This window comes from Ostrea edulis, chromosome 7 (genome assembly GCF_947568905.1).
Source record: "Ostrea edulis chromosome 7, xbOstEdul1.1, whole genome shotgun sequence".
NCBI lineage: Eukaryota > Metazoa > Mollusca > Bivalvia > Ostreida > Ostreidae > Ostrea > Ostrea edulis.
In genome coordinates this window covers 16,828,108-16,955,929 of record NC_079170.1, presented here as the reverse complement: position 1 = coordinate 16,955,929, position 127,822 = coordinate 16,828,108, and the positions used below count along the sequence as shown (strand labels likewise).

The 127,822-nt window shown below is 35.2% G+C and overlaps 6 protein-coding genes across 14 annotated transcripts; 5 read left to right on the top strand and 1 right to left on the bottom strand.

Annotated features, from left to right (window-relative positions):
- Positions 1-10,178: 10,178 nt before the first annotated feature.
- Positions 10,179-40,292, bottom strand: LOC125653594 (serine-aspartate repeat-containing protein I-like). 3 transcript variants are annotated; one of them, XM_048883162.2, is made up of 18 exons: positions 39,998-40,255; positions 39,410-39,509; positions 34,914-35,055; positions 34,425-34,541; positions 31,877-32,075; positions 31,025-31,154; positions 30,565-30,676; positions 29,770-29,966; positions 29,289-29,478; positions 28,922-28,999; positions 28,627-28,787; positions 28,067-28,238; positions 27,336-27,721; positions 27,115-27,193; positions 26,844-26,999; positions 26,470-26,580; positions 13,527-17,067; positions 10,179-13,399 (listed from the first exon to the last, which is right to left on the bottom strand). In XM_048883162.2, exons 1-18 carry the CDS (start codon positions 40,047-40,049, stop codon positions 13,392-13,394), a joined length of 5,931 nt encoding a protein of 1,976 aa, XP_048739119.2. In that variant the 5' UTR covers positions 40,050-40,255; the 3' UTR covers positions 10,179-13,391. The 3 variants fall into 3 exon arrangements, with proteins under 3 accessions (XP_048739119.2, XP_048739118.2, XP_055999491.1); XM_048883161.2 differs by having other exon boundaries at positions 10,179-17,067; positions 39,998-40,292; XM_056143516.1 differs by lacking the exons at positions 34,914-35,055; positions 39,410-39,509; positions 39,998-40,255 and adding an exon at positions 34,810-34,837 and having other exon boundaries at positions 10,179-17,067; positions 34,425-34,543.
- Positions 40,293-40,327: 35 nt separating this feature from the next.
- Positions 40,328-76,539, top strand: LOC125655060 (TPR repeat-containing protein DDB_G0287407-like). 3 transcript variants are annotated; one of them, XM_048885212.2, is made up of 20 exons: positions 40,328-40,466; positions 44,832-45,718; positions 49,782-49,983; positions 50,647-50,867; positions 51,465-51,625; positions 52,319-52,763; positions 53,262-53,501; positions 54,298-54,348; positions 55,379-55,589; positions 56,821-56,980; positions 57,038-57,052; positions 58,466-58,735; positions 58,915-58,990; positions 59,476-59,621; positions 60,996-61,188; positions 62,283-62,433; positions 62,809-62,958; positions 63,135-63,241; positions 65,270-65,362; positions 74,531-76,539. In XM_048885212.2, exons 2-20 carry the CDS (start codon positions 44,923-44,925, stop codon positions 75,766-75,768), a joined length of 4,926 nt encoding a protein of 1,641 aa, XP_048741169.2. In that variant the 5' UTR covers positions 40,328-40,466; positions 44,832-44,922; the 3' UTR covers positions 75,769-76,539. The 3 variants fall into 3 exon arrangements, with proteins under 3 accessions (XP_048741169.2, XP_048741167.2, XP_048741170.2); XM_048885210.2 differs by lacking the exon at positions 57,038-57,052 and having other exon boundaries at positions 56,821-56,995; XM_048885213.2 differs by lacking the exons at positions 54,298-54,348; positions 57,038-57,052 and having other exon boundaries at positions 56,821-56,995.
- A 5,772-nt stretch (positions 76,540-82,311) lies between these two features.
- LOC130048609 (uncharacterized) lies at positions 82,312-84,780 on the top strand (the record flags this gene model as incomplete). The annotated part of the gene is made up of 1 exon (XM_056145585.1): positions 82,312-84,780. A coding segment is annotated over one exon (1,977 nt), but the record flags the coding sequence as incomplete, so codon positions are not given.
- Positions 84,781-91,038: 6,258 nt separating this feature from the next.
- Positions 91,039-97,965, top strand: LOC130046462 (uncharacterized). 3 transcript variants are annotated; one of them, XM_056143513.1, is made up of 5 exons: positions 91,039-91,562; positions 93,879-94,071; positions 94,191-94,525; positions 94,892-95,134; positions 95,534-97,965. In XM_056143513.1, exons 1-5 carry the CDS (start codon positions 91,148-91,150, stop codon positions 97,465-97,467), a joined length of 3,120 nt encoding a protein of 1,039 aa, XP_055999488.1. In that variant the 5' UTR covers positions 91,039-91,147; the 3' UTR covers positions 97,468-97,965. The 3 variants fall into 3 exon arrangements, with proteins under 3 accessions (XP_055999488.1, XP_055999489.1, XP_055999490.1); XM_056143514.1 differs by having other exon boundaries at positions 91,040-91,562; positions 94,206-94,525; XM_056143515.1 differs by lacking the exon at positions 91,039-91,562 and having other exon boundaries at positions 91,585-94,071.
- A 6,253-nt stretch (positions 97,966-104,218) lies between these two features.
- On the top strand, positions 104,219-111,439 carry LOC125655301 (uncharacterized). Of its 2 annotated transcripts, XM_048885547.2 has the most exons (5): positions 104,221-104,734; positions 107,042-107,234; positions 107,368-107,687; positions 108,047-108,292; positions 109,012-111,439. In XM_048885547.2, the coding sequence occupies exons 1-5, from the start codon at positions 104,320-104,322 to the stop codon at positions 110,949-110,951; spliced, it is 3,114 nt and encodes a 1,037-aa protein (XP_048741504.2). In that variant the 5' UTR covers positions 104,221-104,319; the 3' UTR covers positions 110,952-111,439. The 2 variants fall into 2 exon arrangements, with proteins under 2 accessions (XP_048741506.1, XP_048741504.2); XM_048885549.2 differs by lacking the exon at positions 109,012-111,439 and having other exon boundaries at positions 104,219-104,734; positions 107,368-107,695; positions 108,047-108,189.
- An 8,126-nt stretch (positions 111,440-119,565) lies between these two features.
- Positions 119,566-124,592, top strand: LOC125656075 (uncharacterized). 2 transcript variants are annotated; one of them, XM_048886657.2, is made up of 5 exons: positions 119,566-120,434; positions 120,699-120,891; positions 121,613-121,932; positions 122,062-122,339; positions 122,543-124,592. In XM_048886657.2, exons 1-5 carry the CDS (start codon positions 119,984-119,986, stop codon positions 122,648-122,650), a joined length of 1,350 nt encoding a protein of 449 aa, XP_048742614.2. In that variant the 5' UTR covers positions 119,566-119,983; the 3' UTR covers positions 122,651-124,592. The 2 variants fall into 2 exon arrangements, with proteins under 2 accessions (XP_048742614.2, XP_048742613.2); XM_048886656.2 differs by having other exon boundaries at positions 119,584-120,434; positions 122,062-122,334.
- The last annotated feature ends 3,230 nt before the right edge of the window (positions 124,593-127,822 follow it).

Here is a 127,822-nt window from a genome sequence, read left to right as displayed (position 1 = left end):
GAAGACCCTTCTATTATTCTATTGTTGATTTTTCACTTTTCTTATTATTATTATTAAGGTCTTCCGTCTCCTGCGGAAGACCTTACTATTATTGTTCGCGTTCTTCTTCTTCATTATTATTAAGGTCTTCCGTCTCCTGCGGAAGACCTTACTATTATTGTTCGCGTTCTTCTTCTTCATTATTAGGGTCTTCCGTCTTCAGCGGAAGACCCTTCTATTATTCTATTGTTGATTTTTCACTTTTCTTATTAGGGTCTTCCGTCTTCAGCGGAAGACCCTTCTATTATTCTATTGTTGATTTTTCACTTTTCTTATTATTAGGGTCTTCCGTCTTCAGCGGAAGACCCTTCTATTATTCTATTGTTGATTTTTCACTTTTCTTATTATTAGGGTCTTCCGTCTTCAGCGGAAGACCTTTCTATTATTCTATTGTTGATTTTTCACTTTTCTTATTATCAAAAAGTAGGTCATATGTTACGTAATAAGGGATTTTAAGGGCCAAAATCATAAATAATTGACGCCTCATATCTTGAAAACGACAAATATTTTGAAAAGCATTATTGAACAAAAGTTGTTCAGAATGATAATCTAAACAATATGTACATTTCGTTTTTTCCCTATGTGGCCCCGTTAGGGAGCTACAGTTTGGCCCCTAAATATTTCTTGTAGAGATAACTCGAGAACGGTAAAGAATTTCTAAATACTTGTTGAGCAAAAAATGTTTCAAATGACAAGGCCTTTCTTACGATATCAAGCAAAACGGGCTGGCCCTTTAAATTAGGGGTTCAGAAGGGTCCAAATGTTTTTGAGAATATCTCCGAAACTATTAATATTTTATAATAAGTTGTAGAAGCGGAAATGTTCATCTTAACGAGCTTGATCTTATCAAATCAAAAAGTAGGTCATATGTTACGTAATTAGAGATTTTAAGGGCCAAAATCGTAAATATCTGACGCCTCATATCTTTAAAACGACATATTTTTTGAAAAGCATTATTGAACGGCATTATTATTACTAACAAATGACATCAAGAAATAGGCCCGCGGGCCTTATGGCTCGCCTGGAGAGTCGAATTTCAAACGAATTTCACCGCAACTTTGCTTCAGAAGCTTATGATATGAAAAATTGATTATATCTAAAGTGTCTTAAAGTCGGAAACTAAATTGGGACTCATTTGTCTTTTTTTTTTTTTTTTTTAACTCAGAGTGCATCAACAAATCGGACGGAAGACCTACTCGTTGCTCGCAACGAGATCGTGTCTAGTTATTATTATTATTCTTTTTTTTCTCCTTACCGATTTTTGTGCAGAAGATTTCTCGGAGATGGATGGATCAATTTGCTTGAAATTTTCAGGATTGATGCGTTGCCATTTGAAGTTTGTACCGCCGTTTCAATTTTTGAAAAATCACTTCCGGTTGGAAGTTATCCCCCTTTTATCGATTTTCAGATGACCATTTTGTCCAGACAAAAACTCAAAAACGATAAAAGCTAGAGTGCTGAAATTTTCAGTGTTGTTAGACGACATGTTGTAGTTGTGCACCTGGGTTTTCAAAATTTCCGGAAGTGCCTAGTATGGAAGCTCGGTAGGGGTCGAAAATGGAGTTTTAAAAAGTGTCTCATTTTTCTCCACGTTTTAAATCATAACTATTTACTCGTAAATATTTTGCTTAGACATATATAACAAAAGTTGTACAGTTTATTGAGATCTTTCCTGACATATCAAGAAATGGGCCCATAGGCCTCATGGCTCGCCTGAACCATTGAATTTCTGTTACAATGATTAACTTTTTTCTCACGAAACTTTTGATAAGACATGTAGAATAAAAGTTGTTCAGGTTTGCAAGATCTATCTAATGATATAAAAAAAACTAGGCCTCAGGGCGTCATGGCTCGCCTGAACAGTCGAATTTGTATCACAATTAATAACATTAATAACTTTTTTCTCGAGAAACTTTTGACAAGACATGTAGAACAAAAGTTGTTCAGTTTCGCAAGGGTTAACTAACGATGTTAATAAATAGGCCTGTGGGTCTCATGGCTCACCTGAACAGTTGGGTTATTGTTGCAATCTATAACATTTTTGTCAAGAAACTTTTAATAAGACATCTTGAACAAAAGTTGTTCAGTTTTGCAAGATCTTTCAAACGATATCAAGAAAAAGGCCCACGGGCCTTATGACTCGCCTTAACAGTGATGAATGTCGCATAATTTTATACTCGTAAATATTTTTTTTAGACATATATAACAAAAGTTGTACAGTTTATTGAGATCTTTCGTGCCGTATCAAGAAATGGGCCCATGGGCTTCATGGCTCGCCTGAACCATTGAATTTCTGTTACAATGATTAACTTTTTCCTCACGAAACTTTGATGAAACATGTAGAATAAAAGTTGTTCAGTTTTGCAAGATCTATCTAATGATATCAAAAAATAGGCCTGCGGGGGTCATGGCTCGCCTGAACAGTCGAATTTGTATCACAATTAATAACATTAATAACTTTTTTCTCGAGAAACTTTTGATAAGACATGTAGAACAAAAGTTGTTCAGATTCGCAAGCGTTACTAACGATGTTAAGAATAAGGCCTGCGGGTCTCATGGCTCACCTGAACAGTTGGGTTATTGTTGTAATCTATAACATTTTAGTCAAGAAACTTTTAATGAGACATCTAGAGCAAAAGTTGTTCACTTTTGCAAGATGTTTCAAACAACATCATGAAAAAGGCGAACGAGCCTCATGGCTCGCCTGAAGAGTTTGATTAGTGTCACAATCAATAGCTTTTTTCTGGAGAAACTTTTGATAAAACATGTAGACCAAAAGTTGTTCAGGTTTGCAAGATCTTTCAAACGATATCAAGAAAAAGGCCCACGGGCCTTATGACTCGCCTTAACAGTCTGATAAATGTCGCAATCAATAACTTTTTTCTTAAGAAAATTTCCATAGGACATGTAGAACAAAATTTGTTCAGTTTTGCGAGATATATCTAGAATGATATAAAAAAAAAAATAGGCCTCCAGGCGGCATGACTCGCCTGATCAGTTGAATCTGTATCGCAGTAAATAACATTATTAACTTTTTTCTCGAAAAAAAAGCTGACCCCTTTAATTAGTTGCCGAGAGGTAGAGAGAGTCTTTAATTTATAACATTTAAATGATCAATATTTGTAAAACATTACCAAAGCTAAATTGTACGTCTAGACAATATATTTGTATCATTATTTATGAACGAAAATGTCAGTCAAATTCTTATCTAATCACATCTAAATTTGGACGGAAGACCCACTCGTTGCTCGCAACGAGATCGAATCTAGTTATTATTCTTTTTTTTTCTCCTTACCGATTTTTGTGCAGAAGATTTCTCGGAGATGGATGGATCAATTTGCTTGAAATTTTCAGGATTGATGCGTTGCCATTTGAAGTTTGTACCACCGTTTCAATTTTTGAAAAATCACTTCCGGTTGGAAGTTATCCCCCTTTTATCGATTTTCAGATGACCATTTTGTCCAGACAAAAACTCAAAAACGATAAAAGCTAGAGTGCTGAAATTTTCAGTGTTGTTAGACGACATGTTGTAGTTGTGCACCTGGGTTTTCAAAATTTCCGGAAGTGCCTAGTATGGAAGCTCGGTAGGGGTCGAAAATGGAGTTTTAAAAAGTGTCTCATTTTTCTCCACGTTTTAAATCATAACTATTTACTCGTAAATATTTTGCTTAGACATATATAACAAAAGTTGTACAGTTTATTGAGATCTTTCCTGACATATCAAGAAATGGGCCCATAGGCCTCATGGCTCGCCTGAACCATTGAATTTCTGTTACAATGATTAACTTTTTTCTCACGAAACTTTTGATAAGACATGTAGAATAAAAGTTGTTCAGGTTTGCAAGATCTATCTAATGATATAAAAAAAACTAGGCCTCAGGGCGTCATGGCTCGCCTGAACAGTCGAATTTGTATCACAATTAATAACATTAATAACTTTTTTCTCGAGAAACTTTTGACAAGACATGTAGAACAAAAGTTGTTCAGTTTCGCAAGGGTTAACTAACGATGTTAATAAATAGGCCTGTGGGTCTCATGGCTCACCTGAACAGTTGGGTTATTGTTGCAATCTATAACATTTTTGTCAAGAAACTTTTAATAAGACATCTTGAACAAAAGTTGTTCAGTTTTGCAAGATCTTTCAAACGATATCAAGAAAAAGGCCCACGGGCCTTATGACTCGCCTTAACAGTGATGAATGTCGCATAATTTTATACTCGTAAATATTTTTTTTAGACATATATAACAAAAGTTGTACAGTTTATTGAGATCTTTCGTGCCGTATCAAGAAATGGGCCCATGGGCTTCATGGCTCGCCTGAACCATTGAATTTCTGTTACAATGATTAACTTTTTCCTCACGAAACTTTGATGAAACATGTAGAATAAAAGTTGTTCAGTTTTGCAAGATCTATCTAATGATATCAAAAAATAGGCCTGCGGGGGTCATGGCTCGCCTGAACAGTCGAATTTGTATCACAATTAATAACATTAATAACTTTTTTCTCGAGAAACTTTTGATAAGACATGTAGAACAAAAGTTGTTCAGATTCGCAAGCGTTACTAACGATGTTAAGAATAAGGCCTGCGGGTCTCATGGCTCACCTGAACAGTTGGGTTATTGTTGTAATCTATAACATTTTAGTCAAGAAACTTTTAATGAGACATCTAGAGCAAAAGTTGTTCACTTTTGCAAGATGTTTCAAACAACATCATGAAAAAGGCGAACGAGCCTCATGGCTCGCCTGAAGAGTTTGATTAGTGTCACAATCAATAGCTTTTTTCTGGAGAAACTTTTGATAAAACATGTAGACCAAAAGTTGTTCAGGTTTGCAAGATCTTTCAAACGATATCAAGAAAAAGGCCCACGGGCCTTATGACTCGCCTTAACAGTCTGATAAATGTCGCAATCAATAACTTTTTTCTTAAGAAAATTTCCATAGGACATGTAGAACAAAATTTGTTCAGTTTTGCGAGATATATCTAGAATGATATAAAAAAAAAAATAGGCCTCCAGGCGGCATGACTCGCCTGATCAGTTGAATCTGTATCGCAGTAAATAACATTATTAACTTTTTTCTCGAAAAAAAAGCTGACCCCTTTAATTAGTTGCCGAGAGGTAGAGAGAGTCTTTAATTTATAACATTTAAATGATCAATATTTGTAAAACATTACCAAAGCTAAATTGTACGTCTAGACAATATATTTGTATCATTATTTATGAACGAAAATGTCAGTCAAATTCTTATCTAATCACATCTAAATTTGGACGGAAGACCCACTCGTTGCTCGCAACGAGATCGAATCTAGTTATTATTCTTTTTTTTTCTCCTTACCGATTTTTGTGCAGAAGATTTCTCGGAGATGGCAGGATCAATTTGCTTGAAATTTTCAGGATTGATGCGTTGCCATTTGAAGTTTGTACCGCCGTTTCAATTTTTGAAAAATCACTTCCGGTTGGAAGTTATCCCCCTTTTATCGATTTTCAGATGACCATTTTGTCCAGACAAAAACTCAAAAACGATAAAAGCTAGAGTGCTGAAATTTTCAGTGTTGTTAGACGACATGTTGTAGTTGTGCACCTGGGTTTTCAAAATTTCCGGAAGTGCCTAGTATGGAAGCTCGGTAGGGGTCGAAAATGGAGTTTTAAAAAGTGTCTCATTTTTCTCCACGTTTTAAATCATAACTATTTACTCGTAAATATTTTGCTTAGACATATATAACAAAAGTTGTACAGTTTATTGAGATCTTTCGTGTCATATCAAGAAATGGGCCCATAGGCCTCATGGCTCGCCTGAACCATTGAGTTTCTGTTACAATGATTAACTTTTTTCTCACGAAACTTTTGATAAGACATGTAGAATAAAAGTTGTTCAGGTTTGCAAGATCTATCTAATGATATCAAAAAATAGGCCTGCGGGCGTCATGGCTCGCCTGAACAGTCGAATTTGTATCACAATTAATAACATTAATAACTTTTTTCTCGAGAAACTTTTGACAAGACATGTTGAACAAAAGTTGTTCAGTTTCGCAAGCGTTAACTAACGATGTTAATAAATAGGCCTGCGGGTCTCATGGCTCACCTGAACAGTTGGGTTATTGTTGCAATCTATAACATTTTTGTCAAGAAACTTTTAATAAGACATCTTGAACAAAAGTTGTTCAGTTTTGCAAGATCTTTCGAACAACATCATGAAAAAGGCGAACTGGCCTCATGGCTCGCCTGAACAGTTTCATCAGTGTCACAATTACTAACTTTTTTCTCGAAAATCTTTTGATAAGACATGTAGAACAAAAGTTGTTCAGTTTTGCAAGATCTTTCAAACGATATCAAGAAAAAGGCCCACGGGCCTTATGACTCGCCTTAACAGTGATAAATGTCGCATAACGTTATACTCGTAAATATTTTGTTTAGACATATATAACAAAAGTTGTACAGTTTATTGAGATCTTTCGTGCTGTACCAAGAAATGGGCCCATGGGCCTCATGGCTTGCCTGAACCATTGAGTTTCTGTTACAATGATTAAGTTTTTTCTCACGAAACTTTTGATAAGACATGTAGAATAAAAGTTGTTCAGTTTTGCAAGATCTATCTAATGATATCAAAAAATAGGCCTGCGGGGGTCATGGCTCGCCTGAACAGTCGAATTTGTATCACAATTAATAACATTAATAACTTTTTTCTCGAGAAACGTTTGATAAGACATGTAGAACAAAAGTTGTTCAGATTCGCAAGCGTTACTAACGATGTTAAGAATAAGGCCTGCGGGTCTCATTGCTCACCTGAACAGTTGGGTTATTGTTGTAATCTATAACATTTTAGTGAAGAAACTTTTAATGAGACATCTAGAGCAAAAGTTGTTCACTTTTGCAAGATGTTTCAAACAACATCATGAAAAAGGCGAACAGGCCTCATGGCTCGCCTGAAGAGTTTGATTAGTGTCACAATCAATAGCTTTTTTCTGGAGAAACTTTTGATAAAACATGTAGACCAAAAGTTGTTCAGGTTTGCAAGATCTTTCAAACGATATCAAGAAAAAGGCCCACGGGCCTTATGACTCGCCTTAACAGTCTGATAAATGTCGCAATTAATAAATTTTTTCTTAAGAAAATTTCCATAGGACATGTAGAAAAAAATTTGTTCAGTTTTGCGAGATATATCTAGAATGATATAAAAAAAAAAATAGGCCTCCGGGCGGCATGACTCGCCTGATCAGTCGAATCTATATCGCAGTAAATAAGATTATTAACTTTTTTCTCGAAAAAAAGCTGACCCCTTTAATTAGTTGCCGAGAGGTAGAGAGAGTCTTTAATTTATAACATTTAAATGATCAATATTTGTAAAACATTACCAAAGCTAAATTGTACGTCTAGACAATATATTTGTATCATTATTTATGAACGAAAATGTCAGTCAAATTCTTATCTAATCACATCTAAATTTGGACGGAAGACCCACTCGTTGCTCGCAACGAGATCGAATCTAGTTATTATTATTATTATTCTTTTTCTCCGGTACTTTTTTGTCCGGTAGTTTTCTCAGAAACTACAAAAGGGATCAATATGAAACTTTCCAGGATGATAGTATTGCGTTTGTAGATGTGCATAGTGATAGTCATTTTGTCTGCACGTACATGCACGCGCGCGCACGTGCATTGCAATTTTGGTACAAAAAATGGAAAATCAGAATATTGAAGGAAGCGATATAAAACCTAAATAGGATGATAGTATATCATTTGTACATATGAAAAATAATAGTTATTTTGTCAACACGCGCACGCATGCGCGTGCACGCGCATTACGAAATTTGTACACTAACTTTGGAATCAATCTAACTTTTTTGTTGTTCATTGAAATGGCTTGAAATTCATATCATAGGTAGATATTGAGACCCTTAACTGATTTGCATAGTCAAAATTACCAATTTGCACGCGCATGCACGTGAGCTTCATTTTGATTGGATAATACTAAAACGTTTGTAACTATCTTATCTATGAAGCGAATGAGATGATATTCACAGCATACGTAGACAATATGTGTATCTATATATTGGTGTAGCAAAAAAATGCCAACGCACACGCGCATGCGCGTGCAACGTTTTTTAAATGTTCAATATTTAAAGGACGATAACGTTTTTGTTTTTCGTCAAATTCTATTGATATTAATGGTTTAGATGTGTCTTGGTACTCCTTACAAATTGCTGTGGTTAGAATTACTGCTCAGCACCTGCATGCACGTGTGCTGAATTCTGATTGGACGATTTTAAAATCGTTATAACTTCCTTATATTTGGTGGAAACGTTATGAAATTCACACTGTGGGTATATGATACACATGCCTGTTGAACGACATCAACAAAAATTCGGAATCATACACGCGTGCGCGTGTATGCGCGTGGAACGCTTTCTTTCATTTTTTGGTACTGAAATGACCATATTGAACTTACTACATGTAATTAAAGGCTAAAATAAAATGATTTTTTGATATAGATTCACAAGTACATCACTTTTTAATTGGAGGAGGTTTGGGGAACATCTGTAACGGTCCCCGTTACAATTAGAACTAGTTATTATTATTATTATTATTCTTTTTCTCCGGTACTTTTTTGTCCGGTAGTGTTCTCAGAAACTACAAAAGGGATCGATATGAAACTTTCCAGGATGATAGTATAGCGTTTGTAGATGTGCATAGTGATAGTCATTTTGTTTGCACATGCATGCACGCGCGCGCACGTGCATTGCAATTTTGGTACAAAAAATGGAAAATCAGAATATTGAAGGAAGCGATATAAAACCTAAATAGGATGATAGTATATCATTTGTACATATGAAAAATAATAGTTATTTTGCCAGCACGCGCACGCATGCGCGTGCACGCGCATTACAAAATTTGTACGCTAACTTTGGAATCAGTCTAACTTTTTTGTTGTTCATTGAAATGGCTTGAAATTCATATCATAGGTAGATATTGAGACCCTTAACTGATTTACATAGTCAAAATTCCCAATTTGCACGCGCATGCACGTGCGCTTCATTTTGATTGGATAATGCTAAAACGTTTGTAACTATCTTATTTATGAAGCGAATGAGATGATATTCACAGCATATGTAGACAATATGTGTATCTATATGTTGGTGGAACAAAAAATGCCAACACACACGCGCATGCGCGTGCAACGTTTTTTAAATGTTCAATTTTTAAAGGACGATAACGTTTTTGTTTTTCATCAAATTCTATTCATATTAGGGGTTTAGATGTATCTTGGTACTCCTTACAAATTGCTGTGGTTAGAATTACTGCTCATTACGTGCATGCACGTGTGCTGATTTCTGATTGGACGATTTTAAAATCGTTATAACTTCCTTATATTTGGTGGAAACGTTATGAAATTCATACTGTGGGTATATGATACAAATGCCTGTTGAACGACATCAACAAAAATTCGGAATCATACACGCGTGCGCGTGTATGCACGTGCAACGCTTTCTTTCATTTCTTGGTACTGAAATGACCATATTGAACGTACTACATGTAATTAAAGGCTAAAATAAAATGATTTTTTGCTATAGATTCACAAGGACATCACTTTTTAATTGGGGGAGGTTTGGGGAACATCTGTAACGGTCCCCGTTACAATTAGAACTAGTTAGGAATGAATTTGTCCATATGGTGCCTAGTACACAATGTTCGCCAACAAGTACGATGTATAAAAGAAAAGAAAAATCTCGTGCTAATATATCTTTTTCTATCATTTTGTAAAACAAATATATCTGTTTATTTTGTGCTCATAATTCAAAATAAGTTCTTTAGGTTTTGAATATAGGATTATATTTTTGGAAAAGGTTTCAGACAAAACAAGGATGTGAAGAGGCATACTCAAAAAGTCCTACACAATATATTCACGCGTGCAGTGTGTGGTGACCTAGGGAATAAAGTTCAGCTCCCAAGAAATACTGAAAATTGGGGGTTGCGTTTCTCGGGAAGGGATAATTTCATCGTGACTAACACCTTTACGTTATCTTTAGGACGACAAATGCATACAACTCCTAATCAGTTAACAGATAACAGTGAATTTTACAGCATGGACGATTGATTCTGCCCTGTGGATATAACTAGTTGTATCAGTGACCATAAGAAAGATATAATCCAGAGGATTTATTTTATGGAATCAAATTATCACAATCAAAATCTTCTAACCATACAAACATCTGCACAGGTAAACTAAGATGAATTCATGCGATCATAAAATCATTGAATTTAAATTTGGCATTTTTACCTTACACTTTACATGTATATGCTTCCTTATTTGGGAAAAGAACAATTTGTTTTAAAACGACAACAATTAAGATAATCTAAATTTTTGGATTGTATGACAGATGAGATTAATAATGGCTTGAATTCAAAGACAGTTATAATTCATGTAAAATCAAATACCATATTCATTTCAACAATACATTCATGATATTGAATAAAGTTTAGAAGAGGAGGAGGGTAAATGATAGAATTTGCATAATAGTACTAGATATTTACATGTAATTTTACTTTCATACCTACATTTGTACAGGTACATGTACAAAAGAGGCAGGAAATAATTCAGAAATCACTGGTACCAGGTACATGGTACCACGTGATTTTAACATGATTGTTAACATTCATATCCCAATAAAAATCTATTGAATACTGTGTACCAGTTCAGATGACAAACATTTGATGTAACTGTGGATCATTCAAACATCAAATTCAACTGTACACTAACTACCGTAATGGTATACATGTTTCTAGGGATAAATAATATTCTACATCAATTCTATTATTGACTAAATAATATTTATGGCACTCATACAAGTTCCAAATAATTTCAAATAACAATAGTTTGAGCAGTTTCAAAATTGAATTAAATACATTAAAAAATATTGCATATCAATATAAAATTTAGTCTCAATGCCAGCAATCAATAGTGTCAAAGACATATAACACATTTTTGAATATATATACAAGTAAATGGTAAATTCTATTTTAATATATCTATAATAATAGTTGTATATAAACATAAATATTAATAAAAAATGATTATGAAAATGTCCTTTTATTAATTACAAAGTCTTCATATCATAAATATCACTGTTTGATAATAACACAGTAATTGATATTTCTATCCCGCCAAAGCAATAATGAATACGAATAGCATCCACACCCAGTCATGTAGATAAACAACTAGGTTTTAAATATGTCCCTATTGCAATATCATCGGTCATTGTTTCTTCGAATTCCCCGAGAAATGTGGTGGATCACAAAGTCTTAACTTGCGAAAATGGGTCACATAAACTTAGAAATACTCAGACACCTTGTCTTTGGTTGAAATATTATGCCGAAGTACGGTAACAGTATAAATTGCCTATTTTCTCAATATTTTCGCGGTTTTGTTCTTTGATAAAACTCCAGGATACCAAAAGTATGAAATAATTCCACCAAAGAGCAGTGTATCTAATTTCCTGTATGTACATGTATTCGATTCACTAGACATTATAGGAGTTTTTACCTCGTTTAGAAGACTGTTTGTAATTTGATAATGAAATGTCACACACAGGTTGCTCGGGAGTTCAAACCGTGGGTGAACGGTTTCGGAATAATAAAAGAAACCGGATATGTGAAGGATCTCTATTGATAACAGATATCCGAAGTTAGATAAAATTTACAGTATTGATGGCGAGGGAAACGCTAACAAATGCACAGATTAAATACCAATCAAGGGTACACGAGATACCCCAACCCCCAAATAAATAAAATAAAACATTTTGGTTGATTTATAGTACATGTTACAAATGCAAACACGCCAAGTTCACTATAAATAACCCCAACAACATATTCTGACAATCGACGCACAGATTGAAGATTTTTGTAATAGTATTGCAATTCTATGTTTACGTTTCCAGATGTCTTAACTGCTATTGGTTTATTTTTTCGATTATTTTTTTCACAATGCTGCGCATATACAAGACATTTTGTTTGACTGATTAAGAATTTTTTTTGTCTTCTATTCAATGTAATGATTACACCATTTACAAATCAGACAAGTGTCGTGTATTTTACCATTTCAAAACTCGTAGTCAACGATATTGAGTGTTAAGAACTTAAATATAAGTTTGACAAATACATCCCATCGAGAGAAAGTGTCAGGTTGGAATTATAGATTTGCATGTCAATCAAAGATGTCTATGTTATTACAGATACTATCTTAATATATCTGTTTCCAAGAGAAAAATACTACATAATAAATAAACAGAATTATCTTTAAAAATAAGTAATAATCTGCACCTCCATACACATGTGGAAAAAAACCTAACAAATGGATTATACATCGTAAGAAATGAAATTCACAAATAAGGTTTAAAATCTATATATACAACAAACACGATTTATCATATTGTATACAAGGTATTTTTCGCTCCGGTTTTATTTTCGTCCATTTCGCAAATTATAGCTCAGGGTGAATTCAAAATGGGGCGAAACCATTATCCGATGTGTATGGGTAAACATAAAACAGCGTGAAAACTTCCCTTTCTACAGGATACTAGACCCGTAGTTAAAAGTAAGGAAAACTACACAACATTGAAACGTAATACTAACACAAATGCCCAAGTAAGCGTTATATTTAACAAAATAAAAATAATTCATGGTTTCGAGGGTACATGTATAAGCAACATCGTTATTTTTGTCATAGACTAAGGAAACTATTGTGCCTTTTAAAAACACCTGTTTTGTCTGCAAAAGGAGGAATGTTTAATGAAGCTATACTTTGTTCTGTTAATTGATGTTCTGAAACATATATTACATACTCATGATTTAAAGAAAAATTAGAAAAAGCCTACAAATTATATTAAGAAAATGGTTACTTTGATGGATATTCCGTATACATTCTGAATAATCAATATTCAAAACCTAGATTGTACGTAAATCAGTAAAGAAAAATATATTGTTTTTCTACATTTGATATTTGTTCACAAGAGCAACTAATTTGATAGTATGATTATCGTAAAAGGATTCCTGTCATGAATCTGGAAACAGACCTTACTCTAAAATACATGAAATATATGAATTACAATAAAAACATTCCTGAGGAACATTCTCTTTAAGCCGATTTCCTATCCTTACTTTTGTCTTTTGGACTATCTTTATCGTCTTCATTATTAGAGAAAGCACTTTTCACCAAGTCTACGAGATCAATTTCTTCTTTATGTCCTTTCAGTTGCTTTTCTTTGTTCTTAATTCGTGCCGGATTTGGGTTTTTCTTAAGTGTTTTGGACTTATCCTCTGATGAATCGTCACTTGAGAAAACCATATCTTTTACAGCAGTCACAATTCTAGAAAATAAAGATTGCTGACTATCGTTTTCGTCATCGTCATCATCATCGTCATCATCACTTTTAGTCTTGGATTTAACATTATCATCTTTAGATTTAGAAATTTTGGAAGGATTAATTCGCTTGCCTTCTCGAACATCAGGAATACCATCACCATCATCATCCTTATCAAATTTATCTGGAATTCCATCCCCATCCAAATCTGGAAGTTTGTCAGGAATACCATCACCATCGCTGTCTGTGTCCAGGTAGTCTGGGATGCCATCACCGTCGGCGTCTTCTTCATCGTCCGGAATACCGTCACCATCATCGTCATCATCCTCATCATCTGGAATACCGTCGTTATCGTCGTCATCATCCAAGTAATCAGGAATACCATCACCATCCGTGTCCTTCTCCATAAAATCTGGAATGCCATTCCCATTAGCATCAGAATCTTGACTATCGGGAATTCCATCATTATCATCATCGTCATCCAAATAATCTGGGATTCCATCCCCGTCTGTATCCAATTCTCTGTCATCTGCGATTCCATCGTTGTCATCATCTTTGTCTAAATTATCTGGAATTCCATCATTATCATCGTCATCATCTAAATAATCAGGAATTCCATCACCGTCAGAATCTTTTTCCTTGTCATCAGGAACACCATCCCCATCATCGTCCTTGTCTTCATCATCGGGAATTCCATCTCCATCATCATCATTGTCCAAATAATCTGGAATACCATCCCCGTCTGTATCTTTTTCTTTATCATCTGGAATTCCATCGCCATCATCATCCTTGTCCTGAGCATCGGGAATTCCATCACCATCGTCATCGTCATCAAGATAGTCTGGAATACCATCCCCATCTGTATCCTTTTCTTTATCATCTGGAATTCCATCGCCATCGTCATCGTTATCCAAGTGATCAGGAATGCCGTCTCCATCTGAATCTTCTTTGCTGTCTGGAATTCCGTCCCCATCATCATCATTATCTTTGTCATCTGGAATACCATCCCCATCATCATCATCATCTAGATAGTCAGGAATTCCATCGCCGTCGGTGTCTTTTTCCTTACTGTCAGGAATCCCATCGCCATCATCATCATTATCAAATTTATCAGGAATTCCGTCTCCATCAGAATCAGGAAGTTTATCTGGAACTCCGTCGCCATCGGCATCTGAGTCAACGTTGTCTGGAATCCCATCACCATCGGCATCCTCTTGACTATCTGGAATACCATCGCCATCATCATCATCATCCTGATCATCTGGAATCCCATCATTGTCATCATCGTCATCTAGATAGTCTGGAATCCCATCGCCATCAGTATCTTTCTCCATCTTATCGGGAATGCCGTTTCCATCAGCATCTTCGTCTTTAGAATCTGGTATACCATCATTGTCGTCATCATCATCCAAATAATCTGGTATACCATCACCATCGGAATCCTTCTCTTTGTCATCTGGAATTCCGTCGCCATCATCGTCTTGATCCAGACTGTCTGGTATTCCATCTCCATCCGAATCCTCTTGATTGTCCGGAATTCCATCACCATCGTCATCATTATCCTTAGCATCCGGTATACCATCATTATCGTCATCATCATCAAGATAATCTGGAATCCCATCACCATCTGTATCTTTTTCTTTATCATCTGGGATTCCGTCGCCATCATCATCATTATCAAGATGATCAGGAATGCCATCATTGTCATCATCATCATCTAAATAATCAGGAATACCATCACCATCCGTGTCTTTTTCTTTGTAATCAGGTATACCGTTTCCATCAGCATCTTCATCTTCAGAATCTGGAATACCATCATTATCGTCATCATCATCAAGATAATCTGGTATTCCATCACCATCTGTATCCTTTTCTTTATCATCAGGAATTCCGTCGCCATCGTCATCATTGTCCAAGGCATCAGGAATGCCGTCACCATCAGAATCTTCTTTATTGTCTGGTATTCCATCACCATCATCATCATTATCTTTGACATCAGGAATTCCATCGCCATCGTCGTCATCATCGAGATAATCTGGAATTCCGTCTCCGTCAGTGTCCTTTTCCTTGTCATCTGGAATTCCATCCCCATCATCGTCGTTATCGAGATGATCTGGTATGCCATCTCCATCTGAATCTTCTTTATCATCAGGAATTCCGTCACCGTCGTCATCTTTATCAAGATGATCAGGGATCCCATCGCCGTCATCGTCATCATCTAGGTAATCTGGAATACCGTCTCCATCAGAATCCCTTTCCTTATCATCAGGAATTCCATCACCATCGTCATCCTTATCCTCACTGTCTGGGATACCATCCCCATCATCGTCATCATCTAAATAATCCGGAATTCCATCCCCATCTGTGTCCTTTTCTTTATCATCTGGTATTCCATCGCCATCATCATCATTATCCTTAGAATCAGGAATTCCATCGCCATCGTCATCATCGTCTAGATAATCCGGAATCCCATCCCCATCTGTGTCCTTTTCTCTGTCGTCAGGAATTCCATCACCATCGTCATCCTTATCCTCACTGTCTGGAATACCATCCCCATCATCGTCATCATCTAAATAATCCGGAATTCCATCCCCATCTGTGTCCTTTTCTTTATCATCTGGTATTCCATCGCCATCATCATCATTATCCTTAGAATCAGGAATTCCATCGCCATCGTCATCATCGTCTAGATAATCCGGAATCCCATCCCCATCTGTGTCCTTTTCTCTGTCGTCAGGAATTCCATCACCATCGTCATCCTTATCCTCACTGTCTGGAATACCATCGCCATCATCGTCATCATCTAAATAATCCGGAATTCCATCCCCATCAGTGTCCTTTTCTTTATCATCTGGTATTCCATCGCCATCATCATCATTATCTCTAGAATCAGGAATTCCATCACCATCATCATCGTCGTCAAGATAGTCTGGAATACCATCACCATCTGTATCCACTTCGAGTTTGTCAGGGATGCCATCACCATCAGCATCATCATCATCAACATCTAATATACCATCATTATCATCATCATCATCTAAATAATCTGGAATTCCGTCTCCATCAGTGTCTTTTTCTTTATCATCTGGAACACCATCACCGTCATCGTCCTTATCCAAACTATCAGGAATACCGTCATTGTCGTCATCATCGTCCAAATAATCAGGGATTCCGTCTCCATCACTGTCAACTTCAAGATGATCAGGTATTCCATTTCCATTGTCATCATTATCTTGAGAATCTGGAATTCCGTCATTGTCATCATCATCATCCAAATAGTCAGGAATACCATCACCATCGGTGTCTTTCTCTTTATCATCTTCAATCCCATCACCATCATCATCTTTGTCCAGATAATCTGGAATTCCGTCACCGTCAGAGTCTTTTTCCTTGTCATCTTGAATTCCATCGCCATCATCGTCATTATCAAGATGATCTGGGATCCCATCTCCATCAGAATCTTTCACATTTTTACAACCGTCCTTGTCACAATATTCTTTATCATCACTAATCCCATCGCCATCGTCGTCATTATCTTTGTCATCCGGAATACCATCGTTATCGTCGTCTTTATCAAGGTGATCGGGAATTCCATCCCCATCTGTGTCTTTATTTTCGTCCTCCCCAAACCAAAGTAATTTTCTCCTGGGATGACAATTTGATCCACACGAAAACTGAAAATATATCATCATAAAATGAAAAATCGATCATAATGGTTATGACGTATGTTCTTTTATCAGTTTTCTCATTGAAATGTACTAAAAATACTATTAATGATACTTCTCACATGCTGTATCTAATCTTTAAGTTTGTTATCACTTTTTCGTTGAATGTGCTGTTAAATGTACTAAAGATAACCTTTTATTCGTAGGAACTTTATTTTCGCGTAAATTAGATATCCGAAGTTGATTAATGGCGAAATGACTTTCATGGATTTTTACATGTATACGTATGGTAGTTTTGAATTGGAACAAATTAGATATTTAAGAAAACTATTTCGCTGATCAATCTCAAAGCATACACGTGGAAAATAATTTTCGTGAAATACAGATGATAATGATAGAATACTTACTATACTGTAGTGTGTAGCCGACCTGAAACATGCCATTTCATCACTGAAATTATCATGCAGGGATCCAAACGACGAAAACGTGCAATGGTTCCAATAATAATGATTTTAAAGATGGAATACTGAGTAGACACATGATTTCTTATGTGTACATGAACATCCAGAGTAGAATTGAAATGATTCAAAATTCAAATAAGATCGCACCTCCTCGTGTTAAGCACAAGTCATTACCTGTACGTGACATCTAGGAAACTGGAAAGTCTTGTTCAGACTATATGATAGGAATCGCCTAGGAATCTAAAACTTGTATATTAGGTTGTATTTTGTCCTTCAAGGATTGGCGTTTTGTCAGCAATGCAGAGAGAGTGGTTATTGCAAAAGTCTCTTGTTCAATCCTATTTGGAATTGAAAAATCAAAACTGTTTGGAGTTATAAGATTCCCAATATACCTGCGAATCAATACACGGATTAAACTACTGATATACTACTCCATTATTCTAAGTATAAAGAATAGATGTTGAATGGCGTACAGATGAAAGTGAACGGGGGCTATACTAGTATTTTCAATGGAATTAAGAAATATGTTCTACATTTGTTCTCAGTGACCAATCACATCGAGAGAATGACAAAGTATGGTCATCCAAACTCACTGTTATTGAAAAGTGAGTGAAACGTGCACGCTCGATTTAGCGGAGTGGCACGCTGTTATTAAAACGATAGTAACTTGTTGATACGTTTATATGGGAAATTAGGAGATAAACAAAAGAACAAATCAGAACGAAGCAAAATTACACGCAAATGTAAAGGAATGATCTCATCGTTCACCTTAGTATTGAATCCGGCAATAAATATGAAATGTTACAGACCGCTTTCAAATAAAATGCTCACACCTGTACCCTAGACGGCCTGTATTGACTGTTAACTTTTGAACATTTCCTTCCAGATACAACATGCTGAAGTTCTCATCCAAATTTACATGAAATAGCAATGACTGCTAGTATGCAGAAACAAAATGTACGATTTTCAGGTCTTGTCTCTTTGAAGTCCAAATAATGAGACAAAAACCTAAAAATATCGCGATTTTTGAAATTCGTCTTTACTCCTGAATAATATGTATATCTATATACAGTTTATTTAAAGAATTCATATAAGTATATATTTATATACAGTTTATAAACTGTAAAAGGAAGGAACCTTCTACCAAATTGTGAAACTCGTGACCCTGGGGATCAGTTCCTGAGGCGGTACAACATGGCTCGTTATCTGCAGATGAATAGCATCTTTGAAAACCTTCATGTCACTTAAACATATACAGCAGATGATCTGAGTTTATACATGTAGTTGTTAATGAGAAAGTAGTGCAGTGGCGGATTTAAGGGGGGGGGGCGGATTTAAGGGGGGGGGGGGGGGGCGCGCCCCCCTAAATTTTTCAAATTTAAGATAAATCGTGTATCTTGTTTAGAAAAATGTAATAAACGATAAAAGAAGCAATACTTTCTTCCACTCCCGGAGAAATGAATGACAAAATCTTTTGATTTCTTGAATTCTTTTATTGGGAGAACTTAATGTTTTCCAAAAACCCTTAAAATTTGCGTCATTTTATTAATTTCATCTTATTAAAAATGATAAAAATAGTACAAATGATGTAATAGGAGACATATTTCAAGTCCTATAAAATCTGTAAAATCCAGGAGCTTGCGGGGGCTTCGCCTCCCCTGGGCAACCCCCTGCCTCATAAAGTGGCGCCCCCCGTAACCGCAATTCCCGGATCCGCCCCTGTTATATAAACACATACTAAGAAACCCACCCGACCCTTAAACAGTTATTAGAGAGTGGACATAAAGGTGATTAGTTGTATTCAATGTGTGTACCCGGTACCAGTAGAATATCCTTGAAAAGTAACCGTATATATTGTACATTTCATATATATATGTACCCCCCTTCATCATCAACCACTTTACAATGCTTAATGTAGGCGACTTACGTGTATTAATGTTTGTATCGGAACTTTGTCTAAAATTATACAACACACATTATTTGTATGCTTTTCCAGACCTCTTCCAAAACTTTAAGTATGCAGATTTTCTACCGGGTTAACACTACCAAGGAAGTAGACAGCTTTTTTTTTCAGATGTAAAGGGAAGATATTAGAATGACAAGATATTCGGTGTGTATATGCACGACCAAACTCAAATAAAATCGCGACAAAGGGCAAACTGAGAACTTCCGTGTGTTAGTGTTAGAAAACCACAAAGACTTGTCGACTTTGTACTCGATAAAACCAGGTAGCATGTTATGGTGAAGGCTACATGTGTGCATGCATAACAAACCAATGATCATGATTTACAAGAGAAGACTGATATCGTGAAATGTAATTATCTTCATCTAATGTGAACTCAAGTTCACGGAACAACACTTCTGAGATTCCGTAACACTGTGAGGTGATGTTCGCTTGTTTACTCTCGATTTACAATTTTACTTTATCTGCACGTCCTCGGTACCCCATGCTTGTTATAAGAGGCGAGTATTAAAATGAGGGGGGGGGGGGGGGGGGGGGGGTCCTTCGGATGACACCGCAAAAACCGAGGAACCGTATCACAGCTGGTGTGGCACGATAAAGATCCCTCCCTGCTCAAAGGCCATAAGCACCAAGCATAGGCCTAAATTTTGCAACCCTTCACCGGGAAAATGGTGACGTCTCCATATGAGAGAAAAATTCTCGAGTGGGACGTTAAACAAGACACAATCAATCAATCTGAGCTTTTTCATTATCTCCTTTACAAACTTATCAGATAGAGCACAAAACATTATGATCCGTGATCTTGGCTGTGTTAAGGAGGTACTCTACATCGCCATAATGGCTGACTTCCTTTAAAACATGGATGAAAATATGAATATCAGTAATATTTGTCTATTCATTAAAAAAATTCTGGCGAAACCGAGTAGCTCAGTAGGTCAGCACATCAAAAGATAACGACAAGAGGCCCATGGGCCACATCGCTCACCTGAGTCACCTTGGCCCATATCTGAAGACTTTCCATATATATTTCCATGTAAAACCTTAGTCCCTATTATGGCCCAAACTACCCTTTGCAAACTTGAATCCATTGCTGTCCTACCTTGGCTCCAGCCGAGTCCATGATGTAGACAAAATTTGAATCCTTTTTATCAATGCCTGTGATTAATCTTATTTTCACTGCACATGCATAACCCTAACCCTCATTTTTTGCAGACAAAGTCTAGCCGATTTTTTTTTTTTACAGTTTCAATGCACTTTAAATTCATTTTGCTCCACCTTGAATTCTGAACCCATGACTCTGGGGCCATGAATTTCACAATTTTGGTAGATGTCTCTGCTCATTACAACATCGCAAATAATTTGGTTGTTTGGTGCGTGTGATTTCATCTATAGATTTATACAGAAACAAATGCAATCTTAACACCAGAACTATGAATTTGCAATTCTGAAAGGCATACTATAAAACCTGGCCTGGCCCCATTGGCCTGGCCTGGCCCCAATTTTGGCCTCTAATTATGCTCCATCCCAAATTTTGGCCTGGCCTTAAAAGTTGGCCTGGCCTCAAATTTGGCCTCTAAAAAAATGTTTGGCCTCAACCAAAAAATATTTTTATTATTCAAATTTTTTATTGATTTATTATTGGTTTTAGTTTTTCAAAGTCATAGCACATAAATGATACGTTTCTGTTGTTTTGTAAATGTGCACTTTGAAATAATCATGAACTAACACCAATCTGATTGATTTTATTGATTATCTACTGATCAGTGTATTGAATAAATCATTTTCTTTTCCCTTCACAACAAAACCGATTGCACAACTAATGAAACAATTGGCATATTGATTTTGTTTCAGAATTATGATTAATTTCATTGATTTATTATTGGTATTAGTTTTTCAAAGTTGTAGAAATAAAATGATATATGTACATTAGAATAAACATGAACTACTACCAATCTGATTGATTTCATTGATTATCTATTGTTTAGTTTATTGACAAAATCATTTGCTTTTCCTTTCCTAACTTATGTACTAGTACACCAAAAAGTATACTGATGAAATTATTGATTTATTGATATATTTTGTATTCAATAGAATTCAATTTGATATCAATTTACATATTGTGAAAGTGTTACAATTGTGTTGTCATTATAATGAGCAGCGCACATTCAGAACAGCTAGAGCATGTGGTCTTAATGTTTTCAATGTGCAGATACCACGCATTTAGTGTTACTAAACATAGTGAAGTGTTTGCTAGCATAATGATAATAGCCAATGATTTAAGGATTTTAGATTTGTATTTTAGTCTTCTATACTTTACGTAGCATGAACAATGTTGATTAAAACGGATATAATGTATTATAAACATTTCTTTCTTGATTTCATAATTAAGTTTCAATATTCATTGCAAAAGTGACAAGTTCCCATGCTCTGAAGGCCTGCCTGTCAGGATAAAGGAAATACCTATCACCATATTAAAGGATTGTGATGAAAACTTTTGCTGAAGTTGAAAATTCCATTGTACAGAAACAATGGAGCAGTCCAACATTTGCAAATAGGGTGTGTTTGATACAACAGAAATATTTTAATTAGTAACTCATCTTATGATTGTGCCTAAACTAAATAAGGTATACAAAATTGTCTGTCTGAATTTTCAAAATTGTGATTTTTTTTCCTGGTTTTGTGATAAAGCAACAGTAAAACAGAATTAATTACAATCTGTCCACCGGCCCTTTTCTTATTTTATATCAAAGCCTGCATTAGTTAACAAAAACTTCGTTTGTATCTCTATCTAATCACTGCAGCAGCTATATCTAGGCAAATATCAGATACATGCAATGCTCATAATATTGTCTTAAAATGGAGAAAAAAAGTTTATGCATCTACAAATTTACAAAGTGCAGCTTTAATTTTGTTCTTAATGTTTTTAGACTCATCAAAATCATCTTTTCATTCTGATAACTAATGAAAATAAACGTTCTGTGCAGAGCTGTGTGACATTTCAAACCCTATACCATAGATTAACCTCAACCTTGACTTCCTGTCAAGACCGGTGCTGTAGAACTCTGTGTTAAATTAATGTTGTAAATAATCTGATACTAGTGTTACATGTTTATTTCAAATAGTTTAAACAGATGTGGACATCCTTAATTCATCAAAAGTTGTAGTTTCAATCTGTATGATTTATGGTAGTATTTTTATATCTAGATATCAAACTCATTGTTGTATCAATGAGAGTGATTAAGGTGGTACACTACATTGCAGTGTGTGAAGTGTGATGTTTCATCATTAAACTAGTGTGAATTTGTTTTTTTAATTCATTATCAATAAGTGAAGTGGATCATTAGTAAAATGAGAGTTTTCAATGTGCATATTTACAAAACAACACAAACATATCATTTATGTACAACAATTTTGAAAAATCAAAACCAATAATAAAACAATGGGAGTCAATCATAATTGTGAAAAAAATCAATAAGCCAATAATTTCATTACTTCCGTATACTTTTTTGGTGTGTACTAGTACATGTTAGGAAGGGGAAAATCATTTAATCAATCAACTGATCAATAGATTTTCAATAAAATCAATCAGATTGGTGGTAGTTCATGATTATTTTGATGTGCACATTCACAAAATAACACAAACATAACATTCATGTTCAACTATTTTGAAAAAAAAAACCCAATAATAAATCAATGAAATTAATCATAATTCTGGAAAAAAAATCACTATGCCAATCTTTCATTTATTTTAGTTATATATACGTTTTTTGGTGTATACTAGTACATACAGATATGAAGGGAAAAGATTTGATCAATAAACTGATCAATAGATATTCGATAAAATCAATCAGAAGGGTGGTAGTTCATGATTATTTTAAAGTGCACATTTACAAAACAACAGAAACATATAATTTATGTGCTATGACTTTGAAAAACTAAAACCAATAATAAATCAATGAATTCAATCGAAATTTTGAATTAAAAAAAATTTTTTTTTTGGTTGAGGCCAAAAAAATTTTTAAAGGCCAAATTTGAGACCAGGCCAAAATTTGGGATGGAACATAATTAGAGGCCAAAATTGGGCCAGGCCAATTTTGAGGCCAGGCCAGGTTTTATAGTATGCCATTCTGAAAGGTCTCCTTGCTCCATTCGACTAAGCATAGAGTTTCCCCGTTAGATGTCTGGGAGTAGAGAAGACACATTTTTAAATGCCGAGAGTAAACAACAATCCTGTTATTGGCACCTGTCGACATCTTACACCCTGAATACTACAGGAATAGGGAAATACATGTACCATTAATTCCCCGACTCTAGTTCTTACACCGTGAATACTACAGGAATAGAGAAATACATGTACCATTAATTCCCCGACTCTAGTTCTTACACCCTGAATACTACATGTATTGAGAAATACATGTACCATTAATTCCCGTCTCTAGTTCTTGCACCCTGAATACTACATGTATAGGGAAATACATGTACCATTAATTCCCCGACTATAGTTCTTACACCCTGAATACTACATGTATAGGGAAATACATGTACCATTAATTCCCCGACTATAGTTCTTACACCCTGAATACTACATGTATAGGGAAATACATGTACCATTAATTCCCCGACTATAGTTCATACACCCTGAATACTACCTGTATAGGGAAATACATGTACCATTAATTCATCGACTCTAGTTCTTACACCCTGAATACTTCATGTATAGAGAAATACATGTACCATTAATTCCCTCTCGTTCTCCTTAAAACCTGAATACTACATGTATAGGGAAATACATGTACCATAAATTCCCGTCTCTAGTTCTTGCACCGTGAATACTACAGGAATAGGGAAATACATGTACCATTAATTCCCTGTCTCTAGTTCTTACACCCTAAATACTACAGGAATAGGGAAATACACGTACCATTAATTCCCTGACTCTCGTTCTTACACCCTGAATACTTCATGTATAGGGACATACATGTACCATTAATTCCGACTCTAGATCTTACACCCTGAATACTACCTGTTAATAGGGAAATACATGTACCATTAATCCCCTCCCCCCTCCCCCACTATAGTTCTTACACCCTGAATACTACATGTATAGGGAAATACATGTGCCATTAATTCTCCGACTATAGTTCTCCTCATATTATGAATACTACATGTACATTACTAATTGACCCAGTAGAATCTGACATAAAATAGAAAATATTAGTAGACATATTGACGGGCCAAAACAGATCACAATAGGCCAGCCTCATGACTTAAAGAAAACTAGTGTCATTCTATTTTTAATTTTTTTTTTATTTAAAAACAAGAAAAATATAGACTCTGAGAATCTTCACCACATACAGGCATGTACAAACAAATGAATTCTTGTAAATTTTTATACTGTTCATGTTTTTGGTCAATGAACGTGATGACAAGACACAAACAGCATCATGTGTGTGCGACATATTTTTTTTGAAGTTTCATTACAGTTCGATACTAAAACATCATCATTATGCCAAGTTTTGATTTCAGTGAATTAGACATGGTCCCACACAATTGCAAAAATGAAACCTACTGCAACGATAACAGGATTGAAATTAAATGCACCTTGATGCAGGTCAGTGTCCACAGAACTGTTACTGTGCTGAAGGAAATGATTTCGGGAGCTTATTCAACCTCATACATTCACACATCACAGCTGCAAGTATTAAAGTACACCTTAGAAAACCATAACAAAATGCTCTGACAGACATAACATACCACATTCATACAATGCATATCACAAAATATAAATTACACATAGTTCTTTGCACATAACTATCAAAACGAAAACAATGTTTCCCAAAGAATGTTTAAGTATATTACTTTATCAGTCATAACTTCTCATGAAAAATTGTTGCAAGATTTTGCATATAAAAATGGAATTCTTGTTATTAACATTAAATGCAGCACTAATTATTTTTGGTCTATCCATCATGAAGGATGAATGGTAAAATGGGAATAGATGATTGCTACAGGAGTCCTGGGTTATAATTCATCCTTGGTTTCCTCTTTCTTTTCCTCTGATTTCTGAAATAAAGAGATGGGAGAAAATTCCAGGTGCATTCAATTTCTTTTTTTTCTTCTGAATGTGGAACTCCTATCCAATTTATTTATAGATTTTCTATACTTTTCTTTTTGCTCAATTTTTTAATATTAAAGTTCAGCTGGAAGAAAAGTTGCCCTAATCGCTAATGATAATATTGCTTTCAAGTTCTAAATAATAACTCAACATATGAACAGAAAATATAATTAAAAACTTCTTTTTTTTTTTAGATAGATACTTGTCAGAGGAAGGTGGTATGAGTGTTCAAATACTTTTCTCTCAGATAACATAAATTCACAGAGTTCCACAAACTGAATTTTCTCCCATCATTCCCTTGTACATCGCCTGTGTTGTTTAAATGAGTTACTGTGATAAACAATTAAGTGGCCACTATTCTAGACTATGTCACAATGAAGAAATCACGCATGATGATCGTTCCAAATGGAGCTATCATGCATCAAGACAATCAAAAAAATCATGCTCAAAAATTTGAATTTTCATTGGTTTTAAACAGTGAGTGTTGTCATGGAAACAAACACAGGCAAAGCAGAATGGAATGATGGGATATACAAGAGCTAAGTTCAACATCACTCATTTTAAATCATGCAAAACATCTTTTAAGATATTGTTTCTAATTTGCACTCTATATTTCTATTAAACTTCCTCTTTTCCATTAATGAATAAAAATTTGCGAAGATTTTTCCAATGAAGAACAAATACATTCAAATACTGAGAAATAATAAAAATTTTCTATACAGTATATATTTCGATGGCTTTTTCAAACACAAGATACCATCAAAAGAGTAATAAAAGTCTTAGAAATATAGAGAACAGGAACCATAACTCTATAACATAGAGCATAAAACATGGCTTTGTCCAGTGAGAGAAAAAAAATCATCAACCCCTACCTTATCTTCAGATGATGTGGCATCTTCATCTGTGGCATTGTCTTCATCATCACCCACTTCCTCAGCCTTATCTTCTTCCACTGCTTCTTCCTCCTCTGGTTCTTCCTCAATCTACCAACAGAGGACATTGTTTTAATCAACAATGATAAAAGAAATAGAGAAAGCAATAACATTGTCTACGGTCGTGTATCCATTTAATTCATTATCTTTTCCCACAAAACAGTGTAAGCATTTACAACAAACAATATGCATCAGACATCAGAAAGGAAAAATGAAACTTAGAGAAATATGCTGAAGTTTCAAATTATTTCAGTCATTGACGGTTACACAACAAGATTTCACATGACAAACTCGTTAACAACATTAGTACTTACTTTAGCATCTTGGGGAATGTTCATGGCTTCTCTCAGCATGTGTTCCACTCTCTCAGCAAACCCTGCAGAGTCGGGGAGAGCATAGCCAGACCTGAGGGTGGCCGTCTCAAACATTACCATAGCCAGATCCTTGGCAAGCTGGTCATCAGCATTGGCCTACAAGATCATCAAATCATTTCTCATTATAAATGTTAATGGATTCATTTTTTATACTGATTTTATTTTATGGAAGGTTTATATGTGTGGTATTGCGTATTTCGTGTCTACTCACTTCAACTTTCGATTTCAGTTCTTTGATCAAGGGGTGTCTGGGATTGATTTCAAGTGTTTTCTTTTGAGTGGAATAAAATCTGGAAAAAAACAACATGAAATAAAAAATGCAGCAATCTGAAGAAAACAATTTTCACAGAATTTACTTAACAACAAGCATTTTAATTCACTGAATTTCAATTGAATTATGATCTTGACTGACAGCTCATCTAAAACACTCACTGTTGTGAAGGGTCTTGCTGTTTAGCGTAGGCCTGAGATCTCATGATTCTCTCCATGTTACCAGACCAACCATAGGTGCTGGCCACCAGGGCGCAAGGAGATGTGGTCAATCGGTCAGACACAGAAGCTTTGTTAATCTTCTCTTTCAGAGTATCAAGTTCCTGCAGCCATTTGGTCAGTGGTTCATATTCCTTCTCCAGGGCTTCCTTCTTTTCCTTGCCTTTCTCGGAGTCGTCAAGTTTCAGGCCTTCCTTGGCAACATTCTGGAATTTCTTGCCATCGAATTCTGGGAGAGACTGGATGCAGTATTCATCAACAGGCTCAACAAGGTACAGAACTTCATATCCCTTCTTCAGCAGACGTTCCACAAAAGGAGATTTCTCAACCTGTACAAAACAGGAAAGCAACCATAAATACTTTTTCTATTATTTACGTCATCATTCTAACACTGTGTTGCAAAAACTATATATTTTGCATATGAAAAAATAAACAAAAACAGTAAAAAAAGCTAGTATGTGTATACTTCACTAATCTCTCATATGTTCATTTCTTCGCAACAGATAAATACAATTTCCTTCTTACAATGATTCCTCAGGTTCAAAGAATTAACATTTCTACAGAATCTGATTATTCTCAAGCTTTCCGAAGAATCTATTTATTCTCAAGCTTTCTGAAGAATCTGATTATTTTCAAGCTTTCCGAAGAATCTGATTATTCTTAAGCTTCCATACCTCACTTCTGCTGGTTCCAGCAACAAAGTAAATGGCCTCCTGCTTCTCCTTCATCCTCTCAATGTAGTCCGGCAGACTGGTTTGTTCCGTGTCAGAGTTGGAGGAGTAGAATCTCAGAAGCTTGGCAAGACGAGTTCTGTTGGACTGGTCTTCCATAACTCCAAGTTTAATGCTGAGGAAGAAATAAGAAAAGAAAATCTTAAACATTTGAAAATTATGTCACAGATTTATGATCAACATTCACTTTAGATATAATTCATTCTGTGAGACACCAATACATCATTGTCAGAAAAGGAAACATCATGACAATGGTAGACTGTGCTGTCAATATATCTATTTTCCAGATCATAATTTCGATGAAAAAAATCAAACATTTGCCATCGAACTCAAAGTCTGGATTCATAAAAGAGTATTACATGCTAGTTTTTGCAACTATTACATGGCTGAAGGGCAGTAACTCTTTCAGAAACTAACCACAGAAGAATTAAACATATTTAAGTGATACAGAGTTTTTCCCTCCTATTCGAGAGTAACTAATATTAAAAAATTCATCCACATACTTAGTGCTGAATTCCTTCCAGAATTTCTCGTAATCATCTTTGCCGATCTTCTTAATCATGTCCAATGTCTTTCTGACAAGTTTTTTCTTGATGACCTTAAGAAGCTTGTGCTGTTGGAGGGTCTCACGAGAGACGTTCAAGGGCAGATCATCAGAGTCAACCTACAATATACAGATATAAAACACTATAGCATGGTTATCATCATTTTATATTGTTGAGTGCTGCAATGACTTCTAGAAAACGGCAAATGTACCAAAACAGGGAAAATATTTCAATGTAACAGTTGTCTACTTACAACTCCTTTGACAAAGCTGAGGTATTTTGGCATCATGTCTTCAAAATCATCTGTGATGAATACTCTTCGGACATACATCTAAATAAATGAGACAAAATTTTCAATTTTTCAACATTAATTTTATGGAGGCATGTTTAACAAATTGCAATGCTTTTGAAGTTTCCTTGAAATACAATTTTGTGGATATTGTCTCTGAGCATTGAAAATTAATATAATCGTGTATTCTGTTTCGTTTTAAATTCACAGGCAAGGGTTATACCAATAAAATCTGAGCCCCTATCAAATGTAAGGCATAATTTTCCTTTAGAAAATGTAAAATTGCATCTAAGTTGCTTGTATGTATAATGCTCTCTGTCCTAAGAGATACCTTGATGGAGTCCATCTTCTTGCCATAACTGGAGAACATGTCATGGGGAGATGATTTGGGGACGTAGAGGATGGACTTGAAGGTGACCTCTCCCTCAGCTGTGAAGTGGGTCTTGGCCAGGGGCTCGTCACTCTCCTTACTTATGGACTTGAAGAACTCATTGTATTCTTCATCAGTCACATCGTCAGTTCTGTAATGTGAACATAAAGCATCAAAAACAAGAATCAGACTGTAGATTCAGGTATTAGGTTTGGATCACGAAGAAAAATTCACAAATATACATTAACACTGAACATTAATGGAAAGGATATGAAAGTTTGAAGTGTGTGCATAATTTATTATATTCTCTATAATTAACAGGGCAAAGTACCATACTTAAAAAAAAATTATGTTTCGGTGGACCACCTGATGGGGTTTAAATATCCAACAGGGAATTGTTTCAAAACATGCCCTTTGTGAATATCTCGATAAAGTGGCTTACTTTCTGGTCCAGATGGGTTTGATGCTGTTCATCAGTTCCCAGTCCCACACAGTCTTGGAGACTTTCTTGGTCTTGGGTTTGTCCTCTTCTTTCTCCTCCTCAACCTTCCCTTCCTCATCCTCATCTTTCTCATCTTCCTTGGTGGCCTCCTCTTTCTTCTCCTCCTCTTCCTCAATTGGTTCCTCAACCTCTTCAGTCTGTGAATTAAGCAAAATTGTGGTCAAATGAACAAAACCAAATACTTGATGTATTCTAGTTTATAATTTGTCTACTACTTCCAGTACAAATGATTTAAGGTTTGAGTGATTCCACTATGAAATAAATATTACATGTACAGTAAATCAAATCATAATCGTACTAATCTAATTATAAAGTCATAATCATGAAAAAATTTCACGGAATTTTTCATCTTTTGCACTCGCATGGACTATATCAATATTTAGAATTCCACTGATATAACCCTCAGATTTCTACATATTTTACAACAAATGAAAATCCTGCAGTTTTTTGTGATGTCACATTTCATACTCAGTTTGAGAAATACAAGTAATGCTATATTGACCTTTCCTAAACAACCAGATCCATAGCTAAATGGATCACTTTCTAATATTCATAAAGGATTTTGGTTTTCAATGGTGAAAAATGACAACCACACCAACTCCCTCACTAATCCAGTCTACATCAATGGCTGTCCGAGTATCCCAAAAACTTCAACAAATTCAAACTTCCTTTAATGTGTTCTCTTAATATTTGTAGTCATAAAAATGGTGCTGACTGCTGTACAAGTGTATGTACCTTGCTAGCCCAGATGTAGATGGGAAAGTTGATGAACTGAGAGTATTTCTTGACCAGATCCTTCAGAGAGTTTTCCTCCAAGAATTCATGGGCTTCCTCCTTCATGTGAAGACTGAATGACAAATACAAAATGCAGTAATCATATTAACATGTGTACAAATCAAGCAATTAACATTTTCAGTGGTCTGTTTCTATTTTCTGGCAAACTTCCAATATATTATTTGTTATTCACTGTAGTGAATACACACATTTATTTATCTAGTTAACATGTAAAGCAGTACAAGTAAACGTAACCCCCGAGTCAAATGTGTGCACGATTAATCAATGTTAATAATGAATGAAAACATTCTACAGAAGTTCACTTTTAATTACTATCAAGAAATTAGGCTTTCAGATTTAAATCTGATTTGCTCACCATACTGGTAGTACCAGAGGACTAAGCTTTATGCATACTACTTACCTAATTGTTGTTCCTCTGCCTAGAGTGTTGCCACGGGGATCCTTAGCCACAGCAAAGCTTTCCGAGTCCGATTCCCAGACGTACTGTTCATCATCATTGTTCTTCGACGTCACAATCACTCGATCAGCAACTGCAACAGAACAAATTCGGATGCATTTTTAAAATTTGATGGACAACATTACATAACAATAGTTCTGATATCAGTTAAATATTTTTTCACTTTCAATACATAAGTATTGATGCTATTGATAATTAAATGAGGCAACAACTAAGGCCTAAAAAAATAATAACTTGGTTCTCAGCCCCACATGCATCTGTTTAAACAATGTATTAACCATTTTTATCCTTAAATACATTAAATATAAAACCTCTTGTGCAATGCAAATAAAAAAAAAAAATTGGAATCCAACACTGCATTTTAGATACTCCCATTAGGAAAACATTTGACAACGTTGGGTCATCCCAATGTTTGGTTAAACAATTAAGAATTTTGCAAGGTTATGTGTGTAGTTCCAAATATTTCATTGTGATGGCGTTAATATCTGCACATCAGTTATTCTACCATGTCACATTGTGGGAGGTTTTTCTGATACTTGCTTTATGCTGGAACTGCTTAAAACTCACGAGTTTTAAATTAAAAAAAAAAAATCCTCATCTGTTGTTCTTTGATAAAAAGAAAAAAACGCCTCATTTATTTTTGACAATATTGGCCCCGAGAACCAAGTGTAATCATTTTTTAGCTTTTAAAATCAAAACTAAATTTCAAAAACCTAACTAAATCACTTTAAACCTTACTTGAACCTGTGATTAACAACCTGAAAAACTAAATTTGTTATGACTAAACACACTTACTCAGGAAAGATGAATAGAAACCAACTCCGAACTGTCCGATGAGGTCAGATGATTCGGTTTGAGACTGAGCTTCACTGAGTTTGGTCAGGAACTCGCTAGTACCCGATCTCGCGATTGTACCGAGATTTTTGACAAGATCATCACGTGTCATACCGATTCCTGTGTCTGTAACATGTAGGACATGGTTCTCTTTATCTGCCTGTAAAATAGAGAGAAAAAACTCAACATTGTAGAAAATTATGGGAAAAATAACGAAAGAAAAAAAAACAAACCAAAAAACAACAACAAAAAAATAGAAATATTTTCTTCACTAATATGTGTAAATTTATATGTACAAGTTATGTACAAAAGGACTAAACATTCTTTTTGAAGAATTTATTGAAGTGTAAATGCCGGACATTTTACTCACAAACTGAATAAAAGTGCAAAGCACTTTTATGTTAAGTTTGTGAGTAAAATGTCGAGGGTTTACATCAATAAGTTCTTCAAAAAGAAAGTTCGATTCTTATAATTCCAATTCATTCACTTTATTAACAATTTCAAAAATTGAAATAAGTTTCCCCTCACTACGTTATTTGTTTCTGGTGCGTATGAATACATTGCGTTTTTGGATTTATTGATGTGTAAACTCTCATTCAGTTTTATTTTTGTCCAATCAAAACAATTATAATAAATAACATTGGAATTATAACACTATCACTACTCTTTTGGTTTAATTTATTTGGTTACATCGTTTTTTTCTTCATAAATTTATAGACAATATAACTTTGATCAAATGATGTAATAAGACCCCAAGACACATTCTCTATATTTCATAAAATGTAAATTATCTAATGGCATTATGACCATGGCTATAAACTATTCAGTGGTGGATCCAGGATTTTCTGAAAAACGAGAAAGGGGGACACATGTGAAAATCGATATTAACCATAATACTCAGCCATTTTGGGTGCCAAATCTTGAGTTTTACACACATTATTGTGGTGATAAAGAGGGCCCCCCCCCCCCCCCCCCCCCTAAATCCACTACTGTTTTTAACTAACATTCTGTTAACATTAATTTCTCCTATTCATACAAACAGCATCAAAGATGATCTTCAAGCACTTAGTATCTAGGATAAAACAAAGTGACTAAAGTAAAACAAAGAGCCTATTAAATAAAGAACAATGTATCTATTGTGTTCTGAACCCCACAAGTACTAGTATACAGCTATCATTTGAGTGTGTGTGTTGTGTACATTGAGCTACAGACAGGGCATGGTTTGTTGCAAATTCAGCTGCATCTCTCGTTGTCTCTCTGAATCCACAATTATGTCTATTTTTTGTTCCCCTCAATTGCCTACAGATGTGGAAACACTTTGAACCCTCATAGCAGCAAAACACTTGCAAGGTAAAACATGTCAATTGCATTGAAGATATGCATATTCATACCATTATCATTGTGATATATGCTCCAACTGTAGGGATTGATTTACAAATTACAGTTGCACATTGAAATTTCAACACTTTAATGAATTTGAGAATTACTCAAAATTTTATTTTAGTTCAGCTCCTTACACTGGCAATGGTAGTAAGTAGCAATATTATATGGTTATCTTCACAGCCATTGTGTAGAAAGAAATAGCATTATTGTCACAATAAATTATCTCATCTTCCACTAACTGCTCTATTAATAAAGTTTCTGGTATGCAACCTGCGTCAGTCTCTCTTACAATATTGTCTGCCTATCACCGGGGAATGTCTCAAAACACATGTATTGAACCAGAGACAGATACATGTATGTATATATATTTATATTATCACATATTGTTTATAGCTGGAATGCAATGCACAATAAGCAATTTTTTGTTAATTCCAGAATGGTGAAAAATTATTAATTTCCATCAGCATGAAGTTTAATATAAAACATAATTTTGAATCATTAATACTTCTTGGGATCCACACCTAAACGTCCCTGTGGTCGTGTTTGCATGTGTTTGTTTATATTCATATAAAGGGGAGACGAACGCATCACTTGGAGGTGGTTTTTTTTTTTTTAGAACAGACTTTCATTGAATCCTCTAGCTTGTTTCCCTGTTTCACAAAGAATGCATTCCATACAACACCACTTTTTTATGCAAGTACATATATTCATAAATAATGTAGAACAATTTCGTTTTTTGTTAGTGATAAACAATGAGCTGATTTATATCATGAGTTTAAAACTGAATCTAAACAAGATGACAGCCACTCTTCAATATCTTGTCTCATCCTGCAGTGTACCAACACTACTGTATTCAAGTTAATTAGATCCACGCTGCCAAATACATCCTTAAACATGTTAAATGCAATATACAATCACATGACAGGCATCCAGTTAACGAATGCAGCAAAATTGTAAGTAATTAAGATTTGATGTGTTCCTTACTTGAAATGCACAAGTGCATTAAGCTGAGTGAAGAACGGACAATAAATGTCGGAAATCATTCTATACCACCATTCCATGCCCACCGACTCTGTCAGTTATATCATGTAATAGTATATGCACGTAATAATAGGCAAGTATTCACCTTGATCTTGATGCTGAGCTCCTCTGTCGCAGATAAGGCCGACTTATCTGTTAGAGATAGGAAACGGATCTTATCCAAGGCATCAGAAGCATTGGAGATCAACTCTCTCAGGAAAATCTAAAATACATTGTTATATTACTAAAACACAGCTTCAAATATCATAAATTATTGTATCACTTGTTCAAAAGATAATCAGTTATGAATTGATGAGGAATCAAATCAGTAAAATACTAAGGCGCAAAGGAGAGATTTTGCTCATATCCATATCCTAAGAAATTTTCAACAATATTATCAGAAACCTAGTTTATTTAACTTTGAAATTGATCGATACCTCTTTGTTTTTGTACAGGGGGTTGATGATGAGTTTTGAAATTGATGGATATTTCTTTGTTTTTGTATAGGGAGTTGATGATGAGTTTTTGAAATTGATGGATATTTCTTTGTTTTTGTATAGGGGGTTGATGATGAGTTTTTGAAATTGATCGATACCTCTTTGTTTTTGTATAGGGAGTTGATGATGAGTTTCATCATGCGGTTGACTTCCGCCTGGAATACATGTTTCTCGGCCTTATCACGCAGTTCTTTCATTTGAGCAACATTCAGTCCATCTAACTTGATAGCTTCCTCCTCCCTGAAACAAACAGAAAAATTCTCAATTTATTTCCGGGTTAATCTCCTTACTGAGACATACATGTATCTAGATCTATTTCGCATTGACCAGGGGAACCGCATTGCTCTTGTTTCTAGCTTCATTTCTTCCAAGATAATATCAACTGATGATGGGGTAGAAAGCCATTAACACTACATGTAATATTCCATTCTAGCTCGAACACACTCCTCGCAGTTTTGTCAGACATAATCCATAAATTTCACTTCTTCGAAAACAACTTTACTCATCACGACCTTGGAATCTGCGACTGCTTCCCTATTTATAAATCATTGGAAAAATTCATTGCATAGCATCAAGTAATTATTACTGTGAAGCAGGTGGGTGTTGAATGCACACACACGATCTTGATAAAGGTAGTGCTCCAACAAAGTATTGATAAACAGACGAGCATACAGTCAATGGAATGTTCTCGTTTCAAAGCACGCAAAAATTACAAACTTCAGATACTGACCAATGCTTTACTGTAGTTGCATCATTAAAAACCATATTATTCAGATTTTTTTTATGCATAAACACAACCAACAAAAGGTGACCTTGACTTTAAACACACCCTGTATGTTTGCATGGAGTTCAATTTTTGTCAGTATCTTTTTGATTATTTGGTGTCCTTGGGCACACATTCTATGACTTCATAGTTAGGGCAATCATGGTAACACAGGGCTTGAAGCTAACTTTTTGTGTCACCAGTCCAGTCAGACTGATGGGGTATAATTTCAACCAGCTAGTCCGCAGAAAATTTACCAGTCCAACAGGTTGTTCTAGAAATAATTAAACATTTCATTAATGTTATTAAAATGAAATTTAACTCAATATGCCTCAGACAATATTGTAACACTTATGTGAGATTTATGTTTATTAGTCGGGTTCGTCTGATAGATCTACAGAAGCATACCAAATGTGTGTACAAGATTTCATAAGTATATTTTCCAAAATGATGCCTTAGAAAATTAACAAGTCCCATCTGACTGACTAAAACAGACTTTTAACCAGTCACAGACTGACGGGCATATGTTAATTTCAAGCCCTGTAACACAATTTAATAAAGGACTCTGTGTGTAATGCATTTTTTCTCTAATTGTAGATGTATATAATAATATATAATACATGTATATAAACATATGTTCCCAGTCTACAGATGCCAAAGACAACAGCTTCAGTGCTTCAGCCTTGGTCATAGTAGCCTAGTGGTTAAGGCATTCACATTGCAACTGCCACTGTGACTTGGGCACCCCCCCCCCCCCTTCATAAATATGTGTTAACTGTCACATGCAGCAGATCATGCTGAGAGAAATCCGGGTTAATGTAGGTCGATTTCCTTTTTAAAATTGGGACAGTTGAGTAGATAAGTCTGTAAATGAAATATAAAGTCATTGGATGTTGACAAGTCCCAGAAGACATTGCACTACAAACATACATATACAATCACAGAAATCTAAAACGTTCTAACAACTCGAGACTCCTGTAAATCCAGGGGCAGGCCCAGATGATCCAGAGAGGTAAGTGGTCTCCGCTCTACGATGTCAGACCCCACTTTCATTTTTCATTTAAATAATTTCAGCTGTGGAATAAATGTTTAACATCTCTTAATGTTTGCTTTTTTTAAAACTTGTAATTACTCTCTGACTGTCAGTGCTGGAGTTACCTCATGATGTGGTAAACACTTTAAATTGAACCCATAAAACTGATTGAAAATCTTGGTAAAGCCAAGGAATTGTTCATAGGGGCTATGGGACTTTTTTGTCTCTTAAATTATCTTATGATTGAAAGTGAAGGGCAAAACAACACAGATTGGGCAAGCTCCAGAGACTGTGGTTGTTAAGAAAACATCCATTACTGGTGTCTGAATTATTGATGGAGAAAGACAGGAAATTTTGGAATTGCAGTTGTAAAAATATTGCCGTTAAATAATGTCATGGTCACCGTCAGTGGTGGAAAATTAGGGCCTGTCAAGGACAGTAGACACACACATTATACTACATCATTTTTTTTTTTTTTTTAAAATTGGCCTTAGCAAATGTAGTGAATGTTCCTTTGCTAAGATCCCAGCTTCAGAATTAATTCATGGATCTTTTGAATATGACCTTGAAAGCGGAGGGACTCGGTGTCATGGCAGGCATGATATAATCCCCCACTGCTACGGCCTTGAGCATGGGTAAAAATTTGTGGCATTTCACCCAAAACTAGTTATATCTCTACACAACTTGTGAAAAATTCTTGTTTGGGACATGTACGAACAAGTCATTCAACAAACAAAACAAACTGACTGTTGGACCTGAGAGGGCACAATTCAGTTCTGTTCAATGGAGCGTGAAATATAAAGACATGCCAATAGTGTTATGAAATTGTTTAACTTCATTATTCGCCATCCAACTGAACACTTCCAGTCTTTAAGAAACAGGTGTTGCATGTTCTTTATCTAACAGACTACAGGGGAGAGAACATCGTTACCATGGTTTACATGACACTCATCAGACAGATTACGAGCAAGCATCTCTGGCCACCTTTGTTTTTAACTTCGTGTGTGCTCACAATATGTAAAATTTCCTATCAATACCAGTGGGGATTCTGTTGTTTATGAATAAGACCGGCACTATCATATCAGCATGGTGGCCTTCAATATCACATGCTCCCGTATTTTTTTTTTGGAGATGAAATATACAATACTGAACTTAAAGAGTCAGATGTGAAATTGGAAAAAAATTATAGAATAATATCTCCAACTGTTTGCAAAAGATTCCAAGATGTGTTCTTCATTAGATATTTAAGAGGCACTAAGCTAACAATATGCAGATGCCAGCGAATATTGTTATTCTTTGCAAATGATTTTTCTAATAAATATCCAATGACACTTTCTGCCTCAGCAGCAAACCAACTAAATGCTTATTGTAACACTTGTCTTCTCATCAATACAACTGTCAATCATAACTGATTCAGCGTACATGTAGCTCTCCATCCAAAACAAAGCTGGCAACTTCAATCAAAGTCAAAAGGTTTGACCATTAAGTGCTAAACGAGGTCATGATAAAATGTTATTGATATATGATTAACAATTCATAAGTTTATACACTTAGTGTTTTAATTTAAACTAGCTAAACTGAAAATTCAGGCTTGGAAATGAAATAATTGAGCTATAATAATGCATAGTTTTGTTGTGAATCATGTGGCTAAAAGTTGTTTGTTTACGTGGCTGAACAACTTGCTTTGCAGTAAAAACGAAGGTAAATCAGTTTTGGGATATTGCTAAACTTTTCCTGTTTCCAGTAATACAATACTATTCAACTAAACAAGTTGTGCATGTGTAATTCTGGTTGGGACCTGCAGAATTTCTTAAAAACTTCTGCAAAAGTGTTTTTAAAAAGTGAATTAAGTTACCAGTGTTCTTGAAATTTACCAGTCCAAAGGATTTGACCGATTAAAATTTCCTTGGGCCAGTAAAGTGCAAATTTGAACAGATAGAAATCTGGAAATGTCTGCTACTATAGAAGTAGATTTCAAGAACTCTGGTTACATGCTTCCAGTGACACTGGTCAGCATCTAAAAAACACCATGTGATTCGAGACAGTCACAGTGATAATTTATACTTCTTTTGAAAAATTCAATGACTTAAAAATTAATTTTCTGATTCAATGATTGACAAACCACTCTTCTGTTCACACTGTACATTTGGTGTACAATCAGAAGACTCCAATCATCAGCAATTGTTAATGGTGGGAGGGGGGGGGGGGGGTGTACTACAGTAACACATTTTTTCCTCCTTCAAGTTGCTCTCACTTGTTTGTGATTTTTATTTCTGCCAATTCTATTTAAAGACCCCGACAGCACTTCCATCATGTCTAATCACATGGTTAAATGCACAAGAAATCAACATGATTAAATTAATAACTGCAGCAGGCTAAAACTAGGCAACCATCCATGTCTTTTTACTATACATCCTTCCTCACAGGAAAGAAAGCCATGAAATATAATTAAACACAGATTACACACAGGCATAAACTGTGGATTCTCTCCAAATCTTGTGACAATGTTTGTGCTATGTGTTCTTCATAATTAACAGTCATGACAAGACACCTTATCTCTAGATCCCCTCACTTGTACAGTTGTACAGAGAATGGACAATATGACAATCTATTCAAATGACTGAAATCTAGGACAATTCTAGTCATTGTAAAATATGTGTCCATTTTTTATGCAAGTAGCAACTGGATTCTGTTGCCTAGCAAAAAATGCAAACAAGTATGAATTCCTTTTTTCACTGCTGTATCTGGCAATTGAACCTCCAAAATACCTAATATCCCTGAATCTATTCTATATATACCTTTGGACCACTTCGTCGTCTGTTTTAGAACCATCTCGACTCTTGCCAACATCATCTTCAACCTTCACGTCACCCTCTTCATCAGCTGCATGGCAGAGACCTGTACATACAAAATTTAAAACAATTGAAAGAATTATGTAATTTTATCCAGTACGGATATTTTACTTAGGTTTCGTTACATGTAATGGAACTATTGTTTCCAACAAATAAAGCAGTGCAGGGGAGTGTCAAAGTTTAAGAAATTGGGTAGTGTCACAGTTCAAGAACTTGAACATTTCGTAGATTTCATTAGGGGAGTCTTTGTACTGCCATTCAACAATATCACGACTAACCCCTCCCCCCACCCCCCTTTTCGACATGCACCATTGGCAATAAAACTTATTATAAGTCAGTGTAGCTAATGCCATGGTTTCCACGAGAATTTGTATATAAGATATTACACAGGTAATCAAGATATTGTCTTGCTAATACATAATAATTTCTTGCTAATCTGATACTCCGTTCGTAAAAGCATGCCTTAGTTGGTCCGCCGGTACGGCATGCGCAGGACCATGGCATCGACATAAATGTACGAATATTTCCACTTACCGGACAGTAAAAAAGCGCATAGTAGTCCGAAGTAGAAGGTCTTCCACCTCATTCTTCTTAACACTTCGTAACTTGTTTATGGTGGCGGATAGGACTCTTTCAAAATGTCAAAACACGGGAAAATGGTTGTCTGCACGGCGCTCTGCCTTGCTTAGAGGGAATTCCCTTATATCGAAATACACCAATGAATTTACAACACGATCCACAATTTGTCCAATCAGATATTCACAAGTTAAGTCCGAGTTCACTCAACTTGGCTATTTCTGATTGGTCAACAGATTTTGCTAGATCGGGGCCTTCTCCGTTTCCGTTCTGTAAAAATAGAATTGTAATTTAGCGCACTTCCTTCCGGAAATCTTTAGTTTACATGGAGATGGTGCGAAAGAAAGCGATGTTTTCACTTGTTTACAAGTGCTTCAGATGAAAAAGAGATAAATACCCAATCTGAAATTAAGGTATCATATTAAAGGTAAGTTAAACATTCCTCGGAGGAATTTTCATGCCTAAGTGTATACTTTAGGCATAAATATTTGCTACTTGATACATTAGAAAATTGCTTTTTAAAGGGAGATTACTCTTCAAACTTTTAATGAAGTTTTAGTATTGCATTGTATACTAAGGCAACGAACTTTAAATGCTTTTTAAAATATATATGTATACTGATTTTGATCATAGGCTTATGATATGATATTCATTAATCAGAGGAAAGTAATTAAATGGGTACAAAATCAATATGTCTGCATATAGTGCAGCTAGTGAGTAGTTCTGCATCTGTGAAATTCTTAAATAGGTCCAACACAATATCTATATTTAACTATATAGTTTTATTAAGCTATATAGCTTTATCAAATTATTTGAAATAGCTTCATTAGGCTAAAGCTAAATCAAATCGAACTAAATTAAGTCGCATAATAATTTTTGAACATGTTTATGCTTTGAAATAACTGTTCTAGAGTTCATAACGAACAATACTATGTTAGATTAGAAATTTTCTTAAAAATGGAATTTTTTTCGTGTTGTTAAATATCCACTATACCCTACCTGTGTGCATTGAAGCATATAGCTATAAGTATGATGTCTTTACATATCACAGAATCTGATTGCTAAACCATTATTCTTTTGATCCTCTTTGACTTTTATTCTATGCTGAAGATTGAATAACACTTGCTAACAACTTAATAATCCCAAACAGTCGACAATTTGGAATGAGAATTCTTCCTAAGGGATGAAGTTTTAGAAGTATTTTTTGTTTAGAGTGTGTTGCATAGAGTACAAGGATTTCACTCAGTAAAATTCAATTTTTATGCATTTAGAAATTGATTTTAATAATAGATTTAAAATAGCTGAATCAATCTATTTCAAATACTTTATAAAGTTATGAATTTCATAGGAATTGTGCTGGATCTGTGAAGGATACAGTAGTCTACATCGCCATAATAGGCTGACTTTCTTTTAAAACGTCATTGGATGAAAATATGAATATCAGCAATATTTGTCTATTCATTTCAAATATCATTGACTAAATGAATAGCTCAGTAGGTTAGCATGTCGACTACTGAACTATTGATTGCGGGTTTGAGTCCAGAAGTGGTTTTGAATTTTTTTTATAGATTGCTTTCTACTAGAACTGCATTTTTTTACTAAATAAAGTAAATTTGAAAGTTTTCAATTTCAAAAATATTGTTGTACATATCCTCCACTTTTCATCCATATCAAATTTCTCTGGTGTAACATTCCTCCATAAATGATCATGATGCCCTGCAACAATCAGTTCCTTTTTGTCATACCTTTACAATGGATACAATGTCAGTATGATATGATAAGGAGAACATATGATACTGATAAAATTCATGTGATTGAATTTTATTTCACTGAAACATATTCATATGTTACAGTATATATATAAGTCTAGAATGTGTACTGATTAAAGATATTAATGAAGAATAAGTTTTGTTTTAATTAATATGATCAATTATTCACGGGACATTGACCATATGATATTTAGAAATACATGTAGGCTAGTAAAAGGAATTTTTATTTATGAACATGAGCACGAAAACCTCCCAGTGTAGAATCATATGCTGAGAAATTGAGTTTTTCAAGGTACAAGGCTTCATGAATAATAGTTGCAGTCTTTGCCAGTATCATAAATTACAGAAAAATATATAGATATATATATAATATATATTTAAATATAGATTAATATACTTTCAGTTTGAAACTTTTTCACTTTTAAAAATCAATTGATCAGCTCCATTATAGTTAAAAATAAAGCATGTTTTACATTTTCAAGGCTTTCCAAATACTCTGTTTAATCTCTATGCAGTGTCTGTTTAGCGTGTTTAATTTAGGATATAAAACAGGTTATCAGATGATTGCAAAGGCATGAAGTTCTATCAAAGTTGTTGACATTGAATTAAACTGCAGCATTTACTTGGGGTCATGAAATATTCTGGCAACCAGATGTGTCAATGCTTGATGTGGGTTCTTAATTTGTGCTAACTCTCAGGAGATAACATTCATGACTGTGTGGTAACTATTGATTTTAAATAACCATCTAGCTAATCAACAATGAAATTTAAATCAATGGATTTATATATACCCAAAGTGCATTAGTGTACATCATCATAATCTGTATAAAATCACATCCGAGTTTTGTTCTGTAATTTAGAATGATGCTAGTTTTTAGGCTAATTATTAATGTTTTTAAATATAGAATCTTGCTTGTTAATGGAACTGTATATTTTTGGATATATACAATTCTGTTTGATTACCCGCAAGTATTTATAGGTTGATTTTTGAGGACTAAGGAGAATCTGTTCTCTTATATTCAGTTTAAAGAATTTACAGGTTTTTTTTCTTCCTCTTTTACTCAGTTTAGAGAAATTAAATTTATCAAAGGGCATGAAGACAGTATATATAGGTTTTAAATGTAAATTTTACTTATATGTCTGCATAACTACGTAGTGTTATTGCCATGATAAACCCATTTAAAGTGCATTTACAAGCATAAACCTTTTCATACATTTAACTTACATGCAGTTGTTAAACATTCATTTAATTTTTTGAAATCTTACATTTTTTAAAGTTTAAATTCCTAAGTGTTCTCATTTATCCAGTACCTGTCTCGCGATCAAACGCTCAGTCAATTAAAATTACATTAATCCTTGTTGACTGTTAGGGACCGATCTCTAAATGGATTTCTAAATGTGAAACTACTAGAATCTTAAGTGCTTGGAAGTATGTGAAATAATAAAAAAAAACCTTTTAGATTGTTTATTCAATGCATATTGAGTAAATTTAAACTTACACTACCTTAATGTATTTATGTGATTTATGTATTATGCACAAGATATTAATAATGAGATCTATGAGATTGTATTCTAATGCCCTCTAAGTAGAATGTGACATGTTTTATTTCATTTCTATTCTATGTACAAATTAAGTTACAAAGAGAACATAATTGTGCTTCCTTTTGATATAAAAGGTTAGGAGCTTTCTCTTTAATCTTATAGATGTCACCAGTGATTAAATGTGAGATGAGACACTGGATTGTGTGTGGTGGTCGGGGGGGGGGGGGGGGGGGGGGGGGGGGGGGGTGAAGTTGTAGCACAAGAGCCCTCTATGTGCGACACTGCTCATTTCAATGTATTAAAATGAATCACATGGCTATATATCATGGCATTGATGCAGAACCTGATGTGACACGCTCGTTGCCATGCTGCTTTGAGCTGCTTGGTACACATGGTCACTGGTTACTGAGTCTGCTGGATTATTGTGGGGTATTCAGGTAACCAGAACATCATGGCATGATTGTGGCAGATCCCTGCAGCTCCGTCAGTCTACAAAACTCATAGAAATCTACCATAGGAAGAAAATTTGTGTATTACTCTTCAGCTATTAAAAGAGAGATAACTTTTGAAAGTGAAGATCTGAATTTCAGAGGAGATTATTGGAAAATGTTTTGATATTTCATTTATATATACTAGTGAAAATATCTGTATTATAAGTGGCCTGCAAATGATAATGGTTTGATGGCTACAAAAGTATTTGATAATTAAATTTTATTAATAATCTTCTAATATATAGAACTATTTATAGTTTGATTTAACCAAATTGTAGTTTAATTTCTGAGGTTCTGGGGTCTCAGATACTGAGGTCAAATTGACAAAACAATTTTCTAAATATGCATGTTACCTATATATGCTGAGTACATTGGAAAATTCCCACAAACGTATAGACCCACACAGAATAGAGAACCTGGCAGACTATGAAAACACATCAATATTGAAAAGAAGTCTCAATAGACATGCACCTGGCAACAGAACCAGGCCCTTCTTTTTGTTTTTCTCTCTACCTGATAAGATATTTGCTTTTAAGTTGATGATTTATGAGCATTTACTGAGAAACCATATAGTGAGTTGGGTGCCATTGTATTGCATGTTTTTTTCTTAAAATTAACAAACACAGGATGTGTCTCTTTTGTAAGGTATATATTGTTTGAGTTCAAGGCTTTCTTTTTTCAAAGTTTGCAATGGCAGAACTGTGTAAGAAAATTCAATAAAAGTCTTTGAATTAAACTGAACCCCAACATTGCTCACTGCAACTCTATGTTTACAAACATTGCAGGTGATTCTAGTATTTCGACCTCAACAGGAATGGGACCTGTACCCACACAGCTGGCAGTCATTATTTTGAGTTGAATGTGATGAGAAAAAAAGAGATTTATAGGCCTAGACACCATTTGAAGTATACATAAATGTCAAACTATCTAAAAGGGGTTGAAATCAATACATGCGTGAACAGTTTATATGTAGACATTTGCATTTTTCAGATGCCCAACAACGAAGTTAATGGTCATGGGAGAGTGGAAGAATTGAATTAATTCAATCAAGAAGTTAAGAATAGCAGACAATTTGGTCAACATGAAGTTGGAGAACTTTCTTGAGGATGAAGATGAAGCACAGGCACAAGAGACTGAACAAAAATATAACTTAAGGAAACCCATCAGGCCCTATGTGTGCTCAACTCCAGAGGACTTCAACGAAGAGAAAGATTTCCTCATCAGTGAGATATTTCCAAAAATTCATGAACTGTGCAAGTTACGAGGCGGCAACTTTTTGCCGTATGACATCAGATGGAATCCGAGTGGTGATGAGGCAGCATCAGGGAATTTGTTGAAATTAAATCTGGATTATATAAGCAAGAGTTCTCCATTCTTCATCTGCCTTTTGGGGGAGAGTTATGGACCTTATCGACATGTGGAAAGACCACCTCTACCTCGAAAACTGACAAACGTGGAGGAACTCACTGACATGGATTGGATGGATAAAAACTATTTAATGGCTGCTTCAGCTGGGTATACATGGGTGCTACAAGAAAGCCATCAAAACACTAGTTTTACTGAGTTAGAGATAATTCAGGCTGCATTTCTATGTGACAGCAGATACTGCCATTTCTATATTAGGCAGCCCGAGCACTTGGATGTTAAATTCGGACATTTGGCTGAGGAAAAGCGAATGAAACTCAGCAGGATACACTTACCAGAAAATGAATATGCAGATCTTAATATTCGTGATTTGAAGCAGAGAATAGTGAAGAAGGCACTGCCTGTGAAGTACTATAGGACTAATGAAGAGCTCGGTAGACATGTGATGAGGGACTGGACAATGGTGTTAGATGTTGTGTACCCGGCCTTGGAACAGCCACTCTCTAATCTCCGTAAGTTGTTCTTGCATCAGTTTACAACATCTTAAAACATATGTGTACATGACTTGAGTTGAACTTTGTTTGGAATTAAAAGCTTCCTTGAAATATTATTTTTAAATTTATACACAAGAAGATTCTAGAATTTGGAATTTATAATGTTTTGGGTTTTTATTCTACATTAATTTAGAATAGATTTACAATCTACATGTACATGTACTGTATATATAGTACACAATAGATTTACACAACTGGCCTTAATTGTGATAGTGAATATTGAACTCAATCATATAACTGCATGCAAGCCCCGTCTCAGAAACACATTAACATGGCAGTAACTACCACAGCTGGTGTCTGCATGCTTAAATTCCAATAATACACATCATATATACAGGAGGGTATAATACAAGGAAATCCCCGTTTTAAATATTGACTTGTCTGGAGTAATCCCAAGGCTACCTAAATACTAAGACTCAATTGGGATGATCCCATGAGAAAAAAAAATCCTCAAAGACCCTTACTCCATGGGTGCAGGCTTATCCTGGTTGACAAACCAAAATGCCCCGGGCTGATATCCCAGCGGGATACACACCACTATTACTTTGGACTGATCAGTAAAAAAATGAGCAATTCCATGGGCTGGATTATCCCAGTGGGTCTGGATACCTGTTCTGCAGGCTGATTCCGTGAGAGTTATCAATCTCTGGGTCTGATCCCAGCTGGCAACACAATCATTGTTACATGTAGTCCTGTTGATTCTAAGAGATTATAAGCATTGCCTGTGGTGGATACATGACATTTAATATTTTACATGTTAGTTAGAACACATTTATCAATAAAACTGATTCAAATTTAGGCACTAAAATTAAAAACATGCATTGAAAATAAATTTAATTTTTATAATGTTCTTGTAATTTGTATTTCGGTCAAATGCTTCAAGTATAGTAGTTTTTCAAATTTAAATAATTTTTCCATTTCAAAATTTGATTTTCAACTTTAATTCAACTCTACGACATGCATGATTAAGATAGATCAACAGCTATGATACGAATACACTAATACTGGAGAGCCATAAAATACAATGTAAAGTTTCTATTGCTTATAGTAGGAATACATGTCAACATATTCTCACCCACACACGATTTACGATTCATGATAACTACCCTCCTTACAGCAGTGTGATTTACAGTCCTCCCAGAGCTAGTGTCCAGTTCAAGTGTTTTATGATTCAGTTATAAATAGTCAGCAAACTTCAGGGCTATGTTAATGGTTTCTTTGGATTACCATGTATACACTATAGAAAATCAATGCCATCGTCTATCTTCTTTGTTTTATCAGAGCTGTTTTGAAACATGTGTCCGCGGGCATGATTCATATAAATCTATGGATATAACGTATGCTATCAGATTTAGAAAATATGTTTAAGAATTGTCAATGTTAGGGGGGGGGGGGGGGGGCCAATTTAAACGATTTTCTTTGATGAGATGAATTTGAAATTAAAAACAATGGTTAAAAACTTAAACTTCTGCAGATTTCACACATAGATCTATTATATGTTTGTCTAGTATTATATCACAAATTTGAAGGCATATATCATATCATTAAATCATGAGACCCCTGTCATATATGGTCATGATGACCAGTGCCCCATGTTACATCACTCTGTCTGTCTGTCCATCCGTCAGCACTTTCTATGGTACACAATGATTTAAGGTAGCTCACTACACTAAATCTTATACTCAGTATGACACCACGTCACAAGATGGCGATTTAAGGTAGCTCACTACACTAAAGCTTATACTCTTTATGACACCACGTCACAAGATGGCGATTTGAGGTAGCTCACTACACTAAAGCTTATACTCTTTATGACACCACGTCACAAGATGACGATTTGAGGTAGCTCACTACACTAAAGCTTATACTCTATATGACACCATGTCACAAGATGGCGATTTGAGGTAGCTCACTACACTAAAGCTTATACTCTATATGACACCACGTCACAAGATGGCGATTTAAGGTAGCTCACTACACTAAAGCTTATACTCTGTATGACACCACGTCACAAGGTGGCGATTTAAATGTTTTGTAAAATTATTTGTATCGATCGATTTGTTTGCCTATCATCATACTTAGCTCAATGGTTAAAGCATTGGGCTGGTGAATCGCAGATCGCGATCTCTAGTTCAAATCCCCCACTCTTTTGATCATATGTGTTGAAATATTTTTTTTGAAAATCATGTTTTTATCCAAATTTGTATATCCTTTGCCTTTTTGGCATATATACTTATTGTATATATCATCATATCTTTTATAATTGAATCAATTCATTCGTACTGATTTGAGAAACTATTTCTGGGTGTATAGTGAGCCACCTTAAGTTTCCTTGGGAAGATTTTTAATAAAATTGTTTGTAATAACTAGGGGAAAGTGATTTAGCATTTTAAGCAGAGGATGAATTAAATGCCTGTTGAAAATAGCTGCGATTGTTGTCTTAAATACTATGATCATGTGATAATGTCAGGAATTTCTCTAACATATCATACTTTGTAATTTTCACCCCATAATTTTTGCTGTACCATTATAGTACATGTGCTATTGTCTCTGACCTTCAATGTGCTAATATAGCATAGAATGGTGTGATGACAATAGCAACATGTAGTGCGTTATGATGATTTTGATAATATTATATAATAAGCATTAATATTTTTTCTTTTTACATACATGTATCCTATGGAAACAACATGTAACCATGGTAACCTGGCTACATTACATGATGTTTTTGCACAATCGATGTTACAGTAAAGAAAAATTATGCTTATACATATGTATTTACTTTTTCTCAATAAATGTTTAAATATTTTAGACAGAACAGGTGAGGTTTTGAGCTTATTGACCAGTACTTATAATAACACTACAAGTATACTGTGTGCATGCGTGAGTGTCCAGGTGTCCCCATCTTCTCTATCAGATTAGAGGGTGGATCTCGAGTCATGGATTTCATGCTTTCATTTTTATAGTGGAATAAAGTACACAATATCTCCTAACATAGTTATAAATGGAAAAAAACCTAATAGTAAAATACAGATATTCACGTATAGTATATTTACATAAATAGTTATACCATCGTAATGTTTATATGACAGTAAAAAAAACTGGTGCTGCTTTTATTGTTGTTTTTTTTTCCCTAGATCTACATGTATATAAAGTACTGACCTTTCAAAATGTATACAGTATATTATGAAATTATAGAACTTCTTTTAGGATTTTTATATTCTTTGGGATATTATAAACATGACATGATTGATCACATGAAGCATTAATTGGGTATAATTTCATCACATACAACCACTGATAAAGATCGCTGGTCAGAACTTAGTGGGTTGCAGTCCCCTGAGTGGTGAGAAATGAATGCATTAACCACTATGCAGCACAAACAGCGATTATATTACAAACTATGTCAGGCTTCCAATGTTCATATATTCCCAAAATGTCCTTTATATGAGAAGAACTGGGAGCGAAAGAGAAAGTAAAACAGGGGTTCAATGACATTTTCCCAGTATACAATACAGGGATCAACATTAACAGTTGTCCGATTGCCCGAGGCAAGTGAAAACCCAGTTCGGACAAGTGAAACTCAATACACGCTTGCCCAATGGGGCAAGTGATTTTTTTCAGTAGGAAATGTGATTATTATAATAATTGTGTTAAGCTTGATGAATATCAAATATTTAAAGAAAGTAAAGTCCAACTCCATATATTGTTGTTTTCTTTACCAAATTGTCAGATTATAGCAAAGGCCCATTCTAGTAGATCGTACCAATTGACAGAGAGAGATAATGAGAGTTACTGGTTGACAGGCAATTATTAGAGTCTAAAATATTTCGGACAACTAAGTTTTTCATTCGGACAAGTAAAACTTTGAGTTTACTTGCCCAAAGGGCAAATAGGAAGAAAAGTTGATGTCTATCCCTGCAATATCTGTTCATATTCACTTTAGACTGCATGTGTTTGTTGTAAAACATATATTGCTAGGTAAACTTAGTAACTGAATAAGCAAGTGTTTATTTCCCAGAGTCAGAAGAGTATTGTGAGTGGGTGGCTAATGAGGTGTTCGCTGACAGCAGACGACAAGTATTTGTGACGTCTGTTGAGCTAAATCGACTGAGGGAGAAGATGACATCATTTGCTCTTGAAGTGCTGGATGAAAATGTTTATGAACCTGAAGAAAAGATGGTGGAGAGGCCCTATTCAATTCTGAATGTCCTGAAAAAGAAGTAATATTGTTCTCTTGTATTATATTCAATATATTTACAAATATATATACATGTAGTACCTCATAGGTTAAGAAATTTGTTTGAAGATACAATTGTATAAAAGTTTTGAAATCAATTTCCTATCTATTGTGCTAGCTGACAAAACCTTTATTTTGATTTTACCAAGGAAAATGAAGCAGAAATTAATTTAATTCACAGTCATGCTAAATGTTTGCCTCTGTAAAACAAACAATAAGATCATACATTTTGCACATCACTTATTATAAATCTAAGACCAGGGTAAATTCACCTCAAAAAATCTTTTTTGACAGAAAATCTCTACTTGCATATAATTTTATTGAATATGCAACATGTATAGAATTTAGGCAAAATTGAAATTCTGTCATAAAATCTTCAAACCATTTAAATGAACAGAATATTTCCCACCTTTTCATGACATGCATAAATGTCTCTAACTACAATATATGAATGTAAGTGAACGGAATATATTTCATTTCATATTAAAAGTAATTCTATTACCATTTTCTGATCACATGAAATAGCAGAAAACTAATGACAGCTGGAAGCAATTTCTAAAATGGGCCAGCTCAAATTTGATAATAGCCATATAAGGTCATTTGTAATTGTGGCCTAGCTAAATACATATTTATTTTCCTACCACAGAGAGCAAGTGGAGGCCCGGTATAAATCAATCATGGTCGTCCATGGCGACAGAGGAAGTGGAAAGAGCACCTTGATCAGTAATTGGATCCAAAAATTCAAGGTCGAATACCGTGATGTCAAGGTCATTTGTCAGTATGTGGGCTGTAGTGGAAGATCAGCTGACATTTCTATCTTTCTCAGACACTGTATCAAAGAACTAAGGGAGGAGTATCTCAGGCCAGGTGGGTAGAATTCATTGTTAGTGGAAATCAGTTCTTACATGCATTATGCATTGTGCAATAAATGTTTATGGTTAAAATTTTCATGAAAATGTTTCTGGTAAGAAAACCATTCGAAAAAGTGATATTTGTCTATTAATGTGTAATATGACTTGTTATTTTTCATACCATAGATAAAAGACAAAACGATCTATTTTCATTATATACCTTTTGTGATACCCATTGAACGCTGGGGGTCAAGTGCTCATTTTTCCACGTCGAGCATTAAGTGTGTGGAGGGGGGGGGGGGAATTATGCATTAACTGAATATATATATATATATATATTATAACAAATATTTATAGCTATATACGCATGGGGGAAATTTACACGCTTATTACATGACTGCATAATTACTAATAATGATAATTTCCCCCATGCGTAAATAACCACCTTTACAGTACAGTGTACATGCATGTATTCATTTGTGAATCCCTACACCCTTGGGTATTTTTAAAAATATATATCTCCCCTTATAGATTTGAAATCACAAATTGGAATTCAGAATTGTGAAATGAATAAAACCTATGAGGATAAGACATGTGTGACTTGACCTTTCAGTTGAATGTTCGTCAGAGGGAGGGCTAACGGAGGAAGACCAGCCCTGGACATTCCAGGAGGTGTGTCAGGCTTTTGTTGCCGCCCTGTCTCTGGGCCCAGTCGTCATTGTCATTGATGGGGTGGATGAGATTGGCAACACTCTTGGACTAACCATAAGACAGGTGAGATGGCTAATAATAATGGCACATCCAGAATTGTTTCTACTATATTCAAATTTCACCCAGTTTTAAATTTCCTCTTTTAGATACGTCGGTAAAATTTTCCCTATTTATATTGCAATACATTGTGTATATCCATGTTTACATTTCTTAATATTTATATTTTCAATGTTTATACATTCGATATCTCTACAAAACTGTAACGATAGCCATTTCCTCATGCATGTATTGCAGTTGTAAACAATGCACTTATGAATCTTGATGAATATACACATGTAGTACGTGTACATCTATTCTAATGGCTGGGAATTCCAACAGAAATGAAAATAGAGTGTAAATATAAGAATTAACTTTATTTTTGAAAATACATGAGGGTACGAACTGCAATGCTTCATGCTGGCATTACTTTTGGTGTTAAGGTGCTAACATGCTTCATGAAGATTGAAGCCTCACAGTTTATACTCTCATTTATTTTCAAAAATAAGATGTACTTCTTTTAAAAAGTATATGATCAGCTTCATTATCCAGTGGTTGCAAGTCTTGTGAAAGTCAAAATGATTGCAATTTCTTGGAATTTTAGTACAATTATTTATATATTTAATATGGAAGGATTCCTTTCATGATATTTACACCGTTTTATGCAACATGGGCTCCTGTTTCTAAACTCTTGTATAATATGTTTTAATTTTGGGACAGGTCAAAGAGTTGAAGTGGCTGCCCTTCCCTTTACCCCCCCAGTGTAGAATTATCATCACTTCCTGTCGTTCAGACCTAACGTACCATTCCTTATCATCAAGAAAAGACACAATCTTACACACCGTACCCTCCTTCCACTCTCCCAAAATCCAGAAAGCATTCTTAGAGGACGCCATGTTACAGCATTTTGACCATTTGAATGAAGAAAATGTTCAACAGGTCCACGACATGAAGCTCTCCAGCAAGCCTCTCTTCTTATCCCTGCTGGCTGGTGAGATGTGCTGTTTTAGTGTCTACACTGGGCTGTTTGATTACCTGGAAGAGGTGGGAGAGAAGATTTCTTCCCTGAGGGACTATTGTCTTCGCTGCTTCCAGCGGTGGTCAAGAGAGATGAGCTGGACCAAAGAGAATCTTTATGGAGAGGTGGATGATGACGACCTCCTAGGTAGGATGTCTGGTGTGAAGGACATATTTAATGTAGGGATATAATGCCTTGTTTAACGCTGTACTCAATATAGGATTAAAATGCCTAGTTTAACACTGTACTCAATATACATGTAGGATTATTGAAATGCCTAGTTTAACGCTGTACTCAATATAGGATTAAAATGCCTAGTTTCATCTAGTATTCAGTGTAGAGTCGAAATGCCGAGCTAAATCTCATTGTTGGATTATAATGCCTATATGTTTAACCAGTGGGATAGAGAAGCTTACCAAACTGTAGATATTTCAGGAGAAAATCATTGGACACAACTTCAAATATGATGAAATAATTTAGGTTCATGAAAACTATGATATGCTTGGAAAATAGTTTTTTCCTCTTTCTTGAGAAGTATTGAAATGTGGAGAGGTTATGTTGCATGTGTAACTAAAACTAAATCATTACAGCATCTTTTCCTCATTCAAAATGTAAGAATTTTTATTTTTGATGCAATATTTACAGAATTAGAGGGCTGGATTCCGGATACCTTACGGCTCCTAGCAGTCTCCAGGACTGGACTCTCACAAGGTGAAATTTTTACCCTGTTGAGAGGACTTGGTTACAGAAATTCTAAAGAAGTTCGGAATTTCCAGTGGCTTCAGTTCTGCACATGCTTCAAGGACTGGATCTATGAGCTGCCCAGTGGGCAGGTTCAGTTTGCTCACCAGCATCTGAAAGAAATCGTGGAGTATGTTTTACTACGTAAGTATCATGCTATTTTATAGATATACAAAGATTCATGATTGAAAATTTAAATTTCTAGATTCAATCAAACATGACTTTGTTTAGTTTTGTGTTTTTATTTTAGATTTTGCCCCAGAAATAAAATTGAAATTGTGATCATAGTGTAAAGAATTTTTTGGGTAGGTCTTGTTATTTGGCAAGCACACCCTAATTCCTGAATCATATATCAATGACCATGCTTCCCTGCATGGAGAGAAACCCTGTTTAAGTTAAGAGCTCGGTTTTCTGATTGCATGGGCTACATATTTGTAAAATTGATGAGATGTTGTGAATTTCGTATGCGTAAACAAAATGTAATGCAATAAACGGAAAACATTACTTGCACACTAACTGCATGGACTAGTCGATCATATATATGATTAAAAGCATGTACAGCTTAATTGTTGAGTATAGTGTAATATTTCTTCATTAAAGCTAAATGTTTGTTTTAATGGCATGTTTCTTAGATGAAATTAAGATTTAGAAACCTCTCATTTAAACTCTTTTTATTCAAATGCAATAGATATACATGTATTATAAATTTTCCTCTTTTCAATATGATCTTCAATTTAAACTAAACAGGAATATACAATTCATGCTGTATGAAAATAAGCCTATGTATCTTTGTTTACTTAAATTGCATGATTGTTCATATTTCTGTATACAGAAAATGATATACATTAGATGAAGTAAATATATAGTGGCATGTGCAGTTTACTTTAATATGATCATATTGACTAAAATCTCATCTACTGATGATGAAATATTATTTTAGGAGGTGCCACAAAAAAGGATGTTAGTCCTCGCCGCAAAACGGCAGCGCTCAGTAGGTTTGACCTTTGGCCTTCTGCCCTGGTTATTGTGTGTTGTAATTAATTTTTTTTTTTATTCAAAGCCTAATAATCATTAACTTTTCTTGGTGCAAATACTAAAAAAAAAATTTCCATGGTCCACAGTTTGCATTCCCCAAGTCACCTGTCTACCTGTTTAATTGCAACTGACACAGAATCATATTTATACCTGTACATTTCTCCCTATATAGTTAAAAGTTATCCATTTTTGACCAATATTATATTATTGCTCTACAGCAGTAAGTGTTTTAATACTTGTATGTTGACTATTAACACACATGCATGAAAAAATTGCTTGTTCTAAAATATCGGTGATTATTTCATGTTTGCAAGAATTTTATTCGATAATTTGAAATTTTATGAATAGGTATTGTAATTGTTTTTTTCTGTTAACATGTTGGTGTGATTTTTCATTGAGGTTGTAAAAGAATGTTGAATTAGTAGGTTATAATTAATTCATATTAAAAATGCAATCCGCTTTTAGTATATTTATTTTTTGCAAATTTGCATGTATTAATGCAATGCTTCTAATGAGTATAATTTCAGTTGCAATTAATATGATATGTCTTCCATGTAATAACCACATCATATTTCACAAAACCACAATGTCCATTTCAGACACTGCTTTTCACAGTGAACTTATTCTTATTTATTCTTTATCAGACGTGAATTTCACTGCTTCACTTAATGTTAAATGTTGCATTTTTAAAATATATTATCACTATTTGAATGTGATGTACAGTCTAAATATTTAAAGGGAAAAAAATATGTTACAAAGCTAGAAAAAGTGACAATTGCCAAACAGATTTATAAATGAGATTTATCAAAGATAATGCTAGCATTGTTTGAACAGAAATAAATTTTTTGGAGTAGTTTTCTAGATTGCAGGCAAACATTTTACAGAAAGCAATAATGAAAGGATAAACTTTACAAGGAAAGTCTGCTTCTTTAAATTGTACATAACAAAGCCGTTCCTCATAGAAACTATCATTTGCTATCATTAAGATTCCCTGAAGGCTGGAGGTGGTGCTTGTGAAGTGGTGTCCACTGGAGAGTCTGAAAAAGAGTGGAAGGGTCAAAAGAACCGATTCCACAAACAGGTGGCTAAATACTTCCTCAAACAGCCATTCAATCAACGGGTGCTGGAAGAGTTACCATGGCAACTGCTGATGTCAGGCGACATGGATACTCTCCTTCAAGTCCTTAATGATCCCCTGTAAGTGACAGCAAGATTCAGATATAGTTATATGTACAATCTGTTACCTCACAATAACTTAATGATCCCCTGTAAGTGACAGCGAGATTCAGATATAGTTATATGTACAATCTGTTACCTCACAATAACTTAATGACCCCCTGTAAGTGACAGCGAGATTCAGACACAGTTATATGTACAATCTGTTACCTCGCAATAACTCCACAAAAAATGGGGGTATCTGTCAAGTCTCTGATGCAGTCTATGGAACAAACACCAATTGTCCATCTGATTTAGTTTGTTTTGCGTTGGACTATAGAATGATGTTCTGTCATTGGATAAAACGCATCACATGATGGCCGTCTATATTTCTTTAGAAGACAAGTCGCAAAATTTAGACGGCAAGATGGTGTCCAGAATATCTTTTTAATTGTATTTCTTTCTTAATATACATATTTACTTATAAAACATTGGTCCTTCACAAAGTGAAACAATTATTAGGTTTGTTACTGACTGTCTACAGAAGTTTGTCAGGTTGTTGAAGTCCACAGAAGGTGGTGTGAAATTTGTCTGGTTGTTGAAGTCCACTGAAGGTGGTGTGAAATTTGTCTGGTTGTTGAAGTCTACAGAAGGCGATGTAAAATTTGTCAGATTGTTAAAGTCCACAGAAGGCGATGTAAAATTTGTCAGATTGTTAAAGTCCACAGAAGGTGATGTAAAATTTGTCTGGTTGTTGAAGTCCACAGAAGGTGACGTGAAATTTGTCAGGTTGTTGAAGTCCACAGAAGGTGATGTGAAATTTGTCAGGTTGTTGAAGTCCACAGAAGGTGATGTGAAATTTGTCAGGTTGTTGAAGTCCACAGAAGGTGATGTGAAATTTGTCTGGTTGTTGAAGTCCACAGAAGGTGATGTGAAATTTGTCAGGTTGTTGAAGTCCACAGAAGGTGATATGAAATTTGTCTGGTTTTTGAAGTCCAATGAAGACTTGACCTTTCCTCACCTTCTATGGACTTTAAGAACCCGAAATATTTATGTAGACAGTCAGTAAGAAACTTAATAAAAAATGGTATGCTAAAATCTCTGTATTTATTATCAGCTTCAACATTTAGGATGTGTGAAGTCATAAAAATGTTGTACATCTATATCATTCCGTGATGTTTTCGGTGAAAGTGATTATTACATGTATGTACCAGCATTTCTAATTGCATTTACAATTTGGTTTTAAATCTTTTTCAAATTCTGACTGCAACAGGATGATAGAAGGGTTTCTGGACGAGAAGAAGCAAAACCCCTCCAACAGACTGGACCTAGCCTTCTTCTGGTCTCTGGTGAAAGAGGACGGAAAAGATGTTTGTACTATGTACCAGAAACTCCTGATCAGACTGGGTATAATGGAGGAGGAGAGGGAGGAGGTCCAACTCTATCAGGTGAGGGAGGGGTATTTCATATCAATAAACGATAAGATGGAGGTTCAACCCTATCAGGTGTGGGAGTGATATTTCATATCGATAAATGATAAGATGCAGGTCCAACATGATCACGTGAGGAAGGGATATTTCATATGTTTGTAAACAGTTTTATTTCTGCTACAGTAATAATTTTCGCTTTTATCACTGTATAGGCCAAATCCATGAAAATATGAATTGCAGTTTTATGTGTACTGTACTTGTAACTGAGCCATTACATTTATATAGAATCAAATCTTACTTAAGAAATGTGAATTAAAACTGTTACAGATTTAAACAAGAAATTATGAAAATAACTGGGAGTGAATTTAAAGTGGTACAATATATGTTCAGCGAAATGTGAACATATTTTTGAATTTAATACATGTACATGTGTATATGTTAAGTGAAATGTGAACATATTTTTGAATTTAATACATGTACATGTGTATATGTTCAGTGAAATGTGAACATATTTTTGAATTTAATACATGTACATCTGTATATGTTCAGTGAAATGTGAACATATTTTTGAATTTGATACATGTATGTGTGTATATGTTAAGTGAAATGTGAACATATTTTTGAATTTGATACATGTATGTGTGTATACTGGCATGTTTACAGTCTTTGGTTGATTCTTAGATAATTAATAAAAAAAAATGACGCCTCGTTACAGTATGAAAATAGGTACATTTTAGGAAAAATAATCTAAATCTAATTCTGTCTCGTCTCGCATGTAATTTTGTTTAATCATTTGTTTTTCTTCATGCAATTACACCATGTCCATTATAACTTGCCAGAAAAATTAGAGAAAAATAAGTATATGTTTCATATAGTCTATTTTAAAAAGTCTGATATGTCATAAATACTGTATAAAAAGAGTTTTTAGCATGGATTTAATTTTTGCATTATTAGTGACAGTGTTGAGGTCACTACAGGGCCGTAAATTAACCTTCAATTTGGAGGAGGCAGGAAATTAGGCGGGGGTCTGGGGGCCGCCCAGGCCCCCAGATGCTGAGCACATTTTGTGCACACTGAACACGTTTCGTGCAAAATCCTTGATTCTAGGGCCTTCTAAGATGTTACTTGACTAACTCATTCTAAAAGAAAGATTTGGAATGCTTTTTAAGGGAGGTATCATGTTCCTAGTTATTGGAAACAACATAAATTCTAATGAACTTTAAATTTTAATTTTTTTTTGGCTCAAAAGTTGGAGGAGGCAGCTGCCTCCTCCGCCTCCATGTAATTTACGGCCCTGCACTAGAATTGAATATTGCTAACATTGATTCCATATTGGAGGTAATAGTTATCTTTCTTGGAATTATAAAGTCGCTAAAATTAGCTCTCGCTAAATATATATATATATATATACCCATAACTCATGGACAAATTGCTAAATTTGTGTCTCGCTAAAAATACCACTTATACTGTATATACATGTACATTTAGAATGGAGAGGATCTGGAACTCGACAGTGTCACAAGTGAAATTTCATCACATGAAGATGAGACAACGTCCTCCAAGGAAAACATCCACATGTCCGTACCTCTGATTGTAACATACCCGCCCACCAGGGAGCTGTCTGCCGTGACGGAGGAGTCCATCACTAGCAGTTTGGGGGTCAGGACACCACATCACTACAGACTGGGGGAGACGATAGATGAACTGAAGGAGGATCTGGTAGATGAACAGAAAGAGGATCTGGTAGATGAACAGAAGGTTAGGCTCAAATCTCAAAATATTGTAAAGATACCATCAATATTAGCATGTTGTGTCGTTACGGGATTACGATTTTGATGATCATGCATATTGTGAAAAATTGAGTTGTAAATGAACAAACTGTTAGAGCATTGAATCTGTTTTGGTTTTGTTTATAGTGTTATGTTTTCTGTATGCAGGAGAGTGAGAGAAGTAAAGCGACAGATTCTAAAAATGGTGCTATCTTTTTGACTGAGACAAAGGCAGAAACACCAGGTAAAGGTCACATTTTTTAATTTGTAGGAAAGTACAGAAAAGGAATGATAAATCATTGTATTTAGAATACTTTTTTTATTGCAAAATCACAAATTGTGAATTACAAATACTGTCATGGTATAAGAGGGGGGTGCGTGTTTGTTTCAAATTGTAAGAAAGTACAAAAAAGAATGATAAATCATTGTATTTAATACTTTGCTATTACAAAATCACAAATTTCCATGGATTACAAATACTGTCATGGTATAAGAGGGGGGTGCGTGTTTGTTGGATCATTGGTTTTATGGTTGAATTGTTATATAGACATTATTAGTACTGTGCAATTAATTTGTGTTCAGTATTTGAACTCATTTGTGGGTAAAATTTATAGAAAATCTGCATTGTATAAGATTTCACAAGTTTGAATATTGATTTATTTTGTCTCTGAATTCAGAGTTAAATTGAATTCATAAGTCAGTGAAACTGAAATATTTTCTCTTTCTTAGGTGCAGATTCCCCTTTGCTCTATCAAACTCATGAAATATGCAACACAATTAAAATTGCCTGGCTGGTTGCAAATTTCCTCAAAGATCTGGGTCATATGGATGTCACTGAGAAAATACTGACAGCCCTGAACAAGAAGCTTGTTAAGGTAAAACCATTAACACAAAATGCATGTGTATACGTGTAATATAAAAACAAGATTTACAGACACATTGGATATTCTACTACATGTATTAAGAAGTGTTTAATGAAAATGGCATGTTCTTACTGTATACAAAATAAATTTTATATTTGAATACATGTAATTTTTCAAAAGTATTAATTTGTAAAGTTCTTTCTTTCACATCAATTACCTGCAATCTAAAGTTATTTGCAGTTAACAATGCCTACTTTTATGGTTAGATGTAGACATAATCTTTTTTTTATGAAGACTACTGTTAACATGAAGACATAACCCTTTTCTGTTAAGAAAAGAATTTGTATTTTGTATATGTTTGTGAAAAAAATGATAAATAAAAAAAAACACAACTTTGTTGTATAACTTTATGAACTAAATGGGCAAAAAAATGGATTTATAATTTCTTTGTGGAGGACTTTTAGATCACAGCAATAATTCTCCCTCCATCTAAAACATTTAAATAAAATTGATGATGGATTTCTGAAGACAACATGCAAGTGCCATTAGAGAGAGAGAGAGAGAGAGATTGTTTGTTAGAATAATTCAAGTTACATCTAAACAACAACTTTTGAATTTCAGGACTGTCAAGTAAGCATTTAGTGTTAGGAGAATGTGCCTGCATGACACGATTCCCACGCTTTTATTTGTCTCATATACAGGAGTACATCTTATAAACACAACATGCTTATGCTTACAGATCATCAGACAATGTACCTTAGTTTTGCTACAAGTGGAAAAAAATAAAACTCAAGCAAAATTATGTGCGGGTTTCGGGAAAGCATTTTAAAATATATATATATGTATTATAGCAAAGAATTTTGAAAATATCACTATGTATAGTTTTGTTTGTAGCGGAAATCTCATGCTATCACATTCATGTTTACCCCATGGGCACTTTATTTTCTGATATACCTTTAGTACCCAGCGCCTGCAGTCATAAAATATGTTGACACGTATTCAGATTATTGTATCAGTATTATCTGCACAAAACTTGAATTTGTGATTGCCAGTGAAATTTTGAAAGACAACTTGGGTTACAAAAAAATGTATATGTGTACCTGCCATATAATTTCTGCAATTTTCTTCTGAAAACTGCGAAATGAATTTTGTTCTCGTGCAAGAAATCAGCTGTGTTTACTCAGATTGTTCACATGACTGTTGAAAATATTTGCCTAGTTGTGAAATTCAATTATACTAATCATTGCAAAAAAAGTAATCTCACCGATGTTAGATAATTTAAGTTAGTGACATCTTATAAGAATATTAGTTCATCCCTTTTATCAGATCATGATGTAAAGGTGATACAGAGAGATAAACAGATTTGCATTCATTTGTATGATACAGAGTTATCCCCTTGAACACGATGACATGCTGATTCACGCCCGAGTCCAGGAATCCCTAGGGAAGTACTGCCAACACAGAGGGGAGTTAGATCTCTCCCAGAAATATTTCACCAAATCTCTCCGCATCGTCACCGATCTTGAAGACTTAGACGAAGAATCAACGCTCAATTTCACTGAATTGGAGAATCTGAAAGGTAGAATGCTTTGCAATTTGCATACGCATGTACATACTATTTTATACAAGTATGTCATTGAGTAGTTTTGTTTTCAGAAATTTCATGATAATAATGTTGATAAAGATAATGCGAAGTTGTAGAATTTTTCCATATTTTTTTTCAAAGAATTCCTTATTCTGTACAACACCTTTTTATCATTTCAGTTTTTAGCTCACCTGAGCTAAATGCTCAAGTGAACTATTCTGATCACCCGTATTCTGGCGTCCGTCCGTCTGTCCGTCCGTCCGTCCGTCTGTAAACTTTTAACATTTTTTACTTCTTCTCCAAAACCACTGGGCCAATTTCAACCAAAGTTGGCACAAAGCATCCTTAGGTAAAGGGAATTCTTAATTGTTAAAATAAAGGGCCAGGCCACCTTCCAAGGGGAGATAATCAAGAAAAGGTAAAAATAGAGTAGGGTCATTAAAAAATATTCTTTAGAACCACTGGGCCAGAAAAGATGAAATTTATAGATAAGCTTTATTAGGTAGTGCAGATTCTAAATTGTTCAAATCATGGCCCCCGGGGGTCGGATGGGGCCACAATAGGGGATCAAAATTTTACATACAAATATATAGGAATTTTTTAAAAAAATCTTCTTCCCAAAAACCACTGAGCCAGAAAAGCTGAGATTTATATGAAAGCTTTTTGATATAATGCAGATTCAGGTTTATTAAAATCATGGCCCCCTGGGTTAGCATGGGGCCACAATAGGGGATCAAAGTTTTACATACAAATATATAGGGAAAATCTTTAAAAATCTTCTTCTCAAGAACCATTGGGCCAAAGAAGTTCACATTTACATGAAAGCTTTCTGACATAGTGTAGATTCAAGTTTGCAAAAACCATGGCCTCCAGGGGAAGGTTTGGGGCCATAATAGGGACTACAGTTTTACATGCAAATATATATGGCAAGTCTTCTGATATGGACCAAAGTGACTCAGGTGAGTGATGTGGCCCATGGGCCTCTTGTTCTTAATATTGTGACTTAAGTTATAATCAAACTCAGAAAAAAATGCTTTACAACAAATATATACATGTATTTAAATCATGGATCATGGAGGTTATTATAGGGAAACTTCTGTCTCACCTTGGTAACCTCCGAATGAATGAGGGCTTGATAGAGAGTGCTGAGGATTTACTGATGGAGGCGCGGAATGCAGTGGAAAACAGTGGCAACCTTACAGCCAAAGCCACTATCATGTACAACTTAGGACTTCTGAGGTAATATACACTACTATATGTACAACCTAGGACATCTGGTTTTGACTATGCATTACTCCATTTACCCACACAAGATAGATAGAGGAGTTATAGAAAGTGTGACTGATTAACAGCTAATGCTTACGTGTAAGCACCTGATCCCACTTCTGGTGTTTCCAGAGTCTGTGTTGGCTCTGCTCTCAGTTCTGTTTTCTTTATAGGATTTATTAGATTGATCACTATTTGTTATTTCCACCTTTTTCATGAATTAAAAATCACAAGCCTATACTAAGACTATGAATTGTATTTAGTACTAGGTATTTGATTTTCAATTTATGGGATTTTTTTTTTTAATCAAGCACCTGTTGATTGAATACATATATCCTATACCTTCAGAATGCAACAACAGGACTTTATCTTAGCGGAATCTAGTTTACGTCAGGCTTTAAACATCAGGGAACAATGGTTTGGAAAGTCTCACCCTCTTGTTGCAGAAGTTCTGTGTGCACTAGCAGAATTAATGGGTAATCCTGACAACTATCGCGGGTAAGATTTACAGACTTGAAACATGTACATGCATTGGTATAGCTTTAATTTACCATTTTTTATGTTGTAATAAAGAATGTGATATTAAAAGAAGGTGAACACATTAGATATTGATTGTTGAAATTGAATACTGTGAAGCACATTTATTTTTTAAAAAGATGTGAATTGAAATGTAGGTTTGACAGAGTACGATCGGAGAGTGTGTACAGAAAAGTGCTGAAGATTCGAGAGGAATTTCTTGGAATTGACCATCTGGCTGTGGGGGACACCCTGTTACAGCTAGGTAAAACACATATTTATGTCACTTCCGTGTGTGTTGATATTCAAAATGGACTATACTGTAGATTCCTAAATATATGCAAGAAGTTTATTATCGCGTAATTCACATAATTTTGCAAAAGGCATCACTCGCAAAATTAGATTACTCGCTTTTGATTTTCTGTTGCAAAAATACATGCAAGAACTTTTGATTTACAGACGACACGGGAATTCATGTTCACGCGATATGATGTATACGAGTAATTTCGCCATATCAAATACTCACGTAGACGATTTATTTTTTGCTCACCTGAGCTATAACCTCAATTAAGCTTTTCTGATTACTCATTCATAGTTTATCTGTCCATCTGTAAATTTTACACATTTTCAACTTCTTCTCCAATGGGCCAATTTTAATTATACTCCGCACAGGATATCCATGGATACAGAGGATTCAAAATTGTTAAAATGAGGCCTCCTTCCAAGGGGAGATAGTCAAGAAAAGATAAAAATAAAATATGGTGGGATCATTTTAAAAAAATTCTTTTCTAAACCACTGGGCTAGAAAAGATGAAATTCATGTGAAATCTTCCTAACATAGAGTAAAACCTGATGAACATGTGTAGATTCTAATTGTTCAAATTATGGCTGCATCCATTTTTATGGTCATATATTTGAAAGACCCATGATTCTCACTTCTAAATGCCGACAGTTTTGCGAAGGAGCAATCACTACTTATGTTAGCATCTTGCATTTGAGCATGAATGGGGTTCGAAATGAAGACTTCCTGGTTACAATGAATATGTGGAAATGACTTTTGATACACATCTTCTCAAGAACAACAAAGCTATGATTAGTCATATTGATATGCAAACATTCTCTAATACTGTAAATTCCAGTTCATTCAAATGATGATTTTCTTGGAGGGTAGGGTGGGGTCACAATTTTACATGACAATATGTAAGATTTTATTAAAATTCTTCTCGACCAGAACAGAAAGGCAAGAATTAGTCATATTCCTCAGTAGTGCAGATTCAAGGTTGTACAAATCCTGGTCCCAAGGGGTAAGTTTGAGCCATGATATAGATTAAAAGTTTTACGTGAGAATGTAATGGGAGAAAATTTGAAAATCTTTTCTAAAACAACAGAGCCATGGTTAGTATGGAGTCATCTTTAGGTAGTGCAAATTCAAGTTTGTCTGAATCATGGTCCCAGGAGGTAAAAAGAAATCTTCAAAAACAGTCTCAAGAACCATCATCCATGATTTGTCATATTGATATGCAAAGCATTCCAATGTAGTGTGAATTTCAAATTTGATCTAATCATGACTCCTAGGTCTAGAATGGGGCTGAAATAGGAATTCAAAGTTTTATGAGAGAATATGTTGTGAATTTATCAAAAATATTCATTTCAAGAGTAACAGAGACACAGTACATCATGTTAATATGCAAACATTGTATGAATCCAAGTTTTGTTATGGACCCAGGAGTTAGGTTGGGGCTGAAATCGGGGGTCAAATTTTACATGAGTGTAAGGGGAAAAAATCTTCTCCAGACCAACAAGGCCATGTTCATGATATTGATATTGAGACATCCCTTTGTTGTGTTGCTTCAAGCTTGGTTAAGTCATGACCTCAAGGGGCTAAAGTAAAGGCATGATATGGAATAAAACTTTCATGGGAATAATATTGTAAAAAATCTTTAAAATTTCAGTAGGGCCATGGTGATTCAAGTGAGCATTGTGGCCCAGGGGCCTCTTGTTTAACTAACCGGTACCATTTTGATGCATACATAATTAAACAAATGATGATGCAATATATTTTCAGTTTTTCACAATAGCTTTTGTAAATGAAGGCGTTTTATTCTTAAGGACCATTTAAACATTGAAGCAAAACCAAATGAACTGTGAAAGTCAGTACAATAGATGTGAACCTATATCATATAACATTAAATACCATTCAAAGCTAAACTTCATCTAAAATTCTGATCATGAATACTTTGTGTGATAGTTAGTATAAAATACCACAGTGCTGAAATGACCAAATTAATTTCAGGGAAGTTATTACAAGATGAAATAAATTATGGAGCCAAGTGCGAGGCCGTGCAGTTGCTGCGAAGAGCTCTAGATATTAGGACAACAAAGCTCGGTAAGACGTTTGTATTTTTTATCTGTATGCATGCAAGAACATGTACTTGTATGTAATGATAAGCATGCATTTACGGTATGCATTCATTGTATTTAATGCTCAATGGCAGCTCAGCAAAAAAAAATGGGAGAGACGTATTCAACTAGTGTAAACTTCAGATGAAGTGAATAATAACACAGCACTTAGGTGGTATCCAGTAGATATATAGCCATTGGTCAATGTCTTTGAATAAATAATGAATATGGTTTTCTTTAGGAATATAGGATAGAAGTATTCCACAGATTTAGCCATTGGTCAATGTCTTGGAATGATTAGCATATAAGGTTTTCTTTAGGTACATGTACATAAGATAGAAGTTTAAGGTACCGGATAGAAGTTTAAGGTACCGGATAAAAGTCTAAGGTACCGGATAGAAGTTTAAGGTACCAGATAAAAGTCTAAGGTACCGGATAGAAGTTTAAGGTACCGGATAAAAGTCTAAGGTACCGGATAGAAGTTCAAGGTACCAGCTAGAAGATTAAGGTACCCGATACAAGTTTAAGGTACCGGATACAAGTTTAAGATATAAGTTTAAGGTACTGGATACAAGTTTAAGGTACTGGCCTCTTGGAAAACTTAACGCTGTGCTGTCTTGACACATAAAGTTACAATTTTGGTATTTTCTAAAAATGCTTCTTATGAAAACTTCAAAATTGAAAAGTTCACACTGTTGATTGCTTAAAGAATAGATGTTTTGGTTGTTTGTATATATGGGAATATGTTTATGGAATCATTTTTACAATCAACGAAATCGAATAGCAACAATAACCACACGCTTCCATCTTTTTATATTCCCATGATACAAACACACATATCTTTTTATTCCATATTTGTTATAATTATACAGTTGTACATGTATATTTATGTGGTTTTTTGTTGGTTTTTTTTTTGTTTTTTTGTTTGTTTTTTTGTTTGTTTTGTTTTTTTTTGTTGTTTTTTTTTTTTTGCAAGAAATAAACTGCATTGCAACAGCGATAGCAAATAAAATGATAAAAGATAATCAAGAAATAAATTTCATGTAAGGCTTAAAGCGTCGCAGTTCGTGCACTCGTGTATTTTTCAGAAATGAAATTTACATTCTACTTTCACTTCTGTCAAAATCCCCAGTCGTTGAAATAAACGTACTATATTTTTCAAGATTCCTACACGCATTGTTCACAACTACGTCGCATTCACGAATAAATGGTTGTCAGTACAAACTGGTAACGGTATCAAAGGCAGAAACACCGGAAGTGTATAAATACTCTGTGATTTCATTGTAAGGAATTGTTACTTTGTAGGCACATGTATCATTTACCACATTACTAATAATGAAGGACGTTCTGTTGAGGTTTAATGCAATGGAACGTGAAAATGAGACAGAAATTGATTTCATTGCCCATTTCATTACTATTTAAGGAGCACTGGGACTTTTAACATCATTGTTTCCACGTATTATACAAGTCTAAGGTTCTCAGACTCTCAGTTTCACCTCGTAATTTTATGGATACAATCACTCAAATTGTCCTAATTGTCAGAGTTCATTGCACTGCTAACTATGGAACCGTATGACATTTCATGTTATTACTCCACAGCCTTTGCCCAGTTCCTATAAATTTTGAATTTAAGATTGCATGAGATGTATTTGAGAATCGATACGTTAATATTGAACATGTCTGTTCTTTTAATTGCTTCGGGAACGCAAATTACCAACGTATCTCATTAATGATAAAATACGTTTGGGTTTCTGTTTTGTTAATACTGATTTCACTACAATGCTGGGAACAAACAAAAGCTAAATTGATGAAAATCTGCCATATTCGGCTTTGTATAATATCAATATTTATTGGACCTATCCATAAATTTTCTAAACAAAGGCAGCGATACAAAGAAAAGGATTTAAATGCAGTGCAATTTTACATTGATTCCTCCGATACCGGGGTATTGGGAAAGGGTGAAATTCCTCGTTATTGTTCCGTTGTGAAAGTCTACTTTTTTAAAAGTCTGCGCTAAACAGCGATGCTCATTTATATAAGTCTTATGGGAGAGTAGAAAACACGATGTGACAGCACCTATCTCCCGTTGTTAAAAAGAAATCCCGAGTTTTAAATTTTTATTGGGCTGTCAATGGTTCCTTGGTTTATGCCCAGCTTGGTGAGTGCGAAAGTGATTGAGAATAGTATTAGTTGGCACTTTTAGTATTGTGAAGGAAATACTTGCAAATACAATGCCTAGAGCATTGTTTTGAACAAGATTAATCTTTGGTTGGAAGATTTGAGTCATTGATTGACAGAGTAAAGTTTTAAGAAAGTACTTCAGCAATACTTGCGCACAACTAGTGACCCGAAGGTTAGAATTAACCGTGTGTTGACTGAGATTTAATGCACGAAGAGCGAGGATAATGCCACGATTACTGCAGCACGTCGGGGGATTAATGGATAATCCTTCTACTCTGACATCATAAACTGCGATCGATCAGCAAACGTGTTTTACGACCAGGATATATTTTCCCCCGGTATTAACAATATTCGACTTTATTCATGAATTTGTTTTCTTTGGGACCTAATACATCCGACAAAACGAAAATATGACTCTGAAACGAGTTCGAATTGCGGAGCCTGGCCAATACATCTCAACCGGAATAAAATCCTGTATAAAATTCAATCTCGAGGATAAACAAGAAAAGCTAATCGAGAAACATCCTGTCTCATGTTTGAAGATTTCAAAGAGACCTGATACAGAACGGGAAAATGTCTGCGAGGACACAGAACGAAAAAATGTCTGCAAGGACACCGAACGGAAAAATGTCTGCGAGGACACCGAACGGAATAACGCAAATAATTGTGGTATGTAATTGGGAGATAAATGACAGATTGCTTTTATTCACATGGTAATGTAATTCTCCATACAGCAGTATAGTTTTAGGAGTGAGTTTTATCAGCATCTGCATCAAACAGCGGTATCTAGAGGTCCACACGAGCGCAAATTATGATAAAATCATACCGTAAAGATAGCGCACAAAATAGCGTAGATAAGTTTGGTGATTTTATCATTTTGTCATGTTTAAAAGTCTTATCCGAAATTTGAATTTAATGAATGACAAAATTGCTTTAGATAAAATTTGAATACATTGTGTTCAAGGCAAAATCTAAAAATTACAATGGAAATTGCACGGATCAATTTTACGTTGGGTGATTAGGTATTGTTAAAGCTTTGTGTAGGAAAAAAGTTGACTTCAAAATAAAGCCATGGACACTTAAATTCATAAACGGCAATGGGAGCACGTGTACATTGATGTATAATGCAGGAAACATGAAATTCACAGAACGTCCACGTGTTGTTGCAGTCTTAATTTGAATGTGGGGGTCTTTCGTTATCAGAAGTTCTACGATAGAAGTGTTCAAAAGAGACTTTTATAAGATTTAGTTTGAACATATTCGCGTGTTTGTGAATATTTTATCATTTGTATGCTATTGGCGATACATTAAGTGGTGACAAATGCCGATGGCTCTTTAGACATGATTTATGGGTTTAGGTTGTTTATTGAGCACTGCACCGGCTCTTTGGGAATCGTGGGACTTTTTTTTTCGCTTGTGCAAACTGAAATCCCTTACCAAGCAAAAGTGAAAATGAATTCAGTCTTTCTTCTCTTTGAGGATATACAGTATTTATGGGCTGGCGGTCTCTGTTACTTTTATGTGCATGTTATAAGCTACATAGTAGCATTGTCGTTAGTACGGCACCTGTATAGTACTTTAAGTGTCTTCCAAGACCTGGATAAAATTCGGAGACGTAGGTGTACATGCACGAGTTCAATATCAAACACTATAAAATGAACTTCAGTAACTAAAACGAATTCAAACAGATCTCCCTAAAATCAACATAGGTTGGCATACAAATATATAATTCATATTAAATCAAACAGTGTCGATAATTATGTGTATTTAGAACTTTTTATGAACTGGACAATGTCCATTAAAGGGACTGGCATTTCTTCCCAGACAAACATTCCCTGTCTCCATGTTTGCATAGAGGAATGAAAGAGAAATAGTGTGTAACTTGTTCAATGATTATGAAAGATGCATTTTGTATAATTTGTTCAATGGGTACGTGTGAACCTCATGGGCGTTTTAGGTAACCGTTATATCGGGTTCATGTGAATCTCATGAGCGTTTTTAGGGATATCGTTATATTAAGAATCGTTGTTTTTCCTGGGGAATGGTCATATGTTTGTCTGACTGAGTCATGAGCAAATTTATTTTTTAATCGCTTCTTGTTCAGTAGTTATATGACGTGTCATATTTTAAGAAATCATATCGATATAAAATACCCCCCCCCCCCCCCTCCACGAGTTCTGAGTAGTAAGTCGTATTTTAATGTAGCATATCAGGAATTTTTGTTTAATATTTGTGAATCAATATCTTCAACGACGACTTGAAACGCTGAAAGAACTATGCCTGAAATTGTATGTACAGATCAACACGTGCACGTTAAATTGTATATACAGATCCACACGTGCACGTTAAATTGTAATAATGTCATAGCTGTGGATGGAGCTTTCATTTACCTGAGTCACCTTAAATGACAAGTCTGCAGTTCACAAGTCTACCCCCCCCCCCCTTAAACGACAAGTCTACAGTTCACAAGTCTACAACCCCCCCCCCCCCCCCCCCCCCTTATTGATGTGGAAAACACCATCACCGTAGATTTCCAGAAAATATTTGAATTACATATCGCCATACTCTTTGCCAAACCAGTGTCTTTTTCTCTTTAAAATCTTTATTTTGCCATTTAAAGAGTAAAATTGTCAGTCACGTAAATAGAGGGGAAGGAGGGTGGGGGTGCAAGGTGTACATCAGGTGTTAATGAAATGTACGTCTTAATTATATCAAATCAGTATCACAAGCGTGAAACTTCTGATGGAATATACTTTTTATTCACTTTTGAATCATTGACTACGTGTCGATCAGTTTACATTACATCCCAGTTCTCATCAGAGTTCATCCTGTTCTCATTTGCAGTTGTCTGTTTATTGTTTTTCCCTACTAAAAGTTAATCTGCTTGTAGAATTATCATTATAAACGTAAAGTACAGCTGAAGCTAACCCCACCCACCCCCTTACATTTTGACAAAAGGGGCTTTAAAAAAAAGTATTTTCAAATAAATTGAAGAAAGCATACTTTATTTTATCATGGATGTATATTGAATTGCTGTTTTAAAATTTAGAAATTCATTTCAAAATTAAGGATTATCTCCCTCACGCATAGCTCTTATCTCTGGCACACTGTTTACCCTATAATAGCTCTAAAACGTCATTGTTATTTCGGATTTCAAACATTTCGGTTGAGCATCACTGAAGAGACATTCTTTGTCGAAATGTGCATCTGGTGCATCAAAATTGGTACCATATAAGTTTTACATCATAGATTTTATAGAACCTGTTAAAACTCAGCATAAATAGCATGACAAAATATGATTGATTGGTCTGTTTATGTGAAGCTTAGGACTGCAACGATATGCACGCCCCCAGTGCAACTTTTGATGTAAGAATAAAAAAAGACTATTTCAAAAATAACACACCTTGTAAGATTTATGCAATTCTGTGTTGCACGTGTCATTTGACGTGGTACATGTATGGATAACTACCTTAATTTTTTGATGATGTGCTACTACTATTCAAAGACATGTATATCTTGAATTCTGGTGGGTTTTTTTTTTAATCGTTATTATTCAGTAAGGTTATTTATTCGTTAAGGTTCTTCAGTAGCAGGGCTATACAGGGCACTTACCTGGTATTATGTAATTATCACACCAAGTGCACGTATGTTGAAGTATTTTAGTACCCTTGGCATATCAGATTATTCTGAATTATCTTAGAAAGAGCCAGTGTGGATCTTTTGGTGGAGGTGGGGGTATATTCGAAATAAATGTTTTTATTAAATCATAAATCATAGAATGATTTTCAGTACATAATAGGACCTACGTATCTGAGTTTGGGGTAAGGGTCATCATTCTGTCAACCAAAGTAGGTATACCACCCATGTTTTCTCGCTAAGGTGGGAAATAGAATTATTTTAAATTTCTTTTAGCTATCTTTGAAAATTGTTTTTTTTTAATGTAGAAATATCCGCATGTTGTCTTTGTAATTTTGGGTTTAGCAGACAAAATCTATACATATGCTGGTATTATGGAAGAAGAAAACAATTTGAATGGGAAAAAAGCACATGTACATAGTTCATAGAGGTTGAACTATTTCTGATAATTTTTGTCGTCGTAGGTTTTTGAACAAAAGTAATTGCGATTTCTTGAATCTCAATAAGATGGCTTCAAGGGATGGTGAACTTTCACTAACCTTATCCTAAATAATAACGATAGAAATATTGATTCTCCGTACCCATCATGAAATGATGATTAATTATAAAAGATGGATACATGGTAATATAAGAAATATGAAATAACACACCCGTAACGCGATACAGTCTTATAATATGATAAGGATTAATTTAATTGTTGTATTCCCACTTACATTGCAAGTGTATCTCAATTTTCAAGGGAAGAGTTTTTATCTTTTTTTAAAAAGTTTGCTATAATTGAGATTAGTTGAAATTGCAGTTCTGATCCCACAAGAAGCTTTTACTACATATATGGGAAATATTCATTACTCTATTATCGAACAGCCTTTCTATTCTGATTAGTTTCATGAACAGTAAGAATGACTAAAGAACACGTTTTATGAATTCCAGTTCGTCGGCTTGATTAATTTCTAATTTATTTTTCATTCTCCCCTCGCATTTAAATACGTTTTTCCCACCACCTTCTTTCGCCAGTGTATTCTCTTGTACTTGTTGTACTTTACGAGAACTATGAACGTATCATGTTACACGAGGAGTACATAATGCGTCTCTTGTCGTATAGGAATTCATATATTCATGTTCATCATTTGGCCATTATGTTGCCTCAGTCAGATCGCCTTTAACCCTAGTGTTGATCGTATATAGACCATTCACAAAGCCAAAACCGTTTTGTAATTAATCATTATACCCGATTAAGTTTTGGTGTAACATTTAAATCGAAGTTTTTGGATAGACTATCGAGGTGTGCGTTTCTATGTGGTCGGAAAACTCTGATTAGACACACACTTAAAGCCAGTTAACTTTTGCCAGTAGAAGCCGACTTAAGAATTCAAAGTAGAATATTTGATTAATTTTGTGTGACCCACTGGAGAGATCTGAAGTGTTGGATTCGGCCTCATCCATGTAGTGGTTTTTTGTGCATATCAATGACCTCTTAATTAAGTGTTAATCAGCTGTTCCAATTGACTGATGTTCCATAATAAAGGAGTAGGGTAGAGTGAAAAACATCTGTGTCATATTTCGATCGGTTGGTCATCGTTTTAAGAGATCATCATGAAAGTTCTGTGCAGCTCCCTCCCACGTATCCAAGATAATGTCTTCAAGCTGTCAGGTATGTTCTCCTGACGACTTTATTGCAGATATGTCTTTGATCGTAGTTATCAGAAGACTTTAAGGACATCGATTTGCTTGAAATCTTCCAAGCAAATAGTTTTAAGGTGCTGTTTTTACTGTAATTTCTAATGGCAAACTTTTAAGTGATTATATGCATTTGCGATCTTTCAACTAACCATTTATCATATAGCAGAATCTGTAGTCCCGAGAGAAACACGATGTTTTCGGAACTCTTTTTTTTAATGTGTTTTAATCGAAGACGCGCGTTGATTTACATAAAGTGTTATAATTCTGTGTTTATGAATGTAGTAAATGGTAATGATTTGAAAGAACCCCCGTATAACGGAAATATAAACAGAAACTTTGTTTACATTGAAATATTTCAGATTGTATTTGTTGCACCTAATGATCACAAGGATATTGTTATCATTAAATCTGTATCTAAATTCGTGTCTTTAAATACTGAGAAGTGTTGCTTTGTATTGTGCACGAGTCGTAGGTTTTTATACTCTTTTCAGTGATGATAAATCAACTAGAACACAATAAGATAATTCTAAAGAATTAAAAATCATCTGCCAACCAAGTTAAGAGCTGCAATTCAAATATTCCTACATTGCTGTGTTAATCCGAGTTTTGTCTCAGTAATCTTCTTAAAATTCGCATGCAGTGTCGAGTAAATGAAATATTATCCTTTTGCCCCGTTTCAATGTCATTAATTAGGTAACGAAATTTCGACCGTTTACTAAAAAAAACAAAAAACCGGTGGTATTTAGAAGTAGAGTAGATTACAATAAAAAAAAAAAAAGTCTCAGATAGTTAAATAAAATGATATGAGGGTGTTCTACTGGTTACTATATGACATAACTTTTATCAAAAAGACATGCTTTGGAGACGATAATTGTTGTTTTTCATTTGTTTTATCGTTTAAATCACAACTAATATATCGACACCAATTTAAACTGAATACCATCTGGTTGATGATTTGTGTTGGTATCATGTTGAGAGGCCAAGGACTGGGTGTCCCAGTTAGATTTTAATCGTCATTTATTAGTGTTCAGATTGTGGTATTGTTGCCTATCATTAATGTTGGTATAAGTTTGCATGAACCTGATTTTGAATTGATGAATTTTAAAGAAATCTGTATGTATGTGGTCATGTTAACTTGTGCTAAACTTGTAAGCAGTTTATATATAATGTTAAATCCCTTTCAGAATACATGTAAATATAGAGTCTTATACTTAAATTTGATTTACTTGTTAATGCAAAGTATGAATAGTTGCAATACAGCTGATTTCAAAATACAAAAATAATAGTATTTATGTTGAATTGAAATGAAAGATATTTGTGAAAACGAGATATATTTTTTCACAGAAATGCTAACGTACTTGAAACTTAACTTAACACGTGGTTTTAATTGCGGAAATAAATTTCTAGCATATAGATGTACAACCCTTAAGCATAACTTTCTGAAACATATTACAAGCCAAAGTACACTGTAATAATTTACAGATGCTCTCTCTCTCTCTCTCTCTCTCTCTCTCTCTCTCTCTCTCGTTTGTTTAGAAGTTTTCATGTATGCTTGTGTGTGCCCGTATCACTTCTTTTGAAGTTTAACAAAAAACGATTTTGTGCACAATAAAATCGAACATTACGATTTTGATTGCTTCATTATTTTCTTTGACAGGAGGAGACCACATCGATACCAGAGCCGTGCGACAATATCTCAGTCAACTGGAAATTTCACTTAAGATGGGAAGATACGAGTTTGGACCCGCTAGACTGACAGACACACGAACACCTGAGCGACCCTTTAGTAAACTTTCCTGGCGGGAGAAAGATCTGGCAAACTTGGACAAACGTGCAAGATCTCAGAGTGCAAGTCGCAGTTCTAGTTCTGTGTTGAGGTCACACCCTTCAAGTTATAAAGATGGACAATCTATTAGTCGACATAGCAGCGTTAGTCATCTTAGCGCTTCTGAAAAACTTTTAATGGACGCAGAACGTCCAAGGTTATTACATCGTGATTTTATGGATCGGAAGTTGAAAACTTCTTCTCCGTCATCAGAAGTTAATCCCCAAAAGCGACAAGTTACGGTTGAAATTAAAGTTGAAGATGATGCTGATACGTCTCAAAGGATGGACTTCGAAACTAGAATGGCAGATGCCCAGATCGATAGCTTTGGAGACGAAATTCGTCAAACAGAAAACTTAGGTGGGCAAGAAGTTAAAAGAGCTCAATTTGTAGAACATCTAGAAAGTGGTCCAGTTAAATTATTCAAGCGATATAGTAGTGCTGGTAGCTCTCGGTCATCAGTATCTCGGGGTTTAGTTCGTGGAAATAGTGCTAAAAGTTATCAGAGTTCGCACGTAACAGGTTACAGTTCACAGTCGCGAACCAGCGTCCGAAGTGGACAGTCTCGACGAAACGCCCCGGGACCACACGCAATTACTCCCGGGAATACACACTCGGTAACCACGGGGCCAAATTCGACACTAGACAGCCTCCTCCCGCGATCACCACGTGACCAAATACGAACCATTCACCATCGTTCTGCCTGGTATCACGTACCTGGTCGCTATGCAACTTCCCAGAAACCGATCCCGCCGAAGCGTTCTCAGAAAACACAAGAAGCTAAGGAGATGGAACACCGCTTGTTTGGTAGCAGGGCCCCCAGTAGAGAAACACAGCAAGCACTGTATCGGAAACATCCAAAAATTAATAAAGTGAAACCCATCACCCCTGGTATATCTAGAGACATTAACAAAGAATTTGGAATGACAGTTAAAGGTATAGGTCCTGTGATTTCTAACGGGTATTACAGTAATCCGCCACATGATTATGCGGTGGACCCGTATGTAGATGAAGATTATGAACAGCATCATACAACTGTGAAATTTAAGGAGGCTGTCTTCGTGGAATAAAACAATAGGTGTATTAGGTGTGAATATGTTACGGATATTCAATTGTGAACAGTTTTCTCAACACACGAGATGAAATTATTTGAAATTAATACACAATAGAGGACAGAAAATGACGCTTATTGGAGCATGAGAGATACAAAAGGTTTAGCAATGAGATTCGCCATCGTATTTCCTGATGTCTGCTTGATTAAGTCAGTGTCTTTGTTTAGTGTGTTCATTCTCAAACAAGCAATCTGTGATAAATGTGCTCAGGTTTCCCCCATTTTCAAATAAGATAGGCATACAACAAGGGGGTGTGGTACATGTATATACACGAAAGTTTCGGTATTGTGTTTGATGCAGAATTTGAGCTGTGCATGGTTGCTTTATTAAAAATAAATAAGGAAATTAAGTACGTGCATATACATACAGCTTGGCTATCTTTTAAGAATATTTTGTATTACAGACAAATACTTTTACATACTGTCCACCTTTTTTTAAAACCTAATTGATCATTATATCTTTCTTTTTAATGTAAAATCTAGAACTGTATTCACAAGTACGATATTTTGCTCCGAGTAGATTTATATTTTCTGTAGAAATTTGCAGTCTACTTTTATTCATATTGTACATTAGTATGGATTGTTTTAATTACATCTGCTGCAGAGTTCATGTTTGTAGTTGATCATTGTAAGATGCCTTTAGTTTACGTATTATTTTTATACCGTTCACATGTAAAATTTAGTTCCCTTTGTAATGCGTCTATCCTGATAAATTATTTTTTGAAAGTTATTTTGTCAATTTCTGTTTTTATGGATGGACTTTTTTTTTCGATCATGAACTCTCCATTGAAATATGAAGTGGGTGCGATCTACACCAAGACGACCGACGATGTTACCCGGAAACATAGAGGAGAGCTCATTGATCCTTTCAATTTATGTGATAGTATTAATATTTTTTGGCAGAAGTTTTGTCATCCTTTTGAAAGAATGTGTTTGCAAAAAAAAAATTGAAGGTAACTAACAGCAATCAATCTGATAACTCCTACAAGGAATACAAAATAAAGAATTGGGCAAACACGGAGTCCTGGACACACCAGAGGTCGGATCAGTTGCATAGGAAGTAAACATCCCCTCTCGACGAGGCACACCCGCCGTGAGCCCTACATGAACATCTTGATCAGGTAATTGGGGTAATCCGTAGTCAAAATCAGTGCCAAGGACGGTCCAACAGTCGATATGAAACACGCCACATAGCATTTGAGTGATAAAAGTGGAGTTGCACCATTAAAAAGAAATATCTTCCCGACATATTTTGTATTTAGTCAATATGAAATATGTCGCATATTTTTATGCAGATATGCCACAGTTGATACAATTTTACAACGAGCTGTTTTTGTACAAGTCTTCTCTTTACTTGATAATAATGCCATGTAAATGAATCGGCGAAAGTGTTAATGCCTCTATCAATAGTTTGAAATCCATGGCTTGGGTTGTCCAGCCTATATAATAGATACAAATGTAGATACAAATACACGTGCGTCATATGGAGAACATGTTCTATGTCTCAAAGTCTGTAACATATGTATGCAAGGTGAAGATAACGAACAGCGATCAATCTCATAACTCCTACAAGCAATACAAAATAGATAGTTGGACAAAACACGGACCCCTGGACACACCAGAGGTGGGATCAGGTGCCTAGGAGGAGTAAGCATCCCCTGATGACCGGTCACACCCGCCGTGAGCCCCATATCCTGATCAGGTAAACGGAGTTATCCGCAGTCAAATCAGTGTGCCAAGAACGGCTTAACAATCGGTATGAAACACGTCAGACAGCATTTGACCCAATGCGAGGATATATATATATATATATATATATATATATATATATATATATATATACTGATGGAGAACACTAACGAGATGAAATTATAAAACCCGTGTGACCCCTCAGGGGTTCTAACCCAAGGGTGGGTTCAGTAGGTTATAGAGAGAATGTTATATATATTTCAAATCTGCTTCATTAGGATTAGCTTAACCGTTTCTCTACCGGCACATTTTAGAGGTTTTTAGAGACTAAATGACAGTATTTTTAAATCGATTTAAATCTGCATGGATCACGATTTGGGGTAGGCATATGACATGTAATTTTGTTAGGAATTGGACAGGAAACAATTTTTTATAAAATTTGTCAATGTATCCCATGACCTCATATAGGTCTACGGGGTCAAAGGTCATATAAGTGCACATTTTTGCAATCTTTTTTCTCTGAAATATATATATTACGACCCCTCTCACTAGATTAGAGTCAAAATTAGGAAATTCTAAATGTATGAGCTAATGTGCCTTTTAATATACTACAAAAAGAACAAAATCAAACAAATCAATTTTATTGACAAACAAATATTTTTGGTTGCTAAGTAACAACACTCATAGTACAATTTTGACCATAATTTGCCTTTCTGCATCCATTCGACACAATTTAAACGTAATTACAATCCATGATGATTAGTAAATGTCACATTATTTTAAAAATATAATCTTTAAATAGATCTTAATCATTTTAAAAGGTTTTTAACAAAAAATATAATGAAGAGAATTAAGGTCAAAGGTCATCAAATGGAAACTTTGTACTTTATATACTTGTCCATCATTTTCTAATAATATGACGTTTTGCCATTATGTTCCATTAAATAGAATAAGTATTGCAACATTAAAACAAAGATCTTTCAATTATTGTTAATCTAAAATAATCTATTTTTTTATTCAATTATATTTGGTTGCTAAGCAACAACACCTTATCAAATGTTATCAAAAAGTGCTAACCATTTTTCCTCTCCAAGTTCAACATAAGCGAATGTTCAAGTACTTACTTTCAATCACTAGATTTAACTGTACTTGCATCATATTTAACAAAAATGTTCTTATATTCAACCTCTTGAAACCTATTTCTAGACATAATTCTTGATAACGAGTTCTTCCGACAGGGGCATGCGTTGACCAATATCTGTCTATCGACTGGAACTTCACAGCAGGCGTGTATAAGATAATGCACAAAAATCTGGGGAAAAAAAGTATTTCTTAATACTTAGTCCTAAATACTAATGTATTGTCAAAGCTTTTGAATACTCAAATTGGCTCTGTAAATGTTTTCGATAATCAAGGCCCTCTGAAAAGTATGCATTTAATTACTTATGAAATTTTATCAGAGGTAATTGTAGTACACATTTAATAAATGAGTTACATTCACAGCCAGATTAATTTTGATAAAGGTAATCTTTTTACTATGCATTTTATTATTCTTTTGAAACTGGAAATCACTGCCACAATATCGGTTTTTAAAACTAGTAATACCTGTACAGTTCCTCTTCAGTGAGAGGCTGCAAACTTCCTTGGGAAGTATATGGCAACCCTTCCCCCTAGATATGACCATCTCAGCATAATGGTTGGTACCAACACAGATGGAAAAAACCAAATCTTCTGTCAAAGACAGCTTCATAAAATCTGCAGTTCTCCGAATAATAGGGTCCCATATCTGAAAGAAAATTGCAAATAAAATCAGTATTGGTCACCATACCTTAAAACGTGTCATACCTTATAATTAGAAACTAATTAGAAATTGTTTTGTCTCATTTTGTATGTATACGATCCCTAGTTATGCAGCAAAAAAAAACCACAAAAAAAAAAAAAGAACAGTAAAATGGTACACACATATCAGTGTACCATAATGCCATGATTCCAATTGTGAATGTATTATCTGGATTTATTTGAATGTTAATCAAATTTATACCGATTTAACCCTATATTCAACCTCAAAGAGTCATACCAACTGAAAGCCAGGTTGTCACCCCGAATGAAATGCCACAGTTCTGGGATCAGGTGTTCCTGTGTCCTCCATATCAGCATCCTTCCAATGCATGTCTGGATTTGTCAGTAGACTGTCGCTAGCGGATGATACCTGGGAACTTCCCACTAAATATTGGGATGTCAATACCCTTTTTAAAGAAGAAAAGAAATCACAATTAAGAATTGTTGGGTCTATGTTTAAAAAGCAAAATCAAAGTTTCACGGTAGCATGGAACAGTTTCGATATGGTAAGGGATTGCATACATGTGTTAGAAATTAATCGAATATTTTATTATACATTGCGAGAGTAGCAGAGTGGGTAATGAAAAAAAAAAGTATCATGTAGGTATCTGCATTATGCCTAGCATATATTATACACGAGGGCAAATACTGAAGAAATTCAGGTTAAAACCTACAGGGTCCAGCAAAAATACTGAAACTCTGAGGGAAAGTGAATGACCCCAGATATAAAATTTGAATTGAATTGCTTCTTAATGGTACCCAGTATCTAAATCCCCTTGTATGGTACTCTGATGGGCTGTGGATTTAGTCGAAATTAGAGAAAATCTAGGCAAGAAGGGGATTGATTGATTGATGTTTTCTGCCAAACTCAACAATTTTTCAGTTATCTGGTGGCACCCAGTTTTTTTTATTGGTGGAAGAGAGAACCCAGATACCTGGGGAGAGACCACCGATCTTTCGAAAGTAAACTGGGAAAACTTTCTCACTTACCGGCGCGAATGGGATTCGAACTCGTGCCGACAGAGGTGAGAGGCCGTGTGATTTTGAGCGCAATGCTCTAACCTCTCGGCCACGGAGGAGGCCGGTAAGAACACAGGGGCTCGGTTGTCAGATATTGAAGTTTTGTATTATTTGTTTCCGAATAATAAATAGAAGTTTTGCATGATTTGTGTCCGAATAATAAATTATATAAATAAAATCCACCACCAAAATCCGCTTTTTTAGAGGTTTTAAAAAAGGTGTATCATGTGTACATTAAAGTACTTGGCACACTGATTTGACTGCGAATAACTCCGTTTACCTGATCATGATATGGGTCTCACGGCGGGTGTGACCGGTTAACAGGGGATGCTTATTCCTCCTAGGCACCTGATCCCACCTCTGGTGTGTCCAGAGGTCCGTGTTTGCCCAACTATCTATTTTGTATTGCTTGTAGGAGTTATGAGATTGATCACTGTTCGTTATCTTCACCTTGCATTTATATAATTTATTATTCGGACACAAATCATGCAAAACTTCAATTTATTATTCGGGAACAAATAATACAAAACTTCAATATCTGACAACCGAGCCCCTGTGGGCAAGAAGGGAACACATGCCCATCAGCTCATAGCATACAAGTACCAGCATGTATGGATCACATGTAATTTATGGTCATAAGCTACTAAGTGTATATAAAATACATGCATTTGGATAAAAGAGAAATCAATATGATTTTTCATTAGCCTGTCATAATCAGACTTTGATTGATGTTAACCCACCCCCATTTTGGCCCAAACACACATTTTGTTTTTATTTCTAGATCTGTTACAGAATAAAGAAAATAATTCAAATTATGATAATAAATTCTATCATTACAATAATGCAAAGTGTGTTTTCCTAACAGATTGTGTTTTCTTTTCATAGCAGCATGTCCCAATTTCATTTTATCGTAATATAAAAACTACCGAGAATTATAATATGAATAAGGGTCCATCAAAAAGAACATTTCCTCTGCTTTTACAGGATGTATTTACTTTTCCCTATTTCCATATATAAATATAAATAAAACGCCGATCTGTTTAAACATTGAGAAATAAAATCGTAAAACAACGTATATGTGCAAAAAATTGCTATTTTCTTATAACTTTGCCAGCCATTAAAAATTATTTTTATATGTACTGAAAGCAGGGAATATATGCTTCTCAAAAATATAAAAAATATTGCATTCATAGGGAAAATAAAAAAAATCATAGCGAGGGGGGAAATGGCCTTGCGACAGAGCGTTGCGTCATATTTAGACGAAGTAATCCTTCATTTTAAATGCTTTTTTTAATTTAATGGCTTTATTTATTCAATTGATTTTTGCATAGTTAAATAATATTGAAAAATTCCAAAAATATGATATATAAAACATATATATTACGTCCGTAGTTCCGAACTCACGCCCTCCCAGTTACGAAGCGAACGCTCTACGACCAAGCTACCGCGACAGACTGAGAGAGATATTTCGCGTCTCTAACCTGATTAGACAATGTGTATGTCTTTAAATTGTTATGAGGATTTCAACAATAACGTTTAAAGTAGGCATTTCGCAAATTCTATGGTCGTTATAACGATCATAACAATTATTAGGTCGTTCTTTACTCACTGATTTTCACTACGGATTTCTCCGTTTACCTAATCAAGGTATGCAATCATTGACCTCATTATCATATTAATTATTATTACTGTTTGTGACTACCGTGAACATTTTATGAAGCATTGTTACTCTCAAAAAATGATACCATTTATAATATGTTATCATCTAAATTGTTTAGAAACGACTGCCTTCACATTTAGAAATTAACATTATAATTTTCAGGAGAGAAGGTAATCAATATTTACATGTAATCAACATTTTCAATGAAGAAACGTTTTGAAATATAGTGCTTGTATTTTCTTTTTTCATACCTTATCAATAGCATTGTAAAGACATTGCTGATTTAACAATATTTTAAAGATTAATCACAATTGCCATTCCATTTTATATTTTGCAGTTTCTCAAAGAAGTTTAATTGAAAATCCTTTGCATACCGACCACCTTTCCGGAATTCCTTTACATCATCTGACATTTATCATAAAACATTTAATACCTCACTGTATGTCATGGTCACATTTCTTTGGTGACGGGCGTCTTTTCCGCAGTGGAGAGCACCTTTACCATTATATCGGAAGCGCTGCGGATGGAAACTCTTTCATGTTGCAGGACATCACACATACACAAAAAATACATAGGCTGTTATTAGACAGGAAAAAACGGAAAATTGTAGTCCTGCAGGCAGATAAGACGGCTTTTTGTTTCAAGCCAAAAAATGATAGCCTATTCCCTACACCAGTATTTGCGGATTCTACGGATACACATCCTGGATATTGTAGAATAAGACTTTCTCCGACACAGTCGAACAATTGTAGAAACGATAATATTTTTCTGTCGGAATCTAATATTTATCTAAAAGCACAAAACATACCTGCAGACATACTTTCACAAATAGGTATGACAAAATGTCACACAGAATACTTCGGACTTTTCTGTCCAGTATTCCCTAGATTTACTCGATGTTGGTGTGACAGAACGAGAAAGTTTGACTTTCCGTCTAAGAAGCTCGTTGACTCCATTATAACTAGCGGATGTACAATAATCCCCAAACCACACCGAAAGAGTTCAAAACCAGATGTGGAATGGAAATTCAATTTTTCTTTGGCTGAATGTTTGTTGTTTTCAAGTCTAACAGAATCTCAACAAAACGGATTTTTCGTTTTCAAAGTTTTGATTGACAACATGCTATTTCACCTCCACAAGCCTTTGAAGACAAAACATTTGAAGGCAATTTTCCTGAATTCTTGTGAAGAAATGCCGATGGATGCTTGGGAAACTAATTTCAGTGGGTGTGTCCTTTACACATTAGGATCACTATTGTTTTGTTTAAGGGCAAGATTCTTGCCTCATTACTTTAATCCAGATAACAACCTCATCGACACTTTCACAGAAAAGGATATTGACGCAATCTATGTTCATATTGAGTCTATTCGTTTATTTCCAACTACTTGTGCTATGTTTGTCGCCGAAAAACATGGCTATGGATACGGAGAAAATTTGGTGAGACATGTCCTGTCTGATCTAGCATATTTCACTCAAGCAAGAGACTTGTATATGGTTTACAATAACACTTTTGTCCCATTATCACTTGCTACAACAAAGTTTTTATCTAGAAAAGGTCACTACGATGCTGCTTTTAAACTGATAAAGGATATCTTTGAGCAAGGGATTTTGACACCACAGACAGAAATGAGGCAAACATCAATTAGCTACCAAGAGTTTTTCGTTTGTGCATCATTAAAATTGCGTCAAAAATCTTCCCGCACAATTCTTGCAAACATGTACGAGAAAACATTTGGAACAGAACCTTTGAACATGTTCTGCAAAGAAACTGATTTTTCGTTACAAAAGTTTCTACCTTGGAAAATAGACCATCAGCTTACCTGGATTGAAATTCCTAGCGAAAAAGTAACAGATCTCACAACAATTGCAAATGTTCTATATGAACACAGTCTGAAAGAGTATAATAAAGGAAATAAAATACTAGCAGAGCTTACAGTTACTGCCGCAATACGATGTATTCGGGATACTCTGCGTAAAGATTCTATAGACATCAGTCACATTGAAGACCCGGAATTAAAAGAGGAAGTTGTTGCACAAAAACGTAGCCTTAAAGCCAGACTGAAACCATATTACACACTTGTATTTGATATATCAAAAATAGATTTCGTAGTTTATCCTTTGAGTGATCATATATCGGACATAGAAGAGCTTTATGAAGAATTTCCAGAAATGTCGGGAACTTTAAGTGCAATGTTCACATACTTGGGACAGAAGCAAAAAAGTAGAATATATGCTTCAAAGTGCACCTCGTATCTTTATGGGAAGTTTTAATACTTTTATCAGATCAAAGAATACACAAAAGTTCTTACTTGATTTATACCATGTTTCAATGTTTTAACTGCCTTGGTGATACAAAAAGGGAATTATGCCGTGTAGATGATGACAGACCATAACGGAAAAAGGCTAACTGCTGGCAAGAACTCTAAGGGAAAAAATACCCGGCTACTACCCAGACGAAAGGCTTTAATTCTCAATAAATTCGGTTCCTGGCAATACCAAAACATAAAGTATTATGAATATAATAACGACGTGATCAAAATGAAGGCATTTACGAAGACTGAGGCATAAAAAAAACTTTTACAAGGATTAACTGATACGAATCTGAGAAGGGTTCCAGTGCCAATTGATACACAACTTTTTAGATATATCACACTGTATATGTGACTGTACAGACCACTTATCATGTTATTATATTCATGGCTCATTCATGTATTGTAAAGGCAGTAATGTAATGTAATGCTCAGTGCTAATAAAAGTATCTATATACAATATGCCTTACAGTTTATCTAAGTTACAAGTATCAACCGATATATACCTGTAGTAGGGGAACGAGATCGTGATAATATTAGATATTATCTTGCATTCATCATAAAACTCTACCATAGAGTATAGGAGGGCTGTTCGATATGTAATGTTTATTGTACGATATGTCAAAAGCAGTCGACTCTAATAGAGAAATGAACATTACATCCCTTCAACGTATTATCCGCGGTTTGAAATACATAATTTAAATCTCTGAATCTATTTCTGAAATGCGTCACGGTACGCTGATTTATGTAGACCTCTGTGGCACTGACTGATGGCTGAGCCAAGGGCTTGTCGGGACTTGTAACAACGACCAGATAAGAACTTTTTAAGTTTTGGGAAAAGTAAAAAGTTGCATGGGGCTAGATCTGGAGAGTATGGTGGATGTAGCAAGACGGTAACCTCCGACTTCAAAAATTGCTTCACAATCTCAGATGTGGTGGAGCATTATCATGAAGTAGACGAAAATGCCTAAATCTTGACACAGGACGTCGTTTATGATAATGTTTTTTTTTAGCTTTTTTAGTATAACATCTCGGTAATACCGACCTGTAACACGTTTGCCCCTCTGCACCGGAATTTCTACGGCACGTATCACATGAGAAGAATATGCAATAAAGAATCTTCTTTCTGTTTATGGTTCTTTTAGCAACTACAGGCCTTCTACCGTGTTTAGTTAGCCATATTTTGTTTCCAATTTTTCTTACTGGTTCGAAATAGTGAACCAATGATTCGTCCCCAATAGCAATGTTTACAAATTGTCTTTGATTGAATTTGGGAAACATTTTGAGCAATTGCTTAGCGGTTTGTACTCATGCCCGTTTTTAGTCATCTGTCAATATATGCGATATCCATCTGCAAAAAATCTTTCGTACTTTCAAAATATGCTTCAAAATGAAATGCACCCGAGATAGCTATATGCGAACAGCTTAAGCAATATCACTAATCCTGTATCTGCCACCACTTTCAATTATTTCCCTGACTTTTGAGACATTTGCCTTGCCTGTTACAATCACAGGTTGGCCAGATTTTGCTGCATCTTTGGCAGACTCTGTACCAGTCAGAATTTTTTTCACCTACGAACAGTCTCATAAGATACCTTATCAGACCCATAAACTTCCCCAATTCAGTAAAAATCTGCATTACCGAATGACCGAGTTTTGTGTGAATATTTATGTAAGCTCTAATTTCTTCAATATTCTCAACCCGTTTCCCAACCATTTTTACAACAATAGTCAACAACTGGCTCTATTGAACTGACTACAAGTTTAGAATATGTGGAGCTGAAGGCTACATGACTACATGTTTTTTTGGTCTTTAGGCTTGCCAATCAATGTTAAAAGTGAAGCGAATTAGGACATGCCTTGTTCATCCAAAGAGCTGATCCAAAACAATTACAAATAAAAAAGTATGTAGGTAGATTTTACGGGGGTCTGTCTGATACAAAAGTTTTACATACAAATATATTGGAAAAATCTTTAAAAATCTTCTTCTCAAGAACCACTGAGCCAGAAAAGCTGATATTTATATGAAAGCTTTTTAATATAGTGCAGATTCAGATTTGTTAACATTATGGTCTACGGGGGTCGGATGGGGCCACAATAGGGGATCAAAGTTTTACATATAAATATATAGGGAAAATGTTTTAAAAATCTTCTTTTCAAGGACCACTAAGCGAGAAAAGCTGATATTTACATGAAAGCTTTCTGACATAATGCAGATTCTAAATTGTTAAAATATTGGCCCCCAGGGGTCGGATGGGGCGACAATAGGGGATCAAAGTTTTACATACAAATATATAGGGACATTCTTTAAAAATCTTCTTCTCAAAAACCACTGAGCCAGAAAAGCTGATATTTACATGAAAGCTTCCTGATATAGTGCAAATTCAAGTTTGTTAAAATGATGGCCCCGGGGATAGGATGGGGCCACAATTGGGGTTCGAAGTTTTACATAAGAATATATAGGAAAAATCTTTAAAAATCTTCTTCTCAAGAACCACTCAGTCAGAAAAGCTGAGATTTACATGAAAAGCTTCCTAACATAGAGCAAAGTTAAGTGTGTTAATATGATGGCCCCCTGTGATAGGATGGGGCAACAATAGGGGATTAAATTTTTACATACAAATATATAGGAAAAATCTTTTAAAATCTTCTTCTCAAGAACCACTGAGCCAGAAAAGCTGATATTTACATGACAGCTTTCTGACATAGTGCAGATTCCAGTTTGTTCAAATCATGGCCCCTGGGGGTAGGGTGGGGCACAGGGGGGGATCAAAAATTTTACATACAAATATATAGGAAACATCTTTTAAAATCTTCTTTTCAAGAATTTTGTAATGCGTCTATCCTGATAAATTATTTTTTGAAAGTTATTTTGTCAATTTCTGTTTTTATGGATGGACTTTTTTTCAATCATGAACTCTCTATTGAAATATGAAGTGGGTGCGATCTACACCAAGACGACCGACGATGTTACCCGGAAACATAGAGGAGAGCTCATTGATACTTTCAATTTATGTGATTGTATTAATATTTTTTTGGCAGAAGTTTTGTCATCCTTTTGAAAGAATGTGTTTACAAAAAAAAAAAAAAAAAAAAATAGAAGGTAACTAACAGCAATCAATCTGATAACTCCTACAAGAAATACAAAATAAAGAATTGGGCAAACATGGAGTCCTGGACACACCAGAGGTCGGATCAGTTGCATAGGAAGTAAACATCCCCTCTCGACGAGGCACACCCGCCGTGAGCCCTACATGAACATCTTGATCAGGTAATTGGAGTAATCCGTAGTCAAAATCAGTGCCAAGAACGGTCCAACAGTCGATATGAAACATGCCACATAGCATTTGAGTGATAAAAGTGGAATTGCACCATTAAAAAGAAATATCTTCCCGACATGTTTTGTATTTAGTCAATATGAAATATGTCGCATATTTTTATGCAGATATGACACAGTTGATACAATTTTACAACGAGCTGTTTTTGTACAAGTCTTCTCTTTGCTTGATAATAATGCCATGTAAATGAATCGACGAAAGTGTTACTACCTCTATCAATAGCTTGAAATCCATGACTTGGGTTGTCCAGCCTACATAATAGGTATAAATACAAGTACACGTGCGTCATATGGAGAACATGGTCTATGTCTCAAAGTATGTAACATATGTATGTATTATACTGATGGAGAACACTAAAGAGATGAAATTATAAAACCCGTGTGGCCCCTCAGTTAGGTTTTCTAACCCAAGGGTGGGTTCAGTAGGTTATAGAGAAAATGTTATATATATTTCAAATCTGCTTCATTGAGATTAGCTTAAGATATGCCAAAATTGTTAAACTCTTGACGGTTGAGGAAGTTATATCTGACACATATTTTAAAAACTTCCACAGGATGTTTGTGTGTGTGTGATACTTAGTGAGACCATAAAGACTGGTTGTTTTTACGTCCTGTCGAGCATTTTTCACTAATATTGAGATGTCACCAGCTGTAAGTGAAGTACGGCAAATATAGACCTATGCTTAACGCTCAGGGCCGTAGCAGTGAGGGTTCTGTAACGTGCCAAAGTCTGTCGCTAAATGGGACCTTCGTTTTTAAATTCCAATCAGAAAGACCCGTGATTCTCACTTCCAAACTTATTTTAACGTCTTAGGTTTGACATAGCACAAGCAGGTCTCGAACTCACGACCTCCCAGTTACGAAGCGAACGCTCTACGACCAAGCTACCGCTGAGAGAGAGATCCCACGTCTTTAACCTGAGTAGACAATGTGCCTTTCTTTAAATTGTTATGAGGGTTTCAACAATCACGTTTAAAGTAGGCATTTCGCAAATTCTATGGTCGTTATAACGATCATAACAATTATTAGGTCGTTCTTTACTCACTGATTTTCACTACAAATTTTTCCGTTTACCTAATCAATATCGGGCTCACGGCGGGTGTGACTGGTCGACAGGGGGTGCTTACTCACTTCGTTATCTTGACTTTTTCATTGTTAAACTATGTCATGGCTGTTCGGTGATCCCACCTACCGTTTTTACACTTCATATGTTACACACCGATTCAAAAATGACTGAATGATGTTTGACATTCAACAAAAATTATCCTAAAAAGTTATGTCCATATGGTTGAGCATCACTGAAGAGACATCATTTGTCGAAATGCGCATCTGGTGCATCAAAATTGGTACCGTATAAGTTTTACAAGCTTCTTTGAGGTTTTGAATACATGTAATTACACTATCAAGTTCTTGTGCAGATCCCATTTTGACTATGATTTGTAGGAACACACCTCGTATTTGTACAAAAGTTGCTACAGTTTAAACAAAAAAAAAGGGCCTCCGTGGCCGAGTGGTTAGAGCATCACGCTCAAATTCACACGGCCTGGTTTGAATCCCGCTAGCGCCAATAAGTGAGAAAGTTTCCCAGTTTGGTCGGTGGTCTCTTCCCAGATACATTGCATCTGGGTTCTCTCTTCCACCAACAAAAACTGGGCACCACCAGATAACTGAAAAATTGTTGAGTGTGGCGGAAAACATCAATCAATTATATAAATAAAAAATAATATGATTTTGGTGAAAATATTATTTTAGAGGGTATATATCGGATAGGTTGCATACAATTTGAAAGACGAATCAATGTTATGATATTCTTGGTAAGGCCACAGTTTTTTTTATTTCTTGGTTTACGGATCAGCCTACCATAATTTCTGGGGAATCGGAAAAAAAAATAAAATGGAAATTTCTACTTTTTTTTAATTCCGCCGATTCTATCCAAAATGACAAACCGAAAATAAAAATAAAATGCATTTTCAATTTTATGAACAGAAAATCGTGAAACGCAAACCTATTGATTTGTAATTGGTAATCACTATTCGTTTTGCGAAATATCTTTATTCCGTATTTTGAAAAACCATGTACACAGATATGGCCACGCACGATGACAGTAACGATACCTACATCGTTCTTGTCGACGAAACAGATGGCAGATGGCAATTTGTCACGAAAAGAAAAAAACAGGAATTGATAGAAATAAATATTTCTCATACAAATGGCGGTATTCTTGCTGCTACCATAACACGAAATGCAGTGCTATTTGGGTGTTTAAAGATGACAGGAAGGTACAGTTGTTAACGACTTTACTAGATAGGATGTTCTATCGTTAAAGTGATAATGTCCTACGGACCCGGTTTGAGTGTGGTGAGGGCCTTTACTGAGACACAGTTTGATTATTCTAATTAGTGACTTTATACCACAGCAGTACATGTCTTAATAAATGTATTTGAATACATGTACGTGCATCTCTGCTGTCAAAAATCCCAACAGTTTGAGAAATTGTTAGATGCTTTTGATATTATAATGAACGCCGCCTGTAAAAATTTGACCAGATAAAACTCAGAAAGGTATGCATATTTCTCGTAAATTTAGTATACCTTCTGTAATGGTGGAAAGAATTTGAGTATCAAATAAAAATTAAAAACAAGAAAAACTTTTTTCAAAAAGGTAGTAGATAATTCCATGGGCATGGCTATGTGGGAAAAAATGGGGTTAAAAATTATTTCATGGGGGTATAAACATTCTGAAATTAAAAAATGGAATTACAACATAAAGTTGTTATAGTGCTTATATTAATTTTTTTTTCTTTATGTTTACAATTTGTAAATGTAAAATATTTATTGAGCATATACAGCAAAATTACTGAACAACATTATATAAATAATGGATAGTTTACAACATCCAAGAGATACATCTGTATGACCTTATACATTCTCGGCTTATGTTCTACCAAAGTGTAACATAGATACATGTAACAGTTATCCACTGAATTTGAAATTGCCTTCGTTTTCAAAATTCATTACAAGTCACTTTAAAGAATTTTTTATCTAATATTTTTTTAAATACATGTTTTGTTTATTTGTACTCACGAAATTAAATGTTAATGATTTATTAAATTGAAAATAAAACAACAATAGATATTAAAAATGTTTATTTTATTTTTATTTATTTATTTTTTCTCCTGAACGATCCTAATTTTTTATTTAATCCGTAAACCAAAAATTTAAAATACTGTGGCCAAAGTTATTGTTATTTATAAACATTATTTTGCATTTTATCAATATCTATATAAATATATATCCCTGGTTCCGCGAAATCTACGTGTGGTATCAACAGGAAATAAGAGATGTCGTTCAATCCCTGTTTTCCGATAAAAAGCTGATCTATAACAAGAAGAATTTATTCTCGCAAAATCGATCAAACACTGAGTAATAATGTGTTTCACTTATTTATATTTTCTGGACAATTTTCATCCGTAACGGCATTGATCATGTCTTCCGTGAATGTTACACAGCTAATTGAAAAAGAAAAACTGACAGACTCGCCCACAGGATTTTGGAGAAACGAAGAAAATGAAGAACAAATAACTACAAACCCCGTTTATGAAAATTGTTTAACAGAGACAGGAAGTGACGTACTATCGGCCAATCCAGAATGCCAAACAAAAACAGACGAAGAGGTGACAAACACATTGAAAGACATTGAGAAAGACTCAGACGAAAGTCCATTAGGGTCAGACCAGCAGCGGAAGAGAGAAGACGATGATACGGTAGAAGATGCAGATGAGACAGATTACTTTGACAGTGAAGATGAGTACTGGGAAACTCACAGGGATGAGGGGTATGCAGATGAATACAGCGAATATCACTACCACCCCACACACACAGGCAAGGACGGCAGATACAGTAAGCTGTACTAGCGTTCTTTAAATAAAACCACCCATTAGTTGCTATTTGAACTGTAGTTTGTTATTATACGTCTGTCCTTCTATGTATTTAATTATTCCTAAGGGTTTTTAATTGGTTTATAGGTTATTAGGGTAATTATATCATTTCATTAGGCGCTATATATTAATAATAATAATTATGCATTTTAATTCTGACACTATGAATATTTTATTCACATGTATGTGCACATCTATTTTATATTATCTTTTCTTTCACATTTGTAAAGCGCTTTTGAGAACTAATGTTGATAGGGCGCTATATAAATCTTTTAATTACAAATTACTGTACAAATTTTAACGTTTACAACATTTTATTGTTAATTTCAATAATGCACGAAGAATGAAGATGTGAGCTCGACATTGAACAGCGGATTTGATATACAAAACACATTTTAGTAAACTTAAACTTAAAAAGACGTCGTACGTGCAATATAATTATGATTGACCGGCGAAAGGGAGAAGTAGTGGATTTAGAGTTGAATTGTGATATCAGACAAGTAGAATCGTAGGCTTACTACGGATCACGTGTGTTCCTTCTTCGTTATTTTTACATGCGAAGTTAGATATTTTTATGTTCAAATTAAGAAACCCACACATTGTTTTCTTTGTAGTAGTACTGAATGGTAAGAATGTACGGCTGAATTAAAGAATTGAACCTTTGTAGTGAAAGATGACCCCCTCCCCTCGATTTAAAAAGTTCGGGGGAATATTTGAAGATAAACATCATGTCCGTCCCCAGTCTGCCACCTTCCGCGATTTAGGGTTTTGAAGATTGGCCAAAACATAGCCTTATGCATCTTTAAAAAGAATTATCATTATTTTTATCGTTATTTGCTTGTCAATGGTACAATTCTTGAAACTATCTACCCCCATCACCATCACCACCACTTTGAAAAACGTTACTACAAGCCTGAACATTATCTTCTATCCAGTGAATTTCTTAAGTTCCTTCAATCAGATATTTGACTAAAATGGAAAACTTTTACATGATGTCCACTGTTTTATGGAAACCATGTTTATCAGCTTTTGAAATTGTTAAATTTACATGGAAATAATAACGCAAAACAAAATGCTGAAAATAAAATTAGATAAGAACATGATAGTTCCTCATGTCGGATTGTGCACTTTTATTTTGGGATTTGCATGCTAGGTACTTGTGATTGAAATAAGGAAGGAAGTGATCTGACATTGCGAAAAGTATCATTGCTATTTTGGTGAGGAACACTCTGGAGGGCTGTTATGTGCTCGCCCAGATACATCATACTTCCTTATGTACTCGTGGAAGTACAATCCAGAACGAAATGCACAATTTATACAATCTTTCATTGTATCGGTAGATAAAACATGAAATCATATCTTACCAAAACGATGGGGCCTCGACAATTCACAAAAAATGAATTTTATATGATGCCATAGTAATCAGCTGTATCTCTTCTTTACTTTCAATTTACAATCAAAGTACTGAAAGTGCAAAAATGCAGCGACGAATACATACCAGTGACTACTCAATTAATTTAATAATAATGTGCAACACCGAGATTTGCAATTGAAATATAATTCAACAATAATGAAGTGACGCAATTTTGCATGATATTGCATACATCATTTCAAATATGATATACATGTACCATCATCAATATGTTACATTACTACGTACATGTATATAGATATACACCAAGTCATGTGACTTTAAAATGACCTCGTAGAAAACTATAACTCTCCTTCAATACCAATAGGAGTCTACATAGATCAATATATCCAATGGCTTGAAACATTCATTTAAAAGATGCTTATATACTGAGGCAGTCCCGTGGGGATTCGGGTTAGAATAAATCCTCAGTACCCCCTTGCTTGTCGTAAAAGGCGATTAAATGGGGCAATCCTTCGGATGAGACCGCAAAAGCCGAGGCCCCGTGTCACAGCAGGTGTGGCACGATAAAGATCCCTCCATGCTCAAAGACCATAAGCGCCGAGCACAGGCCTAAATTTTGCAGCCCTTCACCGGCAATGGTGACGTCTCCATATCAGTGAAATATTCTCAAGAGGGACGTTAAACAATATTCAATCAATCATATACTGAGGTAAATCTAAATGTACAGTTTAGTATAATTCACACATATGACGTTGATATAGTCTTGGAATTACTATCATCGGTGTTTACCCAGCAGTCTATATTGTATTGTTTATAGGAGTTGATCATTGTTCATTATCTTCGTTAGTCTTTTGATTTTACACACCATATACATTGTATCTTATACGTATGCTGTAATTGCAGGCAGGGGAGTGAAACAGTACGAAAATTTGCCCCTTTTCAGGAGATCCATAAGGAAGTTTGCTGCAGATAACAATTTTGAAGTAAAAGACGTCATTGCCGACGGAAATTGCTTGTTTCGATCCGTAGCGGATCAACTGATGATCAATGGTTGTAGTGGATACACTGAGAAAGGTTTACGACAGACGGCGATAAAGTAGGATGATAAATGATGCATTTTTACTTGAGCACAGTTATGTAAAGTGTCAATTTTCAACCATTTTTTTATGATGAACATAGATGAAATAACGTTGCACAAGTATATCGAGAGATTAGAATATTTTGTGATAGGTATCTAAGAAGTAATCCCACATTTAAAGATGGCGTCCATGCATCGTCCTTTTTATCCGAGGAAACATTGGAAGGATACCTTACCAGAATGGAAAAGCCAGGAGAATGGGGCGATCACATTATTCTCCAGGCACTGGCTGACGTCCTAATGTTAGATATCGTCGTTTTCAATGTTTTCCTGGATGACATCAGAACTACGGAAGTTAATGCTGAATTAGACACAGATGACATGAAGACACTCCGCATTTACCTAGGACATTTAGGAGAATTTCACTATGTGAGCCTGAGGCCAAAACAATGGATGGAAGACTGGCCATATAGTAATTATGTAGGGATAATATAGGGGTGGGGTGAATGGGGAATGAATGCTGCTCGTCTCCTTTTTGGCAAAACGATCAGAGAAGGTTGGAAACGCATGTTGAAAGCTTACATTGATCAAAATCTCTTTTTCAAATGAAATCAATCTCTTGTTAATAATTTACACTTATTCCATATACACTGTACTTGTAGCTATTGTAAGAAAATAAAGTATTAAAAGAATTATCAGTATGTTTCGACGGCTGCTAACTTTCTAATCATATTTAAGGCTATTTCGAACATACACGTGAGGCAACAAAGCTTTATCTATTTTCCAAAACAATATATTAACATAATTTCATTTTTCATTTTATTATATATCTTTTCAGAAGCCCTGATCTTAAGATTGCAGACAGTATCAGAAGATATGGACGTAGAAATGAGAAAAACTTTGATAGAAGAAAAGGTCTTATCAATGTCCCGGAGAACACGCATTTCTGACGCTACTTTGAACGATATAGCTCAATTTGCAATACAGACATGTCGAAAAGAGGGGAGAAAGACGGGAAAATCATTCACGGTCAAGGATATTGCGGTGGATTTCAACCCACAAATTACTGAAGAAACAGAAGGTTAATATGACCTAATTATGATTTGTATAAGTGACAGTTTTAATTGCTAGTATGCAATCATTGACCTCATTATCATATTAATTATTACTACTGTTTGTGACTACCGTGAACATTTTATGAAGCATTGTTACTCTCAAAAAATGATACCATTTATAATATGTTATCATCTAAATTGTTTAGAAACGACTGCCTTCACATTTAGAAATTAACATTATAATTTTCAGGAGAGAAGGTAATCAATATTTACATGTAATCAACATTTTCAATGAAGAAACGTTTTGAAATATAGTGCTTGTATTTTCTTTTTTCATACCTTATCAATAGCATTGTAAAGACATTGCTGATTTATCAATACTTTAAAGATTAATCACAATTGCCATTCCATTTTATATTTTGCAGTTTCTCAAAGAAGTTTAATTGAAAATCCTTTTCATACCGACCACCTTTCCGGAATTCCTTTACATCATCTGACATTTATCATAAAACATTTAATACCTCACTGTATGTCATGGTCACATTTCTTTGGTGACGGGCGTCTTTTCCGCAGTGGAGAGCACCTTTACCATTATATCGGAAGCGCTGCGGATGGAAACTCTTTCATGTTGCAGGACATCACACATACACAAAAAATACATAGGCTGTTATTAGACAGGAAAAAACGGAAAATTGTAGTCCTGCAGGCAGATAAGACGGCTTTTTGTTTCAAGCCAAAAAATGATAGCCTATTCCCTACACCAGTATTTGCGGATTCTACGGATACACATCCTGGATATTGTAGAATAAGACTTTCTCCGACACAGTCGAACAATTGTAGAAACGATAATATTTTGCGGTCGGAATCTAATATTTATCTAAAAGCAAAAAACATACCTGCAGACATACTTTCACAAATAGGTATGACAAAATGTCACACAGAATACTTCGGACTTTTCTGTCCAGTATTCCCTAGATTTACTCGATGTTGGTGTGACAGAACGAGAAAGTTTGACTTTCCGTCTAAGAAGCTCGTTGACTCCATTATAACTAGCGGATGTACAATAATCCCCAAACCACACCCAAAGAGTTCAAAACCAGATGTGGAATGGAAATTCAATTTTTCTTTGGCTGAATGTTTGTTGTTTTCAAGTCTAACAGAATCTCAACAAAACGGATTTTTCGTTTTCAAAGTTTTGATTGACAACATGCTATTTCACCTCCACAAGCCTTTGAAGACAAAACATTTGAAGGCAATTTTCCTGAATTCTTGTGAAGAAATGCCGATGGATGCTTGGGAAACTAATTTCAGTGGGTGTGTCCTTTACACATTAGGATCACTATTGTTTTGTTTAAGGGCAAGATTCTTGCCTCATTACTTTAATCCAGATAACAACCTCATCGACACTTTCACAGAAAAGGATATTGACGCAATCTATGTTCATATTGAGTCTATTCGTTTATTTCCAACTACTTGTGCTATGTTTGTCGCCGAAAAACATGGCTATGGATACGGAGAAAATTTGGTGAGACATGTCCTGTCTGATCTAGCATATTTCACTCAAGCAAGAGACTTGTATATGGTTTACAATAACACTTTTGTCCCATTATCACTTGCTACAACAAAGTTTTTATCTAGAAAAGGTCACTACGATGCTGCTTTTAAACTGATAAAGGATATCTTTGAGCAAGGGATTTTGACACCACAGACAGAAATGAGGCAAACATCAATTAGCTACCAAGAGTTTTTCGTTTGTGCATTATTAAAATTGCGTCAAAAATCTTCCCGCACAATTCTTGCAAACATGTACGAGAAAACATTTGGAACAGAACCTTTGAACATGTTCTGCAAAGAAACTGATTTTTCGTTACAAAACTTTCTACCTTGGAAAATAGACCATCAACTTACCTGGATTGAAATTCCTAGCGAAAAGGTAACAGATCTCACAACAATTGCAAATGTTCTATATGAACACAGTCTGAAAGAGTATAATAAAGGAAATAAAATACTAGCAGAGCTTACAGTTACTGCCGCAATACGATGTATTCGGGAAACTCTGCGTAAAGATTCTATTGACATCAGTCACATTGAAGACCCGGAATTAAAAGAGGAAGTTGTTGCACAAAAACGTAGCCTTAAAGCCAGACTGAAACCATATTACACACTTGTATTTGATATATCAAAAATAGATTTCGTAGTTTATCCTTTGAGTGATCATATATCGGACATAGAAGAGCTTTATGAAGAATTTCCAGAAATGTCGGGAACTTTAAGTGCAATGTTCACATACTTGGGACAGAAGCAAAAAAGTAGAATATATGCTTCAAAGTGCACCTCGTATCTTTATGGGAAGTTTTAATACTTTTATCAGATCAAAGAATACACAAAAGTTCTTACTTGATTTATACCATGTTTCAATGTTTTAACTGCCTTGGTGATACAAAAAGGGAATTATGCCGTGTAGATGATGACAGACCATAACGGAAAAAGGCTAACTGCTGGCAAGAACTCTAAGGGGAAAAATACCCGGCTACTACCCAGACGAAAGGCTTTAATTCTCAATAAATTCGGTTCCTGGCAATACCAAAACATAAAGTATTATGAATATAATAACGACGTGATCAAAATGAAGGCATTTACGAAGACTGAGGCATAAAAAAAACTTTCACAAGGATTAACTGATACGAATCTGAGAAGGGTTCCAGTGCCAATTGATACACAACTTTTTAGATATATCACACTGTATATGTGACTGTACAGACCACTTATCATGTTATTATATTCATGGCTCATTCATGTATTGTAAAGGCAGTAATGTAATGTAATGCTCAGTGCTAATAAAAGTATCTTTATACAATATGCCTTACAGTTTATCTAAGTTACAAGTATCAACCGATATATACCTGTAGTAGGGGAACGAGATCGTGATAATATTAGATATTATCTTGCATTCATCATAAAACTCTACCATAGAGTATAGGAGGGCTGTTCGATATGTAATGTTTATTGTACGATATGTCAAAAGCAGTCGACTCTAATAGAGAAATGAACATTACATCCCTTCAACGTATTATCTGCGGTTTGAAATACATAATTTAAATCTCTGAATCTATTTCTGAAATGCGTCACGATACGCTGATTTATGTAGACCTCTGTGGCACTGACTGATGGCTGAGCCAAGGGCTTGTCGGGACTTGTAACAACGACCAGATAAGAACTTTTTAAGTTTTGGGAAAAGTAAAAAGTTGCATGGGGCTAGATCTGGAGAGTATGGTGGATGTAGCAAGACGGTAACCTCCGACTTCAAAAATTGCTTCACAATCTCAGATGTGGTGGAGCATTATCATGAAGTAGACGAAAATGCCTAAATCTTGACACAGGACGTCGTTTATGATAATGTTTTTTTTTTATAGCTTTTTTAGTATAACATCTCGGTAATACCGACCTGTAACACGTTTGCCCCTCTGCACCGGAATTTCTACGGCACGTATCACATGAGAAGAATATGCAATAAAGAATCTTCTTTCTGTTTATGGTTCTTTTAGCAACTACAGGCCTTCTACCGTGTTTAGTTAGCCATATTTTGTTTCCAATTTTTCTTACTGGTTCGAAATAGTGAACCAATGATTCGTCCCCAATAGTAATGTTTACAAATTGTCTTTGATTGAATTTGGGAAACATTTTGAGCAATTGCTTAGCGGTTTGTACTCATGCCCGTTTTTAGTCATCTGTCAATATATGCGGTATCCATCTGCAAAAAATCTTTCGTACTTTCAAAATATGCTTCAAAATGAAATGCACCCGAGATAGCTATATGCGAACAGCTTAAGCAATATCACTAATCCTGTATCTGCCACCACTTTCAATTATTTCCCTGACTTTTGAGACATTTGCCTTGCCTGTTACAATCACAGGTTGGCCAGATTTTGCTGCATCTTTGGCAGACTCTGTACCAGTCAGAATTTTTTTCACCTACGAACAGTCTCATAAGATACCTTATCAGACCCATAAACTTCCCCCAATTCAGTAAAAATCTGCATTACCGAATGACCAAGTTTTGTGTGAATTTTTATGTAAGCTCTAATTTCTTCAATATTCTCAACCCGTTTCCCAACCATTTTTACAACAATAGTCAACAACTGGCTCTATTGAACTGACTACAAGTTTAGAATATGTGGAGCTGAAGGCTACATGACTACATGTTTTTTTGGTCTTTAGGCTTGCCAATCAATGTTAAAAGTGAAGCGAATTAGGACATGCCTTGTTCATCCAAAGAGCTGATCCAAAACAATTACAAATAAAAAAGTATGTAGGTAGATTTTACGGGGGTCTGTCTGATAAAAAAGTTTTACATACAAATATATTGGAAAAATCTTTAAAAATCTTCTTCTCAAGAACCACTGAGCCAGAAAAGCTGATATTTATATGAAAGCTTTTTAATATAGTGCAGATTCAGATTTGTTAACATTATGGTCTACGGGGGTCGGATGGGGCCACAATAGGGGATCAAAGTTTTACATATAAATATATAGGGAAAATGTTTTAAAAATCTTCTTTTCAAGGACCACTAAGCGAGAAAAGCTGATATTTACATGAAAGCTTTCTGACATAATGCAGATTCTAAATTGTTAAAATATTGGCCCCCGGGGGTCGGATGGGGCGACAATAGGGGATCAAAGTTTTACATACAAATATATAGGGACATTCTTTAAAAATCTTCTTCTCAAAAACCACTGAGCCAAAAAAGCTGATATTTACATGAAAGCTTCCTGATATAGTGCAAATTCAAGTTTGTTAAAATGATGGCCCCGGGGATAGGATGGGGCCACAATTGGGGTTCGAAGTTTTACATAAGAATATATAGGAAAAATCTTTAAAAATCTTCTTCTCAAGAACCACTCAGTCAGAAAAGCTGAGATTTACATGAAAAGCTTCCTAACATAGAGCAAAGTTAAGTGTGTTAATATGATGGCCCCCTGTGATAGGATGGGGCAACAATAGGGGATTAAATTTTTACATACAAATATATAGGAAAAATCTTTTAAAATCTTCTTCTCAAGAACCACTGAGCCAGAAAAGCTGATATTTACATGACAGCTTTCTGACATAGTGCAGATTCCAGTTTGTTCAAATCATGGCCCCTGGGGGTAGGGTGGGGCACAGGGGGGATCAAAATTTTTACATACAAATATATAGGAAAAATCTTTAAAAATCTTCTTTTCAAGAATTTTGTAATGCGTCTATCCTGATAAATTATTTTTTGAAAGTTATTTTGTCAATTTCTGTTTTTATGGATGGACTTTTTTTTCAATCATGAACTCTCTATTGAAATATGAAGTGGGTGCGATCTACACCAAGACAACCGACGATGTTACCCGGAAACATAGAGGAGAGCTCATTGATACTTTCAATTTATGTGATTGTATTAATATTTTTTTGGCAGAAGTTTTGTCATCCTTTTGAAAGAATGTGTTTGAAAAAAAAAAAATAGAAGGTAACTAACAGCAATCAATCTGATAACTCCTACAAGAAATACAAAATAAAAAATTGGGCAAACACGGAGTCCTGGACACACCAGAGGTCGGATCAGTTGCATAGGAAGTAAACATCCCCTCTCGACGAGGCACACCCGCCGTGAGCCCTACATGAACATCTTGATCAGGTAATTGGAGTAATCCGTAGTCAAAATCAGTGCCAAGAACGGTCCAACAGTCGATATGAAACATGCCACATAGCATTTGAGTGATAAAAGTGGAATTGTACCATTAAAAAGAAATATCTTCCCGACATGTTTTGTATTTAGTCAATATGAAATATGTCGCATATTTTTATGCAGATATGACACAGTTGATACAATTTTACAACGAGCTGTTTTTGTACAAGTCTTCTCTTTGCTTGATAATAATGCCATGTAAATGAATCGACGAAAGTGTTACTACCTCTATCAATAGCTTGAAATCCATGACTTGGGTTGTCCAGCCTATATAATAGGTATAAATACAAGTACACGTGCGTCATATGGAGAACATGGTCTATGTCGCAAAGTATGTAACATATGTATGTATTATACTGATGGAGAACACTAACGAGATGAAATTATAAAACCCGTGTGGCCCCTCAGTTAGGGTTTCTAACCCAAGGGTGGGTTCAGTAGGTTATAGAGAAAATGTTATATATATTTCAAATCTGCTTCATTGAGATTAGCTTAAGATATGCCAAAATTGTTAAACTCGTGACGGTTGAGGAAGTTATATCTGACACATATTTTAAAAACTTCCACAGGATGTTTGTGTGTGTGTGATACTTAGTGAGACCATAAAGACTGGTTGTTTTTACGTCCTGTCGAGCATTTTTCACTAATATTGAGATGTCACCAGCTGTAAGTGAAGTACGGCAAATATAGACCTATGCTTAACGCTCAGGGCCGTAGCAGTGAGGGTTCTGTAACGTGCCAAAGTCTGTCGCTAAATGGGACCTTCGTTTTTAAATTCCAATCAGAAAGACCCGTTATTCTCACTTCCAAACTTATTTTAACGTCTTAGGTTTGACATAGCACAAGCAGGTCTCGAACTCACGACCTCCCAGTTACGAAGCGAACGCTCTACGACCAAGCTACCGCTGAGAGAGAGATCCCACGTCTTTAACCTGAGTAGACAATGTGTCCTTCTTTAAATTGTTATGAGGGTTTCAACAATCACGTTTAAAGTAGGCATTTCGCAAATTCTATGGTCGTTATAACGATCATAACAATTATTAGGTCGTTCTTTACTCACCGATTTTCACTACGGATTTCTCCGTTTACCTAATCAATATCGGGCTCACGGCGGGTGTGACTGGTCGACAGGGGATGCTTACTCACTTCGTTATCTTGACTTTTTCATTGTTAAACTATGTCATGGCTGTTCGGTGATCCCACCTACCGTTTTTACACTTCATATGTTACACACCGATTCAAAAATGACTGAATGATGTTTGACATCCAACAAAAATTATCCTAAAAAGTTATGTCCATATGGTTGAGCATCACTGAAGAGACATCATTTGTCGAAATGCGCATCTGGTGCATCAAAATTGGTACCGTATAAGTTTTACAAGCTTCTTTGAGGTTTTGAATGCATGTAATTACACTATCAAGTTCTTGTGCAGATCCCATTTTGACTATGATTTGTAGGAACACACCTCGTATTTGTACAAAAGTTGCTACAGTTTAAACCAAAAAAAAGGGCCTCCGTGTCCGAGTGATTAGAGCATCACGCTCAAATTCACACGGCCTGGTTTGAATCCCGCTAGCGCCAATAAGTGAGAAAGTTTCCCAGTTTGGTCGGTGGTCTCTTCCCAGATACATTGCATCTGGGTTCTCTCTTCCACCAACAAAAACTGGGCACCACCAGATAACTGAAAAATTGTTGAGTGTGGCGGAAAACATCAATCAATTATATAAATAAAAAATAATATGATTTTGGTGAAAATATTATTTTAGAGGGTATATATCGGATAGGTTGCATACAATTTGAAAGACGAATCAATGTTATAATATTCTTGGTAAGGCCACAGTTTTTTTATTTCTTGGTTTACGGATCCGCCTACCATAATTTCTGGGGAATCGGAAAAAAAAATAAACTGGAAATTTCTACTTTTTTTTAATTCCGCCGATTCTATTCAAAATGACAAACCGAAAATAAAAATAAAATGCATTTTCAATTTTATGAACAGAAAATCGTGAAACGCAAACCTATTGATTTGTAATTGGTAATCACTATTCGTTTTGCGAAATATCTTTATTCCGTATTTTGAAAAACCATGTACACAGATATGGCCACGCACGATGACAGTAACGATACCTACATCGTTCTTGTCGACGAAACAGATGGCAGATGGCAATTTGTCACGAAAAGAAAAAAACAGGAATTGATAGAAATAAATATTTCTCATACAATTGGCGGTATTCTTGCTGCTACCATAACACGAAATGCAGTGCTATTTGGGTGTTTAAAGATGACAGGAAGGTACAGTTGTTAACGACTTTACTAGATAGGATGTTCTATCGTTAAAGTGATAATGTCCTATGGACCCGGTTTGAGTGTGGTGAGGGCCTTTACTGAGACACAGTTTGATTATTCTAATCAGTGACTTTATACCACAGCAGTACATGTCTTAATAAATGTATTTGAATACATGTACGTGCATCTCTGCTGTCAAAAATCCTAACAGTTTGAGAAATTGTTAGATGCTTTTGATATTATAATGAACGCCGCCTGTAAAAATTTGACCAGATAAAACTCAGAAAGGTATGCATATTTCTCGTAAATTTAGTATACCTTCTGTAATAATGGAAAGAATTTGAGTATCAAATAAAAATTAAAAACAAGAAAAACTTTTTTCAAAAAGGTAGTAGATAATTCCATGGGCATGGCTATGTGGGAAAAAATGGGGTTAAAAATTATTTCATGGGGGTATAAACATTCTGAAATTAAAAATGGAATTACAACATAAAGTTGTTATAGTGCTTATATTAATTTTTTTTTTCTTTATGTTTACAATTTGTAAATGTAAAATATTTATTGAGCATATACAGCAAAATTACTGAACAACATTATATAAATACTGGATAGTTTACAACATCCAAGAGATACATCTGTATGACCTTATACATTCTCGGCTTATGTTCTACCAAAGTGTAACATAGATACATGTAACAGTTATCCACTGAATTTGAAATTGCCTTCGTTTTCAAAATTCATTACAAGTCACTTTAAAGAATTTTTTATCTAATATTTTTTTAAATACATGTTTTGTTTATTTGTACTCACGAAATTAAATGTTAATGATTTATTAAATTGAAAATAAAACAACAATAGATATTAAAAATGTTTATTTTATTTTTATTTATTTATTTTTTCTCCTGAACGATCCTAATTTTTTATTTAATCCGTAAACCAAAAATTTAAAATACTGTGGCCAAAGTTATTGTTATTTATAAACATTATATTGCATTTTATAAATATCTATATAAATGTATATCCCTGGTTCCGCGAAATCTACGTGTGATATCAACAGGAAATAAGAGATGTCGTTCAATCCCTGTTTTCCGATAAAAAGCTGATATATAACAGGAAGAATTTATTCTCGCAAAATCGATCAAACACTGAGTAATAATGTGTTTCACTTATTTATATTTTCTGGACAATTTTCATCCGTAACGACATTGATCATGTCTTCCGTAAATGTTACACAGCTAATTGAAAAAGAAAAACTGACAGACTCGCCCACGGGATTTTGGAGAAACGAAGAAAATGAAGAACAAATAACTACAAACCCCGTTTATGAAAATCGTTTAACAGAGACAGGAAGTGACGTACTATCGGCCAATCCAGAATGCCAAACAAAGACAGACGAGGAGGTGACAAACACATTGAAAGACATTGAGAAAGACTCAGACGAAAGTCCATTAGGGTCAGACCAGCAGCGGAAGAGAGAAGACGATGATACGGTAGAAGATGCAGATGAGACAGATTACTTTGACAGTGAAGATGAGTACTGGGAAACTCACAGGGATGAGGGGTATACAGATGAATACAACGAATATCACTACCACCCCACACAGACAGGCAAGGACGGCAGATACAGTAAGATGTACTAGCGTTCTTTAAATAAAACCACCCGTTAGTTGCTATTTGAACTGTAGTTTGTTATTATACGTCTGTCCTTCTATGTATTTAATTATCCCTAAGGGTTTTTAATTGGTTTATAGGTTATTAGGGTAATTATATCATTTCATTAGGCGCTATATATTAATAATAATAATTATGCATTTTAATTCTGACACTATGGATATTTTATTCACATGTATGTGCACATCTATTCTATATTATCTTTTCTCTCACATTTGTAAAGCGCTTTTGAGAACTAATGTTGATAGGGCGCTATATAAATCTTTTAATTACAAATTACTGTACAAATTTTAACGTTTACAACATTTTATTGTTAATTTCAATAATGCACGAAGAATGAAGATGTGAGCTCGACATTGAACAGCGGATTTGATATACAAAACACATTTTAGTTAACTTAAACTTAAAAAGACGTCGTACGTGCAATATAATTATGATTGACCGGCGAAAGGGAGAAGTAGTGGATTTAGAGTTGAATTGTGATATCAGACAAGTAGAATCGTAGGCTTACTTGTGTTCCTTCTTCGTTATTTTTACATGCGAAGTTAGATATTTTTATGTTCAAATTAAAAAACTCACACATTGTTTTCTTTGTAGTAGTACTGAATGGTAAGAATGTACTACTGAATTAAAGAATTGAACCTTTGTAGTGAAAGATGACCCCCTCCCCTCGATTTAAAAAGTTCGGGGGAATATTTGAAGATAAACATCATGTCCGTCCCCAGTCTGCCACCTTCCGCGATTTAGGGTTTTGAAGATTGGCCAAAACATAGCCTTATGCATCTTTAAAAAGAATTATCATTATTTTTATTATTATTTGCTTGTCAATGGTACAATTCTTGAAACTATCTACCCCCATCACCATCACCACCACTTTGAAAAACGTTACTACAAGCCTGAACATTATCTCCTATTCAGTGACTTTCTTAAGTTCCTTCAATCAGATATTTGACTAAAATGGAAAACTCCTACATGATATCCACTGTTTTATGGAAACCATGTTTATCAGCTTTTGAAATTGTTAAATTTACATGGAAATAATAACGCAAAACAAAATGCTGAAAATAAAATTAGATAAGAACATGATAGTTCCTCATGTCGGATTGTGCACTTTTATTTTGGGATTTGCATGCTAGGTACTTGTGATTGAAATAAGGAAGGAAGTGATCTGACATTGCAAAAAGTATCATTGCTATTTTGGTGAGGAATACTCTTGAGGGCTGTTATGTGCTCGCCCAGATACATCATACTTCCTTATGTACTCGTGGAAGTACAATCCACAACGAAATGCACAATTTATACAATTTTTCAATGTATCGGTAGATAAAACATGAAATCATATGCTACCAAAACGGTGGGGCCTCGACCATTCACAAAAAAATGAATTTTATATGATGCCACAGTAATCAGCTGTATTTCTTCTTTACTTTCAATTTACAATCAAAGTACTGAAAGTGCAAATATGCAGCGAGGAATACATACCAGTGACTACTCAATTAATTTAATGATAATGTGCAACACCGAGATTTGCAATTGAAATATAATTCAACAATAATGAAGTGACGCAATTTTGCATGATATTGCATATATCATTTCAAATATGATATACATGTACCATCATCAATATGTTACATTACTACGTACATGTATATAGATATACACCAAGTCATGTGACTTTAAAATGACCTCGTAGAAAACTATAACTCTCCTTCAATACCAATAGGAGTCTACATAGATCAATATATCCAATGGCTTGAAACATTCATTAAAAAGATGCTTATATACTGAGGCAGTCCCGTGGGGATCCGGGTTAGAATAGATCCTCAGTACCCCCTTGCTTGTCGTAAAAGGCGACTAAATGGGGCAATCCTTCGGATGAGACCGCAAAAGCCGAGGCCCCGTGTCACAGCAGGTGTGGCACGGTAAAGATCCCTCCATTCTCAAAGACCATAAGCGCCGAGCACAGGCCTAAATTTTGCAGCCCTTCACCGGCAATGGTGACGTCTCCATATGAGTGAAATATTCTCAAGAGGGACGTTAAACAATATTCAATCAATCATATACTGAGGTAAATTTAAATGTACAGTTTAGTATAATTCACACATATGACGTTGATATAGTCTTGGAATTACTATCATCGGTGTTTACCCAGCAGTCTATATTGTATTGTTTATAGGAGTTGATCATTGTTCATTATCTTCGTAAGTCTTTTGATTTTACACACCATGTACATTGTATCTTATACGTATGCTGTAATTGCAGGCAGGGGAGTGAAACAGTACGAAAATTTGCCCCTTTTCAGGAGATCCATAAGGAAGTTTGCTGCAGATAACAATTTTGAAGTAAAAGACGTCATTGCTGACGGAAATTGCTTGTTTCGATCCGTAGCGGATCAACTGATGATCAATGGTTGTAGTGGATACACTGAGAAAGGTTTACGACAGACGGCGATAAAGTAGGATAATAAATGATGCATTTTTACTCGAGCACAGTTTTGAAAAGTGTCAATTTTTAACCATTTTTTATGATGAACATAGATGAAATAACGTTGTACAAGTATATCGAGAGATGACAATATTTTGTGATAGGTATCTAAGAAGTAACACCACATTTAAAGATGGCGTCCATGCATCGTCCTTTTTATCCGGGGAAACATTGGAGGGATACCTTACCAGAATGGAAAAGCCAGGAGAATGGGGCGATCACATTATTCTCCAGGCACTGGCTGACGTCCTAATGTTAGATATCGTCGTTTTCAATGTTTTCCTGGATGACATCAGAACTACGGAAGTTACTGCTGAATTAGACACAGATGGCATGAAGACACTCCGCATTTATCTAGGACATTTAGGAGAATTTCACTATGTGAGCCTGAGGCCAAAACAATGGATGGAAGACTGGCCATACAGTAATTTTGTAGGGATAATATAGGGGTGGGGTGAATGGGGGTTGAATGCTGCTCGTCTCCTTTATCGTAAAACGTTCAGAGAAGGTTGAAAACGCATGTTGAAATCTTACATTGATCAGAATCTCTTTTTCAAATGAACTCGATCTCTTGTTAATAATCTACACCTATTCCATACACACGTAGCTATTGTAAGAAAATAAAGTATTAAAAGAATTATCAGTTTGTTTTGACTGCTGCTAACTTTCTAATCAAAATTAATGCTATTTCGAACATACACGTGAGGCAACAAAGCTTTATCTATTTTGTAAAACAATATATTAACATAATTTAATTTTTTATTTTATTGTATATCTTTTCAGAAGCCCTGATCTTAAGATTGCAGACAGTATCTGAAGATATGGATGTAGAAATGAGAAAAACTTTGATAGAAGAAAAAGTCTTATCAATGTCCCGGGGAACACGCATTTCTGAAGCTACTTTGAACGATATAGCTCAATTTGCAATACAGACGACATGTCGAAAAGAAGGGAGAAAGACGGGAAAATCATTCACGGTCAAGGGCATAGCGGAGGATTTCAACCCACAAATTACTGAAGAAACAGAAGGTTAATATGACCTAATTATTGATTGTATAAATGACCGTCTTAATTGCTAATACGCTTTCATTGACCTCCTTATCATATTAATAATAATTATTAGTTTTATATAGCACCTTTTCCAGCGTATGCTGCTCAAAGCGCTTTACAATCCATTATTACCCCGGCAGACCTTATATCAATCTAGAACTTTCTCAGCCTCCTGGGAAGCATACAGTGCAAGTTGCCATTACAAGCCCTAGAGCACTAACATTCTAACAATATCTTTCACTGTATATAGCCAGGTACGCCTTTTCCACTTGGGTGGAGTGAGGAAAGTCATGTAAATGCCTTTCCCAAGAACACAACGTCGGCCCTGCGGACTCGAACCCACGACCTTTCGGTCGAGAGTCTGACGGCCTAATCACTAGTGTTTACTACTGTTTGTGACTACCATGAACATTTTATGAAGCATTCTTACTCTCAAAAACTGATACCATTTATAATATTTTATCATCTAAATTGTTTAGAAACGACTGCCTTCACATTTAGAAATTAACATTATAATTTTCAGGAGAGAAGGTAATCAATATTTACATGTAAGCAACATTTTCAATGAAGAAACGTTTTGAAATATAGTGCTTGTATTTTCTTTTTTCATACCTTATCAATAGAATTGTAAAGGCATTACTGATTTGTCAATATTTTAAAGATTAATCACAATTGCCATTCCATTTTATATTTTGCAGTTTCTCAAAGAAGTTTAATTGAAAATCCTTTGCATACCGACCACCTTTCCGGAATTCCTTTACATCAGCTGACATTTATCATGAAACATTTAATTCCTCACTGTATGTCATGGCCACATTTCTTTGGTGACGGGCGTCTTTTCCGCAGTGGAGAGCACCTTTGGCATTTTATCGGAAGCGCTGCGGATGGAAACTCTTTCGTGTTGCAAGACATCACACATACACAAAAAATGCATAAGCTGTCAATGGACGACAGGGAAAAAGTGAAAATCGTAGTCCTGCAGCCAGATAAGACGGCTTTTTGTTTCAAGCCAAAAAATTATAATATATCCCCAGCACCAGTATTTGCGGATTGTACGGATACACATCCTGGATATTGTAGAATAAGACTTTCTCCGACACAGTCGAACAATTGTAGAAATGATAATATTTTGCGGTCGGAATCTAATATATATCTAAAAGCAAAAAACATACCTGCAGACATACTTTCACAAATAGGTATGATAAAATGTCACACAGAATACTTCGGACTTTTCTGTCCAGTATTCCCTAGATTTACTCGATGTTGGTGTGACAGAACGAGAAAGTTTGACTTTCCGTCTAAGAAGCTCGTTGACTCCATTATAACTAGCGGATGTACAATAATCCCCAAACCACACCCAAAGAGTTCAAAACCAGATGTGGAATGGAAATTCAATTTTTCTTTGGCTGAATATTTGTTGTTTTCAAGTCTAACAGAATCTCAACAAAACGGATTTTTCGTTTTCAAAGTTTTGATTGACAACATGCTATTTCACCTCCACAAGCCTTTGAAAACAAAACATTTGAAGGCGATTTTCCTGAATTCTTGTGAAGAAATGCCGATAGATGCTTGGGAAACTAATTTCAGTGGGTGTGTCCTTTACACATTAGGATCACTATTGTTTTGTTTAAGAGCAAGATTCTTGCCCCATTACTTTAACCCAGATAACAACCTCATCGACACTTTCACAGAAATGGATATTGACGCAATCTATGTTCATATTGAGTCTATTCGTTTATTTCCAACTACTTGTGCTATGTTTGTCGCCGAAAAACATGGCTATGGATACGGAGAAAATTTGGTGAGACATGTCCTGTCTGATCTAGCATATTTCACTCAAGCAAGAGACTTGTATATGGTTTACAATAACACTTTTGTCCCATTATCACTCGCTACAACAAAGTTTTTATCTAGAAAAGGTCACTACGATGCTGCTTTTAAACTGATAAAGGATATCTTTGAACAAGGGATTTTGACACCAACAACAGAAATGAGGCAAACATCTATTAGCTATCAAGATTTTTTCGTTTCTGCATTATTACAATTACGTCAAAAGTCTTCCCGTACAATTCTTGCAAATATGTACGACAAAGCATTTGGGACAAAACTTTTGGACATGTTCTGGAAAGAAACTGATTTTTCCTTACAGAAGTTTTTACCTTGGAAAATAGATCATCGGCTTACCTGGATTGAAATTCCTAGAGAAAAAGCAAGAGATCTCACAACAATAGCAAATGTTCTATATGGACACAGTTTGAAAGAATGTGATAAACGAAATAAAATACTTGCAGAGCTTACGGTTACAGCTGCAATACGATGTATCCGGGATACTCTGCGTCAGGACATTCTAGAAATTAGTCACATTGAAGACCCAGAATTAAAAGAAGAAGTCGTTGCGCAAAAGCGTAGCATTAAAGCCAGACTGAAACTATATTACATACAGGTATATGATATATCAAGTATAGATTACATGGTTTATCCTTTGAATGAACATATTTCGGATATAGAAGAGCTTTATGAAGAATTTCCAGAAATGTCGGGAATTTTGAGCTCAATGTTTTCTTACTTGGGACAGAAGCAAAAAAGTAGAAAATATGCTTCAAAGTGTACCTCTTATTTATATGGGAATGCAAAATAATTTCATCAGATAAAAGAATAGACAAAAGTTCTTACTTGATTTATACCATGTTTCAATGCTTGAACTGCCTTGATGACACAAATAAGGGATTACGCAGTGTAGATGATGATAAACCATAACGGAAAAGGGCTAGCTGCTGGCAAGAACTCTAAGGGAAAAATACCCGGCTTACCCAGATGAAATGCTTTAATTCTTAAGAAATCCGGTTCCTGGCAATACCAAAACATGACTAAAATATTATGAATATAATAAAGAAGTGATCAAATTAAAGGCATTTACGAAGACTGAGGCATAAATGAAACTTTTACAAGGATTACCTGATACGAATCTGAGAAGGGTGCCAGTGCCAATTGATACACAACTTTTTAGATATATCACACTGTATATGTGACTGTACAAACCACTTATCATGTTATTATATTCATGGCTCATTCATGTATTGTAAAGGCACCATAAATGCTCAGTACTAATAAAGGTATCTTATTAGATCATGCCTTACAGTTTTTCTAAGTTACAAGTATCAACAAATATTTCTGTCACTAAATTTATTGTATTACTCGGTGATGATAACTGATTTCGCGCTGTTGTCAAACTAGCGGACAAGAAACTGCATTATAAAATTTAGTATAATTTTTCTATATTTATTGTTTATATTTATAAAATCTAAACAATCGATAAAGGTGATGTTTTTTAACAATATCGGATAGTACCCGATTCAGATGCACGGACTTTTTCATGGTTAGTGAACACATGTTGTTTATTGAAGTGTTCGTACGCACGAGTCTTACTGGCCAATACTGTTTGGAGTAAGAAATGTAAAAGATTTGTTTGGACACTATTCGTTAAAGGCAACACTTTAGTTTTGACAAAAATTATCCTTCTGCCATGCCACGACTCGGCGAAAAACAACGTAATCGTGCTGTTGGGATGCTTCAAGCTGGAGTGGCACAATATATCGTAGCAAGACACTTTGGAGTTCATCGGAACACCATCCAGTCATTATGGAGACGTTTCCAACAATCTGGTAACACTCGGGATCGACCACGTTCTGGGCGTCCTCGTGTGACGTCGCGTCGACAGGACAACCACATTAGACTTGTGCACATGAGAAATCGTTTCCATACAGCAAGTTTGACTGCTCGCAGCATTCCTGGACTTCGACCAATCAGTCCAAGAAATGTGCGTAATCGTCTGCGCGAGCACAACATCAGACCAAGACGTCGAGCGGTGCGCCCAATACTGCTTCAACGTCATCGTATCGCTAGACTAGCGTGGTGCAGACGACATCTGCGATTCAGAATACAGAACTGGGCCATTGTTCTATTCATTGATGAATCCAGATTTCATTTGGACCGCCACGGCCATTGTAGAGTGTATCGTCGCGTTGGGGAGTGGTACCAGGGCGCTTGTGTTGTGCAACGTTGACAATTCGATGGAGGTAGCGTTATGGTGGGGGTTGGAATAACAGCACGTGGAAGAAATTTCACCGGCGTACGCTACTGAGACGAAATTATTCAGCGCCATGTGATACCCTTCATACAGAGACAGCAAAATCACATCACTCTGCAGCAAAACAACGCAGGGACACATGTTGCACGTGTAGTCAGGGACTTTTTTGTTCAACAGAATGTCGATGGCTTGCCTTGGCCTGCTGTTTCCCCGATTTATCGCGGATCGAGCACGTCTGGGATGAAATGGAACGACGTTTACGCCTGATTTAGGCCAGGCTTTAACCAACATCTGGAACAACATCCCTCAATCATTTCTGAACACTTTAGTGACATCAATAAGGCGCTGTTGTCAAGCATGCGTGAATGCAAATGGTGGTCACACGCGTTATTAACTTTGTTAATTCAAGTTCGAATACCAGTCTTGTAATTGACGTTATTCGACGTTCACATTAATGGATTATGAAATGTTTTAACGAATACATTTGTTAACAGTATTACAAAAATTAAAATTTGTTCATTGTTATTTTTTATTATTTTTTCACACATTAAATAATGCACAGTTTCTTTTTTTCCGCTAGTATACTTTGATGAAGTGTATTTTTCCATTTTGATTTAGAAGGTCCTCATTGATAAAATTCATTTTCGGAGACATTATTCTCAGCATCAGTCTATATATGTGCTACATTTCTTCCCTGATACTTTGTCTTCCTGGCAATATCGGATAACACTTGCTAGAATAGTTACCATTGTGAAACGCTATCTACAGCTGTACATGCACTTTCCAATTATTAATGTAAATAAATTTAATTAAAAATCCGATTCAAAGTCATTTATTATGTAAACTATCTATTTCGTATTGCTTATGAAAGGTGAAGATAACGAACAGCGATGAATTTCACAAATCCCAGAAGCAATACAAAATAGATAGTTGGGCAAATACGAACCTCTGGACGCACCAGGGGTGGGATCGGGTGGGCAGGAGGAGTAGGCATCGCCTGTCGACCGGTCACAACCGCCGTGAGCCCTATATTTTGATCAGGTAAACGGAGTTATCTGTAGTCAAAGTCAGTGTGCAACGAACGGTCTAACAATCTGTATGACACACGCCAGACAGCATTTGACCCAAGGATAGGTTGTACTGGCAAACTAAATCAACTTGTTTGTTAGTAGCTTGCCTCGATTTCAGCTTCTCCATTGTAAACTTCCAATATTTATGTGGCAATATTCCATTATCACCTGCATATGGTGTTTATATTTCTCAACTGTTTCGATGCAAAAGAGATTGTTCTGCGTATGGTCAGTTTTTAAATCGAGGAAACCTACTGACAAATAAGTTAATGGTACAGGGGTTTCAACAGTGTCGATGAAAGTCAGTATTTCGCAAATTCTATGGTCGTTGTAACGATCTAGTTTGCCAATACAACCTATCATTAGGTCATATGCTATATCATATACCTAGTAGTGTATCAGCTCTGATACACCTATCTTGGCTAGGGTGAGACAGCTGCAAGTAGGTAGGGCTGTCCCGCCCTAAGGGCTGAGATATCTCTGTCTCGGCCCGTTATCAAGGGGCTGTCTCGCCCTCAAATTTCAAATGGCTATTTCTTCTTTAATCTTTTGAAATCTAACATAACTACATGAAAAAATGATGTTAGATACATTTTTTTTTCAAATATAATACTTTCTTCCACGACAAAATTTAATTTAAGCAGAAAAATTAAATAAAAACGTTTTCAAAAACAGCGCTAAATTGTAGCGAGTATCTAAGCAAAGGGGGGTAACCCAAGTAACAATTGTTTATTTAGAACAATAACACGTTTAACTTCATTTCAAAACAATCAACGTAGGCAACAGAAAACAGTAGGAGGATTATGGAGGGTGTATCACCAAATGAAGCATTTTCAGAAATTCCTGGTCCTAATGGAGGTGTTAATTTACGGCAATTTTGATTTAGAAAACTGCTTTAAAACGATTTCTGAAATCTAAAATCCCGAGGACTTGGCAATAAAACGAGAAAAGCAGAACCATTATCTTCCGACGTATTTCAACGACTTATAGATGCTAAACAGATGGGAAACGGTAAAAAAAAACTTACTTCAGTATAAGGTAACATTCCCTAAGCAAAGAAATAGCAGCATCAGATGTGTAAACATTCCCGTTCATACGATGACGCCACGGAAACAAAGTTCTACAACTCTTACAAATTATGTGAAATAATGAAAACGGGCGAGTTTGGTAAATCCGAAAAAATGAATAAAAATAATTCACTTATTTCCAATTTTAGTATTAATTAGCAAGCCCCTAGGAGCTGCTTAATAGTATATACATGTACATGAACAACACATCGATAGATATGACGAGTTTCTCAGCCAAGCAGTTCAGTTAATTCTAGACCACATGAGGGGATGTCCATAATTAATCATCCAATTATCGCGACCAGCAATGAAATAAAGCTACAAAACCCAGACTTTAGCATGTTTCACAATGCCAATAGTACTGGAAACATAACTATTAAAGCAAACTCATTGAAGGAATGAAATAGTCAAATATCGTTGTACAGTATACCATGTATTTATGTTTGGGTTAATACCCCCCCCCCCCCCCCCATTTTAAAAAAAATATTAATCAACTTGTTGTGTTTTAGGTATATGATATAAAAAATATCACACTCTAATGTTGATCTCGGACCTGGGATTGCCCCTCGAATGATCTCGGCCCTCGCCCTACGGGTTCGGGCCGAGATCAACTCTCGGGGCCAATCCCAGGTCCGAGATCAACATTAGAGTGTGATATTCTATATGTCTGACATTTTTCATACCGATTGTTGGACCGTTCTTGGCACATTGATTGTGACTACGAATAACAATGTTTGCCTGATCGGGATATGCGGCGCACGGCGAATGTGGCCGGTCAACAGGAGATGCTTGCTCCTCCTGGGCACCTGATCCCACCTCTGGTGTCTCCAGGGGTCCGTGTTTGCCCAACTATGTTTTTTTATTGCTTGTGAGATTGATCACTGTTTGTTGTCTTCACCTTTCATTAATAAACATAATTGCCCTACCTGAGGAAATAATCAAAGTTATGTAGAAATAAAGATAACGAAAGTGATCACACGAGTAGGACAAAGAAGGACTCACTAGAAGAGGGATCATGTATGTAGAAGAAATAGGCATCCCCCGTTGACCGGTCCCGCCATATGTAAATAATAGCTTACGATGTAAGCAAATGGTATAGCAAGAAGACCGATTATGTGTATAAACAGAGAGAAAAAATGTTCATATCAGTTTTAAATATCCCCACTAACATATAAAATATACATTTATACAGGTTTCCGTTTTGTGTTTTCGAATTAATTGCACGTTTCTCTATAAAACTCTGTCTGTTAAATGGTGTCCCAATATCAAGGATCATAACTCCCTTGGCATACAAAAGATCGTTTCCCCGATTTTCGAAAAAGAGTTCTCTCACTGGGGGCCGTCAGGGAAGCTCAAACACTCATAATCAAAAATAGTTCAATTAGTTAAACGCCGTAAAATGGCTGAAATATTGCCAAAACGGCGTAAAACCATAATCAATCAATCAATCTCTATAAAAACTACAAGATTCCATTGTTATCATGCGATTCATGTACATTTTGCTTTCCCCTAATAAAGACTTTCAGAGGCAGTGAAGCAACTCATTCTCTTTCTAAATATCCAATAACATTATTTTTTGTATAGACTGCATAAATTCAAACAAAGCCGTCATTCACATTGGTGATGCAGTTTTCACACCTCTTAGAGGGATTTACAGAAATTGTATTTTAACGTAAATACAGTGAATAGATATAGCTCATACATGTTCATATGTCCCAAATATGCGAAGCCCCTTCAATTCTATATACATTGTAGATACTCGTTCACTGCGTTATTTATAATCAACACTTGCCTCAATTTTGCAATTTCCGTCCTCGATTTATTGCAGAAAGTTTGTGTATTAAGATTGAATTAGTATTTTATATAACAATACCCTTATGATACATTGTAGGATTGTTTTCCCTATTCCCAATTAATTGATGGCAATAGATGATCTCGCAAAATCAACCTCAAATACTATGTATTTTGGTTGGATTTTAAGTTACCCCAATGAAAATTGATATTTCAATATTTCAAATGTAGTGTGCATCTTGTATGATCCCCTTTTTACATGTAATTGTATCCCATTTCCATTCGCAATGACCGTGTAGCATTTGACAGAGTTGCGAGAATTCATCATCGAAAAGAAATTTCTAGACCTGCTTAATCGTTCTATTTCTTCAAGTAATGAATTTTCAAGCTTGTCTTTTTTTTTCTTTTTTTTTCTTTTCTTTTTTTTTTAGGAAGAATATGAAATTGCGTGACCTCTAATTTCTATTAAGAGGATTTCAAGAAAAAATGACACACTTTGTTTTTTTTCTGTATCATTTTTCTGTACCAATTCCTCATATGTTTAAAGACACATCTGTAATGACCCTCGATTACAATTAGTCGTCTTTCATTTTTCAAAAGTTTTAAAAGAATTTTAAAATTGATAAACTTTCAATCGAATATTTTAGAACTGCCTATTTTGTCTTTTGAGATTTTCCTGTTGCCCACCCCTCAATTGAAATACAAAACAAAACATTACATTTAGTGAGCATACTTATTCAATCGTTTTATAGCACCAAACTTCAATTTATTGAAAACTAGTGACTAATTCTATGAATAAAAATGCGTATTTTTATTAATGATATGCAACGGTCAAATTTAAATAAAAAGTTTCTATACATCCCTATAAACGAAACATTATAAATATATACTTTCCGAATTTGAATTAATTCAAACCTTCCCGATGAAACAGTTATCTTTCTTGAAATAGCAAGACCCACATAATAAAGACAGGATCTTTTTGTAAGAAAATTATACAATTAATATATTTTTCTTCCAGGAGCCATAACTTATCAGATCTTTCTCAGAAAAGTGAGAAAGGAAACAGAAATAAAAACAATATGCGATGTGCCGTATGCAATACCAATACGAAAATGTAGTTTTACAGAATTTTAGTGTAGGGTATATAAATGAAAAGTAAATCAATTGATTTGCATATTGACAAAGCGTTTAGATATATCGAACAGAAATACATGTCCTGTTATGGAGCCTTCTGTTGTAAACACAATAGTCAAAACAGACTACATTCTGTTGTAAACACACGATTCAAAACAGACTACATTCTACTGTAAACACAATAGTCAAAACAGGCTACATTCTGTTGTAAACACAATAGTCAAAACAGGTTACATTCTGTTATAAACACAATACTCAAAACAGACTACATTCTGTTGTAAACACAATACTCAAAACAGACTACATTCTGTTGTAAACGCACGATTCTAAACAGACTACATTCTGTTGTAAACGCACGATTCTAAACAGGCTACATTCTGTTGTAAACGCACGATTCAAAACAGGCTATATTCTGTTGTAAACACACGATTCAAAACAGGCTACATTCTGTTGTAAACGCACGATTCAAAACGGGCTATATTCTGTTGTAAACTCATTAGTTAAAACAGGCTATATTCTGTTGTAAACACAATAGTCAAAACAAACTACATTCTGTTGTAAACACACGATTCAAAACAGGCTACATTCTGTTGTAAACACACGATTCAAAACAGGCTACATTCTGTTGTAAACACACGATTCAAAACAGGCTATATTCTGTTGTAAACTCATTAGTTAAAACAGGCTATATTCTGCTGTAAACTCATTAGTCCAAACAGACTACATTCTGTTGTAAACACAATAGTCAAAACAAACTACATTCTGTTGTAAACACACGATTCAAAACAGGCTACATTCTGTTGTAAACACACGATTCAAAACAGGCTACATTCTGTTGTAAACACACGATTCAAAACAGGCTACATTCTGTTGTAAACACACGATTCAAAACAGGCTACATTCTGTTGTAAACACACGATTCAAAACAGGCTACATTCTGTTGTAAACGCACGATTCAAAACGGGCTATATTCTGTTGTAAACACAAGTGAAAGAACGGGATACATATATATATATATATGTGTGTGTGTGTGTGTGTGTGTGTGTGTGTGTGTGTGTGTGTGTGTGTGTGTGTATAAGTTGGTATCTGTTGAATCAAACGTGTATTTTTGGATATAAGGACAGTTTCTTCTGAAAATAATTTAGGGAATAGATACATGTATAGTAGATGTCACTTTGTATAAGTCACAGACAGGCACCCCGTCAAATCTACCTACATATGCGCGCGTATGTCACTTTGTATAAGTCACAGACAGGCACCCCGTCAAATCTACCTACATATGCGCGCGTATGTCACTTTGTATAAGTCACAGACAGGCACCCCGTCAAATCTACCTACATATGCGCGCGTATGTCACTTTGTATAAGTCACAGACAGGCACCCCGTCAAATCTACCTACATATGCGCGCGTATGTCACTTTGTATAAGTCACAGACAGGCACCCCGTCAAATCTACCTACATATGCGCGCGTATGTCACTTTGTATAAGTCACAGACAGGCACCCCGTCAAATCTACCTACATATGCGCGCGTATGTCACTTTGTATAAGTCACAGACAGGCACCCCGTCAAATCTACCTACATATGCGCGCGTATGTCACTTTGTATAAGTCACAGACAGGCACCCCGTCAAATCTACCTACATATGCGCGCGTATGTCACTTTGTATAAGTCACAGACAGGCACCCCGTCAAATCTACCTACATATGCGCGCGTATGTCACTTTGTATAAGTCACAGACAGGCACCCCGTCAAATCTACCTACATATGCGCGCGTATGTCACTTTGTATAAGTCACAGACAGGCACCCGTCAAATCTACCTACATATGCGCGCGTATGTCACTTTGTATAAGTCACAGACAGGCACCCCGTCAAATCTACCTACATATGCGCGCGTATGTCACTTTGTATAAGTCACAGACAGGCACCCCGTCAAATCTACCTACATATGCGCGCGTATGTCACTTTGTATAAGTCACAGACAGGCACCCCGTCAAATCTACCTACATATGCGCGCGTATGTCACTTTGTATAAGTCACAGACAGGCACCCCGTCAAATCTACCTACATATTTTTTTTAATTTGTAATATTTATCCAACTATCACATTTTATATCAAATTAATTTATCGCATATTCATCTACATACATATACACATCTCCATACATATACGTACATGTACATATATACACCAATACATACATAGAAGATATGTACACGCATTAATGTGAAAGTCGTTTTAAATATAGAAGACAAAAGAACAGAAGAAAGGAAAGAAAAGAAGAGAGAAAGTTAAATAAATGAAAAAATACGTAATAATAATGTCTACATACTTTATTTACTGAGTGATTCTATTGGTATATTTTTAGTATTTTCCTTCAACATTTCTATTTCCGTCCTTGATTCAACGCGGAAATTTTTTTCTTTATTTCGACAGAATACGGTTTTTGTTGGAGGTTTAAAGAATATACTTATAGTAGTAATGTTTCTTCAAATTGTAGATATCCTTTTTGACTGATGGATGTTGATGGCTTCACAGAATTGTTACACGAAAGATTTTGCAGGTAATGTGTTGCAACACTTTGAAAAAACGTCCGAAAAATCTTCATCGTTCTTGCAAGGAATATGGCACACGAAAAAACAGTTATCCAAGAACAAAAACGTTCAGGAAGAAAATGTCAAGGACAATTATGAAAACAATCTGACAGAAACACATACACCTTGTATTCAAAATAGTGTTTCACCGTTCAACGCATTGGAAACATGCTGTGAAAATGTAGATTTCTGTGACTCTTCAGAAAGAGAGATCGGAAAGGAACTCGGTGAAAAATATGATGATAACGATGCTACAGACTATTTTGATAGTGATGACGAATACCAGTCGTCTCTTAGAAAAACATCGAGAGAACAACACATTCCCTTTTTGTATGGAGGAGACCAGTTTAATGGATATGAGACGGATGGAAGATACAGTAGGTTTTTTATAACGAAAGATATATCTGTAATGCTTTCATTTGATTAATGTTCTGTTATCTTTATGTAATGGTAGTTTTACATTATTGTACAAAGAGGAAGCATACATGGTTCGGTAAATATTTGATCTACATGTTCCCGGTATATTTGTATTTCAGTGGTATTATTATAACTATTGATATTGCTTTCTTCTTATCAAACACATTGTACCACTAGCAAAGTGCAATGAAAGCAACATGTAGTATTTGCAATTTAATCCACAGGCGAAGGCATGGAGCAAATCAGGAATATGCCGGTGTTCATGAAATCAATCCAAAGGTTCGCCTTAGACAATGATTTTGAAATATGGAATGGTCAAGCTGATGGCAACTGTATGTTCCGATCAATTGCAGATCAATTGACTATAAACGGCTATTTTGGACGTAACCCGGAACAACTTCGTCGATTGGCTATTGAGTAAGTAAAGTTCAAGGTATATGTCTGAATTGAATAGAATTAGCCTAAAATTCTACCAAAGTATATATCAAATATGTACAGTTAGATTTGTGTCAAACCTCACAAGATTGTATACAACATTACTACTTGGTGTTAGAATATGTACTGTAAACACTTTAATTACCGGTTAATGCGACTCAGAGGCTAGAACCTTTGCTTTGTGACCGGTAGGCTGTACATTCGATATCTGTTCTTAGCTAGGTAACGTCAGTCCTAAGATGTAAAATAGGTAGTTACTACTATTTCTCCAAAAGCTTTATTAAAGAAATTAAATCTACAGTTCTACAATAATAAGTTTCAATTCAAAAAGAAGCAGACAACTTCGGATGTGCTAAAAAGTGTAATATTTATTAGTTTTACAATAATCGAAGTCGTTGATTGTGCTTTTTGAATATTTCCATGGCTGTATACTTCAGTACTTCCTGTTATTTATTTTTACCATTTCACAAGTTAATGTTACAATCTCTGACTTTATAACAATGTTGGATACATCTCTCCTCAAAGAAAAAAAAATGCATTTCAACGTTTTTATATATCTTTCTTATACCTATTTACATTAATGACATACTTATTTTAGAAATCACTATTTTGCAGGCGAAGTTAGTCATTGAAGGCGATATAGCTATTTAGTTCGAAGCAAAGAAAAAAACTTATTTACTAAAGGGAAAACTATTTTTCTTAGATACTTAAGGGAAAATCCTTTGCAACATGACGGCTGTCCAATTGAATCTTTCTTAAGTACCGAAAAATGGGATGAATACTTAACCAGAATGTCATATTCCATGGAATGGAGCGACCATATAATGCTGAAGGCAATTGTTGATGCTCTCCATCTAGAGGTGACCGTATTTAACGTTTTCAGAGACGACGTTCGGCATACAGTTGTCAAATCATCAAGAAAAAATGTTCCTATGAAAGAGTTGTCCATCTACCTTGGCCATCTTGGGGAATTTCATTACATCAGCCTTCGCCCGAATCAGTGGAGGAAATTCTGGCCATATAGTATGCACATTTAGTTTTTACTGGCAAACTAGAAAAGGAAACAATTGAAATTCAAATTATTACGTGTTATAATTTTAAAGAGTTTAGCATAATATTTGTATGAAACGTATTTAATTCATTTTATTCAAGGGGCACTTGTTCATCGAATGCTCTTCTGGTCTGACAGAAATACATCTAGAATTGATTCAACACAAATCAAAGAAAAGTGTGCATCTTTAGAAAACATGAAATTTGTAAAAGCAAAATTGGAGGATCAGTTTTCGTCGCTTCAACTTATAGCGAATTCCACGGAACAGATGAACAAAGGGGAAAATGATCAAAGATCACTGATACAAAAGCACAACTTCCTGTCTTTTTTCAACACATACGGCCTAGATGATATTCAGCTCGAGGACTCAAACGGTGTTGTAATTTCAATCGTATTTTTCATCGATGAAAATAAATGTTCAATATCTAAAACTGTACTAAAATTGACCAAATTTACTTTTGCAAAAAATACCTAATTCATTAAGAACACTTATTCTATTTGAATATATAACGTATCTTACAACACACAATAATGTAGTTTTACGGTACAATTTGATTTCAAGATCCCTTAATTACCTTACAGATTCTCGCCAGTGTCTCATTGAAGATCCACTACATGTTGACACCCTCACCGGGATTCCATTGCCTCATCTCAGTCTCTTTATTCGCCACGTATTTGCCAAGGAAATGATCATAGAATACTCTTTGTTAACTAGGCCTATAGTGATTCAGGGGCAACTATTTCAGTATATTGGGACATTTGCGGTTGGCGATAATGTTGCACTTAAAGACTTGTCATACGGAAGAAAACCATTTCTATTTCAGTGCAAATTCACGAAGAAGGGTGCCACCGTTGCTGCTATTCAGGATGTATTAATACTGTTTGAACGTCATTCTATTCAGGGTGATTCAGTATCAGTATTGCATGCCGACTTCTGTGATACACATCCTGGTTATTGCAGGCTACGACCATTGAAGATACATTCAACCTTTCCAACTAGACAGGTTCCTGACCACGATGGTGAAATGTTCCTTTCAAAACCAGACCTCCCATCTGGCATCAGAATTCCTCCGGGTACTCGCAAATGTTATCCCGGATTTGTTTGTCATACATTCCCTCCTGTTGCAAGAGAATGGAGTCAGCGCAAAAGGAAATTTAACTGGCCATCTGCGATACTCGTCGAAAAGATTTTGTCTGTAGGGACATGTACTTTGATCCCAAAATGTCATTCAGCAAGTTTGCATCCTGATATTGAATGGAAGTTAGACTTTTCGATGGCATACTCTTTCATATTTTCACTAGGTCTCAGTAATTTTCAGATCGATGGATATTTTGTTCTGAAAATTATCATCCAAGAGATGAACTTGCATGTTCCAAAACGACTGAAAAGGAAGCACATCATTTCCGTTTTTCTCAATGCATGCGAAGATATACCTCAATATAAATGGGAGACAAATTTCGCTGGATGCCTTTTACATACCTTATCTTTGCTGAACAAATTTTTGAAAAGAAAATTTCTGCCCGACTATTTCGTTGCTTCGAACAATATCATAGATTCGTATAGCGACGATGAGATCAGAACACTCTGTGTATACATGGAGGCTATTCGTGTTTTCCCCACAATGACTATTAGTTTTATTGCAGAGAAATACGGATATAGATTTGGTGCATATTTTGATAAATATGTTTCGAAAGGTTGTCCTGCGTTTCTGAAGTCGAGAGATCTAAGCAATGCATTGATGAAAACATTCATTCCAATAACATACGGAGTATCAAGATTTTTCGCTCGTTTGGGATTCTATAGAACGGCATACCGATTAATTCAAGACGTATATGAAGACATGTTGCTCACTCCCTCTCCTGAAGAAAATGTGGGCGTGAACAAACCAAGCTTTGCCGAATTTTTTGCAGAGGCCTTGCACAAGTTCAAACAAAAAACATCAAAAGGAATTCTAGCTCAGATATTTGATATGGATCACAAGTCAGATTTTGTGGCACGCTTTACGCGTTCTAAGACAGTAGGTGAAGTCGTTCCATGGGAAGTTGATAACAAGTTAGCTTGGATGGAAATGCCTGAAGTAAGTACAAGAGACTTTTCTTCCATGGCTTCCTTTTTTTACGACCTGAGCTTTTCTCAATACAGAAAGGAAAATGTTGTCTTAGCAAGCAGTGCAATTGATACAGCGATTCTTTGTCTTCGTCGTGCTATTTCCGAAGAATCTATCAATGAGGACGAAATTGAGGACATGGAACTAAAGAGGGAAATAATGGCACAGCAAAGCACAAGGAGGAACAATCTGAAGTTAAGATTGTTTGACTTTTATGTACACGTTTATTATATCTCTAATTTGAATATAACTACGTTTCCCATATCAGACTACATGCTGGCTGTTGAAGAATTATCAGAAGAATTTCCGGAAAGGTATGAAGTCGTTGCTCAAATGTATTATTATATACGCCGAGATGACAAAGGTCGTGAATACCAGAGAAAATTTAATGAATACTTTACAGGAAGGAATAGGGATGGATTAGCACTATACTGACCGAGTTTTCTATAACTTTCAGTTTTAGATGCATTTTTATTCTAAAAATTAGTCTATGTACCAGGAAATAAAATTTGTAAGTTTAAAAATATACTACACATTCTTCTTGATATCAATTGAAATAATATTTCAAACGATTTGTGAGGATTATTTTCAAATATATCATGGTGTTAGCCAATAAAGATTTAGGGTGCATAAATAGTGACCGCCCACCTCTAGTGTTAGGGGTCCGTGTTTACTCAATTCTAAATTTCTTATTCTTTCTGGGATTTATTTATGAGATTATTCATTATATGAAATTTTTTAATCTTTCTATAAGGATTCATTTGCAAAACAAGGTTATGAAATCAGATTGTCTTCGATGGATTTAATCAATACTTTTCTGGAAGTATCATAGATGGGTTGATATTGTTCTTGACATCCAGTGCTAAATGCATGCGGAATTCTTATATCAAGAATTATATTTAAAAAGGGCTGAAAAATTGAATAGTTGGTTTTCATCGAATCGTTTTGAATGATATTTTAAGCGTTTGTGAAGATTATTTGAAATATACTGACGGACTTTTTGAAAAATAGTGTATAATTTTCTGTGTTATTATTGACTCATTAAATGAACAAATATTTGTGCTATGCAATCTTTTTATGAGGAAAGTCTAATAACGATTGGTTTTAAACGTTATTATAATTCCCCATGAGAATACACGTGAAACGGTAGTCACGAGGAGTGCGTGAAAATTTTTGTTTTTGTCACTAGTATCACAAAACGCATATAAGGGCATGTAGGCAACGTGTCGTTAACTGACCGACACTCAGAATGGTCCTTTGGGGAATGCTCTGTCACTCTTCCAACAATGACCTTCCACTTTCTTGTGGATTCTGATGCAGATGATTGCGTACACGTCTACCTAGATTGTCCCACAAATGGGGTTTAAATCGTTGGACACAGCAGGTATATCAAGAAAATTGATACCGTTTGCATAACGGGGCATGAACAATTTCATTTTCCATTTTTAATGTTTGGAATGCTTCATTATTCTTTGCTATGTAAACAAGGCCCATGCTATGTGTTTTGTTTTGATAGGTTGAATATACTAGTAAAAGTTTCCTTCAAAGCAAAGTTAATTCTGAATACAATTAAAAGGTTTCTAGTGTCTGGCACATCTCAAATTGTTTAAAACATGATATTTTCTATTGAACAATCTGTATGTAAACGAGCCTTGTTTACATAACCAAATTTGTAAGTGCTGTATCTCACTTGTAACTCAACAACTGATATTTAAATGTTGGTTGACCATTGAAAATACTTCAGTTAAGCATTGTAAACATTAACAATGGAAAAATAAAATTTGAAAGTTTTCAGCTGAAATCGTGTCCAAGTCCCTTTATTAAAGGATTTTGAGTCAATATTGTTGTGTGTGTTCGAGCATTGTCATGCTGAAAATTTAATCAAATGTGTTGTCCATGCTGCTGCTGCATTAATGATACTAACACAGACTGCAGAACTTCCGTCTACAAACAATTCGAAAGCTAAGGTTCAATTACCAACATTGAGCGAAAATGTGTTAATCGCATCTCAGAACATGACGTTGTCTTCGCTTAACCTGTTAAGTTCAAGGCCACAACTGTCAGCATAACATTTATGTACATGACGGCAAGCTTAGACTCTGACGTCAGTATCACTAACGTTATATCTGAACTCGTTGATTCAGCCTCTGTCTAGTCCACTTCACTCCGTGGCGTTGGTAATGATTAAGTTGCAACGCAATATAAGGCCTTCTGTGAAAGATCCCATGGCTTTTCAATATTCTGAATGTTGTTCTTGGGTGAATGAACTTGCCATGGCGTCTAATCGTTTGCCTTGTCTTAATCGCAACAGCTGTAAATTGCCGTACATGTATACGTTTGTTGGCGTGGTGTTGTCAAAAAAAAAATGCACGATTTTCTCATTTTCTGCTTCTTTTCTCTTAATTTTTGACCGGTCGCCATAGCGCAGTGGTAGAGCGTTCACTTCGTAACCGGGATGTCATGAATTCGAGCCCCGCTCGTGCCATGGCGGTTTGACTCTTAGTTCAATGCGTAAATATTTCGAATAATTTGAAAAGATGTTTGTCAAACTTAAGACATTAAAATAGGTAGTGATTGCTCCCTCGCCAATTGTTCGGCATTTAGAACTGAGAATCACAGAATTTCGAAGATGACCTTAGAAAGGTCATCCCGTGTCACGGTAGGCATTGAAACGATAACGAACCCTCAATACTGCGGCTCCGAGTGCTAAGCAGAGGTCTAAATTTGTGGTACTTCACCTACAGCTGGTGACGTCTTTAAAAAGTGTCGATGGGACGTAAAACAAGCAATCAATCTCTTATTCTTTTATCTCTGATTTTATGCAATTTGTAGAAATAATCAATTGCATACATGTACAAAGGAACTGTTTAATGTTGAGGCTACCTAAGGGTAGTCTTTTCGCAGGTGAATTGTTTTTAGAAAATACCTCGTAAGGAGGTGGTCTGCTGGTGTCGGCAGACGACACAGGTAACAGAACACTTCCCACTGTGTTATTAGGGGGTGTTCTGCTGGTGTCGGCAGACGACACAGGTAACAGAGAACACTTCCCACTGTGTTATTTGGCATCAATGTTGCAAACTTATTTTTAATTATTTCTCTCTCCGTATAATGATATGTAGTGAAAATAATTACCGGTGTGATACCTTTTAAAAACAAGAGGCCCACATGCCTTCTCAGTCACCCGAGTACTAGTCAAAAGTACAACTAATCTCAAGGGCTAAATATTTAGAAAAAAAATCTAGAGAAAAAAGTCCTGTTCTGAATATCTAAATTCTAATATTCAGCGACAGCATCAAACAAGATGTGTTCTTAAAACTTGAATGCCTCCAGAAGTGCATATACTAATGAAAGGCTTTGTAATGTAAAACGTATACGGTACCACTTTTGATGCACCAGATGCGCATTTCGACAAATTATGTCTCTTTAGTGATGCTCAACCGAAACGTATATGTATTATCATTAAACGATATCACTAGTTTGGAATCGCCCTAAAGTCAAAACTCTGGGGTTGCTGTATCAGTAAACTTAAAGAAGTCCTTCAAATGATAAAGACAATAATCACTATAATAATTTGGGCTCCACGACCTAGGATCATGAAATTTACAATTGTGGTAAAGCAAAACCTACTCCTTCTAAATATCCATTTAATTTCAATTTAGTATCTAATCATAATGGTGAATGTAGTAGTAATACGGAATTGAATGTTTAAATAGACAGAAATATTGGTGAAGGAGATTAGGTATCGACCAGAGTC

Coding starts and splice junctions, on each gene's coding strand:
- LOC125653594 (XM_048883161.2), bottom strand. CDS start 40,049: ATGAGGTGGAAGACCTTCTACTTCGGACTACTATGCGCTTTTTTACTG. Junction 30,677..31,024: donor GGCAGAGGAACAACAATTAG/GTAAGTAGTATG, acceptor TTTGTCATTCAG/TCTTCACATGAAGGAGGAAG. Junction 28,239..28,626: donor TGGAAGGAATTCAGCACTAA/GTATGTGGATGA, acceptor TTTCTTCCTCAG/CATTAAACTTGGAGTTATGG.
- LOC125656075 (XM_048886656.2), top strand. CDS start 119,984: ATGTTGATGGCTTCACAGAATTGTTACACGAAAGATTTTGCAGGTAAT. Junction 120,892..121,612: donor CTTCGTCGATTGGCTATTGA/GTAAGTAAAGTT, acceptor TATTTTTCTTAG/ATACTTAAGGGAAAATCCTT. Junction 121,933..122,061: donor GAGGAAATTCTGGCCATATA/GTATGCACATTT, acceptor ATTTTATTCAAG/GGGCACTTGTTCATCGAATG.
- LOC125655301 (XM_048885547.2), top strand. CDS start 104,320: ATGTCTTCCGTAAATGTTACACAGCTAATTGAAAAAGAAAAACTGACA. Junction 104,735..107,041: donor AGGCAAGGACGGCAGATACA/GTAAGATGTACT, acceptor CTGTAATTGCAG/GCAGGGGAGTGAAACAGTAC. Junction 107,688..108,046: donor GATGGAAGACTGGCCATACA/GTAATTTTGTAG, acceptor ATATCTTTTCAG/AAGCCCTGATCTTAAGATTG.
- LOC125655060 (XM_048885212.2), top strand. CDS start 44,923: ATGAAGTTGGAGAACTTTCTTGAGGATGAAGATGAAGCACAGGCACAA. Junction 58,991..59,475: donor GACAAAGGCAGAAACACCAG/GTAAAGGTCACA, acceptor TCTCTTTCTTAG/GTGCAGATTCCCCTTTGCTC. Junction 59,622..60,995: donor TGAACAAGAAGCTTGTTAAG/GTAAAACCATTA, acceptor TGTATGATACAG/AGTTATCCCCTTGAACACGA.
- LOC130046462 (XM_056143513.1), top strand. CDS start 91,148: ATGTCTTCCGTGAATGTTACACAGCTAATTGAAAAAGAAAAACTGACA. Junction 94,072..94,190: donor TTACGACAGACGGCGATAAA/GTAGGATGATAA, acceptor TCGAGAGATTAG/AATATTTTGTGATAGGTATC. Junction 94,526..94,891: donor GATGGAAGACTGGCCATATA/GTAATTATGTAG, acceptor ATATCTTTTCAG/AAGCCCTGATCTTAAGATTG.